Genomic DNA, 116,614 nt, shown 5'->3' on the forward strand with positions numbered 1-116,614 from the left:
CGTGTATATCTTATATCATGTTTCTTGCCTGGTCTCCCTTTCCCTTGCTTGTTATGTGTCTGCTATATTAACCTTTGCCTAGCTTCCATTCTCCCAGCCTGCAGCATCCTTCACGTGATTCATGTGTTATGCTTTATGCCTGCTCCAGGGTGCCTGCAGGATATATCTTCGCTTTGTTCTGGACTACATCCACTGCCATATCAGGGCGCTGGTGTTTGGCTGCATTTCCCTAGGTGATCATCACCTGGGCGAGTGTGGTCACCCTGCAACCAGGCCCTGCCCAGACTCCACTACTGCATCGTGACTCCTGCATACAACCATCGGGCGCGCAGGGTCCTTCCAGTCATCTGCTTGGACCCAGTCCGTGACAGGGATAAAGGGGTAAGTCCTGAGTCCCGGACTAACCTTTTTGTGGCCTTGGTTTTGAGAAGGAGGCAAGGTTGAGCGAGGTTGGGATGGATTGCGTAACATTGCATTGCATGACCCCGCAAGGGTAGCACGGCAGCAAGCTGCATGAAAGGCAAGCTGAAGACAGGTAAGTAAAGTTTGTGTGTGTGTCTGTCTGGGTTTGTGTGTCTTCCTGTATTTGTCTGTATTTGTCTTTCTGCTTGGGTACGTGTGTCTGGGTATGTTAGCTTATGTGTCTGGGTATGTTTGCGTGTGTATGTGTCTAGGTATGTTTGTTTGTGTGTCTGGGTATGTTAGCCTTTGTATGTGTGCTTCTTGATATGTTAGTTTATGTGTATCTGGTTATGTTAATGTCAGTGTCTATGTGCATATGTGTTATTGTGAGTGTCCACTTGTGTTAACACAGTGTGTGTGTTAGTGTGGGTACCTGGGGGTGCGTGTGTTACTGTTTAATGTCTAGTTGTGCTAGCGTGACTGTCTGGATGTGTATGAGTGTGTATACATGTGTGTTAGTGTTTAGTGACTTGTGTTAGTGTCTGTGTGCTTGTGAGTTAGTATGTCTAGTTTATTAGCGCATGGATCTGTGTGTTAGTGTGAGTGTCTGGGCACATTAACTTGAGTGCTGGGGTGTGTGCTAGTGTAAATGTCTGGATATGTGTGGTCATGTCAGAGTATGTTAGTGCGTGTGAGTGTGTGTACATGTATGGTAGTGTTGAGTGCCTGGTCATGTTAGTGTAAGCCAACTGTAAAGCCTGGTGGGGTAATGGTATGGGGCCGTTCTTAATGATTCAGCATACCAAGACGTTTTTTGCATCTTTGTGAGAACAGTTTGGGAAAGGCCTTTTTCTGTTCCAACATGACTGTTCCCCAGTCCACAAAGCAAGGTCCATAAAGACATGGCCCGAGCTGAAGAACTTGCCTGGCCTGCACAGAGCCCTGACTTTAACCCCATCAAACACATTTGGGATGAACTGGAACAGCGATTGTGAGCCAGGCCTTCTTGTCCAACATCAGTGTCTGACCTCAGAAATGCTGTACTAGATGAATTGGCAAATATCTCCACAGAAACCCTGGGAAATACTGTGGACAGCGTTTCCAGAAGAGTGGAAGCTTTTATAGCTGCAAAAGGGAGGCCAACTACATATTAATGTCTATGTATTTAAAATGCAATGCCAAAGAAGTCCCTCCTGGTGTAATGGTCAGGTGTCCCAGTAAGTTTGTCCGTATAGTGTACCTGTAACTTCTGAAACTGTAGGTTCTGTAGTGTTAAACATCATGTCAACTTAAGTCTACATAACTTGAGGTGTCATAGTTAACCTACTCTTCTTACATACTGGAAGTAAAATATAATTTATGCAGAACATCCAAACTTTCCAATCAAGCCACCTGTGTAGGTGTGTAAATTACATTCACTAAATTTCAGGACCTCAACACAGTGATAGGCTGTCTTGAGTTATAATGGATCAATCACTAGCTCAAAGTGTGTGATAGATCCACCTGTTCTAATTAAAAAGCCACCTGTTCCTCTGTGTGCTGCTAGGTGTCAAATAGACAGAACTTGCAAAATGTAATGCGTAGGATTTTTAATGAATCAGTCAGAATTGAAAAGGAAGTAAGACACTATAGATTTCTCATTTCTAACTAACATGATGGGGCTTTTCTGTAAAAAGTAATTCTCGGGCTAACCTTGAAAAGATCGCCATGCTGCTTCGACCATTCCATTGGCTGCTATGCATATAAGACCACTTATGAAGCTATGTATCCAAATCCTTTTTCTATACATGGCCCCCAGTAGATAAATTTTAAAACCTATAAAAATCATTCAGTGTTTGGTTGGTTTGTTTCTTGTGATTTTGTCTAAATAGATATAAGCTACTTACCATTTCTGTCACTTTCTCCTGGAACCCTTGAAGCATCATCTCATTTTATTTAATTGGACTTTCAAGTAAACAGATGCCAAAGTAATATATTTAATTCTTAATTGCACATAACTGCATACACTTATAAAGAAATATGTTTTGAATATTGAGAACGTCTGTCCAATATTATAATATTATAAAATACACCTCTATTCCTTCAGAAGTATTAGTGTACTACTGTTCACTACTAATGATGTCATAACTGCTGCAACGAGCCCTTCTGCATGCACTCGCTTGCTACCATAGAAAATAACCCCATGGTGGTGCTTTCTACAGTTCCATTCTGAATTTTGCAGTCCTTTATTTAGAGACTTGGTACTGCATCCCGCATGACTGCGACAGTCCTAGTTTGCAGCTGGTATGTTGGTTGACATGTTCGAGGCCTAATTAACCTGTTCATTCCCCGTACTTGCCATATGGTGTTAGAGACCACATTTTAAACTTTATACCAGTTTGCAGCTGGTATGGCGGTTGACATGTTCGAGGCCTAATTAACCTGATCATTCCCTGTACTAGCCATATGGTGTTAGAGACCACATTTCAAACTTTATACCACTTTTCTTATATACAGAACTCCTACTAAGATCTGCAATCAAGTTTACTAATTCATATTTTGTATTATTATGCATGTATTTTCCTGTATATGTACCAAATATGTATTTTGGGGACATTGTTTCTTTTTTAGCTAAATGTTGTTTACCTTGGGAAAGTACATTCCTTTATCTTGATCCCCCCTTTCCTCCCTCCCTCCTTTCCTCGCTCCCTCCTTTCCTCCCTATAACAATAACCCTGCCCCTTTTGTAACCTTAAAACTACCTTTTCTTTTCAACTCCTGCTGTGTCTGCATGTATTAATGTATATTTATTATGTATGTGTTAACTTCCCCAATTAAATTGTACAGAGCTGCGTAATTTGTTGGCGCTTCATATATAAAAGGTAATAACAGAAATGGTATATTTTTTTCTCATCACTGATAATTACTCATCTCAAAATTACTTTAAACAACCTACACACTTGCTTATAGGACTGTTGGGATGCAATTTCAACTGTAAAACACATCACAGCAGGAGCCATATTTATTTGTATACATTTGAGCAAACACATTACCGCGATTTGCGTGAGCAATAAAACAAAAACTTTTTACATATAAATAACTTTATTTATAAAGCCACATTTTATCCTGTAAAGTTTTACCACAATTGTAAAAAGGCGACAATTCATAGGAAAACAAGCTGAAAACATTTGTATTGAAGGGGAAAAGGGATTACACAAAGCATTATGTATATTATATATAGCGTGTGTGTCTATATATATATATATATATATATATATATAGACACACACAGTATTTACTTAGATCTGCGAGTAGGATATTTATGAATGGGATATAAAATCATGTCAAAAGAAACAAACAAATCATTTGCAAAAATGTATTAACTATTTTATGACGGCTAAGGTGTGTAATTTTTTTTCCTAAATTCAGCTTCCACATCTAAACCGACAGTTTTGGTAAATACTGTTTAAAGTTTCAGGGCAAATGTAAAATGCGATTCTTAGCAAATTCTGTTGCAGGAACAATCATATCTCGGAAACTTGCTCATGTCCAGAAAAGAGTGTCTCTTGACAAAAAGGATTGACAAGAACCATTCCGCTGCTTCTATAGTCTCCATTGGCTGGGGAACGAGGTTCAGAGAGATGATCCTTGGAGAAAGAGCAGATATGTCAACATTTTAAATACAGAAGAGAATCAAATCACGAAAACTGTTGTGTTCTTGATGTGAATGCATCATGTTTGGATGCTGGCTTCACAATGCAAATAGTAAGTGGTGAAGTTAGGACATACTTTGTGTTCTTTATAGAAGTCCTATGAAGTCTATTCACCTAACCCAAAGGTTCTGCCCCCATAGATGTGACTAGCTGTGGTTCTTCTAAACATCAGGCGCAGGACTCGCAAAGTAATACTTTTAAGTATTATGCCTGTTATTGATAGTTAGCAAAACATTGATTGTTTAGGTAGTAAAATGTGGAAGAAACTTCATAAAGTACTATAACAAATTTGACCCGCTATAGTTTGATTAGACAAACTTTGTGTGTTAGATTAGTTACATTGGTAAAAATAATTGCAGAGCTGACAAAAGGAACAATTGATTTAATCCAGGCATGTCCAAAGTCGGGCCAATTGCGGCCCGCGTTCCGGACTGATAAGGCCCCACAGATAAGTTGCCCAATCAAATTTGCATTTAATTTTAATGGTTCAAAGAATGTCAGGCAAAATGGTCGGCCCTCGCACATGTTCACTTCATCAACTCTTCGAAAAAAGTTTGGACATGCCTGATTTAATCGATCAAACCATAAAGCATTTCTCCAAAATTGCTCTACTCTTGTCTTTATAAATATCTTGCTACAAATGAACTTTTGAAAGCACCTGACCGGTTGCAATTTTTAATACATATTCCCTTTTTTAACCATTTACTTTGATGTTAAACATAAAAAAACAGAAAGGATAAAACTAAATAAATAACAATAATCACATATTTAACTGTAATTGTTATTTGTTTAATTTGATTTGTTGCTTAAGTCTACTGAAAACAGATGTGTCCTTGAAATGTCCCAAACAATATGTTCTAGAAAAACAGTACAAACCCATTTGTATTTTATCTCTTTGGAAGAAATATAAATATTATTTACCGAATTGGCTCGTATAGGCCGCACCCGATTATAGGCCGCACCCTAAAAGTTAGATATGCTGCCACTCTGTCCCCCTGGAGATATGCTGCCACTCTGTCCCCCCGGAGATATGCTGCCACTCTGTCCCCCCCCCCGAGATATGCTGCCACTCTGCCCCCTAGATATGACCCCCCTCTAGATTTACCAATGCAGACTCCCAGGTGTCTAGCGGGGCCGGCGGGGGACATCTGTGCAATACACGTAGTCAACTTCCGGTGCCGGCACTTCCGCCGTGGAAAGAGCCGGCAAGGGAGATTGTTAAAGGGCATTGCACGGTGTGCTTTAACAATCTCCCTTGCTGGCACTCCCCCCGTGGGAAGTCCCGGGAAGGGATATTGTTAAAGCACATCGAGCAGACGTGCCGGTAGCGGAGGTTGTTTACGCACATCGCCGCAGCCGGTGAACATCGCTTAGACAATCTCCCATGCCGGCACTCCCCCTTGGAAAGTGCTGGCAGGGGAGACTGTCTAAGCGTATCGGAGAGTAGGATGCAGGTCCCCTGCAGCGCTGCGGGGGATCTGTATCCTAACCCTGCTGCCTGCTCAGCGCCCAGAACTGCATGTCCCGGGCGTTGGGCGATACGAATTGTGCATTCCTGCGATAAACCCCGATTATAGGCCGCACCCCCATTAAAGTGTGTGGGGGTGGAGTGCGGCCTATATTCGGGCAAATATGGTATTTGTTTATCCAGTGAGGAATACAAATCATGTCCTTAATTCTTAATGCCCACAGCTTTCTCAAAGAGAGCTGCCATTGCCAGCCCTTTATGAATCTTATGCTTTTCCTGAATGCCATGGTGGCCACAGTAACAACTGTGAGCTAAGTGGATCATTTACCAAGTGCCTGTGGTGAGACAAATGCTAAACCCATGCAATCTGACACTATATGGATATACTGTTATTTTATTCTATGTCATTAGATTGGATGCCATTTTACATTAAAGGTACAAATGTTCTGAAAAATACCCCTCGTCTTATATTCGAGGTCATGTTATAATCAGACCTCAAATAGAGGTCTAACTATAAGACTAAGATCCAGATCCCTCACAGCGCTGCAGAGGACCTGGATCCTTCTCTCTGGCAGATGGTGGACGTCTGCAAGATGCGTTGCTTCTCCAGGTCTCCACCGGAAAACTCCAGGTCGCCGTAGCCACGTTCTGACACGCCCCACTCCCCGCCCATTTCCCCCTTAAACAGCGGTGTTCGGCAATGTCAGCAGAACTGCCCAACAACGTCATAGGAACTGCCTACTGATGTCAGTGGACCGTCCACAGACGGAGCAATGACGTTCCCAGGTATGGATTTGATTGATAAAGAATACATGTAGGAGACATCAATAAGGATTATGATCCCATACAGCTTTCAAGAAAAATGCATAACAAGAATGCTCCACCTACCTTTGGAATTGCATTGGTCTACTTTATGTCCGTATTATCTAGAAACTTCAGATTTTATAATGTTAAAGTGAGCTTTCTGATGAATTTCCATTAGTAAAATGATCTAAATGTAATCAATGAAGACTGCAGACCACATAGAAAGTACTATAAATATGCATCTTAACAATGCTAATTAATAAAGCTTAATTACCTCTGAGGTTTCCAGTGACTGAATCTCTCGGGGTAACTCCACTGCATGCTTGTTAAAGTAGTCCATGGTGATTGCATTATTCCAGTAGCTCAAATTGTTCTCTGGGTTAGATGCCTTCTTTTTCCGCCTCATGCAACACACTGTCAGTAGGACAGCTGAAAAAGAATCATGAAGAGATAAAACATGGATTTCAAACAAACAATAACTGAGATATCAAAATGTATCTATCCTTTATAATAATTCTCCAGTTTGCTAAATTAGGCCTGGCAGCCAGTTATGACCACATTTAGACATTCAAAATTTCCTCCTTAAAAGCACTGTCTATTCCCAAAAATTTTTTTCCCTATTTTTAATGCATGTTGGGCACATTTTTGCATTGATGCCTGACTTTCTTTAGTTATTGGACTTCTGTCTCATGTCCCTCATCTGTCCTTAAAGAACTGAAGGGTTAATTCACTTATTGCTCATTCAATCCTCCTTGTTTTGGGTTACCGTCTTACATACATTTCTTCAGTTATGCCTCTACTGCACAAATCCACATTTTTTCAACACCTCTGCCCAATGCTGATTAAGGAAAGGTTTGTCGTTTCCTGCAGTCATCTAGAGCAGTGCTGTCCAACTTAGTCAGTGTGGAGGGCTGGATTTTGTTGGACCAACAAACTGGAGAGCCATACCCACAAGTACAAACACAAATACACACTAGCACATACAGCCACGCTATTGCACAGTCACACTGATACACATACATACATTTACACAATAGCACACTCACACATACACAAATTTATACAAACACTAATACACACTAGCAAACATACGCACACATATATGAATCACATCAATCCACATTTCCTAGTGTTTAATTATATAATTTAACAGTAATTCTGGACATACAAATTTGTTTTATGGTGTTAAAACCAAATAATATATTTATGTGAGTGCTGAATACGTATGCTAAAAAGTGAGAAATACAATCCATAGGATTAAAAAAACCCAGATTTTTGTGCCAAACATATATTTAACATTTTGTTTGGTTAAACCTGTGCTGTGTTTGCAATTGTTTGATACACTGGCGTAACTACAGGGGTCGCAGCTGGGACGGGACCTGGTGCGACCCTCGTACGGGTCTAGGTCGGAAGGGTCCTTTCTAAACTATTTTAAACCTGCACGAGGAGACAGGAATGTATCAGGTTGTCACGTCCTTCCCAGGCTGCAGAGCTGCATATCTCGCTCTTGTTTCAATTTCCCCGTTTTGCTTCAATCCATTCCTGGATTTCCTTTTGCACTGTTCTGATCTCCCATTCCTTGCTTCTGCTTCAGCTCTTTGCTTTTGCGTTGTATCCTTTATAAGGTGTGCCCCTCCCGTGTGTTCTGTTTGTCTCAGTCTGCAGTCTAAGGTATGTCTCAGTGCTATGTGTTTGGTTTACATGTTTGGTTTGTTTTGTATCTTTGTCAGCAGGGATTAGCGTTAGGACCCACCGTCACTGGCGTACTTTGGCGTAGTGGTAGGCTAACCATACTATGGCCATAAGATGTGACGGAATCTCCAATAGTTATCATACAGTCCTAGGCTAGTTTCTGTATTTATGTGTGTCAGTCTGTCCTGTATCCCCGGCAGCGGGGTGTCCTGTCTTGTTCCCTGTTGTGCCCTGTGTTATGTATATCTTGTCTGGTTATGTTTATTCCTTGTCTTGTTCACTGTAGTGCCCTGTAACATGTATATCTTGTCTGGTTATGTTTCGTGCTTGGTCTCCCTGTCCCTTACTCGTTATGTGTCTGCTATATTTCTCTGCTTAGCTTCCATACTCCAAGCCTGCAGCATGCCGCACATGAGTCTTGTGTGATCTCTCATGCCTGTTCCAGGGTGCCTGCAGGATTTGACTTTGTTCTGGACTACATCCGCTGCTATATCAGGGCGCTGGTGTTTGGCTGCACAACCCTAGATACTCATCACCCAGGTGAGTGCGGTCACCCTGCAACCAGGCCCTGTCCAACTCCACTACTGCACCGTAACTCCTGCATACAATCTTTGGGCGCGCTGGGTCCTTTCCGTCATCTGTTTGGACCCAGTCCGTGACACAGGTTCCTGTTACATAAGTGGTGAAAGAGAGGCTATGTGTTTGTATATACGTATGTATGTCCATGGGTGTGTGTGTGAGTATGGATGTGTAATTGTGTGTGTGTGAGCATGGATGTGTAGGTGTTTGTGTGTGAGCATGGATGTGTAATTGTGTGTGAGCATGGATGTGTAATTGTTTGTGAGCATGGATGTGTAATTGTGTGTGAGCATGGACGTGTAGGTGTTTGTGTGTGAGCATGGATGTGTAAGTGTTTGTGTGTGAGCATGGATGTGTAATTGTGTGTGTGTGTGTGTGCGCGCATGTATGTGTAGGTGTTTGTGTGTGAGCATGTGTGTAAGTGGGGTGAGATGGAGTGTGTGTAACTTGTGTAAGTGTGTTTACAGATGTGTGCCAAAGTGTTATTTGGAAGAAGGGGGCAAGGGGAAAAGAAGGCACAGACAACTTGTTTGGGGGCAAAGATGGCACAGACCAGCTGTTGAAGTTGGGGCCCCCCAGGGCAATATTTGCACCAGGGCCCTGTGGTTTCTAGTTTGGTATTAATGATAGCACAGCATTTTTGTGTATTTGAAGAAAAGATCAAAGGGTTAAAAAAAAGCAAAGACAATTTTTCACATCCTTTTCATGCTCATATTTACCAAGTGCCTTCCACTAATACCAATATTAGTGGAGGGCACTGTATAAGTGCATGCTGCATATGGTTTTAGCATGTGTGTGAGAGTATGGTGTTAAACATGAATGCGAGTGTTAGCATATGGTATTAGGAGGGGAGAGTGTGAGTGTGTTAGTGTATGATATTAGAGCAAGTTTGGGGGTTAGTATGTGTGTTAGTAATGGGGAAGTAATAGAGAGTGCCAGACTATATTCCACCTATACTAAGTAACTCCTAGGTGACAAGCATGCTTCATGTCTCGGGAGCATATTGCACAAGTAATCCTCAAATAAAAAATAAAAAAAAACCTCAAAACTCAAAACAAAAAAATAAAACAACACATGTATCCTTAATACCTAAACGACCCTTTTTCACATGATTAATTAATCATAAGTAACTGTCACTAAATGTATGGTCAGAGATCCTGATCTCAGCTATATATCTATAGAGGTATGCACATACACAAATGCATACATTAATATATACTCATTCTCTCATTCATACTTTGTGTGCTTTGCCTAAATATTTTTTGTTAAGCCAGACAATGCATAGTGTGCAAAGTGTACAGACAATGCATAGTGTACAGAGGAACACATTTAACATTAGCTTTATAAAAGATTTAGTTTGTAAGCCCACTGGTCAGTTGTGCCAGATCTAGGGCAATCCTTTCCTCTCTGGGATCTGCTGACGTATCTTCAGCCTGTATGCTCGGCACATTCTGTTTTGTGACATCAGCACAACTAATGAAATGAATGTTCTGCTACGCATCTGACTCATAGGTTTCTTTTATGCGGCTATTCTATTATTCCATTTTAATCACGTTTCCATAGTTACAAGTTTTTTTCTTTCTACTTCGAGCAGGTACATTTATGAATTTTAATGTTGTTGTGTATAAAGTCACAACAGTGATGAATTGCAACCACAATGGTATGTATAAAATATATCATAGGAATAACATCAGTCTACATTTCTTAGTGGTAAATTATAATTTAACAGTATTTCTGGAAATACAAATGTTAGAGCCAAATAATATATATGTGAGTGCTGGATATTTACACTAAGAAGTAAGTAATACAATATATACGAATTTAAGCCCCTGTTCCATAATAATAAATGAATACTGCAATTTGTATAGGTGGTTAACAGCAGGTATGACTTTAATAAAGGTAGAAAAAACGTGAGAGAATTAGACACAAGGCTGACCAATATGTATACTGTGCCCGCCACTAATGCTGGCAGCCTTGTTAAAAACGAACAAAGAAGGCTGTAAAACGTGTCTTCATTGTTAAAACGTTTGATCTTTTCTTCAGAGATACACAAAAATACTCTGCTCTCATGGATATCAGACAATTGCAAACACAACACAGGTCTATCCAAAAAAACTAAACAAAGGTAAATATATGTGTGGCATGATTATTGACACCCCTAGAAATTCATATGAGAAAAATATATTTGAAGTATATTCCCTTTGATATTTGACCTTTTTTAGTACACCTACATGAAACCAGACTAGAAACAGGAAATAGCTCAACCATGGCTTCCTGTTCCACAGGGGTATAAATATTGGGTAACACATAGGCCAATTTCCCTTAGTCATTCATCGCAATGGGTAAGACCAAGGAATATAGCTGTGATGTGTGGCAAAAGTTGAGCTTCTCAAAATGGGAAGTGGATATAAGAGTTCTTTGGAAGGAGTTAAAAATGAAGCCTCTACTCTCATATCATCTCAACTGTCTTCATTTTGCCAGACACTACCGGAACTTGGAAATTGGGATCTGATGAAACCAAAATAGAGCTTTTTCACAATAAACAACAGAGGTGGGTTTGGCGCACACAGAGAGGTAGCCATATGGAAAAGTCTCATTCCCTTAGTGAAATATGGTGGTGGCCTTTTAATGTTTTGGAAGAAGTTAAACTCTAGCTCAGATCCTATGCAAATGAGGTATATGACAGGTAAGACGATCCCACACGGGTGCTAAAGTGGAGCATCCACTCCAACCATGAAACAGCTCAAAATTTAAAGCGCTGGCACTCCATGAGAATGAGAAGTCAAACAGTTTATAGCTAGTTTATAGGCTTTTCTGTTGGCTGTTTTTTTAAGCAGACTGTCTTTTCTGTTGGATGGTATGTTCTTTTGTATCATTATTTTTTTTGAGTTACTTTTTTGAATTTTAATTGAAGATTTGAATAAAGGAAATATTATTAGCCATAAACTGTTTGACTTCTCATTCTCATGGAGTGCCAGCAAATTTTGAGCCCTTTAATGTTTCGGTGGCTGTTTTTCTGCCGGAGGACCTTGACATTTTGTTAGGATACATGGCATGACGATGACCCAAAACATACATCAAAATCAATGCTAAAATGGTTTACCGGCCACAAAATCAAGCTCCTACCATGGTCATCCTACCCCATCCTTGAACCCCATAAACAACCTTTGTTGTGAACTGAATAAGAGAGTCTGCCAGTGTCAACCACAAAATTTAAAGGATCTGGAGGGATTTTGTATGGTCTCAGATTCCTTGCCATGTATTCTCGAATCTCATCAGCCATTATAGGAATAAACTCAGAGCTGTTATCCCAGAAAGGTATGTAGCACAATGTATTGATTAAAAGAGTGCCAATAATTGTGCCACACATATATTTAACACTGTTTTATTTTTTTGGATAAACCAATGTTTGATATCCATGAGAGCAGAGTTAGATAAGAGGGTTAAACAACAAAGACATTTTCACAGCCTTCTTTGCTCATATTTACCAAGGGTGCCAATATTCATGGAGGGCACTGTATATAGCTCTCGGGTGGGCTTCTGCCCCAAGGATCAACAGTTATATTGCTATTGTTTCTAATGTTAGTTGTTGTCAGGCAGTGGAAGTGGGTACAGAATTGCTAGAGCCGAATTCCAGAATAGGGCGAACACTGCATCTTTCCTTAGCCTGTCAACAACCATGACTAATTCAGATTTCACTAAATCTGGAGGTTTCCCAATACCCGATAACTCATTGTTAACAAGAGAGAATGATCAGTTTGGATGCTCATTAGAAGATCCGTTAGAGAACTCCTTGGCAATGGGTGGCCGAATGGTCCCCATATCTCCCTTGTTTTAAGCTTTAGGTCTTTGTAAATAACCTTCAAAGTTTATATGCTTAACATTATGTTTGTGGAAGAAGAGCTTTTGGGCCATCAAATTACTGGGGCATTAGTTGAACAACAAGCCTAAAGCTGAATGCCGTCAGCCAGCCTTTGTTGCTTTATAAATCTATTAATGCCAAGCCATATTAGCAGGACAGATGAGGCCACTACATTTAATATTGTTTTTTTTGGCCAATGGATCATTTTTTGCTACATTCGATAATGCCTAATCCACAACTTGCACTGCATCTGTGTAATGTTTTATTACCTTATTAGAATGTACAACAGAATTATAATGCTCCAAATTCACGCAAAAACTTTGTGAAAAGTAATACCTATATCTTCCAGCAGGTGGCACTAGATGCATAAACGTCACAAAGAACTTGCATGTCAAATACCTACATCTCTATCAGTAAAAGTTGGATCTGTTTGAAATAAAATAATTTTTACTCTGTAATATATTGTATCCTGCTGGACATGGAGATTAACACAAATAGGACATCTGTGCTGAGGAACCTGGAAGCTGAACACATGGTCCAGTCTGTCATTCCCATAAACCACTCCCTGTCTAACTTGCCAGCAATCCCTTGAATTAACCCCTGTATGACAAATCAGTGTGCAATAATGCAGTCTGGTTTGTGTATGTATGTATATAAACATGGCTTGATTGACATGCACTGCCTGAAACCATACCCACTAAAGCCAAACTCTTGAAACACCCTGAATTACAATCTTAAAACATTGTCTCCCTATTCCTAGTTCCTAGAAAACAGGGGCATCAAGACAAGAAAGAGGGATTCAATCCCAAAAAGGGATTGTCTCTCTTAAACAGGGACATTTCGTAGGTATGCTTAAGGACCCCTGGGGGTAAGTAAGACACGTTAATTGTACATCGTCCTAGTTACCTGTATCGTACCAGTTCCTGGGCCATTTCAAAATGGCTGTCTGGGCACTGTTAGTGTATTCTAGCTCACCTAGACTGCCATCTATTGCAGTCCCAAAATGCTATGCACTAAATTGTGTACAATGCATCTTGTGACAAAGCGGAGAGGATTGTGAGGATATTTAGGCACGCAGCCCACCCAGCAGTCATATTTTGCCGTTTATATCCCTATGCTGTCATAAAGATAGCTGGGGTACGTTTTAGTTTATATTTAATTATTAAGCCATCCATTTTCCCAGCCAGTTGGCTAGCACAATGTATAGGTGCCTACAAAAGGGACAACTTGTCATTTTTAAATGATAGATAGAAGATGTAGCACAGAGAATCCTTCATATACCTGAGAATAGACGGTGAAACACATTTTGTGTTAAAGAATGCAATTAGGGAATAGCCACTCTAATGGCATTAGTACTATCTGTGCACACCACTAATCTACCAAACTAGATTTAAGGTTCATAAAGGGACAATGACATTACCTTTTTTAAAAATTATTTTTATTAAAGATGTAGAAGTTAGTTTACATATCATTATAATATCAATAAGCATAAGTGTGTATGTACAAATTTAAAACATTCATTTAGTTTCTGCTCTCAAATCCTTGTGACAGCTTTGTTGTAATCTATGTAAGTTATCTACCATTAATCAACAGTACGAATAGTCATCAAACGTTTGGTTCCATAGTATGCCAATTAGCTCTGTAGTAAATATACAGAAGTAGCTCTGTAATTTACTTAGCCACAAAACCATATGATTTGGTGATATGTCTACAAACCCTTCTTCTAACAAAACATCAAGGGCCTCCAAACAAGGATGAGGAGTCAGCCTTGTAAAATTCAGGAGATGCACAGGTAGATTGTGGTAATTTATCACCAATCCTGGGAACTTGTGTGCCCCCTGGAGCCTTCTCTTGTGTGGGCGTTCCCAACAATGTCAGTGGGAAACACCCCCATTGAAAAAGAAATGGGGAATGGGGTGTGTCAGGACCCCGCAACCATGAGGATTCAAGTGTCGACCCAGAGAAGCGGTGCTTCTCCTGGAGTCTCTGGGCGAAACCTGGAGACAGATTCCCTATAGCAGGGGTCCCCAACCACCGGGCTGCGGGCAAACAGCAGGGTGAGGATCCAGATCTCCCGCAGCGCTGCAGGGGACCTGGATCCTCCTCTTTGGCGGAGCGCCGGTGGTACATGACCTTCCGGTGCTCCACCATAGAAGAGATGCGCGCGGACAACTTCTGCTGCTGCCGGCACTTCCGCCGGGGCTTCTATGACAGAGCACCGGCATAAAATACTAATTAGGAATTATATACAGACACAATATCAAAATAATTAAAAATGGCAGAAGGGCTGGTTTGCCAGTAGGTTTAGTAAGAGACCCAATATATATTTATATACAGAACATAATAAAAGAAGATACTTACAGCATGAGGATATCGGCACGCTGATGGCCAAGAAAATCCAAGCAATATCCACTTTACTAAGACATATTGTCTCTCTGTGTTGTGGTTGGCCTCCCACTTCTGTTACATGAGAAATATTACCAGGCACACCAGGTTTCCATGTTCCAGCAGGCACTAGCCTGTTAAGAAAATTCCCAGTTGCTGTAGATCCAGGTGTAGACAAAGACGTGGAACCATTGCTGGTAGAATCCATTGATGGATGCATCATAATATCCTTGTAGATCCCTGGTACAAGTGTAGGGCTCTGGGCTTGAACAGAAGTCTGTACAGATGACGTTGATGACAATATTCTCATAACCGATGAGGACGTTCCATTCTTGTCTTGTCTAATAGAGACCAAGGAGCCATTTCGGCTCAAGACATCCCATAGTTTATAGTGATTGGATTTAAAAGGCACTGATGTAGGTTCAGCGTTCTTTGATATTAAAGTTGTTGGAGTGGCCAAACCATTTATATCATCACTTCTAGATAGGTTTAGCAATGTGCCACCACGGCGAAAAGCATCTTTAAGAAATGCAAGAATGGTACTACTATGGTTAACATATGGTGCAGTTCTCACGGAAATACTTGAATGGCGTTCTGTTTTGAGGTAAGGTGGCGTAGACTCTGTAAAGTCACCTGTGATATTCTGGAATAGTCTCCTCTTGATGTAATTGTTTCCTGAATGTGTCACATCTTGGCTGCTTTCAACCGGAGTTGCCAGCCTGCTACTGTAATCAACAGCAGCACTGTGAGATGGGGACTCTGTGATTGTTCTTTCTATAGATCTTACAGGCATAGTGATGTATTTTGCAGAATTCCGAACTAGACCCAAACTGTGGCTTGGATTTATCATTGTTGAGTCACTGGTAGTATCTCCCAAAAAGTGATAGGACAGTGGAGTCAGGGAGGGATCCTTAACAGTGAATATGTTTTTCTCTGCCAGTGTCAAGACAAGTAGAACACCTACAACAGACATAATACATTATTATTATATTTATTATTATTATATAACTCTTTTGAGTGTCATTTTAACACAAAGGATCAAAAACATGTGTCAATCATCATATTTTTACATTATGGAAATGTGACAACAAGAAAGAAACTAAACTTTTGTTCCCATGAAGCTCAACAAACATCCAACAACAAAATGCATATGATTTTGCTATATGTTGAATATAGAAAAAAATAATTTAAGAAAAAAATAGAAATTCACTGGCAAAAAAGTATAGGGCAAGACATTACAGTGACTACTCAAACACAGATGAGACTTGCTTCATTGACCAACATATAAGCTACGTGATACCTTGATAACAGCAAGGTGATTATATGCAATCCATATGATACTATACATCATATGAATATTAATAATAATATGAATAATAGTAGCCTCAAAAGAGTGTAGTTATATATAAGCCGTGTTACTCCTCTGTCTCTGTTATACTGAAGTTGCATGACACAGAATAGCGATCTGGGAAGTGTAGGACTGGAGACCTGAATCTTAGTGTGTGTTTATCCGGGTTGGGTTTCCCTAACAATGCTGTCATGTGAATAATGAGCATTTCAGAAGGCCCCTCAGATTTTAGGACATTATACCTTTAGGATCAACAGTGAACCTAAATGAAATACTGACATCTTCATATTGCTGTATGATATACAGAAAATGTTGTGATAGACAATTTTAAGTCTGCCACAAGAATACTTAATGTCTCTTGTCTCTTACATTGGTTTCTGTTTTCTCTTATTCTCCATTTTATCATTTATACACAGCAAGAAGAAGAAGTTGAAAATAATACATTTTCTGATATTGTGTACAAAGGAATAATTAGATGTGCAGGTTGGTGGCAAAAACACCAAAACAAATCATCACACTTTTTGTAGCCATCCTACATGATTATGTAGCATTTGCCTACCATATTATGTATGTAAAATAAGGTTATTTGATGTTAACCAATACACTGATCAGCCATGACATTATGACCACTGACAAGTGATGTGAATAACACTGATAATCTTTTTATGATGGCACCAGTCAGTGGGTTGGATATATTAGGCAGCAAGTGAACATTTTGTCCTCAAAGTTGATGTGTAAGAAGCAGGAAAAATGGGCAAACATAAGGATCTGAGCGACTTTGACAAAGGCCAAATTGTGATGGCTAGATGACTGGGTCAGAGCATCTCCAAAACTGCAGCTCTTGTGGGGTGTTCCCAGTATGCAGTGGCCAGTACCTATCAAAAATGGTCCAAGGAAGGTAAAGCGGTGAACCGATGAAAGGGTCATGGGCGGCCAAGACTCATTAATGCCAGAAGTCAGAACACCAGTCAGGTTGCTCATGCTGACCCTGTTCACTGCCTTAAGTGCCTAGATTCCATTATTTTTTTATTAGCACTTCTCCACCTATGGTACAAAATCCAACCCAACAAACAAAATAAGTCCCATCTTTAACAATGCTGGCAGTAGGACACAAGTACTGTCTCCTTTTTTTAGCCCTTAAAGGGGCACTCCAGCCATTATATGTACTTTAACCCCAATATGTACTTTAACCCCAAAACGACCAATGACAAGCCAGGCATCTCACAGAAAACCAGTCATGGCATTAAATAAGCTTAGATCACTTTCTTCTCTTAAACGGTGTCGATGTCGAGGCATTCAGCAATGCTGAAAACTGCAGCAGGGGCCTCATGTGGCCCCTCACCTGTGCCTCTGCAATATATTTAAAAAGAGCTTAAACTATGTAAACGGTGTTGCTAGCGGTCACAAGCGCCTTTGCGAGAGATTTTGCCCATTAAAAAATATGTTTTCTCTCTAGATAGGTACAAGTTCTGCAATCAACCATGCAGGTCAATGGAGCTTTTTAATCACGATGTGATTAGTAAAATAAAAAAAAAATAAAAAACTAAAAGAAAGATAAATAAAAAAGTGGTAACATTCAAAAATAATTATGCATTGCTGTCACCATCGGGAGAACCATCCAGTTCCAACAAAATGTAAAAAAAAGAAAGTCCAAAAATGTTTAAAAATAAAAGTTTATTTTTATGAGCACAATTACCGCTAAATTGTTAAAAAAAAATTCCTGGTGTATAAAGGGTTAACATACTAGAACATATTTGAAACACCCATGGTGTGTCTAGTTTAAAAATAATATATGGTTTAATTGGGTATATTGAATTGGCTTGGTTCAAAGATTCTGCAGAAGTGGTCTTCATAATAAAAAATAAAAAACACTCCAGATGAAAGCCTACCAGATGTTTGCATTACACACTTTCCAGACACCTGCATGGCTAACAAACAGTTCATAGGGACTAGCAAGAAGGCTAGCAAGTCCAAGGAGAGATAACATTAGCACCATTGGAAAATCGATAAGCACTCCCATATATAACAATATTTATGATTCTGGATCTTTAGAAATGTGTCCATTGTTAAGTGGTTTTCTTTAAATTTGGCTAGGAACAACCAATTTTTTCACTTGAAAACTTTAAAGTTATTTCTCTTTTTTGATGTTACTATAGTAACAGAATAGCAGGTATGACCTCCAATTCATGTGAACAAAAGAAGTTTGGGTGCAGCAGCCTCTCTCATCTGGCTTTCAACAAATGAAAATAAGGGTGAAAACTATTAAATTTTCATTGCATGTATGTTTTCTCCTGTGAAGAATTACACAGCATGAATTCATGAGCAAGAAATCCAATTACACTTCCTGTACAGCATTTTTCTTTCTTTATAGGATAACCCTTCCCAAGGGTTATCCTGCTAAACAAGAGGTCATATCATGTGCAGCTTTGTAAATCCATACCTGGTTTTGAAAAAACGCTAATTTAAATATCGCCTCATAAATTCATTGCTCTTATCATTGTGTGTATATATACACACACACATATATCTGCCTTTGCAGTTTCAGTTACCCAATTCTGTTTTTTTTCACTCCCCAAATGAATTTAGAAAAACTACTATTTAACATAGTAGTGTGTGTGCGAAATAAAGGCAGGGTTTGCGGCTGGTAGTGTAATCTAGGAAAATTTATGAGCTTGATCAGAGACCCCTCCCTAGTATGTGAGATGGAGCGACTCTCAACTCTTTAAGTTCTGCAGACATCTTATTCAACAAAAAGGAAATATTTTAATGATACAGCCTAGACAGATTTCTGTTAAGTCAACTCCCAAGTAATCAATGGAAACAGGGGCCCACTCAATCCCCAGGTGATTCTTATTTAGTGGATATAACTCCACCCCATTTTTGGATTGAGTTAAGGATTCGCTGTAAGGAAACTCCTGGATTAGACAAATGCAAAGATCTTCACCTTCAGCAAACCCATCAAGATGCCCAAAAATTAAAGTATCAAATCAAATGTTAAAGGGTAAGGAGGATAACGGGCACCCCCGGCAATCCCAACCATTAACTCCCACCCTTGTAACCAAATTAGAGTAAAGCTTCCTAATAAGATTTAAGAAATTTGCCCCAAAATACTGGAATTTTAAAATCCTAAACATGTGTGGCCATGCGACCGGGTCAAAAACGCTCTCAGCGCCAAAGCTGATCAGTGGATTCCCCTGCCCGTGCCCACTTATTTTCGGTATACAGGTCAATGAAATGGCTGCCCCTTACAGACAGATCTCCCCGCACAAATCCCCGCTGGGCTGGATGTAAGAGCCTCCCCCATAAAGGATTGTAATCTATTGGCTATTATATTGTAGAGGATTTTAACGTCCTGATTAATTAATGTAATAGGTCTATAGGCCTTTGCTGAGGTTGTTTACCTAATAAAGACCTTATTAGGTTTGAGAATCAAAATAGTCCTAGATTGTGTAAGGGAACCCAGGGGTGTATCCCCTGTAAAAATCTTATTATCTAAACTAGCCAAATAAGGTTTTACATGGGGCAACATTTTTTTTTATAAAACCCTGCAGTAAAGCCACCCAGACCTGGGGCTCTCTCAATAAAGGGTTTTCTCAGGACATCCATACCAATGTCAAAGTTATCGGGGTCTGTCTTAAATACGGCAGTGAAATGCCTACGGAAGGACCCACATAACTACATAAGTAGGGCCCAAGATCACTTGATTATTAGGCAGCCAGACATGTGAAATAATAGTGTGTCACATCTTTGGCCTTTACATAACTGTCCACAACCTAGTGGATTCAATGTCCTCCACGGATCAATCAACTGTAGCTTTTGCTGCAAAAGGGAGATACCTTCTGACACCTGATTAGTTGTATGGCTAGTCACCCCTTGTCTGTCAGGGTCCTAAATTATACTGAAATCACCCCCTTTATATATCTGGAAACAGATTACCGTTTGGGTAATCGGCTGCATATATGTTTATCAGGAAGAACAATTCCCACTGACAAATCTAATATATCGCCCCTCAGGTTTCATATTTTGAGAGTGGATAGTATACTTCAATGATTTAATAAAGCGTATCGCCACCCCTCTAAATTTAGTACGATACAGTGCAGATACATTCCGTATCCATGTGTTCCTCGTGGCCCCCCTCCCCAGACTTCCAGTGCGTCTCCTGCAATGACACAATATGGGGATATCTAAGATATCAGATAACATTTAACTCAATGGGAATCCCAACCTCCCAGTGCTTGGAGAATCCCTGAGGACCATACAAGGACACAATCTGTGTGAAAGCATGGGTGGTATCACTGTACTCAGGAGATGTTACTGAACACATATGTTTGGCAGTGACATATAACAGGAGCTGTAAGTACAATGTGTGTGCACAAATAAAAACAACAGTTAGTAGTAGAATTAGTACATGGAAAGAGTTAAAATACTAGGATTTGATATACCCTGGGTTGCCTAGTTTTCAAAAATATATGATTTAATGGGGGTAAATGGCACTCTGGCTTCAAAGATGTCCCAAATAGGACATGAGGACAGTATGACCAGATTTGAAAATTGTTTTGAAATAGCAATATGCTACTTATTGCAGTACAACTTGTAAACACAAAAAAAAACATTGGGTATTTTTAAACTCGGGACAGCTATTAAAATCTATTTAGCTGTTTTTTTTATTAGTTTTTGTAGGTGATTAAGAGGTTTTTCAAATAAATGTCAGAATAAAATCACAAATCATATTTGTTGTTATAGCAAATCAGATGATATGACCAAAATAAAGGTATCTAAGGAAAGCCCTTCTTGTCCTGAAAAAAAAATTAAAATCTTTATAATCTGTGGTTACGGGAAACGAGAAAGAACAAAATTGCAACTAAACACAAACTGCAAACACAAACTGCAAACACTGCAAAATTATAACAGCCACTGTCAGGGTACAAAAAAATAATAGATATGATTCAATGAAAAATTTGAGATTCGCAAAGTGATTTGTATAGTGTAACAAATTCAAAGAAAATTTTAAATTCAAGCTACTGTTTGGCAGAAATTTAATGAGTAAAATAACTGCACTGTAATTAATGAGTAAAAGTAGCAGCTTAATGTGTAATGTGAAAAAACTCTGTGTTGAAATAATATCTAACAACTGTGCTTGAGTAACAGTGATTTTAAATTAGATGTGCTTCTAGGTGGAAAAAAAACAAAAACATGCAAATCAGTATAACCAAACCTAAGTGAAAATGTATTTGGAACAAAAGGGTTATGAATAAAAAGTGATTCTTGTGCAAAGTTTTTCACCAAAGCAATCAATGGAATGGAAATTAAAATACTATACCTACAGTTGTGCTAAAAAAAGAAAGTACACCCTCTTTGAATTCTTTGGTTTTACATTTCAGGACATGACCATCTGTTCCAGTCTAAAAACAAGGTAAATACAACCTCAGATGAACAACACATGACATATTAGACCGTCTCATGATTTATTCAACAAACATAAAGCCAAAATGGAGAAGCCATGTCTGAAAACTAAGTACATCCTTACTGCTTTCATAGGAATCAAGATGCCAAGTAGATATGTGCTGCTAATCAAATGCCCTTGATTAATTGATCATCAGCAAGTGTGACCACCACTAAAAAAGCCGAAGTTTTAGCAGTTTGCTGGTCTGGAGCATTCAGGTATGTGTTAACAGAATGCCAAGGAGGAAAGACATCAACAATGATCTTAGAAAAGCAATTGTTGCTACCCAAAGTTGCAAAGTTGTACCTGAACAAACCACAAGACTTCTGGAACAATGTCCTTTAGACGGACAAGACCAAAATGGAATATACTGTGTTTGGTTTTCGCCAAACACCTCATACCAACTTTTAAGCACGGTGGTGGAGGGGTGATAATGTGGCCCTGTTCTGCAGCCACATGACCTAGGAACATTGCAGTCATTGAGTCGAACATCAACTCCTCTGTATATTCTAGAGTCAAATGTGAGGCCATCTGAACACCTAAAGCTTGGCCAAAATTGGGTCATGCAACAGGACAATGACCCCAAGCACACCAGCAAATCTACAACACAATTGGCTAAAAAAGAAAAGAATCAAGGTGTTGCTATGGCCCAGTCAAAGTCCAGACCTGATTAAAATGCTGTGCCGGAACCATAAGAGAGCTGTGCATAAACAAATGCCCACAAACCGAAATTAACTGAAGTAACGTTGTAAAGAAGAGTGGGGCAAAAATCCTTCACAACAATGTGTGAGACCGATAAAATCATACAGAAAAGGATTACTTCAAGCTATTGCTGCTAAAGGTGGTTCTACAAGCTATTGAATCAAAAAGTATACTTGGTTTTTCACACGTGGCTTCTACGTTTTGGCTTTTTTTTGATTGATTTGTATTATGTCATGTATTGTTGTTCATCTGATGTTGTATTTACCTAATTTTTAGACCTGCTAAGGAACAGATTGTTATGTCCTGTAAAACCATAGAATTCAAAGAGGGTGTACTTTCTTTTACTCCAACCACAGTAGTACATTACAGAAAAGATAGGGTTAATCCATTATCCGTTAAGCCTGAGTGTTGCTCTATGGAACAACGCTGGTTGCTGTGCAACCATATCAGTAACAGGGCATGCAGTGCAGAGATTGAACGTTACTCAGTAAAGGCTTGAAGACATTGTCTTCATTTCAAGTAAAAAAAATACAATATACTTGTATGAGGCTAATTTGAATTACAAGATGCGCATTTCCAATGTCTGTACTGGTTACCTGCTTGGGCTCTTCCAAGCTCATAAACACAATGCTACTGAGGGACACTTACTGTCATTCGCATTAGAAAACCAGCATCTTGAAACTTGGTACTAATGTCCATAGATCATTAAAAAAATATATATATATATGTTGAGAACAGGGGTAACTACAATCATTTGGGATGAAGAGGTTTGTCTGCAGCTGCTCGCCCATGGAAACCCATTTAATGAAGCTCCCGCTGCACAGTTTGTGTGCCAATATTAATGCCAGTCGAAGTTTGAAACTCTTCAGGTATGGAATCAGCAGGGCATTGGTGACTTTTACACATCATGCGTCTAAGCACTCGGTGAACCCGCTCTGTGACTTTACGTGGTCTTCCGTTGGTTGAGTAGCTGCTGTTCCTAAACACTTCCACTTTCCAATAATACCACTTACAGTTGACCAAAGAATATCTAGCATCCTATCACTGTACCGTGGTACAAGGTTCAAAAGGAGTGAATGATGTAGCAATGACTGTGTTACCAATGTTGCAACGTATTTAACAAATTTTCCCTAGGCAGTTTTACAATAGCTTTGATCTTGTAGATATTTCTGTAATTAAAGATTAATACATTATTAAACAAAAAAAGGAAGGAAAAACTGTACCTATAGTATAATATGAGCAGCTTACTTGCTGTTAACTCTTTCAGGGATTTGGTCACTAAATGAGAGGTCATAGGTAAAATTGCAGTTGCAGTTTCAACTCACTGAATTCATTATTGCCTTTTAGTGATCTATTGGGTACAACTTTCTGTTTATTGATTTAGCGTATTCTCAATCTTGACTGAGACTTAGCTATAACTCTGCCTACCCCAACCTGGCCCAACTCAACATTTGATACCGGGACCTCACCTGAACTATTGCCCTGAGGATAATTGTACATAGATGCTCAACCAAAGGAGGATGTGACACTTAAAACATGAAGACCTAGTCCACTTTAGACCAAAGGTTCATCTGCAGACTTTCAGTTTATTACAGTGAGGGAACTGCAAGAACATGCTCTCATGTCATAATAATGGTTGTAAAGCCAAACTGGAGACATTTGGACTTCCAATGAAATCAATGGGCGTACTCATTTCACGGATTTACCACCTTAAGTACCCAATCAGTGGCACGAAAGTGATTTCATTGAAATCAATGAGAAGACTTTACACGTGTGCTGAATGCATCTCCTGTAGGGCATTTAGCAGGGGATGGGGAAAGGAGAAAATGTGATTGAAGGATTCTGCAATGCATCCAAAAATTTGAACAGACCATGTACCTATCATATGCAATAAACTGCATATGATGGGTGGCATGTCCCTTTAAGGTATAGCATGCTATTCTAACTGTACTAAAATGTGTGATACAATACTTAATCCCACTGTCTGTGTCTTCCAGAGATTTTCACAGATGTAATTGTAATATTATTGCAATTTAAGTAGACTTTAATATAATTAATAGCATACATTTTAATTATCTAAAGTAAGGAAAACCTAATCCCTTTACTGAACAAAGAGCCTGAAGCAATGCATAATACAATAATGACAATAAGTTATACAGCCTTGTTGTCTAATGTATTTTAAATTGTATTAAAAGCAGGTGCCGATATAAAGTAGATGCTATTGTTCAAATATTTTTGTAAACTGATTTGCATTAGAAACTCTTGACATGCAAACCGCTATGACAAGTCTGAGCTAGACTGCAATAAAAATGCATAAACAGAATGTAGAATAATTTTACTTATTCAGTGCAAATCAAGCTGTAGTGGCTTGTGAATACTTCTATGAGTGTGAAAGTAAAACGTGTTGTTACATGTTTGTATGTATTCTTTGGTTTCTCATGTACCAGAACATGAGTCTTTGTTATGACAAAAGAGGGACAACAGTGAAATCATGGACTATTTAGCAAAATCAAAATGAGAGAGTGAGAGTCTAAGACCGTGTGAGTAAATGTTGGTGTTGGACAATAAATCTGGTTTCCAAATTTAAAATACCCCTCTGATTTTTGTCCGAATGAGCAAGAAACAGAATTTGCTAACCAAAAAATGAGTCATTTTTGGCCCATTTGCACATGTCTATACGAAACCAAATTAATATTCTAATATTTAGTTACCCATTACTTATGTCTATACTAGCAATGACCTAAAACATATAAAGTGATTAACTGTGTTGCAGGCAGTGATTGTTTTTTTGTGATAAACTGTTAACATCCGACTTTAGGTGTAAAAATACGTTAATCTTCATTTAGCAATTAACAGTCATCAAATGGTACAGACAGAATTAAGAGCTACCCAGACATTTCTATAAAGATGGTATGACAAGTTAATTAACGCAGCTGTGCATTTCTGTAAAGTCTACTAATGCAGAGGAGACTTTACTAGTTTAGATAGCTAATTAAAAATAAAATGTCCTACATTATTATGCCAGGGATTACATCAATGGAAGATTCCCTTTGGGGATTAATAGCAGAAAAGCACAGATATGTTGTGAACTGGACTCAACATGACAGCTTCTGAATCCTGTCACTGTGGGGCTCTCCTGTCACCGTGTGGCCCACTGAGCTGTATATTCAATGGAGGTCTGTGCAGTTGCACCACAGACCCCCACTACAGCTGTCATGAGCCCTCCTTGCTATGTTCTGAAGCTGAGTCCCAGGAGGCTCCTTGAGTAAGGTAGATTAGTGGCTATGCAACAGTACAGACCTCCATGAGTAAGATGGGTGGCCATGTCTCTGACCCTACCCCTCTCTGTTTCTTCTCTGTTTCTTCCCACACCCTCAACACAGGTGTCCCAACTTGGACATCTGAAATGCTGGAGGTGTGGTTCTAATCACAATCCTAATAAAATCAATCATTAAATTGAATGCTGTCAGGGCACTCGGTGTCGGAACAGGTAGGAGTCTCAATGCAGGGGCAGGTTCAGAACATGGCTGTAGGCAGGCTGATGTGTCCAGTTCAGGGCTGTGCTCTACTTTAGCTTTTCTCTTCGGCGCCATCTTTAGGTGTTCAGAGAGAGCAGGATAAAAACAGGCAGGAAACTGGAAGCCCACTGGCAAGGCAGATGGCAGGAAGCTCACTGGCAGGGCAGACGGCTAGGAAGCCGCCGGACAGGTAGGTACATCTGGGACACGCCGGGGTCTGGTACACAAATCGGGATTGTTGAAATAGCCAAGAGTCATACATGGAAAACAGATCAGATGCAGAAAAGCAGTAGGTCAGTATACAGGCCCAGGAACACAATGCTCTAGCAATGAGGCTAGGCTGATGCCTGGTTTATAGTGAGCCTTAATTGACCAAACATGAGGCAGGTGTTTCAAGAGCATTAGGGAACAGCATGGTCCAAGGAGAGGCAGAAGGACGCTGCAATACAAGATCCACCCGGTGGAGTAGCGGATAGGTGATTTACCTAGATTCCACAGGGTTGCAGGTTCGAATCCCTGTGGTGCCTGAAAATGCACAGACCTGCACAAATAATTCAGGAGCCAGCTGTTCCTGAGAATGTGCCAATTTGCCCCACATAACTGTTAACCCCCCTCCCTGAGACGCACAGAGAATTCACAGAAATTCTCAAGCCAAAGTGTTTCCTAGTTCAATCATGAATACAATGTTTCTTCCTCTAACGTTTTCACCAGGCCTTAGATCTGAAATGTGAATCACCTTTAGTAACACATGTACACTTTAAAACACCATAGATAGAACAACAACATTATATGGTGGTGTGGTGCTACAAAAAATAAAAAATGTATAGCAATTGCAAACCTTCAAATGAGTGAGACAGTAAACACTGTAGGAAATAGGAAACAATGATTAAGTAATGAGACATCCGTTCTTGACATAAAATTCTTAAATACATTCAGAATTTCTCACCACCCTACTTAGCCCTGCAGTGACCTAGCACCAATAATTACATGTTCCAAATAGATAACAGCAGGAAAATTGCTTACATCTCACTCGGTGTCAGTTTGAGCTCAAGCATTAACAAAAAAGGAATACAAGTTAATCTGACATGCCTGTATCTCAGCTTTGCATTACAAAACTTTTATTATGGAAATGGAACAAAGTGTGGTATCAACATGGACCAATTTTTAATGAAACTGATATTGTATTTTTTTTTACTCAAATTAGTTTTTACTTACATTTAGTCCTACATGGATTACTATTAACAGTGTTTCACCTACGTTGCAAAATTTTTTCTGAAGCATTAGAAACATAATATCTGAGTACCCAAACATTTCACAGAAGTAATTCTTTAATCCTTAAATTTTGCCTCATTCATATTTTTTAAAAAATAGGAACATCTAATTCTCATGTGATTAAAAAATGAGCACTGATTGCTGTTGCCATATAAACTGCCCCTTTAAGCAGAGTATGGCTCCAGGTGTGGTGTTAAGAACTGACTGCACCTCAGTAAATTAATGAAGAGCTAATAGACTTACAACCGGTATTGCTTAGTGCCAAGCCAAGTCCTAGAAAAGTCCTTAAAAAAAGAGTCCATGAGTGATTGGTATTATTTTCTAGGTAGTGCTGAGAAGTGTGTAGCCAGGTGTGAGATTTTTTTTATATATACACAAATAGTATGTTCTGCAAACAACCTTTATAAATGATTAATTGTGATGCCATTTTAAAGAAGTACCAGCTACAGAAAGTCTTTACAAAGATAGGCTTAATTCATGCCTGCTCTTTAGGTAGTGTGGTATATTAATCAAAGGGTATAAGGTAATCTTTTCACGGCACAGACATGCCAGGGCATGTAAGAGGGTATCATTGGGGAATAGGATAACGCTGGGATTCTTCAGCATGCACTCTCTTACACTCAGAGGGGGATGGGAGCATATTCTACCTCTTCTTCGTCTTTGTCTTTTTAAATAGCGCCATTATATTCTGCAGAGCTGTACAGCAGCTGGGATAACTAAGCGTATCTTTATTTGACTTTGGCGAGAATTGTGGTCACTTCCATGTCTGATAAGAAACTCACAGCTCCTAGGGGAATTACTGTTTTTTTTTTCTTTTTACATTGTAGTTAATGCTACCTCTGATTAAGAAAGTTTAGCAGCCATGTTTGGAATTGAAGAAATTCTTCTTAATCTTGAGGTTTCCCCTTTGAATTATTACACCTTGTGTCACCCTGGAGAATTTAGAACTTGATGAATAAATCTAATGGTAAGTTAGAATTGTGGTACATAAATACTACACATTCATGAAACTAATAAGCCTGAAGAAGACATCTAGATAGTCTTGAAAGCTTACTACTATTACACTTCAGTTGGTCAATAAAGTTAACATCTTTACCAAATTTGCTCTTATTCATGCAACTGTTCACATTAGTGCCACTAGCCTTTATTGTACTGGTTATATAGCATATTTAATGCATGCAGTGAATAAACAAAGCAACAGGGCCACAATAAAACTCCAGCATCACAACAGGCGCCATCATAAAGTGACCAGGTTAAAGAGGTGAAATGTGTCTTTTTTTAAACAAATGTTTGATATTAGGATCCCAATTTTCTCCCTCATTGATTTATGAGCTCAACGTCACTTCTGCAGTTTTTCTGAACCCCTTGAGCTAGCAGTCCGTATGAGCAGATTGTACAGGGCAGACATTATGGTTCCAGCAAGATAAATAGTGCACATGAGTAGATAACTCTAAGGGATTGACAGATGTTTTAAGCTGCCTCATAAACATTTGAAGCTATTTAAAAGTGGCATGACCCCAATTTCATTAGTAATTATTCAGCTAATGCTCAAAGCCTCCACCTGGTCTTTTACAGACATCAACTACAAGGTTGGTTTCAATTGCCTTGCTATTATTTGAAAGGTCAAATCTTCTACACAAAAAAGGGAGTTGATTTTAAAAAAGGGAATTTCAAATTCCCTAGAAAAATAATTGTATTTGGCATATCATGAATGATATTTGATAAATCAGATTAGCAGAAAATTAAAGCTGAGATATCCCTTTAACTTTTGTCCCGGATTCTCTAACAAGAGACGTCAGACCACAGAGGGGACATTTTGCTGCAGCCCTGGAGCTGCAGCTTTTCCCTAAAGTAATTATTATTTTTCTTTTTTTGCAGGTTAAATTATTATATATGACAGTACTGACATTTATTGTACAGGGAGCTCCCTGGGACATTGAACAGTGCCTTTAAGTTTTCTAAGTGGTGGCAGACAGCAGACTATGTCAAAAGCAGCCCTAGAAAGAAGTTAGTGTAGTTTTTAACCTTTGTTCTATAACATGTTTGTTATCTTTGTCTTTCAACATGTTAAGGAAGAGTACAGTGTACCTCCAATGGCTTAGAAATTATTGACTTGTGCTTTGGCACGACCTGCTATACAAAAATGTACTCCACTTTAATGCCACTCTTAGCTGATGGAAGCCTTAAAACAATGATTGGCTAAAGACATTAACTCACCATATTAATATTCATATAATTATAATACTTTTGCAAACTAAGAAAGGAACATAACTGACTAGCATTTTTAAAAATAATAATTCTTTATATAATTCATATCTGAGCTTTAAAATACATTTAAGTTGCAGGCTTTAAAAATAGGCATAGCTACTTTATTAGTTACGTCTGCTTTAAGCCCTTAGGAAGTGAATCTCATTTGGTAGATTATATTGCTGTTCTTTTGAAGCACATGAAATAGTTCAGTGGAGCTCAGCTATGCAGCCAGATGTCCTGCCATGCATCAGCTTTGTATGACTACCCAGGTACAAAATGCCATGCAGCATATGGCTCCTTTGCCAAAGAAAACCCAAAACATCATGCTGCGATTAAACAACTTTCCACAATCTCAAAAAATACAGTTGAAATGTAATCAGTTATCACAGTGGTGACCTTTATATTGCACATAACAAGGGTGATTTACAATTTAAAGTAATCCAACCATTCGACTCTGAAGTTTGCATATATAGAAGAAAACAGAAAAGCAGAAGAAAACAGAAAAGCAGAAGAAAACTTTATTCTGTAAAACACTTATGTTGGATGTAATGTTTCTGCCTGTTGTGTACTACTGGTGTACTAATGGTAGTTCGTTTTTCTGTCCTGTTAAGTTTAATATGACTGCAAGTGAGCATCATGTAACAATGAATGCATAAATGTGATGGATTTTGTTAGGTCTGGATGTTTTGCTAGGTCTAGGGACTTTTTCACCTTTTTTCACCTATAATCTTTTAATATGACAAGTCTGGTTCTTGGTGAATTGGAACTACAGCTTCATAGCATTATAACACCAACGCACGGCTTATTTGACCATGTAGTAACATTACATTTATTTATAGAGCACCAGCAGATTCCTTAGTACCAATAACAATACAAAATTAACAATAATCCGAACATATGTTAAGACATGCAGGTGCAGAAGGAGAAGACGGTCCTGCTCTTGTGAGTTTATAATCCATTATTTAGTTCAAATACCTTTTCTTATTATGAACAAATTATTCCAAATTATGCTAAGTGTATCCCTAGTTGTGCTTGAAAGGGGCAAGCGAGGTTATTGTTGGTCAACTCCAATTTTTGTGGCATTATTCCAATTCCTACCTTTGAATCCATTCTGTGTTTCATTAATTAACTAACTTTGTCATTAGAACATGTGTTATTTTTTCCATGTTGTATTTGTATCACACTGTCATTTTTGTACAAATATGCAATTAAAGGAGCTGAAAATAAACAGGGGGTTTTCTGCTTTCTTTTTGGTTGACATTATTACACAAACCATTAACCTTCTTTTGAACTAACCTACACATTCGCACCTTTATCAGTTCAACCATAAAATCGATCTCATAAGGCAAGAGAAAATTTCAATGCCTGGTAATCATCCTTAGAGAAAATTCAGGCAGTCTGACATTTTTTTTATTTTTTTTTAAGATTTTTTTTTTCTGTGAATGAAATCTGCCCTCTCAGCTAATTACAGAGCTCATTCCTAACAAAATTAAGTAATGGCTAGTGATAAAAACTGCATGGAATGCCATGCATCTTTAAACCATGCAGTGCTAAAATGCAAAAATATACAGTTTCATTATTATTATCTTTTATTTCTATAGCACTAACAATTTAATGCGCCTCTTTCAGTATATACATTAAAAGGGTATGACAAAACTAACATTAACAAAGACAAACTGATACATCAGATAAAGATTATCCTGCTCACAATGTTACAACCTAGAGGAATGAATACGCAAATCCACATTATAATATCTAAAAATATATTTTTTAAGGCAAAAATCATAGATATTCTATTAACTCTTGTTAATCGCTGTTACTCTGTAAGATTTGTTTTCCTAAAAGAGAAGGTATTATTTGCACCCTCAAAGTTATGGGGAGAAATGAGAAGAATAACTCATGTTTGATACAAACTGACAAGTTTTCAAGATCTCATCACGTAACCAGTAGATTACTTAATCTAACATAGTCAGAAGCCTTCTGATCAATCTAAATAAAATGCAAACTGTTTATTGGGTCAACAGAAGATTGATTGTTGGACGATAATAAATTAAGAAATAAAATATTATTTCACAAGTGTAAGAATTTATATTGATTCAAGAGGGCAAATCTAGAATTAAGCAGGAAACTTTACTGCAAGCAATTGGTCCAAAACATAAAAAATGTTTACATCTTGGTTATGCCTAAAAACCCTTGTATATGGGTTATACAACCCATATATATATGAAGGCAGCACATTACTAAACATATTCTCAAAAATCATTAATCCCCTATTCTTACAAGGGTTCTAATCCCCAAAGACTTGTAAAAGTAAACAATAGATCATTTTAAAGGACTAGGAAGAATGATAAACAAGGAAAAGATTTAAGGAAGCCTAGCAATTAGGATGGTGAACATGATATTTAATCCTACTGATGAACAACCATCTTTTAAGTGTGGCACAGCGATTACAGTGGGAAAATAAGGATACGCACTGGTAAACCAATGTTTATTAAAGATCATGTTTTGGATTGTTATAATAAAGCAGGGATTTATCATATTTATTGTTTTTGTAAAGAAGGTGGATTTATAGGACATATGGGGCAGTATTTGACTTCACATGGTCTCTAGTGGCTGTAGAAAGTTCCATCCTAGTATTTCCAAACATTTTATAGCACAGATCTAAACTATAATATTGTGTTAGAAAACTCTCAATCTAACATTTGTATGCCCCCTGTCCAGTCTATTTACTCCGCAAAAATAAAAAATCTTGAAGACTTAGAAGACCAATTTGTCCTGCAAGTCTAGAAACATCTGATACTAATGTTTGGCTCATGAATAGATTCGAAAGCAGAGGATAGTATGTATGTATTATCGCTCATTAACAATATCTTAAAAAACAGTGTATAGGGAGCAAAATAGACACAACATTACAAGTCATTTATAAATGTGAATCCAATTATCACATCTGAAAGGGTTCATTTTTAATGAGATATAAAGAAAAAAACATTTCTAATTAAAGCCCTTTCATATTTTTGGGGGATTTTGTAACAAGCTTATATTTTTTCTGTGAAGATGCGTTCAGAACTTAAATTATGATTTCTTATTTTAATTTTTCACAATTGGTATCGCTGATATATTGTTAAGGGTAAAATTCAACTACACTGTAATTATCTGCATTACTTTAGCTGCATTTATTCTTTAGTATATGTTCATACTGTTTTACTGTTATTACTGTGTGTTGTAGTCATTTATTATTTTCCTGCTCAGGAAACCCATCCATGTCCTGGATGCCCAGTCGGGTAGAGGCACTGCCAATGCTATGTACCCCAACTCTCGTATAGCGGAGGCTCAGGATCCCCATGTAAAGGAGGAAGAGGTAACTGAGGATAAGGGCCAAGGGGGTGTCAGCCCCAGGAGCAAAAGCCTTTTACACATGTATAACTGCCTTTTTGGGGTCATGCCACTGCATCTCAATCGGATTCAAATCAGGACTTTGAGTAGGTCACGCTAAAATCTTCTTTTGAGCAAAGGTGGACTTGCTTGCGTGCTTCGGGTCATTGTCCTGCTGCATAACCCTACTATGCTTGAGCTTTAGGTCATAAACTGATGGCCAGATTCTACTTCAGAATCTTCTAGCAGATAGCAGAATTTGTAGCCCCATCAATTATGGAAGGTCGCTCAGGTCATACGGACATCCTGGCGCCAAAGCTGCTGTGTAGTCCGTGCCGCGTTAACCCCTATTAACCCCTTCTACAAAAAAAGTCCCCCCACGAAGACGAACACGAAGAGTTGGCCCAGAGCCCAAATCTAGTTGTGACTGGTCAGTGTCATAGTTTATATTAACTGTTCCATGCATCTCCAAAATTCTTCGTCCTTGACTGTAACTTCAGGAAGTGATACAGGAATATCACTTCCCATTCTGCAACAAGTATTTGCTTGGGGATGCAAATGAGACAAAAATGTAAAGAGTATGTCTGCAGGCTACACAAAGCTTTAATACATAATTGGGAATTGGTTTTTCAGCTGGTCTGAAAAAACCCAGAATACTTTGGCTTGTTTTCGGTTGAAAATCCATAGGTTAGATACATACAATTTAAACTCATTACATATTAAACAAACTGATTTGTATAATCTTGCATACGTGTATTGTTCAGATATGGCAAGAAAGAACAGATGGAGCCAATGACCCAAAGGGACAGGAAAATATGTGAATTATCCTGTAGTTAATTAGAGCAGACGATATTAGCAAATTGTTGTATTACTCTGGCAAAATTAGTGGCTATTTATGTTGCCAAACATGCTTAAAGGAAAATGTGTTGATGCTATACTGTATATTGGTTCTAGTACTTGGCATTCATTATGATTTCATGATTCTCTACAACAATTCCAAAGTCAAAGAATACTTTCATAAATGTGCCATTTCCCAAATGGGAAAATTTTAGTGAAGCAAAGTGGTTATGCACACAGATGGATCCCAGTACAAAGTGGTAACATTTTAGCAATATGCAGGACCATTGAATTGGTTGCTATGGTAACCACACCACCTCTACTTCTTTTTATATAACATTTACTAAGAAATTAAGTAGTGAGTCGAATTAAGGGTTAACGTGACTGACAAGGCTTGACTGAGGTTGCTTGACTTCAAATGCTAACATTCACAAAACAACTCCCATGTTCATATACAACTTGTTTGAGAATGCTTGCGAGTGACTGCAACTTTAAATGTTTTTGAGTTTTATGAGTGAGGATGAGAGTTGAAGGGACAAGCATTTTATATACAAGTGTGCTGACATCATTTTTACTTGTCAGTAGCAGCAGTTACCGACTTATGAGCGTTGGAGTGTGAGACAGTGACAGTTACCCTGAGATTGATGCTCATTACTCATATACCATACTGCAAGTTAATTACTAAAGAAAATGTACTAATGTGGGGTGGATTGGAGAAGCTGTAGTGTACTAATGTAGTGTATGTATAAAATACATGGACTAAACAGACATTATCCTCAGGGAAAAGAAAAAATGTCGGTGCGCTGAGCTGGTCACAGGCTCAAATAATACAAATGTATAATACGAGGCCTACCAAACAGGTGTAAGCATGCTGCAAGAAACAGTGTATTGGCTGTACAATGTATACAATAAACAAAAACTGTCTGCGCTTCTTACCCTAATAAAGTTGGCAACAAATATATAAACATAATATAAATGAGAGGTTTTGGTTATATGAATTGGCCAAAGCATAATTAAGCTCACCCGCCACGTCAAGGCACACTCTCAATAGGGTGAGAACCTACTCTCACCGCCTACATAGTGGGCACACAAAGCAGTTTATACTGCTACCAAAACCTTATTAATGTGTTGGGGGAGGTGCAATTAAACCTCCCGTGGCGGGTGAGCTTAATTATGCTTTGGCCAATTCATATAACCAAAACCTCTCATTTATATTATGTTTATATATTTGTTGCCAACTTTATTAGGGTAAGAAGCGCAGACAGTTTTTGTTTATTGTAGACATTATCCTCAATTTATTTTTTGATAAACGCACATAAAAAAATACTTGTGACAAATTTAGGCATTTGACTGTGCTTGCACAGTGGGTTTTAGTTGTTAATTTATTAATATTTTGTATTATCTTTCTATCTTATATATTATTCTTCATCTTCACTAATAAAAAGTGTGTAGTTTAAGACAGCGGTTCTCAACCCGTGTATCTTCAGGACCCACATTTGTCTTTGGTCATTAAGTCGCGACCCAAAAAAACCTCAGAAAAGATGAGGGAGTGGAAAGGCTGTCCGCGGGCTGCAACAGGAAGAGGGGAGGAGAAATCAGAGAAAAACTTTATTCAGCTCTCACTAGGAGCAGACAGCGACCGCAAACCAATCAAGCAACTTGCTTTGCGGTTGGGGAGTAATGCTAAAGTACATGCCGGACCAGAGGCTGCCTGATGGCCCTGATCTTTGCGGCCGCGGTCCTGACAGCCTGCTGCTCACGGATTGCCGCTAGAATGTGTTAGGCAGCCCCAAGAAAGTGAACTTTTCCCGGTATGCCTCCAGTCCGGCCCTGACCCTCTGCGACCCACTGAAGACAGGGTTGCGACCCACTTTTGGGTCACGACCCATGAGTTGAGAACCACTGGTTTAAGACCATTGCCAATTTACGCTACCAGCCAAACCTCTAATTTGTGGACCTTTAATTATCTTTCTACGATATCATAAATTATTCTTCAGTGATAAACATTGGTGACAAAATCAGGCATAATTTTTATATATATATATATATATATATATATATATATATATATATATATATATATATATATATATATATATATATATATATATATATATATTAAATCCAGTCCTGCTCCAATGTGTTACATGTGCCTATCATCTGCCAGTGCCTTCCTTCTGAGGGCCCTACTATCCTACTACTATCCTGCTACTACTACTGCTGCTCCTCTATTACTTTCCTTACTAGTGGCTGGATGTCTGTCTGCTGGTGCCTGTTCTGCCCTGTTCCCAGCGCCTTAATGCCGTTCCTTACTCTGGGGGATTTTGTTCCTATCAATGCCTGCCCTGCTCTGCCTCAGCAGCTCAATTTCCTTCCTTACACTGAGGGATAAAAAATTATGTTGGTGAAAAATCCAGTGTCCTGTATGGTGGAGATGGATATATGCCAGATAATTTCGTCTGAATAGATTTTGCTTACAGTGCGCAACTCTTTACCTGGAAGGATAGTTAAGTGATATATTTATATATCTTTGTTTATGGTTTGGGATAGATCCATTTTGAATGAGACATTAAACCTTGTTCATTACACACCACAGCATTATGGCAGTTATGTGGTAAGTAATGGAAAGAACATTGGCTGTCTGTGATAAATGGCTCCATTAATCAAGGATGTTTGTAAAATTGTATCGTGTCATTTGTAAAATTGTACATGCTATTGTATCAAGGCCAGCAGTATGAGCCAGCAGTATGCACTTACCATGTCACAGATCTATATACCCTCAGTATAGGTGCTATTGCAAGCTGGTGTGATCCATCGGAAAAGAGATCCATAGATCCATGCAATCAAATGTGATATATATATATATATATATATATAGCACATGCTATAAAAATAATTATTTTATTGCGATGATTAAAAATGTCAAATGTCGATGTTTCAGTCTCATTTACTATTTGCTATTATATCTATTTTTTTATCTAGTGTATAAATGATTTTGAGGCCTTTTTCTTATCGTTTTTTTATCGGTATATTAGTACTTTCTTTATCGAATTCTTACTATATTTTTATAAATCCATTTCAGGAGACAATGTATTTTTAAGGCAAGAAGTTTAAATAGCCCCCTAACTACATGGTCAATTAATGTGGATGGTGATAATAATTTTATACTACATATGCGAATTACGCGAATATTTATTCATTTATATTCTTATCCTGTATATTTACATATGATCTATTATATAGTTGTTATCTTATAGATTTACTACTTATGATAATGTATATTAACTAATTTATTCCCTTATAGTATTAATGATAAAGACCTACATTTTAAAATACAATTAAGAACTGTTTCAAATATAATTAAGGATTGTTTTGAATATATCTAAGGACTATTTTAATATGATTCTATATTGTGATCCTGTTTAATTAATTTATTAAATGCATATACTTTAATTATAATGAAGAACCCAATTATGGACAATTGACAAATCTATGTGGACAATTTACCATTGATCTAATCAATTAAAGACGGCTATAAAGGAGCACAGAAAGGGATCCACCAACGTACCTGAGGAAGTATAGCACGAAACGCGTCGTACGTTGCACGTTGTGACAGAGGAGAAGGAGGACGTGACTTTTATTTGCGGATATACATTCGGCTGTGCAGCAGTGGATGAACGCGGGACGCCGTGATTTTGAAAACTGCCGCTAGTCCGATTATTTATTTATTTATTATATTAAAGTATTCATCTTTATCTCACCCTCGCCTCCGGATCTGTGCTTTGAAGAATTTGGGAGTAGTTACCTCGATTTCTCGCTCTTCTTCCGGGATCACGAAGTTTTGAATAATTCTACGGTGGAGACTGAAATTTATTCGGGAGACGAACAATCCCTTCCGCTCACCCCCCTACGCGGTTTATGGGCTTGAATAAGCCCCACCAAACGTAAGGGTCCATTTTGCCTGTTAGATATATACACACAACTATTTTGATGAATTACACTATGATGTTTTTTTCTTTTCTCTTTGTTTTATGATTGAATTTTACATACTGCTCGGATTTCCTTGAAGCTACATTGAATTGGTATCATTTGCATTATTTATACTCACTTGGTGTGAGGGGCGCGGTCACCTATATATGTTTTTGTAGTTTTTCTTTAACAAACTGGGGATTTGTTCTGAGGTGTACCAGCAGCACATTCACATTTATTTATTTATTACATTTTTTTGCTTGTATATTTGCATCTTATATTATTTATATAATTCTATTGCGCACTACTCACTTTTTATGCTATTATATCTATGGTTACAAAATGAAAAGGTGGTTATAAAAAGATCATGTACCTGAGTCACTGCGTCCAGTTACTATAGTGACTGAAGCACACCCGAAGAGAGGAAAAAGATTCAGTTATGTCAGCACCACATCAAGTTGCTCAAATGTAAATTATGAAATGTAGACAGAGAAAGTACAAAGAAAAAAAGCCAGGCCGAAGAAAAAAGATAAAATGCCTTTCACAATACCAGACTAGATCTGATTAGCTACGCGCGGTGACCCTGAGCTGTTTGTATCGTGTTCGCCAAGAAATTGAACAAATTTACCTTAATTATCCTTTTATCATTATGGGTTCAACATATCTACATGCAATATTTTTTAGCTGGTTGATGATTTTGAAAATTAAATATATTACTTAGAGTAAAGTACAACATTCATCAGTATTTTCTTTTTTACATTACATTTTATTTATAGAACGTTGGTAAGGGAGAGTGAAGCGTAATATTAAAAATGACAATATACAGAATTGACAATGACATTCACTTACCTTAAGACACATACACCTGCTAAAAACATAATTACCAAACACAAAACACCTGCCTCACCGGTGCCTCCGGAGAAGGCTTTAAATTGAGAGTCTCAATGGGTTAAAATCCAGTGCAGTCCCACTGATTCAGCTCCTTTGTAAGCAATATAGCCAAATAAAACGATATATGACTTGCCAAAAGTGGTGGGCTAAGCAATTTACAGTATCCCGTACAGTGGGACAGAATCCTCAATATTTATGTCTCAGACAGGTGTTCTGAATGGTATTTGCTGGGTGTGCCCTAGTTTCTTGATTTGCAACACCGAGGAGGCTTCATGCGAGTTGCAAAGGAGGTCTCTGCTTAGAAGATCTCCCCAACCAGCCCATGCTCCACACTGCCTGCAATAGTAGGGCGGTGGGGCAGCTACCCAGGATATTAGGTGCCTGAAAATCACCAGGACTGGTAGAATGTATGAAGACATGTTGTACAGAAGAAGAATGAGGGAATGGTAAACAGAGGGCTATATGAATCCTGGGATATAAATCCCCCTTTTTACAGAAGAATTTTCTGACCCCCCATTTGTGTTTGTTGTTTTTTAATAGTTGCTGGCATTATGCGGGAGCAGTCCTTAGTAACATGGAATTACTAGTTGTGCACAGGCTTTGCAGGCTGAGGTGCAAAACACTCTCAGAGGCAGGAGCTTAGGCATGGGCGTAGGAACCGGGGGGGGGACAGATCCCCCCCAGTAACTCATGCGGGGGGGGGGACCGATAATGAAGAAATCCCCCCCAGGGCTGTAGGAACCCCCCCAATAAAAAAGCCGCAAATGCGGCCCGCGAGACCTCGAGGTGCGGCCCACGTAAGATCGGGAGCCAGGGCAACAGATCTTACGCGGTCCGCACCTCGAGCCCTGCTACTTACCTGTGGGAGGGTCTTCTGTACTGCACAGAGGAAGCGGAACCCAGCAGAGTTCACGTGACATCCCATCACATCCTGCTTCCTCTGTGCAGTACCAGAGAACGCAGAGGGAGGCACCGCCCCCTGCTGAAGTCTGTGAGCGGCATCGAGGAGGTGCTGTGCAGGTAAGGGGGTGGGGAGGGTGTTTGAATGAGTATGTATGATTGAGGGAATTAATCTGTGAATGAATGATTATATGACTGAATGAGTGTGTGTGATAGCATGGATGTGTAAGTGCTGGGACCTAGGCATGATGGGACTATGATTGCAGTCAGTACATGCTGGTACAGGGTGGCTGTAAGTGATGTGCAGACCCCATATTGCTGGCAGCATTAATACACAAGGGGGGCAGCTAGCTAGGTTTCAGCATGTACTGGCTGACTTGGCATGATAGGAGTGTGATTGCTAACAGCAATCACAGTCCCATCATGCCTAGGTTCCAGCACTTACACATCCAACCAGTAAATGCTGGAACCTAGGCATGATGGGGCTGTGATTGATGGGGCTGTGGGGCAGTATGGGGTCTGCACATCACTTACAGGCACCCTGTACCAGCATGTACTGGTTGACTTGGCATGATAGGAGTGTGATTGCTAACAGCAATCACAGCCCCATCATGCCTAGGTTCCAGCATTTACTGGTTGGATGTGTAAGTGCTGGAACCTAGGCATGATGGGACTGTGATTGCTGTTAGCAATCACACTCCTATCATGCCAAGTCAGCCAGTACATGCTGAAACCTAGCTAGCTGCCCCCCTTGTGTATTGATGCTGCCAGCAATATGGGGTCTGCACATCACTTACAGCCACCCTGTACCAGCATGTACTGACTGCCTGGGTATGATAAGAGTGTGACTCCTAGTGTGAGAGATGGGGATAAAGTGGGGATCCGATGGGGGAAAATGCTGCCCCCCCAGATTTTTAGGGGTTCCTACGCCCATGAGCTTAGGCGATGGAAATGGTTGATTTGTTAACTGTGCTGTGAGGCAGATGCCAGTGGGCACAGCAAAATAACTTTGGTTTATGTCTACACCAGTCAGTTATGTTTTTTCCATTGGTGATTAACGTTGTTTGGTTATAACGGTCAAAGTTTAATCAAGAACAGTTTGAGACAATAAACAAGCAATATTAGCAATATACGATCACTCAGGGCCGGCCTTATGCGTTCAGACGCTCCACGGAGGCTGTGCAAGCTTGTGTAACTGAGCAGGGAAGACTTTAATGCGGTGTAAAAGGAGCCCGCTGCAACCACGCTCGCAACTGCAACCACTTCCGCACAGGCCCGCAGATTATCTCTGTGTTGCTCACACACTGTGCGAGTAACCTCTCTATTACTGCCCAGGGGAAGCAGGGACACAGCACCACAAAATTTCCACCACAAAATGCTCTAAAGTTGCTCGAAAGACAATCAGATGTGCTGGCGCCATGCGGTTATGTGTCCATTCTCACAAAGCAAGATGCATATGTAAACAGGGTAATGGTTGAACTGCAATGTCCTTACTTGCGAGTGTCCTTAAATGTATGTCCTGTATTACTGTATACAATTTGGCCCAATCAGAGTTTTGCACATGTATTTCTGTTACTGTGCCTATAACACATTTATAAATGAAAACCAATTCTTATTGGCATGCTGTTCTAGTAAACTGCGGTAACTTGTTCACGATATCAATGTAAGAACTGGTAGGAATTTTTCATTGTTTTTATTTTGAGATACATCTGAGGAAAATTAAGACTAGAGGGTAAGAGACTTGTTTTTAATGTAAGGAAGTTCTACTTGTCTGAGAGGCTGGTAGATAAGGGGTACAGCCTCCCAGCAGAAGTGGTACAGGTTAAGGGAATATAAACATGCATTGAATAGCCACATAAGTGTCCTGAATCTAAGACAAGACCAATGACTGATTAAGGTTTTAAGACTGATTAAGTCTTTACATCAGAAAAATGGTGACTAGCTGGGCAGAATAGATCTTATCTGCCATCAAATTGTATGTTCCTAAAATACCTTCATAATCCTCCTTCAGTCAAAAGACAAACCCAGAGAGTTTATGACCATCCAGGTATTAATTTTCTACCAATTTTTAGCAATCCTATGAAACCGCCGTTACCAACAGTCTAATGATAAAACATGCTTAAAGTAGATAGGTGTACAAAAAATATGAATAGTAGTAAAACACCATTTCAAACAAAGCTCTTTTGTGTGAAAATATTCAAGACAGCCCTTCTGAATTAGAAACTGTGGGGTTTGACATTAGAGCACTCCAAGTGACATCAAAGAGCCGGCGTGTGCAACCCCTGCAGTGTCACTGCTCTGTAACAGTCCTTAGATCACATCTCATGCATTCTTCTTCTGTCAGCATAATGTTTTATGAATTTCCTTCACATGTAACTGCTGTACAGTTTTCATACACATTTGAAAAAAAAAGGGCAACCCAATCAATCAACATAATAGGTTTTATTTAAATCAGCCTTGGTAGCTATTTTTGTTTATTATTTATCTCGGTTATTGAAATAATCCCAAGTTTGTAGGGTGTGATTTATGTCAGGCACTGCCCTAGGCCAGAACTCAAGACCGCAGCCCCAGCCTCCTTCACGACCTACCCCTTTTTTGTGCCGGAACATGGCATCATATCTTCATCTTAAAAATGTGGTGTGGCGCAGAGAAAGAGACACTATTTTACAGTTAATGAGACAGTTACAAGCAACGTCTCTTCAATCAGCCCCTATAACTGCTGCTCACTAGGGAAAAAGAATGCCCATTTTGGTGATCTGTCCATAAAGAATGTGGCTTAGGGCTGTTTCCCTCCTGGAACTGTCTTCAGCGTGACTGAATTAAAGTTAATGAAAAAAAAGAAACTAAAAATCCAATACATGTGTCTGCATGGTGAATGGATAGACACTATTCTGGAAGATCTTGACACATTATTTATCCTCCCTTTGCTTAATTAGACAGCAGGTGCGCTATCAGTCAATGTCATTCAGAGTAAAGGAATGAGTCTCTAGGTCAGCACATGTCTAATTACTGGATTTCCCATATTTTATGTGGTTTCTCACCATAATCAATAAGGTCTCCTGTATGTGAACAACAAACACATGTAGCTTCAGTAGCAACAGATAATCATGGATATCCATATAACAATTACAGTCTATATCCCCCTTAACACAGTCTGGAAGCACAGCTATTTTGTGCCACCTAAGTAAAACTGTATTTAATTACCTCCCATGGGGTGCCTAAACATGTCATGGCTTGTGGGCTTTAGTCTCATGATCATTTGAAGTTCACAGTTACAGGTTTGGATTTTAAATGTTGGCAATTTGTTCTTTACTTAAGTTCCCTGTCCATGCATGTGCGTTCAACTTAGATTTCAGCTCAAATCAGATGTATGAAATCAACATGAGTACAAAAAATAAGTACAATCACATATAATAGTTGATCGAAAGTTTATTTCATGAACATATTTGCTCAACACAATCATTTATAAAGGCCAGCAACACAGATGCAGTGCTTAAGTAGCCCTCTTCACATCCGATAGGATGATCTCTCATACTCTCTCCCTGCATGTTGTGCCTGACTGAGCCAGTAGGCAGGAAGTGACATTACATTCACTTTCTGCATGCTGAATCAGTCTACACACAGCACAGAGTAAGAGAGATACACAACTCCTGCAGACAAGTGGTGTAAGGAAGGGCATAGACAAGCTGTTTGGGGGCAAAATATTACAGGTAGGCTGTTTGGGGGAAAAATGGCACAGACAAGTTGTTTGGGGGCATTGACAAGATGTTTAGGTACAAATATGGCACACACAAGCTGTGTTGGGACAAATTTGGCACCAGCAAGATGTTTGGGGGCACCGACAAGCTGTTTAAGGGCAGTGACAAGCTGTTTGGGGACAAAGATGGTACTTTTTCGCAATGGGAACCAGTGGTTTCTAGTTACACCCTGACATCATAGGTCTAACCATCTTGTTTGCCAGCCTGAACTACTTAACTGAAAGACAAACAGGAACATGAACATAATATTGCTAAAGAGATGATGTCTGTGACATACACCTGTAGCTGGAAGAATAATCTGGACTAATGTGTCACAGCAACACTGCAAAAATACATACATCCCTCTCATCATCAAGTTTATTTGGTTTGAAAACAGTCTATAATATGGATAAAGCAGACATCACCGAAACACTGTATCTAGAAAGTAAGTACAAATTACTATTAAATATTTTCTTTTCTATTGCTATAATAGGACCAATTATGGGGATAACTTTAAAAACTGTCCCTCTAAGTTCTCCAATGGAGCAGTTAAACAATTATTTCACTACCATACAGTCTCAGGCAAGACAAAATATGGATTGGTTACTCTCATGAAATACTCCTCCCTCTGCCTTGGTTTCTGTACATGTATCAAGGACCAACTCCCAGACTACCTCTGCCCTGTCTCCACACTTTATGTTTTTCTCAGCCCATTCCTACTCTGCGTATTGTGTTGGTTTGTCTTAGTCTGTCATATCCCTTGAATTAATGTATTATAAGAAGCGCTGTGTAATTGTTGGTGCTATATCAATAAAAGATAATAATAATAATAATAATAATACATTCACTAATGTAACCCATGTTCAGTTTCACTTTGGGCTTCAAATAAACAATCCATTTGAAGCAAACTGATACAACTTACTGTAGTTAATGACAAGGCAATATTTGCTTTGTTCCAGCATGTGCCCCAACATTCAAAGTGATAGTCACATAGAATAGAACTTAAAATGGAAATCAAATTAGTAGGTAAATTGGAGTAGGAAAGAAATATTTTTTCTGCTAATGAAAAAGCTGCACCATTTAGAAAAGGTACAGAGCAGAATGATCTATTTGTCTTAGTCTTTGGGCTCTATCCTTGCTGTCCAACCTGATTTGCTGTACTTCTGGATCAATTCCACTGTTGGTGAGTCAAGTGAAGGTTAAACCTTCTCAAATACTTGTGTTTAAAGCACACACATCTAATCCCCCCTACTAGTTAAATATCTAGTTAAATATGTGTTGTTTGTTACACTCATGATAACTTATCTAAAAATGTATTAAATAAAATGAATAAAATTAATCTAACCTTATATACATTCACAACTGTTTGTATATCAATTATTACTTATACATATGTAATAAATATTACACATATAGAAAACAGGTGTTTATTTTTTTTTATTGTGTAGAACAGTAAAAAATAATGTATTTTGTTTGGTCTAAGCCATGGAAATGTTGTATAGATATATTTTAATGCCAATAAAAATAAATTTTAATCACTGTGCTGCACACATTTGGAATAACTTGCTGCACCATTAATTAAAAAAAGCAGTTTAATCACATGAAAGGTTCCTCTAGTTTCATAAGCAAATCTGTACTTGAAGATTAAACAAAAAAAATGATTCGGAATAATGATCAATAACAGGTGAACAGTGACATCTCTCTGGGTGGAGTGCCATTTTTGCTGGCGCAAATATGAACATCTTTAATTTAAATCTGAGAGCAGACAGGGCGTGTTATTACTGCCTGCTGTGAGCTGTCTGCTAGACTGTCTACCACTGTTCTGTGTAGAGAAGCAATACGTCTTCATCATGAAGGTCTATGCTCAAGCACTGCATGCTCAATGCATTTTAAACATGAACCATACTGCAGACATACAACTTACAGAAACATAATGAACAGCCATGCACATCCAGACTTCCAGTACCAGGGCCACCTCGTCATCCCCAGTACTCCACTCCTCTTATAGGTTTATTACATTATGCCCATCCTGTGCTTACTAGGCTCTATACCATGAGATGATTTTCTGTTCTTATCACCCCCCCCACCACCACATATGGAACACGGGAATAATGGGGCACTTGTCGGCTACCCTTTGGTTAACATATTTTTCCACTCAATTTCTCAGTAATTAGATCTAAAACAGCATAATGAATTAGTATTTACATAAACTATTCAAGAGAACAAAAGTGGATGGCCTGCTAGTAAATCACACATTTAAAAGGTAAACTATCAGACACAACCAACCAACCCACCTGCAAAACGCTACATTATCATGATACATTGTAACTAATTAAAACAATGCAATTAATGCATGTAATCTCACCATAACACACCACATTAAAATACAATCACAAGGCTTTTGTGAAGTACAGAAATCTCACATTGAAACCATCTAAGACTGTGGACAGATGTAGGGAAACGTTCTGCAATAGTGGCTGACCATACACTCCTGTGAAAAAAGAAAGTATACCCTCTTTGAATTCTATGGTTTTACATCAGGATATAATAACAACCATCTGTTCCTTAGCAGGTCTAAAAATGATGTAAATACAACCTCAGATGACACCACCACATGACATATTACACAGTGCCATGATGTAATCAACAAAAATAAAGTCAAAATGTAGAAGCCATGTGTGAAAAACTAAGTACACCCTTACTGCTTCTCTCTTACCTTACCTGCTTATACCCTTACCTGCTTGCTTCCATAAAAGCTGGAATGTTAGCAGTTTGTTGGTCTAGAGCATTCAGGTGTTTGAAAACACAATACCAATGAGGAAAGACATCAGCAATGATCTTAGAGAAGCAATTGTCGATGTCCATCAATATGGCAAGGGTTATAAGGCAATTTCCAAGCAATTTAAAGTCCACCATTCTACAGTGAGAAAGATTATTTTAAAGCAGAAAACAGTTCAAGACAGTTGCCAATCTTAACAGGAGTGGATGCCCCAGAAAATTCACACCAAGGATAGAACGTGCAATGCTCAGAGAGATTGCAAAAACCCAAAAGTTACATCTCAGACTCTACAGGCCTCAGTTCATGACAGTACAAGAGTTGCCAGGAGAAAGCCTCTTTTCTCTAAAAAGAACATGGCAGAATGGCTTAGGTGTCACGGTCTGCCCAGGCTGCGGAGCTGCATATCTGTCCTGCTGTAGTTTCTCTGCTTTGCTTTGATCCATTCCTGGATTTCCTTTTGCTTTGTTCTATTTTCCATTCCTTGCTTCTGCTCCGGCTCTTCGCTTCAGCTCTGCTTCCTTTATTAGGTGTGCCCCACCTGTGTTCTGTTTGTCTCAGTCTGCAGTCTTCAGTCTAAGGTATGTCTCTGTGCTATGTGTTTGGTTTACATGTGTGGTTTGTTTTGTATCTTTGTCGGCAGGGATTAGCGTTAGGACCCACCGTCATTGGAGTACTTTGGCGTAGTGGTGGGCTAAGCATACTATGGCCATATCATGTGACTGAATCTCCAATAGTTATCTTGTAGTCCTAGGCTAGTTTCTGTATTCATGTTTGTTTGTCTCTTATGTACCTTTTGCCCTTCTTCCTTGAATCATCTGGGGATTCCGGTTCCTCTCTCCTCTCCCCATGTCCCAGTTAATATGTCCTATCCTTGCTTATAGGAGAAGCGTCCGAGGGTTCCGGCTCCTCATTCCTTCCCCTGTGTTCCTTGCCTTCTTCCCTGTCCTTTGTTGTGCCCTGTACCATGTATGTCTTGTCAGGTTATGTTTATTCCTTGTCTTGTGCCTGTTTATATCTTTCAATTCATGTCATGCTTCTAGCCACTTCTCGTGTATATCTCATATCATGTTTCTTGCCTGGTCTCCCTTTCCCTTGCTTGTTTTTTGTCTGCTACATTAACCCTTTGCTTAGCATTCATTCTCCCAGCCTGCAGCATCCTGCTCGTGATTCAGTGATATGCTTCATGCCTGCTCCAGGGTGCCTGCAGGATTCGTTTTGTTCTGGACTACATCTGCTGCCATATCAGGGCGCTGGTGTTTGGCTGCACTACCTAGGTGCTCAACGCCTGGGTGAGTGTGGTCACCCTGCACCAGGCCCTGCCCCAGACTCCGCTACTGCATCGAGACTCCTGCAAACAACCATCGGGCGCGCTGGGTCCTTCCAGCCATCAGCTTGGACCCAGTCCGTGACACATGGCCACAGGTAAATGGCCAGGAGTTCGCGGAGTGGAGTTAGCAGCGTCTGCCCTTCCAGTGGGCCTCCGTACCCGTCTGCCCTTCCAGTGGGCCTCCGTACCTGTCTGCAGCATTCCAGCCCGGCCAGAGGGCTATCCAATCGTGTGCACCCCATCAAACGGGGTTTCCTATCGTGCACCCCATCAAAAGGGGTTTCCTCCTAAGCTCGCCCCTTCCGGTGGGCTTCCTCCTAAGCTCGCCTCTTCCGGTGGGCTTCCTGATGTGTGAGCCCTTTCCGTAGGGCTTCCTACCGAGCGTGCCCTTTCCGTAGGGTTTCCTGATGTGTGAGCCCTTTCCGTAGGGCTTCCTACCGAGCGTGCCCTTTCCGTAGGGTTTCCTGATGTGTGAGCCCTTTCCGTAGGGCTTCCTACCGAGCGTGCCCTTTCCGTAGGGTTTCCTGATGTGTGAGCCCTTTCCGTAGGGCTTCCTACCGAGCGTGCCCTTTCCAGAGGGTTTCCTGCCAAGCTTGCCCTTTCCAGAGGGCTTCCTACCAAGCTTGCCCTTTCCAGAGGGCTTCCTACCAAGCTTGCCCTTTCCAGAGGGCTTCCTACCGAGCGTGCCCTTTCCAGAGGGTTTCCTGCCAAGTTTGCCCTTTCCAGAGGGTTTCCTGCCAAGCTTGCCCCTTCCGGTGGGCTTCCTGTCATGTTCCGGAGTTGCGGCCAGCGACCCACTATGGACTCCCAGTATGAGTGCCTGCATCCGGGCTACCTTGGTCGAGTATTCTCCAAGTGGGCAACCTGCCGTGTACCCTGAAAGAGGGTTTCCGGAGTTGCGGCCAACGACCCACTATGGACTCCCAGTATGAGTGCCTGCATCCGGGCTACCCTGGTCGAGTATTTTCCAAGTGGGCAACCCGCCGTGTACCCTGAAAGAGGGTTTCCTGAGTTGCGGCCAGCGCCCCACTATGGACTCCCAGTATGAGTGCCTGCATCCGGGCTACCTTGGTCGAGTATTCTCCAAGTGGGCAACCTGCCGTGTGCCCTGCAAGTGGGCAACCGGTTGTCTGAACCTGAACCCGTGCCTGAACCGTGCCTGTGCTTGAACCTGTACCAGTCGTGTCTGCCCAGCAAGTGGGTTCCTGCCGTGTCTGCCTTGTCAAGTGGCTTATCTACCTTGCCTTCGTCTGGCCCTAAATGTCAGCTAGAGACTACTTCCTCAATCCTGTACAGTCATTCTGATTCCTGTTTTTGGAGGAGATTTGTCTACTAGCGGCAGTGCTGGTCATCGAAGGACTCCTACGTTTTTTGGACTCTGTATGCTGGTTCCTGGGTTGACTTGTTTCCTCCGTTCTCCCGTCTGAGGGCGGGCCCTCCTTCTATTGATGTTTCTGTTCGCGTCCGGAGGCCGCTCTTTTCGGAGGGGGATACTGTCACGGTCTGCCCAGGCTGCGGAGCTGCATATCTGTCCTGCTGTAGTTTCTCTGCTTTGCTTTGATCCATTCCTGGATTTCCTTTTGCTTTGTTCTATTTTCCATTCCTTGCTTCTGCTCCGGCTCTTCGCTTCAGCTCTGCTTCCTTTATTAGGTGTGCCCCACCTGTGTTCTGTTTGTCTCAGTCTGCAGTCTTCAGTCTAAGGTATGTCTCTGTGCTATGTGTTTGGTTTACATGTGTGGTTTGTTTTGTATCTTTGTCGGCAGGGATTAGCGTTAGGACCCACCGTCATTGGAGTACTTTGGCGTAGTGGTGGGCTAAGCATACTATGGCCATATCATGTGACTGAATCTCCAATAGTTATCTTGTAGTCCTAGGCTAGTTTCTGTATTCATGTTTGTTTGTCTCTTATGTACCTTTTGCCCTTCTTCCTTGAATCATCTGGGGATTCCGGTTCCTCTCTCCTCTCCCCATGTCCCAGTTAATATGTCCTATCCTTGCTTATAGGAGAAGCGTCCGAGGGTTCCGGCTCCTCATTCCTTCCCCTGTGTTCCTTGCCTTCTTCCCTGTCCTTTGTTGTGCCCTGTACCATGTATGTCTTGTCAGGTTATGTTTATTCCTTGTCTTGTGCCTGTTTATATCTTTCAATTCATGTCATGCTTCTAGCCACTTCTCGTGTATATCTCATATTATGTTTCTTGCCTGGTCTCCCTTTCCCTTGCTTGTTTTTTGTCTGCTACATTAACCCTTTGCTTAGCATTCATTCTCCCAGCCTGCAGCATCCTGCTCGTGATTCAGTGATATGCTTCATGCCTGCTCCAGGGTGCCTGCAGGATTCGTTTTGTTCTGGACTACATCTGCTGCCATATCAGGGCGCTGGTGTTTGGCTGCACTACCTAGGTGCTCAACGCCTGGGTGAGTGTGGTCACCCTGCACCAGGCCCTGCCCCAGACTCCGCTACTGCATCGAGACTCCTGCAAACAACCATCGGGCGCGCTGGGTCCTTCCAGCCATCAGCTTGGACCCAGTCCGTGACATTAGGTCTGCAAAGTTGCATCAGAACAAACCACAAGACTTCTCGAACAATGTCCTTTGGACAAATTAGGCCAAAAACGGAGATAATAATGCACAGCACCACGTTTGGCAAAAAACAAACACAGCATATCAGAACTGTCAAGCACTGTGGTGGAGGGGTGATGAACTGGGTTTGCTTTGCAGTTATTGAGTTGACCATGAATTCCTCTGTATGCCAAAGTATTCCAGAGTCAAATGTGAGGCCATTTGTCCAACGGCTAAAGCTTGGCCGAAATCAAGTCATGCAGCAGGACAATTATCTCAAGCACATCAGCAAATATACAACATAATGGCTGGAAAAGACAAGAATCAAGGTGTTGCAATGGCCCAGTCAAGATCCAGACCTCAACCTGATTTAAATCATGTGGTGGAGCCTTAAGAGGGTTGTGCATAAACAAATGCCTGCAAACCTCAAAGAACCAAAGCTTCATTATAAAAGACGACTTTTTTTCACACAGAGCTGCAGTCAACAGAAAAAAAGGTTAGCGTGTAGTGTAGGCAACCACAACTCCGGTCTATAACTACAATTCCTATTGAGTTCCGCTACTAATATAGCTGGCTATTATTGTAGATGCAGTTAACAAGTCAGTGTTTGTACTGTCAGCTTAGTGTAGCCCCCCAAAGCCTAATCTACAGTTACTAGCTACTCTTTTAATAATAATCAGTTAGCAATGTTGATTGCTCAACATCATGGGAGTTGCAGTCAAGAAAAGTTAAGGTTGTGTAATGTAGCTCTGTAATGCACGTCAAAAAAGAGGGTAGTTAGAGGATATTAAAAATGGGACATATAGGCTTGGATCCAAAAATAGGACACTTGGTAGTTTCGCTGCAACTATGGCTAACGTTTGGCACTTAAAGTGCTGTTATTACATTTCTCATGATGTTCACCCCACCAAATGGGGGGCTGAGAATCATGCGATATGCATTCCACAGCAGCTGCAGTACCAATTTATGATATAAAAGCGTTGGCACTCCAGTTGTTGAGTACTCACTCTTCCATGATGCATACCATATGAGACTGGCAGAGTCATGCTGGGGTTGAGCTATTTCTGTATCTATGCTTATCCCCCCATTCCTTACACAACTTTTAAAATCTAAGTTGCCCTGAACCTATACTAGCCCTCTATTTTCACCCTCCCCCTACACTCTACATTAAAATCTCCAACCATACAACCATCTTTTCTTCCAGAACATAAGTCCTCATTGGGGTGCAACTCATCCCTGCTATAGAGTCTGTACCCAACCACAAAAGTTTGCCCAGTTCTCTAAAAACCCTAATCCCTCTTGTCTACACGACTAAAGGAAGGAGTCATCCCAAAAAGTGTCTTTTGCATGTGACAGTGTGCAGAGAGACAATTACATTATTATACTCAGCAGTATAAGCAAACTGTATTAGCCCCTGTTAAGTATTTATGAACAGTGGAATCATCTAATGGTCTTCTTTCCTTGAGAACAGAATGAGTTTTTATAAATGTGTAAATTTGGCTCTGAGGCTTTCATACAACAGAGAGATAGGATTATACATGACATGAAGACACTTTACGCTTAATTATACCACAAATTATTCAGCTGCACAAATTACTTTATGACGTGAATATATATGAGCAAATTCAAAAGCAGAACAGTTGGACTACTACCCAGGACACGAGGACCAAATAGAATGGCAAAAAGTCACCAAGCACGTTCAGTTGGTTGCTAGGTAAATGCATAATTTTTACCACTCTGCTCCAAAATAGCTTTCTATACATTACCTCCCATGTGTCTCTTCTGAAGTACATAGGGAAAGTGTAATTAGAGTTCTGCACAATTATATACAAGGTTATTAAGCCAAAGTATCTGAAATATTCCAACTTATGAAATAGATGCAGGCAATTATGATTTCCACCTGGAAGGAGCCATCCCCTAGAGTGTCTTTTTCGTGTGACAGTATGTAGAGAGAAAATTACACTGTTATACCGAGCAGCATACGCAAATTGTGTTAGCCCTTGTTAAGTATTTATGAACGGTAGAATAATCACATGGTCCACTTTCCTAGAGAAGAGTATGAGTTCTTATTAATGTATAGAATTGGCTCAGTGGTTTTCATACAAGAGAGACACCTTATTTCTATCAAACAAATTGTGGATAGGAGTGCTCCTAGTTTTCACATTTTTGCTTACTGTCTTTAACACGAGATTACATGGAGGGTGTACTTATATAATCTTTAATATCTCGTATCACAACACTGGGCATTGATAGGAATATCAAGTAGTGAATGCAAAATAAACAGTCTCAAATTGTTTGAGCAAAATAATTAAAAACAATTAATTTGCCATTAAAAACATTACCTTAAATCCTAATCACAGAAAATAACTTTTGTTATTTTGTTATAAATTTCTGGAGCCCCAATTGTCTCACATTCACATACCATATGACAAAACTAAAATCAACATACCGTATTTGCTCGATTATAAGACGACCCTGATTATAAGACGACCCCCAAATCTTAATATTAATTTAGGAAAAAAAAGAAAAAGCCTGAATATAAGACGACCCTATAGGAAAAAAGTTTTACCAGTAAATATTAATTCATGTAAACTATTTATTTTAATAAAAGCTATGATTGAGAAAAATATTTTGGTTTTATTTCCTTGTATTTTCCAACCTGCCCCCCAGTTATGCACATCTGCCCCAGAAGTGCCTTATACCCCCTATATGCCACTGTGCCCCATGATCAGGGCCGGACTGGCCCACCGGGATACCGGGAAATTTCCCGGTGGGCCGGCAGGTCCGTGGGCTGGGACCAGGGGCGGGCTGATGCGGCCGGCCAGCACTACTATAATACTTTTTTCTTAATTTAATATGGCAAGTTGGTCCGGCTTGCCATATTAAATTTTAAAAATGTATTACAGTATCGCCGGCCGGCCGCATCGGCACCCAGCAGCCGTGTGCGATGGCCGCCTAGTGATGGGAGCAGCGTGAGGGGTGAAAGCTCCGCCCCCTCGCACTGACCTTTCACCCCTCACGCTGCTCCCATCACTCTGCGGCATCAGATTGCTGGGAATGTAATCTAAACGGCCGGTGCGTGCTGATGCTGCCGGCCGCCTCTGCTTTAATACTTTTTTTTTACTTTATATGGCGAGCCGATCCAGCTTACCATATAAATTAAAAAAAAAGTGTTAAAGTAGCTCCGGCTGGGGGCATCAGCACGCACCGGCCGTTTAGATTACATTCCCAGCAATCTGATGCCGCAGAGTGATGGGAGCAGCGTGAAGGGTGAAAGCTCCGCCCCCTCGCTGCAGCACCGGATGTCGTGTCAGTGACATCCTGTCAGGAGAGAGAAGAGAACAGTGTGCGGCTACCAGAGCACGGAAGTCAAGAGAAGTAGAAGGTGAGTAAAGTAATGTATTTTTTTGTACAAAATGTATAATATTTTTTTTGTATGTGTTAAAAACAAAAAAAATCGGCATGTGTGTGTATGTAAGTGTGTCCCCCTATATGCCACTCTGCCTCCAGAAATGCCTTTTACCCCCCTATATGCCACTCTGTCCCATGACATGCCTTTTAACCCCCTATATGCCAGAGTGGCATATATATGGGTATAAGGCATTTCTGGATGCAGAGTGACATATAGGGGATTAAAAGGCATATGATGGGACAGAGTGGCATATCGGGGAACATAAGGCTTTTTTGGAGGCAGAGTGCCCCATGATATGCCTTTTAACCCCCTTTATGCCACTCTGCCTCCAGAAATGCCTTATACCCATATATGCCACTCTGTCCCATGGTATGCCTTCTAACCCCCTATATGCCACTCTGCCATATAGGGGGTTAAAAGGCATATCATGGGACAGAGTGGCATATAGGGGTATAAGGTATTTATGGATGCAGAGTGACATATAGGAGGTCAAAAGGCATATCTGGAGGTATAGTGGCAAAAAGGGGGTTAAAGGCATATCACGGGGCAGAGGGGCATATAGGAGGGTTGAGGCATATCAGGGAGGCAGAGTGGCATATGGGGGTTAAAAGGCATATCATGGGACAGAGTGGCATATAGGGGGGCATAAGGCTTTTCTGGAGGCAGAGTGCCCCATGATATGCCTTTTAACCCCCTTTATGCCACTCTGCCTCCAGAAATGCCTTTTACCCCCCTATATGCCATTCTGTCCCATGATATGCCTTTTAACCCCTATATGGCAGAGTGGCATATAGGAGGTTAGAAGGCATATCATGAGACAGAGTGGCATAGAGGGGTATAAGGCATTTCTGGATGCAGAGTGACATAGAGGAGGTCAAAAGGCATATCTGGAGGTATAGTGGCAAAAGGGGGGTTAAAAGGCATATCACGGGGCAGAGGGGCATATAGGAGGATTGAGGCATATCAGGGAGGCAGAGTGGCATATAGGGGATTAAAAGGCATATCATGGGGCAGAGTGGCATATAGGAGGGTATAAAGCATATCAGGGAGGCAGAGTGGCATATAGGAGGGCATAAGGCTTTTCTGGAGGCAGAGTGCCCCATGATATGTCTTTTAACCCCCTTTATGCCACTCTGCCTCCAGGAATGCCTTATACCCCCCTATATGCCGCTCTGTCCCATGATATGCCTTTTGACCCCTATATGGCAGAGTGGCATACAAGGGGTTAAAAGGCATATCATGGGACAGAGTGGCATATAGGGGGTATAAGGAATTTCTGGAGGCAGAGTGGCATATAGGGGGTTAGAAGGCATATCAGGGGGCAGAGTGGCAAGCCTGGGGGCAGATGTGCATAACTCGGGGGTTGGTTGGCAAATAAAAGGGAAAAAAACAAACATGTCTCAATCATAGCTTATATTAAATATGAAAAAAACAGTCTACATGAATTAATAAAGAAACAAAAGTTTCTTACCAGAATATCGTGAAGAATAATGTGATCAGTGTTTTGTTCCACTGAACTTTTTCATCTAAAATGTTCGCTGTAGCAAATGTTTTGATCCCATTATGTGTAATGTATTTCATTTATTAGGGCCTTTTAACACTTTTGCTTTCTGGCATTTTAATACAAATAATGAGATAAAAAGAATGGCGAATAGTGTGAGTCGGGTGTGTATAAGGGGTGCGTGTGGTTAAAGAGCGCGACCGTGAGATAAACTATATGGGGCTGGTCTCCAAATTTTTCCAGGGCTGCTTTTCAGTCCCAGTCCGGCCCTGCCCATGATATGCCTTTTAACCCTCTAAATGCCACTGTGCCCCATGATATGCCTTTTAACCCTATATGCCACTGTGCCCCATGATATGCCTTTTAACCCTATATGCCACTCTGGCACTTAGAGGGTTAAAAGGCATATTATGGGGAAGAGTGGCATATAGGGAGGTTTAAGGCATTTCAGGAGGCAGAGTGGCATTAAAGGGGTCAAAAGGCATTTCACAGAGCACTCTGCCTCCAGAAATGCCTTACATCCCCCATTTAACACTCCCCCTCCCTCCTCCAAACTTACCGGTGCTTCTGAGTTGGGGGGGGGCGCATAACACAGGAGGGTCCAGGTCCCCTGCATCTGAGCCCCAGGTGCTTAGTCCGGGCAGCATGTAGAGCTCCACGCGAATCGCGTAGAGCTCTACACGCTGTCCGGACTAAGCACCGGGGACTCAGAAGCACCGGTAAATTGGAGGAGGGGGGGGGCATAACACAGGAGGATGCAGGTCCCCTGCATCCTCCTGTGTTATGCCCCCCTCCAACTTACCAGTGCATCTGAGTCCCCGGTGCTTAGTCCGGGCAGCGTGTAGAGTTCTACGCGATTGTATCGTGTAGAGCTCTACGCGATTGTATCGTTTAGAGCTCTACACGATTGTATCGCGTAGAGCTCTGCACACAGCCCGGACTAAGCACCGGGGACTCAGATGCACCGGTAAGTTGGGTCGGGGGTTAACACAGGAGGATCCAGGTCCCCTGCATCTGGGTCCCCAGTGCTTAGTCCGGGAAGCGTGTAGAGCTCTACGCGATTGTATCGCGTAGAGCTCTACACGCAGCCCGGACTAAGCACCGGGGACTCAGAAGCACCGGTAAGTTGGAGGGGGGGGGGTTAACACAGGAGGATCCAGGTCCCCTGCATCGCTGCGGGGGATCTGGATCTTAGTCTCATAATCAGACCTATTTGAGGTCTGATTATAAGACGACCCTGATTATAAGACGAGGGTTATTTTTCAGAGCATTTGCTCTGGAAAAAACCTCGTCTTATAATCGAGCAAATACGGTAATATGGCCCAATATTCGGCCAACATAATGGCCCAATAATTTTCAATATATGTGAAAATAGGTGAATATTCAGGAAGGTCAGCAAAGTGTGTGGTATAAAGATTATTTTGTTATTAACACACAAAGAAAAAACCCAAAAAACAGGGACCTTTATTACACCAATATAATATTAATTTACAAAACTGTTGAATGCCAGTGGATAGGCAGTCAAGTGGTTTTCCATCTGCAAGTTGGTCCCAATGGACTGGATCTATAAAAAGATTAATGAAGGTAAACATGTTTTCAATGAGTTAATCTTTACTTACTAAACAGATGGCAACAGAGTGACTGTGAACTTCTCTTCATGGTATCATCTGCTCCTTCTTGTCCTCTAGTTTATTCCTCATTCTGTCTGGGAGAAAGAAAGGCACTGTTCATCTACAGTTACTGGAACATTTGTGTTTCATGAAAGTCACCTTTACGCTAAGGAGCTTTGTTTATCATTAATATTGCATTAGAAGGAGTATGGGGATTGTTCAATCAGGAATTAGTTCCAGCCCTCCTTTACCACATAAAATAAATAAATAGCAAGATATCCACTAACATGAAAGTGGTGAACATTTGAATTTACTTGACTTAGGTAATAACAGACCTCGTTTCTGAATTAATCTGAAGTCAACGGGGCTCTGTTGATCATTTAACTTTATAAGTCCTTTGTGTCATTGTTGCGTTAACGTGGGGTGAGTCTGAGTGACTTACCTAATTAAGTTTAGATAAAATGTGGTGCTCAATAGCCTTTAGTCAACTTAACAAACCAGTTATTCTTTTTTCAGACAATAAAGATGTCCTTTTAGTCACAGATACATTGCATTGTATTTTTTTTAGGAAATTTAAGAACAATTGATCAAAGGAAGAGGGTCACAATTAGCTTAGAGTTATAGGGTTAAGGATAGTAGTGGACTGGTTAGATTATCTTAATTAAATTAATTAATTATATTAGTTAACTAAGTTCATTAAATTAATAAATTGTCTTAATTAAATCAAAACTTTAGAAAGTCTTAGACACTGTGAGAAATGGGAGGCTGAGGCTCACCAAGTCTCACAGAGAAGAATCTCACTCTGTAAAATGCTCAGATGGAGCACAGCAGTGTCACATAAACCAAAGCTTCATTATAAAAGACGACTTTTTTTCACACAGAGCTGCAGTCAACAGCAAAAAAGGTTAGTGTGTAGTGTAGGCAACCACAACCCCGGTCTATAACTACAATTCCTATTGAGTTCCGCTACTAATATAGCTGGCTATTATTGTAGATGCAGTTAACAAGTCAGTGTTTGTACTGTCAGCTTAGTGTAGCCCCCCAAAGCCTAATCTACAGTTACTAGCTACTCTTTTAATAATAATCAGTTAGCAATGTTGATTGCTCAACATCATGGGAGTTGCAGTCAAGAAAAGTTAAGGTTGTGTAATGTAGCTCTGTAATGCACGTCAAAAAAGAGGGTAGTTAGAGGATATTAAAAATGGGACATATAGGCTTGGATCCAAAAATAGGACACTTGGTAGTTTTGCTGCAACTATGGCTAACGTTTGGCACTTAAAGTGCTGTTATTACATTTCTCATGATGTTCACCCCACCAAATGGGGGGCTGAGAATCATGCGATATGCATTCCACAGCAGCTGCAGTACCAATTTATGATATTTATGTTGAGTACTCACTCTTCCATGATGCATTCCATATGAGACTGGCAGAGTCATGCTGGGGTTTAGCTATTTCAGTATCTATGCTTATCCCACCATTCCTTACACAACTTTTGAAATCTAAGTTGCCCTGAACCTATACTAGCCCTCTATTTTCACCCTCCCCCTACACTCTACATTAAAATCTCCAACCATACAACCATCTTTTCTTCCAGAACATAAGTCCTCATTGGGGTGCAACTCATCCCTGCTATAGAGTCTGTACCCAACCACAAAAGTTTGCCCAGTTCTCTAAAAACCCAAATCCCTCTTGTCTACACGACTAAAGGAAGGAGTCATCCCAAAAAGTGTCTTTTGCATGTGACAGTGTGCCGAGAGACACTTACATTATTATACTCAGCAGTATAAGCAAACTGTATTAGCCCCTGTTAAGTATTTATGAACAGTGGAATCATCTAATGGTCTTCTTTCCTTGAGAACAGAATGAGTTTATTAAATGGCTGTGCTGTATCTTTGAAAGATACAGCCTTTGGACAAGCCCTCAGTAAGAATCAAGTAACAACACTAGCCTATGCCTTATATCATACTGTGACAAAACTGGGGATCCGTAAAACAATTTATTTGTGTTTTAATAAGTATGCACAAAACACAACTTTCTTGGTTAGTGCTTAAGAGACTGAGCTATTATGTATTACTTCATCATGTATTTATCATGAGTATTAGAGTAATTAAAGACATTAATGTAGATTTATGTATAAAGCCCTTGTGTCATAGAATTGATTAGGTGAACTCTATAAGGTAAGTCATTAATTTCTATTAGAAAACAAAGAAGAGCTAGGAGAAAAATAAAACTTTTCAAAATTTGCCAGCAGGGACAGCTCTAAAAAGGCTCTCTTAACATATGTTATACAACATTTGAAATAGTAAGGGTCTAGAACACGTAGCCTAGACCCGGCTTGTAAAGCACCGTTCGCTCAGCTTGCCCATCTTTGGTTCATTGTCGATACAATTAGGGGTAGGAGAAACAATCAATAAAATGTGTTTATAAAACCACAAAAAACTATGTAAGCGTCTACAATAATTTTATAAAATCATAGTTTATGAAATCCGATCCTCAAGCATCCCTAAGAGTGCAAATGTTCTTTAAGCCAATATTTAATCATTGGGCAATTACAGAAAAAGATGTAAAGTTACATGCGCTTTTCAGGCCCTCTGTGGTCTCTTCATTAGATAGAATATGGGTCACAAAAGCTTATATAACTTTAAATCTTTTTCTATGTTGGCCCGGTAACATGTATTTTTCTGTTGAGCTAACATCCATTTCTCTCACAAAGTGATAAGTGTCAGACTAACAGAAAAGTGCTAATTAATTATATCTTGAAAACATACATTATTTTGGGTACTTAAAAGCTGACATTAAGAAACTCTGGGTTGAATGACATTAAATACCTGTAGCAGGGCACATTTGCTGAGATTTAAGATATTTAATTTTAAGAAATGCATGACATGGGAACATGTCTCAGATTTTCCCACAAGGGTCAGTTTGCAATGATTAATGTGGCTTGTGAAATGCTATTGAGCTTAATCTTCTTGCTTCACTCTCTAAATGACAATCAATTTCTTAGCCTATCTACCTCGTTTGCATGGAATAACGAAATAGATTATTGAACGGAGACACGCTTTGGAATCCAAACATCTTTCTGAGACCATACTTACATCACAAAATCATGGAACAATTGATTATTTGGTTATCTCCTGGCATGAACAATATCATTGTATGGATCTTTTACCTTTCAAACATTCAGGCTGAAAATTGAATATTAGTTTTACAGCCCCTTGTACTTCCGTTTTCACACACTGGAGTAATGAAGCTAATTAACTTTTACACAAACTAAAATGATGTCCACTTTATATATCACAGCAGCAGTGAATATGGTTCATTTTCTTAGCTTCCTCAAGCCCTCCCTATATTGCATATACAGTATAACTACACATGTAAAAAGACCCAACATTGTACTATTGTGCCACTTTATTAGGTACACCTGCTCAATTGCTTGTTAACAAAAAAAGCTAATCAGCCAATCACATGGCAGCAACTCAATGCATTTAGGCATGTAGATGTGGTCAAGACAACTTGATGAAGTTTAAACCGAGCATCAGAATGGGGAAGAAAGGGGATTTAAGTGACTTTGAACATGGCATGGTTGTTGATGCCAGACGGGCTGGTCGGAGTTTAAGAGAGTGGTCCGAAAAAGAGAAAATATCCAGTGAGCAGCAGTTGTGTGGACGAAAATGCCTTGTTGATGTCAGAGGTGAATGGGCAGACTGGTTTGAAATGACAGAAAGGCAACAGTAACTCAAATAACCACTCGTTGGTATGTAGAATACCGTCTTTGAACGCACAACACGCCGAACCTTGAAGCAGATGAGCTACAGCGGGTGCCACTACTGTCAGCTAAGAACAGGAAACCGAGGCTACAATTCTCACAGGCTCACGAAAATTGGACAATGGAAGACTGGAAGAATGTTGCCTGGTCTGATGAGTCTTGATTCCAGATGGCAGGGTCACACTTTGGCTTTAACCACATGAAAGCATGGATCCACTCTGCTTTGTATCAACTGTTTAGGCTGGCGGTGGTGGTGTAATGGTGTGGGGGACATTTTCTCGGGTCCCTTAGTACCAATTGAGCATTGTTTAACCTAAGTATTGTTGCTGACCATGTCCATCCCTTTATGACCACAGTTTACCCACTTTCTGATGGCTACTTCCAGCAGGATAATGCACCATGTCACAAAGCTCACATCATCTTCACAGTAACCAGATCTCAATCCAATACAGCACCTTTGGGATGTGGTGGAACGAGAGATGTGCAGCCGACAAATCTGCAGCAACTGTGTGATGCCATCATGTCCATATGGACCAAAACCTACTGTTTCATGGGGGGTTCTGGTCTCGTTTTCTGCAAATTTGCAATTTGTATGAATTTGAATGAATAAGTCTAATGAGTAATAATTTGAACAGTATCTTTAAAGGGAAACATAGTACAATACAGCAACAACCAGTTTGTTGTATATCTCTGAATTGTTTTGATCCAACTTTTTTGCAAATTGTTCTTGTTCTAATGTAGTCCCTTTGGTACCTTAAACATCAAAATGCTTAAAATAGGTACGCATATGGAATTTTTGGCTAGATGCTCCTCAACATTGACATGCATGACCTAGAGCTCTTTTTATCCTGCACTAAAGAGATCTAAACAGATCCAACCACCTGTAGGTGGGACACTGAACTCAAAGTGTCTAAAACAGCATGTACATACAAATGAAAGAGGCCATGTAATCATCGGTAAAGGATCAAAAAATACAACCTTGTGTTAATGTTGCCATTTATTTTATTACTTATTTATTTAGCTTGCTGTGCTCTGTACAGCAGATTGGCTTTTTATCACCTTTGACCAATCGGAAGCATAGACTAGTTGGTAAATTCAAATATATTTGGTGGTGGTGATCAATGTACCATATAGTTGGTATGTAATTTCAAACATTTCAGTGCTTGTTCATTTGTAATATCCTGAAGCATGGTTGTTAGTTCCTTGAGGCTTCAGCTTTGCTATAATAGCAAAGGTTAATTGAAAAGTAGACCTATAGGTTTGGGAAACAGACATCAAAAGTGAAATCGAGCAGAGAATTAATAACCTTTCATTTGAAATCTCAGCTGATTTCAAGAGCATTTTAGTGTAGGCTTTGTGCCTTGAGATTATATTACTTGATACTAGACATTTCAGTCTCATTGCCTCCATTGAATACATGTTTATGTCTATGAAAGGCATTTTCATTACCTGTTTCCTTGAACAACAGCAGCTGTTTCTGCTAAAGACTGGTTTCTACTTTTGACCTTTCATCTCTACCCTACAATCCTGGATAAAAGACAACTTTTTTTGACAGGAGGGGCTGTCTTAATTACTGGCTGTTAACAAATCTCTTTGAAGCATGGAAAATGCCACTAGGGTATAAATCTTAAGCAGTTTAGCAGAACCTCAACCTGTAAATAAATCTGTCTGGAGTCATACGGTTTTCTCTTTCTATGCCGATTTCCCGGGGTATTTAGACCTTAGATCATCAAGCCTGGTTAAGCAATAGGCTATATTTATTATTAATGTAATCATTTTTTTTTTAAATTATAAATATTTCTGCAGTGCGCTACTGAAATATTTTTTAAATACACTGAACATAAAATGGTTTCGGAAATTTTACACACTTACCCTCAACTCTGCAACATCAAAGATTTAATCAAACCATAAAATCTTTGTGACAAATGGATTTTCAGTATTAGATACAGATGCTGCTTATTATTATTCTAATCATTGTTCTGGATTGTCTTGGTAGGGCAAAAAGTGACAATGTGTCCCTGTTGGAGTTACCATGGGATCACGATTTTCCCCTTTCTGCATTTACTATCATGGAAACTTGTGACATTGTGACAAACGTCCTAGCTCAGTGCCCATGTAATCTCTATATGCAAACACAAGTGGTCCACAGGCAGGGCCGGCCGAAGACTTAACGCCGCCTGGGGCGAAGTTTAAAATGCCGCCGCCCCCCTCGCAGAGGGGGGGGGCGGCGGCATTTTAAACTTCGCCGACGCCATTATCTACCCCCCGGTACTTACCTTTTAACAGTCCTGCGGCGAGTCTCCCTGCTCTGCCACGGTGCCGGCTTGTAATGCTGAGCGCCGGAAATTCACGTCACTTCTGGCGCTCTGCATTACAAGCCGGCACCGAGACCGAATAGGGAGACTCGCCGCAGAGGAGAGAGAGAGAGGGGCGCCGAGCTTGTAAGCAAAAACCACTCGGTGCCCCCTCTCTCTCTCTCCTCCGCTTCAAAACAAACAAACAAAACCCGCTTGGGGCGGCAAAGTGCCGCCCCTTCTAAAGTGCCGCCTGGGGCAATTGCCCCAGTCGGCTCCATTGTAGGGCCGGCCCTGTCCACAGGACAATATAAGCCTCACATGCTGACGGAGATTACCTCTCTGTAAAGGCACACATGAGCTAAAATTTCAGACTGATGAGTGAGGACTTAATGTAGTGCAAGCTATTTCAGCGCTGTCTGTTCCCAGCTGAGCAATTTTTGTTTTAAACTATTCATTAATTGGTGGTTCAATAAGCAAATCAACTAAATGAAACAGGTAAAGAGTGAGCATTTGGCTAGGGTTCATCTTGAAGGTGATGGGCATTATCATGCCCACATCTAGAGATACTTTAAGAAATTAGACAATGGGAGTTGATCTCAAGAACAAGGACTTCAACTGGCATCTCATTTGTCAAAAAAAATGTCACATGGTTATCAGATTGAATACAATACATTTTAGGCCAAACAGCCTAACTTGGCCTTAACGACGTCAGTTATAGCTACAATGCAAGGGATTAGGAAACTACAATTTAAATGGCTTGTAAAATGTCCTCTTTGCTGTGAGTCACTGAAATCTGCATGAAATGCACACAGTTGTTACTGCTGTAAACATGGCAGGTGTAACACTTCCTAGTGAACACACTAGAATTTTAAGTATTGTGACAGAAAGGCCGGTACAATAGTGGATGGGCGGTATATACGCCCTACTCTGGCTAACTTTGTCTGTCCTTATGTGTAAAATTGAAGTCCCAGGGAAAGATGTTGTTTGACTACAAACTGCATTACTGGCAGTTTGCAAAACATGGTAAGGGTCCCTGGGGCGGAGCATCTGGAAGAGCAGGGTGGGCCAGTGCTCCAACAGCACTAATTGCTGTCCAGAGTCTGCATTCTGGACAGGAGCTCCACAGGTGTGGACTAAGTAGCAGCTCACCTGTGGTTGATTAATTAGCAGGCAGAGGGTAAAAGGAACTGAGCCTGATTCAGAAAAAGGCCATTGTTATTCCAGCTGGGAGAGCTGAGGAACTGAGGAGTGTGGTTTCTCTCTGAAAAGCCATTTTGATGGAAACTTGTGACTTGTTGGAAGGTGAATGTTTGGAGCTCTTTTGTACTAAGTCAGTGCTCAAGCAAAGACTGTAATCCTGTGCTGCTTATAACTGCTGCTGTTTCTTCCTGTAAAATAAACATTGATACCGAGCTGGATGTATCCTGGGCTTCATTTACCCTAGAAGACTGTGGTAACAACCAAGATCCTTGACAAAAATCCCAAGGAAAAGGGAGGCCTGTCGCATATGGTGGAGATTGCGGGCATCCACGTAAGTCTGTGGGTAGAAGCCATTTACAGCTCACCATGGAGGAAGTTATTAAAGCACTGATCCAGTCTACTTCTGCACAGCAGGAAGCTAATAGGAGAGCTGCAGAAAATAGTGCAGCCCTACAGCAGCTGGTGCTGGCTCAAGCAGAGAATGCTATGATAATGGCCAAAACACAGAAGGAAAGCACTGAGACCTTGGTACAGCAGATTGTTATGACACAAGCGGAGGCATTCAGAGTGACCCGTGAGGAACAGCAAACCGCTACCCATGCGCTACAGCAGGAGATTCACGCTTTGTCTGAAAAACTGAACTGGGACTCTGAAGGGACCTATCAAGGACCCAAGGTGATTCGGGCAAGTCACTATCTTCAAAAGATGACTGCAGTAGATGACACTGAGGCATATCTTCTGGCTTTTGAACGCACAGCAGCGAGAGAAGGATGGCCGGCAGCTGAGTGGGCAAGCATACTGGCACCGTTCCTGAGTGGAGAACCCCAGAAGGCCTACTATGACTTGGAGCCAGCACAGGCCAGTGACTACAGCAAGTTGAAGGATGAAATCCTGGCAAGGCTTGGAGTAACCTCAGCAGTACGTGCACAAAGGTTCCATTCATGGTCATATTCTTCTGACAAAGCTGCAAGATCCCAAATGTTTGACCTAATACATCTGGCCAGGAAGTGGTTACAGCCGGAGGTCAACTCAGCTAGTCACATTGTGGAACTCTTAGTAATGGACCGTTTTTTGCGGGGCTTGCCTCCCACTCTGCGTAGATGGGTTAGTCAAAGTGACCCTCAGACAGCAGACCAATTAATTGCTTTGGTGGAGAGGTATGTAGCTGCAGGAGAACTTGCACGTCCTGTTTCAACTGAGCAATCCCGCAATCAGAAGATCCAAGATCCTGGGAAAGCTGGTAAGACTGTTCATGATTTAAGGGGTACTGAAGAACGGCAGGTATATGCACAAGACACCAGAGACGCTATTCCAGGAGTCAGAGCCGCATTCAGACATAACAAACCTGGGAAAAGAACTAATTGGGGATATGACTATGTTATCAAATGTTATAAATGTAACGAGGTTGGTCATACAGCCAAGGACTGCCCACTCAACGACGAACGTATGGAATGCAATATGGGGGAAAATCCATGTTCTCTTTATCAATGTGTTGGTTCTGCTAATAATGATAATTCTCATTGGTGTTATGTGAATGTAAATGGGAAAATGTCTAGAGCACTGCTAGATTCAGGGAGCATGGTGACTTTAGTAGCCGAGTCGATAATACCTGAGGTAGAAACAGATCATGTACATAAAATGGGAATTATCTGTGTACACGGTGACAAGCGAGAATATCCCACTGCTGAGGTACAAATTGAAACTGAGTATGGTAATATAAAATATAGAGTAGGTGTAATGCCCAGTTTAGCACATGATGTGGTGATTGGACGAGACTTCCCCAACTTTCTCCAGCTGTGGGGATCCACAGAAAACTCAGGCCATACCTCATTAGGAAGCAGTCAAACTGGTGAAGGGTCTGTGTTTCCCTTTTCTGATGTTGATTTGGAAGACGCTCTGGATGACATGAGACAAAATAAATGTAAAGCTTTCCACCCTTTACCTGTGTTAGTAGGGGATAATACTGTTGGAAACAGAGAGGAGGCTGGTACTAGCACAGAGAAGGAGGATGATTTCCCAGAGTTAGGGGTCAGTCCGGGTAATTTTAAATGTGCTCAATGGGAAGATCCTACATTAGTTGCTGCTAGAAATAATATTCAAGTCACAAATGGAGTTGTTAATCAGCCAGAAAACAGATTGCCCAATCCCTACTTTGAAGTAATCAATGATCTGATATATAGAGTAGAAAGAAAGGGTGTAGATACCACTAAACAGTTATTGGTTCCCCAGGCTTTCCGAAAAATCGTACTTAGTCTTGGACATAGCCACATTTTGGGTGGACACCTGGGAGTAGAAAAAACACGAGAGAGAATTCTTAGACGATTTTACTGGCCTGGGGTATTTGCTGCAGTAACAAACTATTGTTCCTCTTGTCCTGAGTGCCAACTCAGAGCCCCTTTCAAGGCTTTTCGTAGCCCACTGATACCTCTACCTATAATCGACATACCCTTTGAAAGGATTGCTATGGACTTAGTGGGGCCATTGGTAAAATCAGCTAGGGGACACCAATATATTTTGGTTGTTATGGACTATGCAACTCGTTATCCGGAAGCAGTTCCCCTACGTAATATGTCTGCAAAGTATATAGCAAAAGAGCTCATGTTAATGTTTAGTAGAGTGGGTATTCCTAAAGAGATACTAACGGATCAAGGAACCCCGTTTATGTCCAAAGTCATGAAAGAGTTGTGCAAATTCCTTCAAGTGAAGCATATTAGGACCTCAGTTTACCATCCCCAGACTGACGGTTTAGTCGAGAGGTTTAATAAAACTCTAAAAAGTATGTTACGGAAAGTGGTAGACACTGATGGCAAAAATTGGGACTTTTTGTTACCATACCTAATGTTCTCCATTAGGGAAGTTCCCCAATCCTCCACTGGCTTCTCACCCTTTGAGTTATTATATGGGAGACATCCTCGTGGATTGTTAGACATAGCTAAAGAGACATGGGAGCAGGAAACCACACCTTACCGAAGTGTGATTGAGCATATAGCACAGATGCAGGACCGAATGGCAGCCGTCATGCCTGTAGTCAGAGAACATATGCAGAAAGCTCAGGAAGCACAGAAAAATTGCTATAATCGTAATTCTAGGATCAGGGTATTCCAACCTGGGGACAGAGTACTAGTGTTGGTTCCTACAGTGGAGAATAAGTTTCTTGCAACTTGGCATGGCCCCTATGAGATCATTGAAAAGGTGGGAGAGGTTAACTATAAAGTAAGGCAGCCAGGGAGGAGAAAACCTGAGCAGCTCTATCATATCAATTTGTTAAAACCTTGGAAAGATAGGGAAGTCTTAACCGCTTTGAAGCCCCCAGAGCCTCCCATCCCTGATCCTGAGGTAAATATTCCAGAAACACTCTCAGGGCATCAGAAACAAGAAGTCAGAGATTTTGTCAGGAGAAACAAGGACATTTTCTCTGCAGTCCCAGGAAGGACTAGTATCATCAAACATAATGTAATAACAGAACCCGGGAAAAAGGTAAACTTAAAACCATACAGAATTCCCGAAGCTCGGAGGAAAGCTATAACCTTGGAGGTGGAAAAAATGTTAAAGCTGGGGGTAATTGAAGAATCCCATAGTGAATGGAACAGTCCTATTGTGCTGGTTCCAAAACCTGACGGCACTATAAGATTTTGTAATGATTATCGTAAGTTAAATTGCATTTCAAAATTTGACACATATCCGATGCCTCGCGTTGATGAATTGATAGAAAGGCTGGGGAAGGCTCGTTACCTGACGACCCTAGATTTAACAAAAGGATACTGGCAGGTCCCACTCACTGAACAGGCAAAGGAAAAAACTGCTTTTTCAACACCAAATGGTCTTTTTCAATATACTGTATTACCATTTGGGTTACATGGGGCCCCTGCCACTTTTCAGAGGATGATGGATAAGATTCTAAGGCCTCACGTCCGTTATGCTGCAGCATACCTCGATGATGTTGTTATCCATAGTACAGACTGGGAATCTCATCTCCCCAAAGTTCAAGCTGTACTTAATTCTATTCGCTCTGCTGGCTTAACTGCCAATCCTGCCAAGTGCACTATTGGCCTTGAAGAGGCAAAGTACTTGGGCTATTCGATAGGGAGAGGGTTGGTTAAGCCTCAGTTGGCAAAAGTGGAATCTATACAAAACTGGCCTCGACCACTCACAAAAAAGCAAGTGAGGGCATTTTTAGGGTTAACTAGTTATTATAGAAGGTTCATTCGTGATTTTGCTACTATTGCAGCCCCTTTAACTGACCTTACAAAAGCAAGATCCCCGGTTTCTGTTAAGTGGTCTCCAGAAGCTGATCAAGCTTTTCATACTTTAAAAGGAGCTCTCTGTGCTCAGCCGGTCTTGGTAACTCCAGACTTTTCTAGAGAATTTATGGTACAAACTGATGCTTCTGATGTTGGCTTGGGGGCTGTCCTTTCCCAAGAGTACCAAGGTGAAGAACATCCTGTTTTTTATTTGAGCAGAAAACTAAACCCACAAGAAAAGAATTACTCCATAGTAGAGAAGGAGTGTCTGGCGATTAAGTGGGCTTTAGAGGCTCTTAGGTACTATCTTCTGGGGAGGAAATTTAGATTAATTACCGACCATGCTCCTCTAACATGGATGTCTCAAAATAAAGAAACAAATGCAAGGGTAACCAGGTGGTTCCTCAGTTTACAACCCTTCAATTTTACTGTGGAACACAGAGCAGGTCTTAAACAAGGAAATGCGGACGGGCTCTCCAGGGTACACTCCTTGATATCCATGGTCGCTCACCCCTGTAGGAATGAGCTGGGGGGGAGGATATGTGACAGAAAGGCCGGTACAATAGTGGATGGGCGGTATATACGCCCTACTCTGGCTAACTTTGTCTGTCCTTATGTGTAAAATTGAAGTCCCAGGGAAAGATGTTGTTTGACTACAAACTGCATTACTGGCAGTTTGCAAAACATGGTAAGGGTCCCTGGGGCGGAGCATCTGGAAGAGCAGGGTGGGCCAGTGCTCCAACAGCACTAATTGCTGTCCAGAGTCTGCATTCTGGACAGGAGCTCCACAGGTGTGGACTAAGTAGCAGCTCACCTGTGGTTGATTAATTAGCAGGCAGAGGGTAAAAGGAACTGAGCCTGATTCAGAAAAAGGCCATTGTTATTCCAGCTGGGAGAGCTGAGGAACTGAGGAGTGTGGTTTCTCTCTGAAAAGCCATTTTGATGGAAACTTGTGACTTGTTGGAAGGTGAATGTTTGGAGCTCTTTTGTACTAAGTCAGTGCTCAAGCAAAGACTGTAATCCTGTGCTGCTTATAACTGCTGCTGTTTCTTCCTGTAAAATAAACATTGATACCGAGCTGGATGTATCCTGGGCTTCATTTACCCTAGAAGACTGTGGTAACAACCAAGATCCTTGACAAAAATCCCAAGGAAAAGGGAGGCCTGTCGCAGTATGTTCTTGTTAGTTACACAGAATAATATTAAAGTTTGCATACATCCTGAGTTCCCCAGATTATGCCGTGTAACGAATAATGCAACGCAAGTAATTAACTCTTCAATGAAAAGTAAATTGTCTCACAGAGTAGGCTTTCCAGTTTCAACTCAGTACAACCAAGCTCAAGAAAATGGCCAGGGACATTTGGGTCTATTCGCAAAGAAGTCAAATGGTTGATCGAGTTATGGGTGTATTCAATTTAGGTTGCAAGCCAATTGCATGCTAACAGACATATTTACCAACAAACAAGTTGATATACATGATATCTGTGTATCTTTTGGAGTATTTGGACTCTAAAAGCATGCTGCTGTCTTGCAATCAACTGATATAACAAAAAAGCACTGCGGGCTGCCTTAGGTGCCCACACAAAGATCATCTCTAGTTTTTGTTGATCGCCAAGTCAATTTGAGACTTCAGCTTGCACATCGTTTGAACTGGAGGAACCAGATGAGCTTCCAAGTTTCATTCAGGGGACTGTAGTGTCATGTGATGCCTTTTCTTGAGACATATATTATGTAATGTCCGAGATTTATTAATAAAATGTATCACAGCTTTTATCATTTTTTTCCATTTCAATCTAGAGCAAGGATTGCTATTCAGTTACTTCTGATATATTTGTCTCTGACAGTGCATTCAGCCCAATAGTTTTCTGAATTAAATTATGTAAATAAAATACGCTACTCTTCTTCTAAATGTCTTACTCTGTTACTTTATCACCTAACTGGACTGTAGATTATTTTGTACCAAAGGAAACACATAGAATAATTCAATGTTCGCATTAGTAGACTATGAAAGGCTTTCACAGCCTGATAATTCTATGTAAATTTAGAATTATCGTTCTATGCAAACATTGTATCAATAAAAAAAATACCATAACATGGCATTTGATTCCAAGAACAAAAAAGTTAATATATCTGTAGACAGAAAATAGTAGTAATATACTATATAATAAAACCTGCAAATCACCAGTCCCGTCAGCCATCATATGCACTTATGCCATTTTTACAATAGCTGAGGTTCCAGTTTAGGTTATTGTTTTCCTTTGCTTATGCATGGAGCAATTCATCAGAATCCCACCTATACACTACCTATACATATACGATAGCGCTACCTCTCTATCCCCAGCTCCTAGGCTTGCAGGGACGTGTTCGGACATGTGCAAAGCCTGCCAGTCGGCATGCACATGATGCTCACTACCAGGTAGCTCCAGTGCTAGCTTGAACAAATGTTCCAGGGGGTCCAACAAGACACCCCTACTCATACTTACGAAGTACTTTAATATGCATTCTACATTAGTAAAGCTGTATGAGACATTAAACTTTCCCTTAATTTCTCACCATTTTCTCCAAAAAGCTAATTTAATTAAATATTTATTTCTAATTTCATCATTTCAATTTTGGAGTCATACACAATGGTCTCTATATTGCCATGGAAACAATTTGAGAATTGGTTCAACACATACTCTGTTTTGTTTTGTTTGTTTTCTATGCATCTCTGTTTTTTTTTACATCTGTAATGCTCTCTGAATTTTATGACACTGTTTGTTTATTTTATTACAATTAACATAGACTGGGTAGTGATCGATCTTTATTTAGAAATGATTAGGTTATGTGATTATCACACATCTGGGAAAACCACTGGGTATCGTCATTAAACATCATAATCATCTTTTGTTCAGTATGGTTTTATCTCTACACATTTAGACTCATCTGCAAAAGCCATATGTTATTTGATAGGCAATTTCCTTCTTTTGTCCAATATTACTGCCAGGTTTCTCAAGGGAAGCCAAACTGGCTGCATCTGTTTGTCGGGATGCTTTTAATAAGATGTTCCGCTTCTCTAGTTTGAGTGGTCCCATTACTAACCAGTAGACGTTCCATTGTGTCCTTTTCATTGTAATCACTAATAACTAGGTTTATATTCACTAATCTACAAACATAGCAGATGAAAGTAACTGATAAAAGTAGGGTTAAATGCACTAATCTCCAAATATAGCTAAAAGAAACCCTCTGAAAGGCTTACTATGTATCAACAGAATTCAGAAGGGGTGGAAGAAGTATGAGCTACAGCTTTTAAGCAAATGCTAAAATGTAAATGTATTTTTTTCTCAGGGGTTGGTCTCTAATGAATATACCCCCATAAAGGTAGATACATATCAATATGAGTTACATAGCCTATAATGTTGAATAATATGGATTTACCTATGCATATTGTTTTAGAAATGCTATATAAAGGGCTTAAAACCCTTCCTGTTTGCTGATGGTTGCCCCTTTCTTAACCCCTCTGTAAGGGAGGGTAAGTAAGCAAAATGATTATTATAGTATAATTGTAGGGCCATGCATAAATGCTACTGTATGCAGAAGCACAATCATTTGCCTATCCTGAGTGACTAGGTTCATTCAAGGATCCAATGACATGAAAAGAATGCTTACAAGTTAGTAATCAAGTATCTTGTCACATTAAAGCTTTGGACCGATGTCAAAGGGGTTGGGGTAATATGTTAAGCAAAAACAAAAAATGGACGTTCTTGACCCTTTTTAGCATAAATCTGAGCTTTGAAGATATTTTTTTACTAACAAAACAAGAGATAAGTAAACACAGTTGACAAAACATTAACTAAAATTTGGCCTGCAAAACTGAGAAAGAATTAATTCTTGTTTTTTTCTGCTGAACACTGTCACACTTCTAAAAAAAAAGCATGACTTTACAGTTTGTCAAGAGAGAAGAAACTCAATTAACAGCATATGATGAGGAAAAAGGGAATTGCTAATGATCTCTCTACAATCACAGAATGCATGTCACTGATAGAACACATCAGAGCTGCTATCAAACAAATCCTTATCTCAACACTACAAGTAAAGTGTATGTTATTTTGGAAGATTAAAATTCGGAAAACAATGATTCACAAGTACACAAGTGAAGAAAATAAATTGTTGTAGTGAGGTTTGGTTTTAATGCTATATACCGGTATATACTTTTTAGAAACATGATACTGCTGAAAATTAGTGTATTGAGTCAGCATGAGTGTGTGGGTCTGTTTGTATTTGATGTTAGCATGTGTGTGGGGGGCAGTGTACAGTGTTAGCTTACAGTCTTTGAGTGTCAGGGGTGAGCCTAAACTTAATGGCTTCTGGAAAAGGAGTGTGTGTATGTATGTGTACATGAATGGTGTTAGAGAGAGTGAATGGGACAAGAAAAAAATGGTTATAGTTGCCTTAATTCTTTATCTGCTATGTATATCTGATTTAAATTCTATCAATGACTCCTAAAATCATGAATTTGTATCTATTTCATTTCATCAAGAAGAACTATTCAGAGATTTCTCTCTCTTGTTATCAGGTAAGTCTAGCAAACATTTAGTCTAATTTACTGCATTGTTAATTAGTGTAATATACTTAGGAGCAACAGTGTGTGACATGAATATTTCCCCATTTCATATTTTCAGTTGTCAAGGAGCGAGTGACTGACCCGGCCCAGGCTGGCAATCATATGGGGGTGGCCAACTTGGACACGCCCACTTCCGGTGTGGTCTTTCCAACGCGATATAATAAAAGGGGGCAGGCTGAGCATGGCATGCTTTGGCAGCGCAAGCTGTCAGAAAGCATCCCTCACTTGTCCCTCCCTGGTTGGTTTATTTATATTAATAATAATTTGGTTTAAGGGGGTGTCATGCCCAGTCCAGGCTGCGGAGCTGCTTATCTTTAGTATCCCCTGTCTCGCTACAGATCCCCTGTCTCATACAGTGCCCCCTTTGCTGGATTTCCTTATGCTCTGTCATTACCTTCTGATTCTTAAATTTGGTGTAGTGGTGGCCTAAGCATACTATGGCCATATGATGTGACTAAATCTCCAATTGTTATCATATAGTCATAGGCTAGTCCTTTATGTATGTGTCATCTGAGGATATCTGTTTATCTCTCTTCTCCCCATGTAAGGCACGTACCGCCCGGCGTACGGTACGTGCCATTCAGGGTCCGGGACTTACCTCCCGTGGCAGACCGCGTCTGCTCGCGGCAGACTCCCGGTCCCTGTCGCCGGCTCGGGCAGTCTGTTCTTCACTCCCCGCGTCCACGCGGGGAGCTGGGGAACACGCCGGTGACGCGGCTCTGGTCCCCACAAAGGGGGCGGCGCTCCAGCACGCCGCCCTAAACTCCTCTCCTCCTGCTAACAGTGTGCAGGAGGGAGGGGGAGGAGTGGGGATAGAGGCTTCCCCTAGAGGGGCGGCACCTCTGGTGCTGTCTCACAGGGGAATGATGGTAGGGGGCGGAACAGAAGGCGGAGATCCAGGCGTGACGTCAGACGCCACGTCTAGGATCTCCATAAAACCCTCAAGCTCCCTTATGTCGGCGCTCAGATATTCTGAGACGCTCTGTGCCCTACACAGCGTCCCCAGTACTGTGCTCCTTAACCTGTTTGTGTACTAATTTGACCTGACCCTTGCCTGTGACCTGTTTACGCTACTTTGCCGCCTGGACCTGACCCTTGCCTGTGACCTGTTTACGCTACTTTGCCGCCTGGACCTGACCCTTGCCTGTGACCTGTTTACGCTACTTTGCCGCCTGGACCTGACCCTTGCCTGTGACCTGTTTACGCTTCTTAGCCGCCTGGACCTGACCCTGGCCTGTTACCTGCCTACGCTATTTGGAGTACCGCCTCTACCTGATTTTTCTACTGTGCCCTATCTCTACTACTCCGGACTATTTCAGTTACCACCTGTAGTCCTGCATTCTGGGCTCCTTCTACCCTGCTAATACAGACACTTGCTGGTGTCTGACACCCCATGTCATGGTTTCAGAATCCTATCCTTGCTTAAAGGAGAAGCGTCAGAGGATCTCGGCTCCTCACTCCATCCCTTGTGTTCCTTGCCTTGTTCCTTGTCTTTTGTTGTGTCCTGTACCATGTATGTCTTGTCTGGGTATGTTTACAATATGTGTTCTGTGTATTCTTATTTATGTTTGGCTTTGCTGGTTATGCTTTATTCAGTTTCCCATGTATTTCTCTCTCGCTAAGTTTCTTGCTTGGTCTCTCTGTTTCTAAGTCCTACTTGCTCGCTCTGTCCCCCTTGCTCGCTGACTCCCCTTGCTTGTTATGTTTCTTTAGACCCTTTTATATTACTCTGCTTAGCTTCCCTTATCCCAGCCTGCAGCATCCTGCATATTTATCTGTAGAGCTATGCCTGTTCCAGGGTGCCTGCAGGATATCACCAGGTTTTGTTTTGTACTGATAACATCAGCTGCTATGTCAGGGCCCTGGTATGTGGCCTCACAACCCTAATGTTCAACACCCAGGAGAGTGCAGCCACCCTACACCAGGCCCTGTCCAACTGTGCAATAACTCCTGAATACCATCATTGGGCGCTCTGAGTCCTTATGGTAAGCCTTATAGACCACACCCCTGATGGGGGGTGGGTTTTGTCGGTGGGTTGATGTTGTTGGTTTTCTCTGTTTTCTTTCAGTGTTGTCACAGCACTGGGTGTTTGCCTATCCAACCTGGTTGAAAGACAGCTGTAAGAAGAATGGGAAGCATAGGGCGTGGCTGGCATGTTATATATATATATATATATATATATATATATATATATATATATATACACATATATATATATATATATATATATATATATATATATATATGAATATGTGTGTGTGTTGGAATATTTGTTATGGTTCCCCATAAATACTTTTTATGTATTGCCCCTAAAAAATTAAACCAACCATCTTTATTGAATGACCAGAGCCAAATGATTAAATCCCTGGTTATTTTATTTAGCATTCAGCTTTAACCCTTTAACTACAACCATTGCACTATTGCCCAGAGTTTTTCCATTCTCTGTGGGGGCCCAGGAGGAGAGTTTCATACACATCCATCCATAAAGCCTTTAGCATCAAATTGTTTTTCTACATAAGGTACTTAAAGTAATAGTTGTGTTTTTTTACATGTTTTCCATAGTAGATAATCCTCTAGCTATGTAAATTGTTTCTGTGATTATAAACACTAGACTTTATCTGGCACCCCCAGAAAAAAAGAGTCAATGAGTTTTGTTTCTAAGTAAAACATTGCATGTTTCATTAAAGCAATGGTATCTGGGACCACACACATTTGCCAATGATTTAAATGCATCATTCGAGACAGCGTGATAGCATCACCAAGTAGTATTATTATGTGACAATTTACCTAATTAGCCTGCTGTGGGGAGTGAATCATGTCATGTTCTAAAGACAGAAGACTAATGTCACCTGACATCTTACTTGTGAGAATACTCTGTAGATCATATTAATTATCATGCAACACACATGTGGGTAAAAGTATGATGTGTGATGTTACTCAAATAACAGTACAGTAAGAGGAAAGCAATCTCTCCCCCTGATTATCATTAGACTACATTTGAAATCATCCTCAGCAGCCAATAAGAATGACAGTCCTTAGTGTGCTAATCGTCAATATCTTTAACGGGACATACCAGGTATTACCCCCAGCCAAGAGCCACGCAGGAGATGAATTTGGCCTCTCCCTGCATGTAATGTACCCACCTCCAGCGCAGGCACTGGTGAATGCTGTGCGACAGTGCCAGGAAAGCGCTCCTATTGATTTCAATGGAAGTGCTTACCTGCCACTGCAAGAAATGTTGGATTGTGAAGGAATAAGGAAGGATGGAAGAATGCATATTAAAGTACTCACAAAGTACTTATGGATCATAAAAAATGTCTATTTGAAGCAGAATTTTAATACAATCAAAAAGAACATCTAACTATGTTTTATGTATGTCTAACTGACCTCTTCCTACAGAAGAAACGCATCATATGTTTAATGTGTCTAACTATGTTTTATGTATGTCTAACTGACCTCTTCCTATGGAAGAAACGCATCATATGTTTAAATGTTGTTTCTGCTACTTAGACCCAGCATGTTGGCACTTTTTTTCTTATTAAAACGAGTTGTATGTGAAGACTGCTATTGAAAAGTTCTATCTCTAAAAAGCTCTAAGCAAATAACCTCTTCTAGCAGATACCCAGCTGGACTTGTCTATTATATTTTTTTCCATTTATCTGTTTTTCATTGGAAATCTGTTACACAAGCCCTGCCAATTTCCAACTTGATTGATTTCTGTGCCCATTATAGGTAGGGAAATACCATTTAACTAAGCACTAGGTGTAATGCGAATGCATCAGGTGTTGTAGTTCCAACTCTTGTGCAACCCCTTTACAAAATGGAGGAAATACATTTCTTCGAAATCATCTACATACCATGTAGTTTGCTTTATTGTTTTTATTTCTCTTTTTTATAGAGACCTACAAAATCTGCCCATAATTTAGTTATACTTGGATGTATTCCCATAGGAAACAAGAACTGCAGTTTTTAGCCAGCCATATGTGGGTGAAAAAAATGTAGTTACATTCTAGGTATATATATATAGCTAAAGGAGGCGAGAGAGAGAGAAAGTGTTGACATGTGATTCCTTAATCATTGGGTAGAAAGGAAGGAATATGGGAATGTGTCTAATGATGAATATACAGGGTGGAACAATCATGTGATTACAAAGCTTGAGATATGTATAGCACATTAATGATGTCTGCAAAAACATGAGAAACCTTATAGATTGTACTCTGTTGCACTGTACAAATATACCTTGTTATCATACACACGTGTTCCTAAGAGAGTCCAGGTATTTAAGCATAATGATGTACTGCACAATTAGTTTATTAGATGAAATGTTCCATGTGTCAAATGACTTGGGTAATTACTGAAGGGCACATTAATCAATACACAAACCGCAATGAAGGTATCCTAGTACATAAACAGCTAAAGAAAAAGTACTGTATTTGCTCGATTATAAGACGAGGTTTTTTCCAGAGCAAATGCTATGAAAAATACCCCTCGTCTTATAATCGAGGTCGTCTTCTAATCAGACCTCATTCTGCTTCGGCCGTGCTGCTTACCGGGCTTTGATCGCGAGCCGCGTCTCTGCTATTAGCAGCAGGAAACAGGAAGCTAGCACAGTCCTCACATAACTCTACCTCCCCCCTCCTTCCTCTGGGGGCGGGGCCAGAGAAGTTGCTCGCACAGCTGGGCCCCTGCAGAAGTTTGCGAGTGGGAGATCTGCAGTTCAGGTAAGGGGGTGGGGGGTTTGAGCGTGTCTGTGTATGTGTGATTAATGGAATGAATGATTATTTAAATGTTTGTGAATGAGTGTGTGTGTGATAGCATGGATGTGTAAGGGGGGTGGGGGTGGTAGCATGGCATAGGGAGGCTGTAATCACACTTCTTACATCCCCAGGTTCCAGCATGTACTGGCTGCCTTGGCTTGATAGGAGTGTGATTGCTGTTAGCAGTATATATATATCTCCAGAAATGCATTTTAACCCCCTATATGCCACTCAGCCCCATGAAAGGCCTTTAACCCCCTATATGCCAGAGTGGCATATAGGGGTATAAGGCATATCATGGGGCAGAGGGGCATATAGGGGGTTAAAAGGCATATCATGGGGCACAGTGGCATATAGGAGGGTATAAGACATTTCTGATATGCCTTTTAACCCCCTATATGCCCCTCTGCCCCATGATATGCCTTTTAACCCCCTATATGCCAGAGTGGCATATAGGGGTATAAGGCATATCATGGGGTAGAGGGGCATATAGGGGTTAAAAGGCATATCATGGGGCACAGTGGCATATAGGAGGGTATAAGACATTTCTGGAGGCAGAGTGGCATATAGAGGGTTAAAAGGCACATCATGGGGCAAATAGGGGGTATAAGGCATTTCTGGGGGCAGAGTGGCAAGCCTGGGGGCAGATGTGCATAACTGGGGGGGCAGGTTGGCAAATAAAAGGAAATAAAACATATATTTTTCTCAATCATAGCTTTTATTAAATTGAAAATTAGTTTACATGAATTAATATTTACTAGTAAAACTTTTTTTCCTATAGGGTAGTCTTATATTCAGGCTTTTTGTTTTTTTCCTAAATTAATATTTTGATTTTGGGGGGGTCGTCTTATAATCGAGCAAATACGGTACTAATAGATTTGGAAAGCGTCATCTTCTCTGCCTAACCTGTAAATGAACACAGTGACCTATTGAAGACTGGACCATATTTCAAAATGCCTAAAATGAGAATGCCTCAGTTACTTACTACTAACCTAGTTCTTTTATTGTTAACCATTGAAAAGCAAAAACTTACATACAAACATAACAACAAGAATGCCAGAACAGTTTGGATTAATTATAAGTACACATTCAAGGGAATTTCGAGGACACATCCCCCACAAACCGTACAAAAACAAAGCAAAAATCTCAGAATTTTTTTATCCAAAAGTGAAGGAAAAAAATATTTGATCCCCTTCTGATTATGTATGTTTGCCCACTGACAAAGACATAATCAGTCTAGAGTTTTAATGGTAGGATTTGCATTTTACTCAGTGAAGTAAGTATTTGACCCCTTTGCAAAACATTAGTACTTGGTGGCAAAACCCTTGTTGGCAATCAAAAAGGTCAGACGTTTCTTGTAGTTGGCCACCGGGTTTGCACACATCTCAGGAGGGATTTTGTCCCACTCCTCTTTGCAGATCCTCTCCAAGTCATTAAGGTTTCGAGGCTGATGTTTGGCAACTCAAAAATTCAGCTCCCTCCACAGATTTCCAATGGGATTAAGGTCTGGAGACTGGCTAGGACTGACTCCAGGACCTTAAAGTTAGAACAAGAGGTGGCAGGTTGTATGTATGTATATGTAATGTTGCAAAATGTTAAAGTGTCTACAATATTAAGTACCGTATTGGCTCGAATATAGGCCGCACTCCCCCCCCACACTTTAAGTCTTTAAAGTGGGGGTGTAGCCTATATTCGGGGTCTAGCCCCCCGACGGCCGGGACATGCACGGGCGCCGGGCAGGCAGCGGGGTTAGTATACAGATCCCCCGCAGCGGTGCAGGGGACCTGTATCCTACTCTCTGATGTGCTCAGACAGTTTCCACGGGGGGAGTGCCGGCACGGGAGATTGTCTAAGCGCATTGCGCAGACGTTCACCGGCAGCGGCGATGCGCATAAACAGCCTCCTCTGCTGGCAAGGGAGATTTTTAAAGCACATCTTGCAGACGTGCCGGCAGCGGAGGTTGTTTCTGCTTGCATCGCCGCTGCCGGTAAACGTCTGCGCGAACAATCTTCCTTGCCGGTACTTCCCACGGCGGAAGTGCCGGCACCGGAAGTTGAATACGTGTTATGTGTAGATGTCCCCCGCTGGCCCCGCAAGACCCCGGGGAGTCTGCACTGGTAAGTCTGGTGAGGGGGGGACATCTTGGGGACAGAGTGGCAGCATATCTCGGGGGGGGGGGGGTTAAATGGCAGCATATCTCGGGGGGGGTAGAGTGGCAGCATATCTCGGGGGGGTAGAGTGGCAGCATATCTCGGGGGGGGATAGAGTGGCAGCATATCTCGGGGGGGGGCAGAAACTTTTTTCATTAAAAAAGCACCTAACTTTTAGGGTGCAGCCTATATTCGGGTGCGGCCTATATCCGAGCCAATACGGTATTTTCTTTAGCAACACATTGTAAAGGGACACCCCATGTGTCATTTACATGACAAGTGAATCATATCTATGCTCCTTTCATCACATTTCCTTACACGTTCCTTTTCTGTAAATGTTTGTTTGAAAGGACTGGATCAAGTTGATATCTGCCAATATGTATTGAAGAAATATAAATATATAAACATATTTGGATGCCATATCCATTTTTATTAAATGGCCTGAGTATTACATTTAGACATTAATTAAAAACGCTATAACAGGCAAAGACTGTGCTGTAATTTCTCAAATTAAGAGTGAATGTATTTGTAAAGCTAGCAACCTCTATACTTTTATGTTTCAGTTTCAGTTTCTCTGGCTACCCTCCTGGCTACCAGGTAACTTTCTTCCCCATGACCATCTCACACAGCTACATGTAGCTTTGCCCTTATTTTTTTTTGTATTTTTAGTTGTCTGAGACACAGATTAACCCCTTAATGACAAAGCCCGTACATGTACGGGCTCAAAATGCATTGTTTTCAATGGGTCCATTGTCCTTAAGGGGTTAACAGAGTAATGTCCTACTTCAAACCTAATCCCATTAGAACTTCCACTTTATGCACCACTGGTGAGGGCTGAGAAATTATTTCAAGCAAACCTTAACAGCGTATATATCCCGAGCCAACTGTATGTTAGAATTGGGCTGGTGCATAATTTTCAGTTGGACCCACATGCAATCTCACTACCATTATATGTATTTCCAATATATCTGTAAGCTAAGTATAGTAGGTTTTTAAAAAAAGACTGGCATGAGGTTCATAATCTTTATCACAGTACCCCAGATGGTATAATTGTATGCTTCTCGTGAGTTCTAAGGAAAGCTGGATTAAAGGAGCCAGGTCATTATATGGTGGGGTAAGGTTTGAAGACTATGCAGAACTGGAAGGAGCCAAAGGCCACCCCTTGGCAAATCATATAGATATCACCGCTACATTTACTGTTAAGATTCAGGATACACACCGACCCTTTAATTCATGAATGGCTGACACTATGGTTCCTGTAATGCGTATTACAAAATCAATGCAGCCAAAATACCATTGACAGAAGCACATAAAATGCTGTGTGAACTCAAGAAAGGGATTAAAATGTTAAAATAATAAAAGATCTGACAGAAGACAAATAAGTGGCTAGCTTAGCAAGCCACCAAGCTCAATTACCGTAAATGACTATAGTAAATGTAGAAAAAGTATTTTCAATCACTGATTTGACATTTATCAAGCTGTTTGGTGCTAACTCTGAATGCACAAAGCATTTTTTTTTGCTAGGAGGTTATTTTCCTGAATTATATATCGTGTAAGCCTATTATCTCTAGGAATGCCTGGAATGTATTTATTGTTCTGATTGAACGAAGAAGGAACATTATAACATTGCACATTTTAACACAATGTGGTTTTTCAGCCTCTACAGCTGATTAAGATATGGAAGAACTGAACATAGGGAAATAGCATTAAATCACTTTTACGCTTCAGTCAAGACCAAACATTTTCCCAGGCATTGGTTTACAACCGAACAAATGAGTTGGATGTGATGTTAAGCATTTTCTACCATAAACTTTGTCCATAAAAACAAGCTCTCCAGCACAGCACATTAACAAGCCAACTTCTAAATAAAACAAGCAAAAGTGTGATTATTATTATTATTATTATATTCTTTGTAGACGAAATATGTGTGTTTATCAATCTTACATATTAACACTAATAATTATTATGTTTTATATAGTTCTATGATTTCACAAGGAGGCACTACTTGAAACTTCCTGGAAACCAAGAACACCTACTATGGATACATTTTAAATGACAACACGATGTGTACTTGAAGGTGTTTTGATAGCTAATATAAATGCCACTTTCATTCATCATAATATAGACCACTGCTGTGCTCAGTACCATACCAACAAGCTATGAGACTGCAATTTACAACAAATAACTAGCAGATGAAAAACACAGAGGCAGCTGGAGGATGGAATGCGGTGGATTGCATTCTTCATTCATGGGGATTGTTTATTGCGCTTTAGGCTAAAGGCACTCTATTACACTTCCATGCAATTGGATCTAGTCTCCTTCACCTTTTGCCATCATTCAGGTTTAATAAAAACAAAGATTTGGCAAGAGCCTTAAACACGACTTCTGACCCTGTGTATAGTCTGTGTCATCTACTCTTAGATGGAATCATCATGACAAAGGTATTGAATGCTATATCAGAGTCATTCATCTTGTGATGAATCAGTTCAAAAAATGCTAACTATTTTAACTATTTCAACTGTGAATCTTCCTGAAATGTCTGATGAGAATTTTGTTTGCCTGTTTCCACATAGCTCATCTCTACAAATCAACATGCCAAGGAGTTATTTATCCCTGCTTCATTGAAAATTGAATTTTCCACCAAAGAGCAAAATATAAAATTTCATCTACTTTGGGACATCTATCAAATAAAAGGTTATATGGCAGTGCACCAAATCAAATAAGTTGGTTTTGTAATAGATTGAATTTTGCTTAAACATTTCTAGATTGTAAGATCACAAAAGTGGGCCCTCTTCTCATTTTGTACAGGTTTGTTATTGTGTGTAATTTTAAATTATTTCACAGATCATAACAGCGCTATGGAATTAGCTGGCGCTATATGAATAAATGTAATTTCAATAAGTTAGTAGTGTTAAACTGTGTTCTACCCAATGTTGTTCCACACTTGTTGAACCCTTATGCTTTAACTACCAATTCTGTCAAGTCCTGTCTGGATTTATGAATATATATGGGAGAAATGCTTTCAGATTACATTTCTTCCTTTCGCAATGCTATAGAAAATAAGCATCTATTATGTGAAATACACTTAACCTTAATTCCTATTTTTAGTGAACTTGCACTTGTGTTTTCTATCCATATGTAAGCACGTCAAGATGTTTTAACAGGGAACTTGTCATAATGGCATTTATAATACATACTTTACTACCAATAACTGGTTCATTTGGAGTCTTGTAGATATTTAATGTAGTTGAAAAGTTTACCTCATGGAACCTGAGATTGGCAGATGTATGTGGCAGAAGTAACAATATTTATCAAATTAACCCACTCCTCACCCTACCCTTACAAAAGTTGCCTCATCCGATCAATTTATTGAGAACGAATAATCAAACAGATTCTCAGAACAGAAAACTATGTTACCTTTCACCAGGGCCGGCCCAAGACTTAATGCCGCCTGGGGCGAAGTTTAAAATGCCGCCCCCTCCCGCCGACACCGGTACTTACCTTTAAACAGTCCTGCGGCGAGTCTCCCTGCTCTGCCACGGTGCCGGCTTGTAATGCTGAGCGTCGTAAATTGACGTCACTTCCGGCGCTCAGCATTACAAGCCGGCACCGTGACAGAGCACGAAGACTCGCCGCAGAGGAGAGAGAGAGAGGGGCGCCGAGCGGGTAAGCGAAAACCACTCGGTGCCCCTCTCTCTCCTCCACTTAAAAAAAAAAGCGCTTGGGGCGGCAAAGTGCCGCCCCTTCAAAAGTGCCGCCTGGGGCAATTGCCCCAGTCGGCTCCATTGTAGGGCCGGCCCTGCCTTTCACCATGATGTACACATAAGGAGAGCCAGGAATTTACCGGGTTTTTCCTGGAGTCTCCAGGTGAAAGATTGTTTCACCAGGGCTCCGGTTAGCATCGATATCCTGGTGGACTAACTGGGGCCAGGTTTGCCCCTATACGCAGTTAGTCCCACTTATTCCATTGGCCAGACCACCTTAGTACCTTCTGCTTATTTTAATCTGTAACCACAATCATATGGGTTTCACTAGCATAAGGAACTGACAAATATGGTTTGAACCTGTTGTGTTTGCTAGTAGAATTTATGGCAAGCTGTTCTGTTAAAATACTCACATATTCCTTAGTACGACCTGTCTCTGATCATCTTGACAAATTTAAATTACAAAGAACTCACATTCTCTTTAGGATGTTAGCGTTATACTTAGATCTGCAATCTTATCTTGAATATGCTTTATTAAACAGATATAAGAAATAGGCTTAGCATTTCACAAAGCGCCAAAATATGTTTGCTTTTAAAAGGTGCTTATCAGTTCATAAAATACATAAAATACATGCTTTATACACTTTATACGCGTTAGATGGTTGGGCCTATTACAGTATGTGTAGGCTCCTTCTGTTAGTCATAAATACCGGAGATGAAATGTGGATTTTAGAAACAGAAACTCAGTTATCTTGAAAAATGAAACATTACCAAAAGCCTTCACATAAAACATAAGCATTGGCACATGAAGGTGTTCAAGTACTAAAAATAACCAAAATCTTAAAACAGTTTATGAGGTATATTAATGAAATTACATTAAAAAGTTGATACACTGCAACACATACTGTGATAGTCAATACTGATCTTACCTTTGAGAGGGATATATAGAAGCCTTTCAGCACAGTTATATTTACATAATCCATTGACTTTCTTTGCATTTGTTAATGAAAAAAGATCTTTTCTTGTTCCGCAAAGCTGTGATCTGCAGAAAAAAAGACACATTTTCAGCTAGCACGTACATGCACTGAAAATAAATGTAAATATTCCAATGTTCATCATCAAACTGGTTCTGTAAAATCATTAATTCAATAATCTTCAGTCTATTCCTCCTAGGTATAATAAATTGATCATCAAGGAACACAAAAAGCAGATAGAGTTGAAAATGTTATTCTTCCAAACATTTTGGATTCCTTTACGCTTTATCTTGTTTAATTAATTGATATCCAACAGCCGGCAATGATTTATGGTATCTACTTCAAAGGTTTTCCAATAGTTTTTTTGTGTGTGGAATATAGGAGATGGGGAAAAATGCTTTGAAGAAAAAAAATAGTCAATTGACAGTATAATTGGATGCATTGCATGCATTGTACATAAGTGTGTGAATTTGAAAATGAGTCACGTATCCTTTATAGAAACCATGTCAAATACTCTGTAGTAGTTGGGCTCTAGCCCATTAGCCTATTCAGCTAATTGATTGACTGGGTTCAATCCAAGCCCATAGTATTATGGAAAGAAGGCCCTGGGACGTCACACCTCAATGCCTCTGAAGGTGGGCGCCATGTAGCGAACATGCAGGGGGCAAGTGTTTCTAAATGAGACGCACACTTATCTCTGAAATAAGTTAATTGAGTTCTGCGTCATGCAGGGCCAGCATGACGTTTCTTGCAGGAGAAGCTCTCTATGGTTTTTCCCTTCAAAACGGATAGGCCTGGTGAGATGAAATATACCTCGCACACAATAGAAAAAACAGGGGTAACTGTTGCCGTCACATTTTCTAACTAAACTAATTTATTGAAACTACCTGTAGCTTTTGCTATTTGCGTCTCAATCAGTATAAATGTTTTGGTGATATTTAGTTTAAAAATTAGGCTTATGGAAGATGAGATCATAATCCGTCTTATCTTAACTTCTTGCTTACTCTTACAAAGCTACTTGAACCAATCAAAAACAATCAGCAACTTAGCAACAGATCATAGAGAAGATCGGGTAGAACAATTATATATGTAATTTGCATATTTTGATAAAATATAGAACTGGAGAAAAGGAAAAGAACACTTTTTCCTGTGGTATAAATATGAACCGGGTTTTCATAGTTATATATTGCTTATTTTAATAAATAAACACTATTACATGGGTTTATTTAGTGTATAAGACTATAAAATGTTGGATTGGAATGATCCACTTTAAGTACATGTATGCACCAACCTACAGTTCATTTTGTCTTTGTGATCTAGTTCACTTGGTTAATAATTTGTTTATACATAACCAAGGCCTCAGTCCTTTCTATCAAAGTGACGTTTTTCCTTTCAAGGCTGTGGAGCAATTTAATGTATGTTAACTGTTACGCAAACAGTGTCTCTTGTGCTCTGTACAATGGAGCAATCTGATAGCTAAGAAGAACGACTTTCAACAGGCTCACAAACATGAAGAAATATTGGACAGTCAACTGCCACCAGTATCCAGAGCTTGGCAACATCAAATGTAAGGGGTTAAATTAGTCGGACAAGTACTGCTGTCCAAATCTAATGGACTTGTTGCTAATGGTCAACCACGGGTAAAATGTTTGACGCTGATTTACCTGTTCCGTATGGATATATTTATTTTAAATAAATGTTTTGTGTGAATACAGTCTATTGTTATGAGTAATCTCTATTTATAACAAAAAATCAACTTCAACTTCACTGGTGCACATGGCAGATTTTGTAGGATCAAAGAGCTGGGGGGGGGGCAGACCAACTAATACTCCTCCAGACTCACACTAGCACACTTACACACATGCACATACACAGTAATATACTTCTCATTAAAAATCCTCACTCTACCATGACACTTCCACAGCTCACATACACAGTCATATTAATGCACACTCACACATTAAAGCACCCTCACTCTATCATCACACGAGCATACTCTCACACATACTGTACATACTATCACACACACACTAGCCCACCCACACATATGCAATCACACTAACAAACACTCAAATACACACATACCTTAAAACACCCTTTCCCTATCAACACACAGCACTCCATAACATCATCACGCTTCCACACGTTATACTTCTATAATGAAATCTCACAAATTACACCTCTCACATCACATTTCCATACATCAAACCGCACACTACCTCTACTGAAACCAGTGTAAGCAGGAAGCATGCTTATTGCCATGATCATTAACACCCTGGACCGCACAGGAGAAAAACCTCCTCTATAGTCCGACGTTCAAAGGGACTGCTTACGTGTTGGACTGCTGGCATGATGTTCTGGGAATACACCACCCATAGTTTATTCTTTTTAATATTAATTTAACTGAGGTCATTCCGACCAATGGAATTACTTTATTGTTGTATGGGGCTTGGACATAGAAACTGGTCATCTGCACATAGCAGAAACTATAATATAGAATTGTAAACCCAAATTTGTTTGCATTTCTGTTATACAAAAATTTTGTTTCATTTTTACATTTTTTTGGTTTGTATTTTGAAATATTATAATAAGTTACATTTAGCGTTTCTACTTTCGCTCTTAAGATGTGGTACAGTCAAACATGTACACTTAAACACAACAGACACATGCCGTCTAAGAGGCTTTAAAGCAAGGCTTGACAAACCTCAGAACCCTGGTAGCTATACCTCCTAAATTTTAGACCTGACTGCTAATTTTCTGTGTTATTGTATTTCCCCCTGTATAGGTATATGTCTTACTGCCTGCTAAAAATATCAAGCTGGTTGACTGAATTGTCTCTCTAGCTTCTAGTGTCTAAACAAATTAGCTGAACCTTGCTTTACAACTCACATTATGAATGGTGGATGGGGTCAACCCTAATAAGGACCATAGTCTTTAAAGGCTATTTTTGTTTTTTTAAATTTTATTTTTTTTTAGAAATAATACTCTTGATGCTCCTATGTTGCATTCCATTTCATAGCACCACTACTTAATCAAGCCTTTAATTGTGGATATAAAGTATTGTCTCTGCATGACAGTGCTTCTAAAAATAGCATGACTTCTTGCAAATGGAATTAATTACGGTACATCATTATTCAAGAGAGCCTAACAGTCTTAATTCTAACAGCCGATCTAGGGTAAACAGAATCGACAATGGATTAATATGAATGCATTTGTTATATCTGCAAAACAATATTTTTGAAATCTTAGCAATCGTGTAATATACTTCTCAACATTTTGGGTTTTATTCACAGGAGGCAGGAGCTTGCATGTGAGTCTGCAAAAGAGAATCCTTATCAAACAAGCATTATACAGAACCAACCAATTACTTCTTGCAGGAGAAACTGACTGGGGTTGGACCTTCATAATATACTGTGAACACAGTGAGGTGAAATGAGAGCTTTCTTAAAATTCCTGCTTTTGTCCTGATTTACTCTAGAAAGAATGTAATAGCTGATGTTGTAACATCACTTCATTCTCTGGACCCAGTACACAATTCACCTGTCGCACTACACAATGCACCTGTTAGTTGATTGCTACAAATTTAGAATGGTTCCAGAACTACCTAAATATGGCATTAGGAGAGTTACCAGAAATACATTTAATTAATACAGTAGACTCATCATTAACTGAATAATAAAGATTGAAGGTTCGTAAAATTATTATGTGAGGTTTGTAATTGCTAACAGCAGGGAAATTATTAGACAGATATCGGCCTTTGGCAGATAACTTTTTGTTGTGCTCCATATTAGAATTGCAAACGCAGATTCTCCTCAAATGACATTTCATCCCATTAAATGTGTGCCTGTATATCCAATTGACACACAGGGGCTATGTGTAAAAAAGTTGTGTGTTACGAAGTTTGTTGTTGTGTTGTTCGTAAGTTTCCTTGGTTTACTAATTGGCTGCATGGGATATGTAATGTTGCCAAATTTTGTTTTCTGTATGACACAACTTTTGTTTACATGGACAGAAGTCTTAACATCCTGTTAATTTTTTAGTCTGACACAGCTGGTGGTGAAACATGCTTTTCAAGTGACATTGTGTCACCATATATAATATATTTTTATAAATTATTGAACTAAACCATGCCTTCAAATCTCCACCATGGCTGAAACACTGGGCCATACCTTGCCAAAAGACCCAACAAGTGGACTGCAGGTTAAACGTAACCATAATATGACCTCCTAAGAACTCCGGTATTACAACTGATTACTGGGCCTCTGTTGCAACCTTTTATGTGCCATCTAGCTTTGCCTTCTCTCTCTCTCTGCATGATTCTAACAACTTCCTGTCCTCACCTTGACCAATTCATGACTAGCCATGCCTCTTGCCCTTTGGCTCTACCCCTTCTTATTCCTTATGGAACTACAGGGGTCATAACTGCTTTGGGGCCCGTCTCTCTAGGGGGCCCGGGTGACCACTTGTTTCTCTCTCCTTGTGCTGGCTTCAAATTGTTAAGAAAGGGCCCTTCTGACCTGGTCCCTTGGGGGATCCTGGGCAATTTTCACATCGGGGTGCTGTGGTTTCTAGCTATGCCCCTGTTCCCAGGTATGCCAAATCAAGGTAAGCACCCTTTCCCAGATAACTACCAAATTAGATGACTAAAATGCATAATGTCTGATAAACACTTTCCTTCTGTACACAAATCAGGACAGATTAGCTAAATGGATTATTAATGTTTCTGAGTGCCTACTTTATTTAGTCTTGCTTGTTTTTGGCTTAGCACCTTTTTAACATTGCTTTGTGTGGTTTTTAACAAATCGGGATTTTCACTGATTTTCGCATTCCCACAGAATTTGGCACATTGGCTTCAACAAATTTTCATAGTTTTGCCTGCTAATTGGAAAAATTAAGTATTCAAATTGACATGGATTAGGTCTACTTTTGAATTTTAAAATAACCTGATAGAATTCAGCTGCTAAATTGGCTGCTTAATATCTACTCGCTATTGTATTAAATACATTTTCATAAAATGAGAAAATCTCCAAGGAATATTGCAGTCTTAGCCTCTATTAATATCCTCGCAAATCTGGGATTCTTTTACGTTATGGTAAGAAAAGCATTGACCAATGGTGGCTCTACCAATTCCTGTCCTTACTTTGACTTCAACTATACTTTATACATTGTGACTTTATTCCATACATTGTGACCATCCTCTATACAGTCTTGCTTTAATCATGCAAAAGCACATTTCCAGGTAGCTTTGGAACAACCTCTGCAGATGGGCTCATTAATGTTAATGTTAATGAACAACAGATTGCAGAGTCAAACAACAAACAGTGGGATCAAAGACCTGTCTCTAAAATAATTTAATGTGGCTCGACAAAATAATACTGACATTAAAACTCTTTTCTTTCAAGGGGACCAGCCATATCCTTGCTAAAACCATACGTAAATCCAACACTGAGAGTAATCTGTCTCTTGTGTTCAGGGCTGGACTGGGGATAACAAGGTGGCTCTACCACTTTTAGGCCAGCAGCTGACAGCTGGATATCCGTGGCCACACAATATGTTTTTATGCTCACATAGCATGCTACTGGGCATATCCGGCCACTGCCCACACACTGCAACATTTGATCTTCAGCTGGAGTGGCAGATCAGATGAGTGTGTGTGTGCTGTTGGCCAGCGGCCCACCAAGCAAATGCCAGATGGCCAGTCCAGGCCTGCTCATGTTTTAGCTTTTGGGCCATAACAGAGAATAAATCCCAATCAACATATATGATCCTACCCATAAGGACAGTCCATTAATGAAATGTACGGCAAACTTCCTCTTCGCAAGAGAAACAACAAACCAAGATGTACATTTTGGCCTTTGTGGGCCTCGCAAGTAAGGAAACCAGTGAGTTGGTTGGGTTGAGTTTTTACGTCATGTGTTGTTGTTCATCTGAGGTTTTATTTACCTATTTTTTACACTTCCTGATATGTAAAACCATAGAATTCAATGGGGGTGTACTTTATTTTCCCCACAACTGTATGTATGGGTCCCTGGGGTGCAGAATTTAGAAAGCAGGGTGGCCAATGCTCCAACTCCATTATTACAGGATCAAGTCCAGTATTTTGATTAAGCATGCATGAGAGACAGGTGCTGGACATTTAAACCCCCTGATGCCATACAATCAGAGAAGGGGAGAAGTTCAGAAGTTCCACTGTACTCCCAGGGCAAGGAGAGGCCCTGAGGACAACTCCTTTGCCAAGTGTGGCATTACCTGGCTGGACTTGTGTGCGTCTAGAGTTGTGTTTCCAGAGACTGGCTTAGCTGGGTCTGGCAGAGAGATATAGTTAATGGGTGTTTAGGGTGGTCAGTCTGGATCAGCAAAGTATAGCCAGAGAGGGCTCCAACTGGGAGCCAGGATTTTCTTTTGTTATTTTAGGAGATATTTTGTGGCTTGAGCACCAGCAAATAAATCACAGTTTGCTGCAAATCTGTGTTCCTTGTCCTAGAGGACTGTGCTTAAGATTCTTAAAAGTAACATTTATTTTGCCTACTGGCCCATATTATGGGAGTAAGGATGCCTGTCTGATGCTCACAGGCAATGTAATGAATTCAATTTTAGACTGTACGATAGTGATCACTGTAAATAGAGTCTGCTTAGAATAATGCTTAATTTGGGCTAGATGCCTTTGATCTGGATTTATCTATACAAGGGTACTTTATAGAACACTCATAGTAATGAGTTACTGTTTTTGCCACCAGCACCCAGTAGTACTATGGCCCATATACCTTCAAAATAAATGGACAAGATGAGTCCAGTCTGCAATTTAAATAATGCCAGTTATTGGCCAAAGACACAAGCATGTAGCCAGTCACTACAAAAGTTGTGTAGAATCAGCACAATCAACACATCAACAATCGCCATAAAAAGTCTATATCAACTCAAATATAATTAACTTTCAAGTCAACAAGATAAACAGTAGAAGCCATGTAGTATATTATATATTAATTTGCAAGAACTATGGTCTATTTACCCCAGTATAAAACCATTTGGAATCTTTAATAGCAGTTCCAACTGTGAACATTATTAGCTGCTAGCATAATTCCAATCAGTATTGCTGTAATAAGGCAGAAACTTCGGCTTTGCATATTTTCAAATATTTATGTAACACTGCTGTTAAAAAAATATTTAAAACATCAAGGAAAAGGAGAAACTAGAGAGTGACAGCTTGTAATCTCCATAGCAACAAAGTGGCGCAATTAGGAGTTTCTACATAAGGAAAGAAGCAAACATTAAAATACAGAACAGGTGTTCTTTCAACAGAAACGATAACAAAAACTACTACACTTGTATTTATCACAAGCAGTGTTCCTTAATGATGCTTTAGTGCAGTCAAGACAGCAATGGAAGATTATATTTTTTAGGGTATGTTAACAGTGGCCCTTTGGTTGTTCTATGACTACAACTCTTGGTCTACAAAGGCATTCTTTTGTCCAGCAATGTTCTCGGTGACAGCCATTATCTAAAAGTATCTCACTAGCTGCGGACAAATTTGCCATGCATTCAGCTCCGGATCCCTCAATACATAGCAAAATGTCTACTCCGTGAGCGTTCCATCGAATAATAACTTTAAAAAATCCTTGTAACTAGTATTACCTGAATTGTGACAGACCTGCCTGGAGGTTTGGTAACTTGGTATTGTAGGTAAAGCTTGGGCATTAGTTAATCATCCTTGGGTTTGATAAATCAGTCTTTATTTACCGGGCATCTTTGCATTATTACATTGGACTACTGCTAAAATAAACCATTGTGAACGTAAGTGCATAAAAAAGGAAAAATATTTTTTATCTCTATCAATCTATTTATCAATCTATTTATCAACCTATTTATCTATCTATCTATCTATCTATCTATCTGGCTATCTATCTATCTATCTATCTATCTATCTATCTATCTATCTATCTATCTATCTATCTATCTACCTCTGAGATGTTGCATGAAGCAAGTAAAGATTTTATTCCCTAAAAAAGTTGTGGGTGATTCAAAATGAGATGGCGTCTCATTCATTTCACTATTTGAGGACCAACGTCAGTGGAACTGTTCCAGAAGAGAAACCAAGAAGGTTCTGCACTATACATGCTTAACTGTTTTTCTTGAACTTCCCCGTAATATTTTAATTATGCATTATACATGGCTAATTAGGCTGACCCCTTATAATACATAGCTAGGTTATTCAAATATTTTAGCTCATTTCAACCCATAATTCACATTATAGTGATTAAACCCCTTAAGCTACTTCATTACCATCATTCCGAAGCCCTCAACCAAGTATAAAACAAATCAGAGGAGCAGAACATATGTCAACTGGTTATTGTTATCATTCAAAAAGCACCAACATAGTGCTGTACAGTTTAACAGGATAACAAACAAAATCAAAAATAAAATGCAATGAACTCCCTACTGGCATGAGGTTACAATATAATAGATGATAAACAATGAAGATAATTAACATAAAAATATTAATCAAGCCCCCCATTAGCCTTAGGTGCCACCATAATTCAGTCGGTATTGCTTTATAGGAACATGTTACAGGAAATAAACAAAACAAAGACAGACATAAAATTACACTTATCACAAAAATATTTAAATCGGATGTGTCTTTTTTTTAATTATTTTGAAATGTGTCAAGCAATTAGTCATGTTAAGATTACTGCTTGATTATTTTTTTTTAATGTACTATATTTAAATATGTCATTATAAGCAGTGATTAATTTTATGTATAAACATGTTTTGTCAGTTCTCACTTGATTTAGGAATGAGGAATTTAGCATCCTCAAATTATGTGACACTTCAGACAGGGTAAGCTACTCGGTTTCATCTATTTTGACTGATCTCACCTCCTCAAGCAGGAATTTGCCATATGATAGGAGGTTGGATGAATATACATACTTTATATACTACAATTCATTTATAAATTCATTTATACCCAGTCAACAACAAGGATTTAGCTTCAATCGTCTTTAAATTGAGTTTTGAATTTTTACCAGTGTGAAAATTGTGTATTCTTAATATTTTCAAAAGGGCTCATTCATTTATTTTATATAAATGATTATATATATGATAGTACTGTGAGCAGTTTTAAGCAGGTCTGAAAAAAATGCTGTCAAGTAAGAACGCTTTCAAAAATAGACGTGTTAAAAGTTTATTGTTTCATCATTTAACAAAATGCAAAGCGAGTGAACAAAAGAAAAATTTGAATCAAGTCAATATTTGGTGTGACCACCCCTTGCCTTCAAAACAGCACCAATTCTTCTGGGTCAGAGATTTTGTAGGTATATAGTTAGGCGTGAGATTAAACAATTACACCAAACAGGTGCTAATGATCATCAACGCAACCATTAAATGAAACAGAAACGGCTGTGTAGGAGGAATAAAATGGGGTGAGAAACAGTCAGACTCACTAACTTGGTGAGGTTGCTGAAGTTTAATGCCAGAAGTCACACACCATGGCAAGACTGAGCAAAGCAACAACACACAAGGTAGTTATACTGCATACAGGCAGAAATTTCAAGGCAGAAAGCAGTTTCCAGATGTTCAGTCCAATCTCTTTTGAAGAAGCAGAAGAACCAGGCAATATTGAGGACCATAGACACAGTGGTCTGCCAAGTGCAGCAGATAAGACACATCATGCTTACTTCCCTTTGCAATTGAAAATCCAGCAGTCCCATCAGCTCAGCATTGGCAGAAAACAGTGGGACCCTGGTACACCCATCTTGGTACACCCATCTACTGTCCAAAGAAGTCTGGTCAGATGTGGTCTTTATGGAAGATTTGCAGCCAAAAAGCCATACCTAGCAAATAGCAGCTTGTTCACCAAAGGGCTGGAGAGCGGTACAAGAATGAGTGTTTGCAGGCAACAGTGAAGCATGGTGGAGGTTCCTTTAAAATTTAGGGCAGTATTTATGGAAATTGGGTTGGGGATTTGGTCAGAATGAATAGTCTCCTCAATCCTGAGAAGTCCAGGTAGATACTTATCCAATACAATTAGGGAGGCATCTATTTGGGCCCAAATGTATTCTGCAGCAGGACAACAACCCGAAACATACAGCCAAAGTGATTAAGAACTTTCTTCAGCGTAAGGAAGTGGTGGTATGGCACCCACAAAGCCCTGATCCCAACATCATCAAGTCTGTCTGGGATTACATGAAGTGAGAGAAAAACTAAGGCTGCCTAAATCCAAGATGTTTAGCACAATCTACCTGCCGAGTCCCTTAAAAACTGTGTAGAAAAATGTATGTTTTGGTTTAAAGGGGAGGGAGGTCTGTGTGTCCATTGTGCAGATCTCTTTAACCTCCTCCTTGGCGCTTATTAATGTTATTTACTGCACTAACATATGATGTGATTGAAAGGTACTGGGTAGACATATCCCTCGTGCCTTTCACTGGACACTAGGGTGAGGGGTTGCTTGGGACTAAACACCAGTCACAGCTGCATTCTAAAAACCTGCATATGCTCTTCCAATGTGCCAGCAAATACAGAAAGGGAACCATATGATAATCCAGTGGGTACAATCTTAACAAAAAGCTGTATGCCAATGTCAGATTTTAATATTTAAAACAATTATTTAGGGACTTATAGCAACAATGAAATAAATTAGATAAGAATGTCTTTGAATTATGACTAGTGGGAACACCGCTGTCACAAACTATGCAAATTTTAAGGCAAGACAGGAGGCTTCCTATTTTGCATAACTTCCTTTACTCTCACAGTAGCAGCAAAGAAAGAGTTAACATCATAAATGGAAACATCCAATAGAAACACATTATGTGGAAGGTATATAAACCCTTAAACCATCCTCCTCTTCCTCTTTCTTTGCTGCTCACCGTAGCTGCAGGTCAGTCCTCTTCCTTTTGTCAGAATTTCATGTGCATATAAATTTGTTTATGAATTGTTTATGACTTCTTGTCGTTTGTATTGAATTTATTGCTGTGCATTGCGCTTTATTTTATCCGTTTCCTCGGACTTTATGTCTGGTCTGGGGGGCTAGTTTTCTCCTCCCCCCCTCTCATCCTCCCGGGCCCCGGGAGTCTCCGGGGGTCTTCCCAGCCCCGGGTTTATTCCCGTTATTCCCCGGTATTTCCTTTTCCCTCCCGTTTTACGCCGGTAGTTCTTCCCGGTTTCTTCCCCTTTGTCTCTTTTTTACCTTTCGTACGGCTCTGGCTGCCTCCGTCTTCACTTTTCCTGGCTCTTATTCTGTTTCACCCGCGTTTCGCGGGCTTTCTGTGTCCTCTCGTGCGGTTCGCCGCCATTTTGGCCGAGCGGCGAGATCTCGCGAGTCGAGATTTCAGCCGCCATCTTACCGCTCCTTACATATTGCGTGCGGCGGCCATATTACTGCTCCCGTAGAGCTTTTTTCTCTGCCGGCCGGCTTGTTTGTAATGCGGCCGGGTCTCTCTTAGCCTGGTGAGTTCCGGTTTTCCATTTTCTGTCCGTTTTTTAGGTTACATTCCGATTTTATGTGGTTTACCCTCCACTACTGGTGAACTACTTGTTTTTTATTATTTTCAGGTTTATTTTATATTTCAGGCTTATTGTGGCAGACTAACTGTGCAAATTATTTTTGGGGGAATTTTTAAATCGGCTATAGATCCCAGGCTGAGCACCTGTGGATGATTTATCACAGATACATATATATATATTAGAGTGCCTTTTGATTCCATTTACCTGCCCTTACACTGCCCTCTCTTTTTCCCTACAGACATTATGTCTCAAGACAACATACCTTCCCAAGATGCCTTTATGGCCTGGCTGGAATCTAAATTCTCTACTTCGGTAGAGTCATTCTTTACAAAAATGTCTGCCAATCTACCTAACCAAGGGCAACCCCCTGTCCCACCGGGCCCTACTAATGCCCGTTCAGATTCTGAATCCGATAAATCGGATGGGGAGACTTCGGTTTCTAAACGTCCCTGGAAGGGCAGCAGTATATCCGCGGGCAAAGGTAAAGCTCCCGCTAAACGCCCAAAAACCTCTGGCACTCCTAATGAACCACTGTCCATAGTGGACGAATGGCAAGCAGATTCCTCCATTGGATCTGACATATCTGTTAATCTGGCCTCGTCCAGAGATGTTGACTCCGGGTTCGTCCGTGAGTATTTGGTGGATGAGCCCCACCTTGCCGATCCCCCTCAAGCCCATTCAGCCTCCACATCCACCGACCTCCCGGTCCTTGACCCTACTGGGTCTTCTATGTTTGATCCCACTACCATGCGCCACCCTAGGGCCACAGAATGGGCTCCTCCCGAGCATATCGCCCTATACCTCCATAAATGGCTCCGAAAGCCGCTGCCTAAGGAGGTTCGCAACAAACTCAGAGCCGAATGCCCCCGACCATGCATCCCAGACAAGGTGGCCCTTACGCCTGAGTTCGATCCCAATGTGGTCGCTCTCCTGTCGGCACAAAATAAAGACCCTAGACGGGGTTTAGAACAAGGCTTAAAGTCTGCGCAGGATAAAGTCCTGGATATGGTAGGGCCTGTCACCCAAATTCTTTCCCTAGCAGACAGGGCATTTTTGCAAAATTCTCCCCTAGACCCCAAAGTTATTCGCGATTGGGCTCTTCGCGTAGTTTGTCTCCTGGGGAACGCCAACGTCTCCATAGCTACGGAGCGTCGTAAGGCAGCTTTGCTTCGCATGGACCCCCGCCTGGCTGAATTAGGCACCAAGGACTTAGGTGCAGCCGCTAACGGCTTGCTTTTTGGGGATGCGTTTGTTAAAGAACTTAATCGCCACGTATCTCTCATGACATCATGGAACAAGGCTAAGATTTCCATGAAGAAGGTTTTCCAACCGAACCTTCGTTTTTCCGGGAGGGCTGGACGACCGAGGGGCCGGGCCGCCAGCCGCATTTCATCCCAAGGCCCCAGGAACTTCCCGCAACCACAGCCTTCCTTCAGACCGCACTTCCACCAGAGGCCATTTCCCACCCGTGGAGGATACAGAGGCAGAGGTGCTCAAGGATTTCCCAGAGGGCGCTCCGGCTTTGGTAAGTCAGACTGCTTCTTATCCTTCTTTCCCTCTACGGGTTGGGGGCCGTATATCCCATTTTTTCCACAATTGGGTGTGGATTTCATCCGACCCTTGGATCCTCCAAACGGTTCGGGGTTTCCAGATAGACTTTGTCTCTCCCCCCTTTCAGATACGCAGACCTCGTCCGGCCTTCCGATCCGCGGCCGATCAGGCGTTAATAGAGAAGGAGCTCCGGGCCCTTCGCGACAAAGGAGCCATTCAGCGAGCCCCCGGTCCCATAGGGTTCCTCAGCTCCATTTTCCTGGTGCGCAAACGCACCGGCGACTTTCGTCCTGTAATAAATCTGCGATCCCTCAACGCATTCGTGGCCTATCGCCACTTCAAAATGGAAGGCATTCATCTCCTCAGAGACCTTATGTCGGAGGGCGATTGGTTCACCAGGTTGGACCTTACAGATGCTTATCTCTCCGTCCCTATTCATCCGGATCACAGACGTTTTCTCCAATTCCGCTGGGGCAGACAGATTTGGCAGTTCAAGGCCCTTCCATTCGGCCTCAGTTCAGCCCCATGGTGCTTTACCAAGCTCCTGAAGCCGGTCATGGCTTTCTTCAGATCCAGGGGCGTCAGATGCATAGTGTACCTAGACGACATTCTGTTATTTTCGGGTTGCCGAGACTCTCTTCTCTCGCAGACGGAGTTCGTCGTTCGAACCCTTCACGAGCTAGGCTTTCTTGTAAATACTCTAAAGTCGGAGCTTACCCCGAGTCAACGTATTATTTTTCTAGGCTTCGAGATAGACTCGCAAGCGGCTATGCTTCGCCTTCCACGGCCAAAAATAGTGTCCATTCGGAAGGAAATTCGGGCTCTTCTCCGCCGAGATTTTTGCTCTCTCCGTCTCCTGGCTCGGGTAGTGGGTCTTCTCTCATCATCCATTCAGGCGATATTCCCCGCCCCTCTCCATTACAGGGCTCTCCAACGCCTCAAAGCCCACCACTTACGGAAGGTGCCCTCCTACGACCAGGTGATCTGGCTGACCCAGGAGGTGCGACACGAGCTACTCTGGTGGCTCCGCCACATGGAGGCATGGAACGGTCGGGCGATCTTCGGTTCTCAACCGGACTTCGTTCTCGAATCCGATGCCAGTCTACTAGGATGGGGCGCCGCCTCCGACTCAGTAGCGACCGGCGGTCGATGGTCTCAGGAGGAGCGTTCGCTCCATATCAATTGTCTGGAGCTGATCGCGGGTTCCTTCGCGATCCGGAGCCTGGCCAGAGACCGCTCAGACTGCTGTCTCCTCCTGCGGATGGACAACTTCTCAGCAGTCCGTTATATCAACCGCCTGGGGGGTACGCGCTCCAAGCGCCTCACGGAGGTAACGAAGGACATCTTCGAATTTTGTCTAGCTCGCAATATCACCCTACAGGCGGAATATCTCCCGGGCGTAGACAATCTTCTCGCAGACTGGTTCTCTCGACACTGGCGGGATGCGAGCGACTGGAAGCTCCACAGGCAAGTCTTCCAGGACCTCCAGCGTCGGAGAGGCCCGTTTCACCTGGACTTATTCGCGTCCAGGACGAATCGTCAGACGCAGGATTTCTACAGCTGGCTCCCGGATCCAGAAGCTCTGGCGACGGACGCCTTCATGCAGGTGTGGCCCCCCCGGGGTGCGTACGCGTTCCCCCCTTTCGCCCTCATCCCAAGAGTCGTTCACCACTTACGTCGCAGTGGCGGCTCTCTGGTCCTGGTGACCCCCCTCTGGCATGCACAACCGTGGTTCCCAGCTCTGTTGCAGCTGTCGGTGCGGGACCCTCTGGCGCTTCCGTCTTTCCCTTCTCTCCTGTCGGGATCGGATGGCCAACCGCATCCCCTCATTCAAGAGGGTCGTCTTCTCCTGGTAGCATGGACGATCTCGGGGGATCCAGGGCAGACCCAGTCCTATCGGTCGAGGCTCAATCCTTGCTGCGCGAATCCTGGGCTCCAGGTACCCGAAAGTCGTACCGGGCAGCTTGGCGAACTTGGGCTACTTGGTGTGTGGAACGGCAAGTGGATCCCCATTCAGCCTCTTTAAATTTTGTTCTTAACTTTCTGGCTGAGTTGTTTTCCTCGGGAAAATCCTTCCGTACTATTAATGTCTTTCGATCTGCCATTTCAGGGGGTCATGTGGGCATCTCAGGCGAGCCGGTAGGTAAGGCTCCTCTGGTCTGCCGCCTGCTTCGCGGCATTCGTTTATCTCGACCCCCGGCACCTCGCTATGCTTCTCTGTGGGATGTCGCCGTGGTGCTCGATTTTCTGCGTGCCTGGCCGGACAATGAGTCTCTCTCTCTGCGTCAATTGTCAGCGAAACTTACCCTCCTGTTGTGTCTGCTTTCGTTTCGTAGGGTCTCAGACGTCAAGGCTCTCGATACCCATGCCATTTCTTTTTCCCCGGAGGGTCTGGTGTTCCAGGTCCATAGGAGAACTAAGACCTTTTCCTCATCAATCTCCTATCCGTATTTCCTGGATGATCCTAAGATCTGTGTGGCCAGATGCGTTCAGGCATTCTTGTCTCGCTCTGCTCTGGTACGTCCTTCCTCGGTGTCCCAGCTGCTCATCTCTTATGTTAAGCCGTTTAAAGCCGTCTCTTCCCCGACTTTAGCCCGTTGGGTCCGTTGGCTCCTATCTCTGGCAGGAGTGGATGCTTGTTTTGGGGCTCATTCGGTTCGGGGCGCCGCTGCATCTTGCGCCCTTCGGTCTGGGGCAGCACTGGACGATATCCTCAAGGCGGCGGATTGGTCCCGGGCTTCTACTTTCCGGGAATTTTACTTCCGCCCGGTGTCTTCCGCGGCAGTGGCTTTAGTTGCAGGCGTTAAAACTGCAAAATAGGAAGCCTCCTGTCTTGCCTTAAAATTGGAAATTATTCTAGCCTTGGTGCACGAATAATTATAATTTTAATAAAGACAGGAGGCGAGTATTTTCCCTCCCATCCCTTCCCTTCTCTGGTAAGTTGGTGGTTTTGGGGGTTTTTATTGTTTTATTGTGTATATATTTCTTTTGATCTCATATGCCCCTTGTTATTGATTTTGGGGATTCGTTGGATCTGTACAACATTTTATGCCATTATCCTGTATATGAGGAGTCTGGTCCTGTTACGTTTCTCTTTTTATTTCAGCGTGAACTCACCGTCAGCTGTTAGCGGTTTGACTACCCGTGTTTGAGCTCGGTTGGCTCCATCCAGTGTGATGCCGCTGGTTCTTGGACGTTGCTGGTTCCGGTTTCGTTCGGTGTTCTGGTTGAGTTGGTCGTCAGTTTTGATGGACATTTCTTCAGTCCGGTTCACAGCGACGAAAGAGGAAGAGGAGGATGGTTTAAGGGTTTATATACCTTCCACATAATGTGTTTCTATTGGATGTTTCCATTTATGATGTTAACTCTTTCTTTGCTGCTACTGTGAGAGTAAAGGAAGTTATGCAAAATACTCGCCTCCTGTCTTTATTAAAATTATAATTATTCGTGCACCAAGGCTAGAATAATTTCCAATTATATGTCATCCCACAGAGCCAATACATTTTAAAGATGTGCATCCATGCATGGATACAACAGCATATTATCTGATGTTAGTGGGTCAGTGATCTTCCTCTGTGATCCAGCCCTCTGGGATTTTTGAAACATCTAATACTACTCTTCATTTTGCAATGATTTACCAACAAGAATATACTATATGCCCATTATTTCCAATCTTGTATAATATACAGTAATGTCATTTGGGACAAAGCTAAATGTATATGCTTTTGTGCTTAACATATACTCTTCTTTTTCTATTTGCTGTCATAGTTTTCAAAAGGTGAATTTCAAAAAAGGGTTTGATCTTCGGCAAAGCTTTTTTACAGCCTTTTGTACATTGATAGGAAGTCGTTTGAGTTGTCAAGTAATAAGATCTTAAAAACTGCAAGATAACATTTGCATTGCTTTTCTAAGCACAAAAAAAGGTAAACGCTCCAAACCAAGCAAACCATTTTTTTGCGATGGTAGTGCAAATCAGTTTATCATATATAATCTATACATTGCAAAATAAATGGTTATACTTAAAGACATACAGGATAATAGTTTCTTTGAATGCACGTTTAATATAAACTGCTCTACTGCCGGTTGTATTTCTGAAAGTATAGTAATATAAAAACACTAGACCAGCAGAGTAAAATACTGGTCATATGGGCACTTGACTCGAAACCAGTATGCCCTGGAATGGCTGTGATCACATAATAACATGTACGTCACATGCAAAACAAATTTTTTCTACTTTCTTCCGTTGGATAGATTTTTTTAATGAAGCTGTCCCCCAGTCTTCACCAATTACCAGAAATCTCCTAGGTAACTTCTCTATGCATCTGCACCGTCTTAAGTTAATGATATTTCCCGATGTATTTCTTTCAATGTCTTGTACATCAAGGAGATCCACTGGCGAGTAAAAAAGGAGCTGTCCAAGCCACTAGTGCTAAATCTCCTCTATACAAAAAGGTGGTTGAATTTTCCTAATGCTGACAAGGTCAGTAATATGGACGCGTGGCATCAATTTAATGTGTTTCCAAATATTTGTGTGTTACAAAGAAACGTTTTATTATTATGCAAAACAATAAATAAATAATCCATGTACTACTAGTGGCCTAGTCTGCTTTCTTCTTGTCATGTACCAAACTGCAAGCAAAGGATATGTCTGATTATGATTATGTCTGCAGGATTATCTCAATTTATCTTGGTTAATTTAAGAGATCGGCTTCCAGGATATCACATCTGTTCCTATAACATATGGGCACAGTATTTTTTTGTTGTTGCTGAATGACAATGTTATATACACTCTTCTGATCTGGATTAGGCTAGCCAACATAATCACATGGTGCACTTGTAAGTAAAAGCCCCCTTTGGTGCCCCCCAGCTGTGCCCCCATGCTGAATAAAACCGGGATTACATACTTTTAATACACTAAAATATGAACTGTAGTTTAAAGAGCTGCGAGGGGTGTGCCATGGGCACAGATTACTACTTTTCTCCCTGGTATGCAAAGGGTTAAGGTGCTTTTCTTTTTCGTGCACTACAATGCCTATCATTCTCAGCGAGCAGAAGAACTGGCGTGTGAGGGCCTCAGGTTTCCAATGCCTGTGCATTTAAAGGGACTGATGAGAAATACATAGGAAATCAGCTTTTTTCCCCTAGAAATCGCTTTACATTATTTGCATTATACAGCAAGAAGAATTCATCAGCGCATCTATAGAGCACAGAGGGTGGCTTTTTCAACAAATAGCTACACTGTATCCCATCGACTAATCACATCATACACAATGCACATCATATGCAGAAGAGTCTTGGTATTTAAATGAGAACCTTCACATCATGCTTTGAGAAGGGATACTCTTTCTCCCGAAGCATGGGGGGGGGGAATGAAATCAAGCATGCCACATCTGTTTTTCTGGATCCTATTAACATTAGTCAATACATTCAGCAGCACCATAAATCACCGTTAACCAAATTCAACAACCCCCCCCACACACACTTACCCTACAAACAGACATCAGACAGATCTTGAAACCCCTGCAGCTTAAGTAACAATACAGAAGATCAGGACCCTAATTGCACAGCAATGCATTAAAGTTCTCTAGAAAACATGCAATATCTGTCTTACCAGAGCTGAACTGCAGCTTCCCAGAACCATAGGTAGACAAGACCGATCTATCCAGAATATCTGTGCCTCTCAATATATGCATCAATCTCAGTTCTCTATCTCCATAGCACTGGCTGATCCTCCCCCAGTAGAGTCTGCAACTGTAGTGGCCAATAGCATGGGATAGTGTGGCATGAATCACACAGCAGCCTCGGCCAATCAGTGAAGGACTCTACGTTGCCTGGAAGCTCCTAGGGAGACTTGGAGATCTGACACTCTGGAGCAGGGGTTTTGTCGCCCTCTTTTGTTTGTTTGGACTGGCTTACAAGATGTGCTCACTTGGCACAGCTGAGTGGCAGCTGCTGGCAGCAGAGTCTTGAAGCAAATCGCTTGGATAAACTGTGGCTGAGATAATGTCTCTCTGGTGAGATACAGAGGAGTGTCAAGAACTCTCCTGGCTGGCCTCTATCATTATTGTGACATGGGCTGTGATGTCAGAACACAGAGCAAATTGAAATTGGATTTGTGTATAACTAAAAGCAAAATGTATCTACAGTATTTGACATAAAATGTTAAAATCGATGTAGCATAAAATATTTAAAATTTTGTTTGATTTTCAGAGTTCGGTCATTGCAAATAGAAGAAGTATGCGGAAAACCGTGCCAGGTTCTGGGAACATTGGCAGTGCATGTTTTGTTAAATCGGTGGTGCAGAGATCACTAGCGTTCACATTATGACGTGTTAGCTGGAAATGAGAACTGCAGCTTCTACATAACCGCATGGGAAGCTGAGCCTTCATCCGCTATAGCGTTACTCTATTATATTGTGGCACAGTAACTAAAACAAAATGAACAATTCTTCTCGGTAAGATGTGCTGCATCAGCTGAGACATAAGTGCATATTCATTCCTGAAATTTTAATGGTGCGGTGATGTAAAAGCATGGGTTTATACGTGGGTTTTAAAGCAAGAGTCTGATGTTGAGGGTCCAATCTTAAGTGTCCATTGTAGGCTTACCAGAACATGTAAACTGGTTCCACTGGTCAATATCCACCATCTCACATAGATGCAGTGAAATGCATATGTGCCCAGTGACAAATGGGCCAGGTGGTCACTTTACTTTATAGGTAGACAAAAGAAGAAACAAATGATGCTTTTATTGGTGCTCTATTTATTTAATTTGAAACAGGTTTAAAGTCCTGCGTTCTTCAATTCTTAAAGGTAAATCCCGTGGATTTTTTTCTTCTTGAGCTGTACTGTACTAAGTAATGTAGGTTAGCATTGGCAAAACCTTAATTTTGTCTCCATTAATCTCCCGTTATCTGCAAACCCGCAGGCTGCCATTGTTGTCAGTCATGTAATAGTTTGGGTAACTTTCCCTGATCAATCACCACATTGTGCTGATTCCTTTTTGCAATGCTAATGAAGTCCATTCCTCAATAAACTCAAATTGGTCAGTGTCCGGGTGGCGATAAAGACTAAACCAACAACAAGCTGGAGTCAGGGTGTTTGTCTAGTAGATTGGCCTAACATAAGACATACAAATGGCTAATACGCAGTACTGGTTTAATATTCCTTTATAATGTGTTATTTTATGACTCTCATTGGGCTGTAATAATATTTCATGTTATCAATACACTTATCTACTTAACTATACGCCATGCACGCCCTATAACCTTCCCATAATTACTGAATTTTACCAGTGTTTGTATTGTTTCTTTGCTTATGTTTTAACCACAATACTCAATGGCTATTGATAACGGTTTCCAGTGAAATCTGTTATTTTAACATTTTGGTTTTTATATCTGTTATTTGTGACGTTTTAACAATCAGTGCATAGAAACATGGTCCTGTATGAAAGCTGTGCTGTAGCACAAAGTCCTTGCTGCAGTATTACATTTAGCATTTAAACTCTGTGGATGCAAAATTTACGACTGTAATGTTGGCATCTACAATGATAATATAAGGAATGCTGAGGTTTTCCTTCTTGATGTGTGCTGAGTCAGAGGCAAAGAAAAAAAAATAGTAGTGTCACCCTGTAAAAACTAAAGACTGCCCAGTACTAAATAACCTTTGAGCAGGAGCATGTTTCAGCTTCTAACCAATGTAATAAAATAATTTAAATCTCCTGTCATCTGTAGTAGAGCCCTGCGCGGGACTGCTTTTTGAATCCCGCCTGCTCCCGCTCTTTTGAATCCCGCTCCCGCAATGTGGGTGTTCCGCTCCCGCCACATTTGTGGCCAATCCCGCCCGCTCCCGCCACATTTGTGGCAAATCACCCCCGCCTCCTTACCTTATTTCCCGGGCAGTCCCGCAAGGCTGCCCTCGAGTTGTTCTTTCACAGCGTTTCTTCTCTTGCTCCGCCCAGGAACAAGGTGGAGTCACAGGAAGTCACGTCACATCACGTGACTCCGCCTTGTTCATGGGCGGAGCAAGATAGAAGACACTGTAATGGAGCAGCGAGAAGGCATCCTTGCGGGACTGCACAGGATTACCGGGACCCACAGGTACAGTGCCTGACCGCCCGCTCCCGCCCGCAGCCCCAGAAAGACCGCCCGCGGGACCCGCCTCCCAATGCAGTCCTCTAATCTGTAGCACCACTCACTACAGATTTCCAAACTTCCTCTGGAAGCAACATCAGCACAAGCAGTGCGCATTGGGAGCTTCATGAAACAGCAGCTGCACTCAAGCCAAAGATCACTATGTACAATGGCAAGCGTTGGCTGGAATGGTGTAAAGCACACCGCCACTGGACTCTAAAGCAGTGGAAACGTGTTCTGTGGAGTGATGAATCACACTTCACTATCTGGATGGACGAATCTGGGTTTGCCGGATGCCAGGAGAATGAATATTGCCTACGGTAAAGTTTGGTGTAGGAGGGATGATGGTCTGGGGCTGTTTTTCAGGGTTTGGGTGAATCCCCTTAGTTCCAGTAAGAGGTAGTATAGATACAAAGCATACAAAGACATTTAAGACAATTTTATTCTTCCAGCTTTGTTGCACCAGTTTGGGTAAGGCTCTTTCCTTCTTTCATTTTCCAACATGACTGTGCCCCTGTGCATAAAGCAATCTCCATAAAGGCGTGGTTTGACAAGTTTGATGTGGAGGAACTCAAGTTGCCTGCACAGAACCCTGACTTTCTCATCCAACATCAATGTCAGAGCTCACAAATACTCTGTTGGCTAAATGAGCAAAGATTGCCACAGACAAACCCCCAAGCTTTTCCAAAAGAGTGGAGGCTCTTATAGACAAAAAGAGGAGGCCAACTCCATATTAAGGCCAATTGTTTTTACATCTGATCCCAGCTTATGTGTAATGATGGTACTCACGTTTAGCTGCAGGAACCCAGATGCAGAGGGAGTCCCACTTGCTGGGGTAGTACACAGAAGGGAGAACTGATATGATAAAAGGACTCTCACCAGTGTAGGCTACAAGCATGGGTGACCATGGGACCAGCAGGGGAGCTGGAGGTCAGAAAGTCCACAAATCACAGAGCCAAATCCGGGAGCCAGAGGTCAGGATATCCAGAAGTAGAAGCCAAGAGTCTACTTTTCTGTAAGTATCTTAAAAGAAACCTGAGTTCTAGTTTCTACATGTGACTCAAGTTTGTGAGTAATTATATCTAGTAACAGTGATATTGCAGCATATACCGTATTATAGTGTGTTTCTGTATTGCCCATTTATCATGCTTGCATGGTTTAATATTCTTCATAGCTCCAATATAACAATCAAAGGCAGGCTTTCAGACAATGCAATAAAGTGTCAGAAAAATCAAGCAGGGTTGTAGTAGTAGTAGTAGCAGAAAAAATGGTTCTGCCACTAATCAGGCCTCACCTAGAGTACGGTGTACAGTTCTGATGACCCTATCTGTTCGATGAGTATGTGTGCATGTCTTGGCTTGAATTTGTGCCACTGCATAAGTAAGTTACCGGGGGAGAAGCCAAATATAATGATGAACAAGAGCAGAGAGTAAGAGAAAGGAGGGAGATAATAAGATGGAGGAGAGATGAGAACAAAGGGGGAGAGATAAAGAGAAGGAGAGGGGGAGAGAGATAAAGAGAAATGAAGAGAAAGGAGAGAGATGGGGAGAAAGGGAAAAGATAATAAGAAGTAGGGGGGATAATGAAATGGGGGAATAATGAGAAGTGTGAAAGGAGAAATAAAGAGAAATGGAAGAGATGGGATAAATAAAAAGAAGGATAATTAATGAGAAATGGGGATCAAAGAAAAGTGGCAGAGATAAAAGAGAAAAGGGAGAGGTAGGGAGAAAACAAAGAGAGATAGAGGAGGGGTGATTAAAAGAAGGAGACAAAGAGAAAGAAATGGGGAGACAGAAAGGGGAGAGTCCTCTAGCTTTCAAAAATAGCACCATCAGATCAGCACTGATCAGTTTGGAGAGCTGTGTACCATGCATATCATTTTGGGGATTCTATATTTTTTAATTTATAATGCAATTCAGCAATCCACATTAAGGACTGATTAAACAGATAATCCATGGATATGGACTGGGTAGGGTTAAGTGAAACCATCCCTTTAAGCAGTATTTTAATTTATAATCACAATTATTATTATTAATTATATTATTTGAAATTATGGTCATATGCATTTAGTATGTGGATATATATAAATATATACCGTAATTAAAATGTATGGTATGATCTTATTATTATTATTTTATTTACAGATGTATTATACTGTATATTATAACATTTATATGAAACGTATTAACTATCTAAATGCAATGCAATTTAATTACAACACCATGGTCTATTCTTTCTGAATATATTATTTATTCAGTGACTTAGACAAAAAGTGAATCACAAAAGAATATGCATTTCAAATAAAACTTGCCCCCCAGACATATGCAGTTTCATTTGACTCTTGCATTCCATACCTAGTCTCTTCTTTCTGATGTGACACTTTAAAAAAAAGGAAACGGCTTTCTCATGGTCTATGGAAAAAAACCTGCTTTGTTTCATACAAAGAAACAGAATTCCACACAAATCACTGCTAATCATTGCTTTATGGGGAATTGGTGATAAGTCACATTTCCAATGTCACATATGAAAATGTAACTAAAACTACTGATCCTAGCCTAGAATATATATATATATATATATATATATTTTTTTTTGTTTTGGATTAGCTTTTTGTGCATGTATTGCTGAAAGATTTATCAAGTTCCAGAAGAGTCAAAGACTTAATGTGTCTGCCTTGTCATTGCCAGCCAGTCCTGCCCAGCCTTACACAGTTGTGTTCATACTACTGCCATTTACAGCATAAAATAGTCTTTTTCTCATGTAATATTGCTTTTGTGTGTCCTTTGTTTTACATAAAAATATGTTTCAAAGCCTTTATGGATTCAAGTGTTTCATTTGTTAAATTATTTGTTTGAACCTCCAGTGCTACCTAACCTCAATATCCCACTTTTAAATATGCTCCCTAATAATGTAAGATTCATGATGTAATGTTCTGTATGTTTTCTTTTTCCCTTTTTTGGGTTTATAAACTTACATGTAATGGTTGGAAGATTTCAGCGCTTAGAGGCAACCCCAAACATAGTTCTCATCATGTAAGGACAAAGATCACTTATGGATTCCTTGTGCATTTAAATTGGTTCCCCTTTGATTGTTCCTGTTTAATTTTTTTTTGTTTTTATAAACACATAAACATATAACATAACATAAACATTATAAAATCCTAAATTAAAATTTTTTTTTTCATATAAAGGGATTTCCCTCATATCACATAAATCATAAGCAGTAAATGTATTTTAAAATCGCCATATTGTGATATATGTTTTGTTTTTGTCACTAGAAATGCTTATATTCACTATTATCTCTATAATTAATGACAATGAGATTATCATATTTTTATTGCTAGCTAATTTAATGTGAAAATGCGCATTTCTTTGTTAAAGCCACTAGGATTTCTCCTGGGATTTTTGAATCACATTACAATGAGTATTCAGTATTGGTTACTATTCTTCTGAATGTTGCCAAGCATTAACCCTTCAGTCACAGGAGAGGAGTGGAATTATGTTATGATTTGTTCTAATCTCCATGGGCAATGTTAAAACTATGGTGCTTTTCAAAACCGAACAACTCAATTTGTACAACTGTATAGACTGACCTCAAACCTCAAATTGCATAAAATGGACAGAGGCAAGTCTGGCTTAAAGTGCCAAAGAACAAAAAATATTTTTAGATATGAAACTCTTTGACCAGGGCCAGTTGATTGATAGTGAATTGATAGAGATTGATCTGGCACAGTAGTGGAACCGGTTCAAATATGACACCATAAAGGCATCCTGTGATGTATTATGATTCCGTAAAAGTATCAGAGAAACATTAACTGTGAAATCTCAGTTATAAAACAGGTCTCTATTATAGGACACCTAGAAAATGGGTGTGTATTACACATTAATATAAAATAGCATAATCTGTATATAAAATGTTCCTGCGATATGAGCTACTATAGCTGCTCCATCTACTGCACTTTTGTAACATAATATATCATTAAAACCATAATTTCTAGTGTTGTAAATATTGCAGTGTTATTTTATGTAATTAAAACTTAAGATAAAACAGTGACTGATGAGAAAAAAGATCATTTGCTTAGCATCCTAAAGAAAGTAATTTATGTTTTGTCTAAGTAGGACAGCATCTTTAAATATGTGTGTATTATACAAAATAAATAACTGGAAGAAAGAGGTAGCCAGGTGTATGGCAAATATGCACACAAAGCAGGTAATGTTGCAAGGTTAATTTGTTATTAAAGCATGTTATTGTATCGTTTAAGAAAATGTTAACACAATATGTAGAAAGTCTTTGTATGCTCTGTAGAATAAATTAACATCCACAAAGGTGACTGTTTCTCATTAACACCCAAATGATGGCAGCAGCCTTGTGTCGGTTGATGCTTACAACAGTTGCAGTATAATATTGATTTAATGGTACCTGCGTAGACCTCGAATCACTGATTTAATAGCCATAGTATCTCACATTGTGCAAATGCACTAAAACAATTGATTGTTGCGAAACAGACATATGAATAGACATAAGAATATATTATTATTAACCTACGTATACCTTTATGATAGTCTATTCAAAATTAATTACTATAATACAATCAAATAATGAGATATATTATTATAAAATCAGTAAATAATAATAATAGTACTATATAGAACAATCCAAAGTAAACGAGGTGGAATAAAATTAGATTGGTACAACATTTTTGTTACACTTTTCTATTAATCAGTCGAAAATCAGAAAAAAGTACCGGTGAGTTTTCCAAAATGTGCTAAAGACTCTGTGTCATTATCCAAAGCCACAAATTAGACAGCCTGAGAGTGTTGCAGGAAATATATAAAATAAATATAAAAATATACACATATTATGTTTTTTTTTTTTATTATTTAATGAAACTAGTCTAACTTCTTTTGGAACACCCTCCTGGTAGATTGATAAATGCTAATTACTTTTTAATCTTCCTAGCACTAATTAGCGTTTAAAATCTAGTAGAGGTAAGTTGTGACAAGTGTTAAATGGAACCTTGGCTTCTCCTTGCCATCTGTCCTGTGAACATAATCATTATTCTTTCCCTCTTCCTGTTTTCAGTCTTCATATTTATCACCTTCAAAAACCACACTTTGAATGAGTCTGAAAATGCAAATATCCAACATGATTTGTGAGTTAATTAATTTAAAACACAAGCTATGATGTTCAGATGAACATCTGAAATCTGCAGCGACACTGCTCTCAGACTGGTCGTTACGGTTCTCTCTCGGCCCTAGGGGAGTAACACATAAAAATGTCTGTCCTAAAATAATTTTGCCTTCTTCTCCCCAACCAACCAACATTACTCAAAATGATAATGTGAAAAAAATGAAATCCAAGGAGTAATATACTTGCCGCACGTGTTAGTGTCTAGCGAACTAATAAAGTATTTTATTGTTTGATGGATTATAGAGAACAAGTCTGCTACTTTAACAAATGCTCTCCATGTTGTGCTGAAATATATGTATAAGCATTTTTATCTTTATAATGTTAAATGTTAGTTAACAATAAAAACAAAATGAATTAAAAAAATATTAATGATTTCTTTTAAAAAACAAAACAGAGGTGCCCAGTATTAATGATTAGCACACATTCTTTAGTTAATAGGGGGTTAATAGTTTCATGTTATGTCTTTTTCAATATATATACCCCTTGACTATATGTATTGTATTAAGTGCTTGTGTTGCGTATCCCTTATCCAAAATGATTGAAAAACAAACAAATAAAGTATTTTATTGTTTAATGGATTATAGAAAAAACATCGACTTTAATCTTTCCAATTACCTATATCTCTTGCTGAGATTTTTATCCAATATTCCTAAGGTAATTATATTTTTCACTAGATCAATATTACATGCCTGCTTAGGCTCCATAGCCCCAAAAACTTTCTTACAACATGGCCCCTAGCCCGAACCCAATAACGTCACAACACTGTATTGTGGGTAAGGGTGTTGGCCACAGCTTTATTAACACATAATTAATAGGCACATACCCCAAAATCATATTATTATTATCTTTTATTTATTACGTGCCAACAAATTATGCAATGGTTTACAATTTAAATGGGGCAGCTAACACATACTTAATACATACAGATACATCAGGAGTTAAGAACCCTGCCTGTAAGCTTGCCATCTAGCCTTATGGTACTTTTACACAAAGTTCCTCTCAGGAATGGTGGGCCTTTGAGGGTCCCACACATGAGCTTACAAGGGAGTAGTATGGGTAATTGAAACGAAAGGGGGAGCTCTTGTTCTGGATACCAATAGCCTCCACAGAACTTCTCTCCCCAAGCCTTTTCTCGGGCACCGGATCTTTCAATTAGAAAGGGCTGTCCATGACTTCCATCTTTGACTAAACCAAGTAACAAAGCAACCAAACACCAAAAAGCTGTACGTTTTACTTGCATATCTAGCCCATATGAATATAAGGAGGGAGGGAAGCTGACAACTGCACTGACAAATGATAGGGTCCTTTTTTCCACCCACTTTTTTCCTGTACTCGTGACATTGTTCCCTGACCTCCATAAGACCATCAGACACTAAACTTTTTTCCCTGGCAAGGGCCAGTAGTCATGCTCCCCCTTTCTGATTAGTCCAGGGGGCCCTTTAGTTGAAGTTAACTTGTCATAACTCTAAAAGTCTATGTTGGCTAGAAAGTCATCAAATACTTTAAGTATTACCTGAATCTGTCAAAACCATTTCTTTTGGCAGTGCTTTCCACATGTTAACTGCCCTAACAGTAAGAGACCTTTGCTTTGGATAACATCAAATCTCTTTTCTTCTAATCTTAGAGGATACCCTCATGTAAAGTTTTAAGGATGAAAAAGTCCTCAGACAGGTCTTTACATTGTCATTGAATATACCGGTACTTGTATATGCTAATCATATCCCCACAAAGACGTCTTTTCTACAAAGTAAGCATGTCCTTTAATTAATGTTGTTGATCCTCTCTGAAACCTTCCTAGTTTTGTGATTGTACTGCATATTCAAGGTTTTGACTTACCAATTATGTCAGAGACTATATTACACTCTCACCCTGTACATTCATTCTTTTAATACAGTGTAACAAATTTACTATTTTTGAACAAATGCCATTGTGACGGACTCGTCCCTTCAGGTACACCGCTGTGGGTATTATACGGCCCAACCACCAGTTCGCCTGGAACCCATTTTGGCCTGACCAGGCAGTTAATACCGATGAACTAAGTTGGGAAGGAAAATATTACTGAACATTTCTTATATCCATTCGGTGTAGTTTCTCCAAGTGTTGGAACCATCTGTTGTCCCTCTTTGTACCCAGTTTTTATGTTATACCCCTTTTTCGTATTGCCCCGACCCAGAAGCTGCCCCTTCCGCCACCCACACCACCAGGCCCAGTACCAGGACATACAGGTTTTACTTTTGGAACTGCTGGGCGGCCAGAATAGCCTCCTGCCCCACTATGCCCTCTGCGAACCAGACAGGATTATCTCCACAGGGTGCCCAGCCAGGGCTCCTGTCTGACTATCGGTGGCAGATATCAGAGGTGGGGGTCTGGTTGAGGCTTTTAGCATCGCTATTGTTCCTAGGAGACCTGAATCCCCCAGCTAAAGGGGGCAGTTATGTTACTTAGATTTCTCATTCTGTGTGTTGATATGATTATGTGGATATATACCTGTGCCTGCTAGTGACTGGGAAACCGGCCAAAGAGTGTGTTGTCCCAGGCTAAGAGAGCACAAGTCAGACGGTCCCTAGTCAGTCGGACTAGCCAGATCCGTGACAGCCATACACTGTGCACTGCTTCAAAGCCCTAGATCGTTCCCCATGGAGTATTCTCTAAATAAGCAAATATTGATTGTATATTTGGCGTTCATGTTTTCATTCTCCAAATGCATATTAGGTTGACCTCTAAGCTTGCAAGTCACAGATATCTTGGACATTTGTAGTAAAAACCAAAAATGTTTGATGGTATATGCGTGACATCTGTTGCTGTGACTTCTTGAGGCCTGTGAGACTGGTTTCAAATTAGTGAAAGCCAGTAGGTTTACGAAGTAACAGATGTGTTTCTTTCTGCCTGTCTCTTATGCCTCCTTTGTTGTAACAACACATACTTTTATATCTGTGAGTGTAATAAACACATTCTCCCTATTGACCACGTAATCTCATTTCATCAGGACACATGTATCATTTCAAAAGCCTGGAGACATCAGACTGGCATGATAGACTCAAGCTGTTGTCTGTGAATTTTATATGCTTTTCAATAGTCTGAACATAATATGAAATATATTACTTAAAACCATTTAGGTCAAAACCTGAATACGGATTCAAGGAAAACGAATGTTATAATATTATCCATCACTACTTGTCACTAACCTTGGTCATCTCATGAACCCTCAGTGGTTCAAGTCTTAGTGATAAAGAGCTTATATTTTATGATAAATAGTGTAAGCCAATGCTTATTGAAAGAGGTAATGCAATTGGAGCATCAGGTCCCATAATAAATTTCGTTTTTGCTATTATTTAAAAAATATCTGGTCAGATTCCATTACTTTATACATTTTCTTGCACACATACTTCTCGAGAATGCTGCATTCTTTTTTTTTTTTTTTTGTTCAGTGTATGGCCTGTTGTCATTTCTTGAGGCAGGCCAATACTCCAAATGCTATGGTCTACACTTTGGGATTTTCCTTAATACTAAGATTGTTGTAATATCCAAGCCAGATTCTACTAAAGATCCTTAAAACTAAGGCAGAAATGGAATATGTGGAGTCAGAAGTGAGTCAGAAGCACAAGATGCATAGAAATCCCTGAAGTACCCGACTGACGATTGGGTAAATGTATGCATATGTACCGTTATTGTCACTTGTGCCGCAGAGCCAAAGTAAGAATATAGCAGACAGCAATAAGTATAATTTACTGGCCACTATCAATGAAGTGGGAAAAGAAGAAATGTCGGTGCGCTAAGCTAGTCACAGGCTCAAATAATACAAATGTACAATACGAGGCCTACCAAACAGGTGTAAGCATGCTGCAAAAACAGTGTATTGGCCTTGACGTGGCGGTGAGCTTAATTATGCTTTGGCCAATTCATATAACCAAAACCTCTCATTTATATTATGTTTATATATTTGTTGCCAACTTTATTAGGATAAGAAGCGCAGACAGTTTTTGTTTTTTGTTCACTATCAATAAAGTGCCAGGGCTGATTTTAATCTCCGGTCCATCTCTACTTTTCAGTTATTTCTTTGGAACAACACCTTTAACAATCATTAAAATCTTGTATTATTTTATAACTGGGGCTGTCCTCCATGCTTAACACTATTATATGATGTCATATACCAAGATGTGCAGATTAAGATCATTATGGACCCTGTACCGGCTAGACACAGTACTTCATAGGGTATGTGGACAGGTTCCAACCCGCCCGTGTTGTACCCGTATGTACACAAATATACATACAGTATATACTTATAGGTATGTTCATACCTGGAAACTTAAAGCTAGAACTGTCCAAAGGTCTCCCAGTCCTTCTTCATGCACGAGTAAGGAGGGGCAGATGAGACTAATTGGAGAGAAGACTAATAAGGAGAGGAAGGTAATTGAACAAAAGGTGAGGCTACTGGTCAGAAAGTGGGGAAAATGATTGAAAGCCGAGCACTAGGCAGGTAAAATTGTTGAAATAGAAACAAGATGCTGACGAAAAAAATTAAAAGAATTATGGAAGTGATTGATGTAGACGGGGCACTTATTATGTCTTTTGCAAAGCCTGGTACTACATAAGCCTCTGGTTATGATCACCATCATCCAAGAAAAAAAGTTTGCCCTTGGATAACTTGTGCCTCCAAGGCAAAACAGGAAGTTCCTGTTTGTAGTAATCTTTTTTTCTGTACAAAAGCTGTATTTCTTTCCAGGCTTGGAATATTTTCCCCATCTCTAACTTGGCTATTGAATTACAAAATATTCCAGCTTCCTCGCTATGGATCTGTTCAAGGATCACATACAGGATACACCCCGGGTGCCAAATACTCTAGGTATGCCCCTGGTGATGTGAGGCTTCCATGCAGCTCCTCAGCCATGGAAACCCATTCAATAAAACTCCTACCGCATAGTTTTTGTGCCGATATGAATGCCAGTGGGAGTTTGGAACTGTTCAGCTATGGAATCATCAGAGGGTTGGCGACTTTTACGCACCATGCACCTTGGCACTCGGTGCCCCCGCTCTGTGACTTTACGTGGTCTTCTTCATGGCCGAGTTGCTGCTGTTCCTAAACACTTCCACTTTCCAAAAATACTTATAGGTGTGTCCATGAAGTATATGTGTAGGATTTTTACTGCCCTCCAGTGAAAAAGGTTCAGCTTTCCTGGGGAAAGATATAATTAAGTAAAACTGTAATTTAATTAATATATTGTTTCTACAAGGCATAAAGAAGCTGTAAGAATGTTCTTTGAAAACTAATAAGTTGTCCACTGATTAAAAAAAAGCTTATTAAAAAAAACCAAAAAACAAATATTTAAAATATCAACATTTTGAGTAACATAAAAACTTTGAATCTTCAGACTATTTAGAATATTTTTATCAGCCGATTAAAACACTATTTTAAGAGAAAAGTGCTTGCCCCATAAAGCAATGTATCTTTCAAAATCAATAAACCTCTAAATAATATCCTCTGATAATAGTTGTTTATAAAATATACTATTGTTATTATTGCTGCTACTACTACTATAATTCATATTTAGATCAATATTTTTTCACATATTCTGCTCAGATTACAGTAGCCTTCCAAGTTATACCATGGCCCCCTCCCTTATAATTATACCCATAATTGTTTAGGCAAAACCTCCACAAAATTACTCAGACTTTTTACATTTATTAGTTCACTTATATTTTCTGCCAATAATCTAAAATTATCTATACAAAAAACAAAGAATGGTTGTAATCTAAAATGTGTTTTTTGTTAAAATATAAGAAAAAAACAATTGTTGTAGTTTAAAAGTGCAATATTCTGTTTTTATTTTATGGTTACATGTGCATGATGTGTTCAGGTGTCTCAATGCATAATTAATACAAACAATGCCTGTGGGTGTAAAGCCACGCAAATAATAAAATATATTAGGTCAAGTAAAAAAATGTGTACACAGATGTGGCCCTTCTATTTGACCCCAATGCACATAAGTCTCTTCAAATAATTTTCTCATGTGTGCTGGTAAAATATTTTAACTTTGAAGGTCAGAAATAGAATAATAAGATATTCCAGTGATCCAAAGCTTAAATAATACATAGCCAACTAATGAAAGTATGTTCTCCCAGGATAAAACTGTATAAATTTAAAGGAAATGCAGCAATGAACCATACTGTGATGTAATTATATTAAACACACAAGAGACAGATTGACTAAGCAGTGTTATGTTCAGTTATATAAATATAATAATAACCCTT

General features: G+C 40.3%; 1 protein-coding gene across 2 annotated transcripts; it reads right to left on the reverse strand.

Moving 5' to 3' along the window:
- Positions 1-3,464: 3,464 nt before the first annotated feature.
- Positions 3,465-102,776, reverse strand: TMEM108 (transmembrane protein 108). Of its 2 annotated transcripts, none has more exons than XM_053466335.1 (6): positions 102,659-102,776; positions 83,956-84,068; positions 56,318-56,399; positions 14,861-15,844; positions 6,641-6,795; positions 3,465-4,028 (listed from the first exon to the last, which is right to left on the reverse strand). In XM_053466335.1, the coding sequence occupies exons 3-6, from the start codon at positions 56,355-56,357 to the stop codon at positions 3,906-3,908; spliced, it is 1,302 nt and encodes a 433-aa protein (XP_053322310.1). In that variant the 5' UTR covers positions 56,358-56,399; positions 83,956-84,068; positions 102,659-102,776; the 3' UTR covers positions 3,465-3,905. The 2 variants fall into 2 exon arrangements, with proteins under 2 accessions (XP_053322310.1, XP_053322309.1); XM_053466334.1 differs by having other exon boundaries at positions 56,318-56,403.
- Positions 102,777-116,614: the final 13,838 nt, after the last annotated feature.

This window comes from Spea bombifrons, chromosome 5 (genome assembly GCF_027358695.1).
Source record: "Spea bombifrons isolate aSpeBom1 chromosome 5, aSpeBom1.2.pri, whole genome shotgun sequence".
NCBI lineage: Eukaryota > Metazoa > Chordata > Amphibia > Anura > Pelobatidae > Spea > Spea bombifrons.

Bases quoted from the DNA above. Each gene is read 5' to 3' on its own strand.
- TMEM108 (XM_053466335.1), bottom strand. From the start codon at position 56,357: ATGAAGAGAAGTTCACAGTCACTCTGTTGCCATCTGTTTA. The intron at 15,845-56,317 runs GTAAGTAAAGAT...TGTCTGTTGTAG, and splicing joins ACTCTGTTGCCATCTGTTTA to GTGTTCTACTTGTCTTGACA. The intron at 6,796-14,860 runs GTAAGTATCTTC...ATTCTTTTTCAG, and splicing joins CGTGCCGATATCCTCATGCT to CTGTCCTACTGACAGTGTGT.